At 35.3% G+C, this 121,896-nt stretch overlaps 3 protein-coding genes across 9 annotated transcripts; 1 reads left to right on the top strand and 2 right to left on the bottom strand.

The window, feature by feature from the left end:
• Window positions 1-14,347: 14,347 nt before the first annotated feature.
• LOC131158178 (arogenate dehydrogenase 1, chloroplastic) lies at window positions 14,348-57,847 on the bottom strand. Of its 6 annotated transcripts, XR_009137424.1 has the most exons (5): window positions 56,637-57,824; window positions 55,034-55,989; window positions 40,383-40,441; window positions 39,896-40,258; window positions 37,834-38,221 (listed from the first exon to the last, which is right to left on the bottom strand). XR_009137424.1 is itself a non-coding variant. In XM_058112852.1 (3 exons), the coding sequence occupies exons 1-2, from the start codon at window positions 57,740-57,742 to the stop codon at window positions 55,035-55,037; spliced, it is 2,061 nt and encodes a 686-aa protein (XP_057968835.1). In that variant the 5' UTR covers window positions 57,743-57,847; the 3' UTR covers window positions 39,618-40,258; window position 55,034. The 6 variants fall into 6 exon arrangements, 1 of the variants encoding a protein (XP_057968835.1); XR_009137426.1 differs by lacking the exons at window positions 37,834-38,221; window positions 40,383-40,441 and adding an exon at window positions 14,348-14,435; XR_009137423.1 differs by lacking the exon at window positions 40,383-40,441 and having other exon boundaries at window positions 37,834-38,224.
• On the top strand, window positions 35,276-37,558 carry LOC131158179 (protein SRG1-like). The gene is made up of 4 exons (XM_058112853.1): window positions 35,276-35,647; window positions 35,961-36,208; window positions 36,634-36,964; window positions 37,154-37,558. The coding sequence occupies exons 1-4, from the start codon at window positions 35,435-35,437 to the stop codon at window positions 37,388-37,390; spliced, it is 1,029 nt and encodes a 342-aa protein (XP_057968836.1). The 5' UTR covers window positions 35,276-35,434; the 3' UTR covers window positions 37,391-37,558.
• Window positions 57,848-76,674: 18,827 nt separating the features above from the next.
• On the bottom strand, window positions 76,675-88,666 carry LOC131158177 (pyrophosphate-energized vacuolar membrane proton pump). 2 transcript variants are annotated; one of them, XR_009137421.1, is made up of 9 exons: window positions 88,197-88,623; window positions 80,711-81,285; window positions 80,243-80,622; window positions 79,234-79,320; window positions 78,816-79,146; window positions 78,005-78,415; window positions 77,636-77,695; window positions 76,850-77,359; window positions 76,675-76,750 (listed from the first exon to the last, which is right to left on the bottom strand). XR_009137421.1 is itself a non-coding variant. In XM_058112850.1 (8 exons), exons 1-8 carry the CDS (start codon window positions 88,441-88,443, stop codon window positions 77,150-77,152), a joined length of 2,301 nt encoding a protein of 766 aa, XP_057968833.1. In that variant the 5' UTR covers window positions 88,444-88,666; the 3' UTR covers window positions 76,675-77,149. The 2 variants fall into 2 exon arrangements, 1 of the variants encoding a protein (XP_057968833.1); XM_058112850.1 differs by having other exon boundaries at window positions 76,675-77,359; window positions 88,197-88,666.
• Between the last annotated feature and the right edge of the window lie 33,230 nt (window positions 88,667-121,896).

Below are 121,896 nucleotides of genomic sequence, written 5' to 3'. Positions count from 1 at the left end.
TGCCCTTACAAGGTTTAACATTTTATTTTGATGCTAACAAACAAGTAGAACTTAACATGCTTTGTTTAAGTGATGTATTTTCAGGACTCAATGATGAATGCAAGGTTAAAGAATTCATGAAAACTTATACTTCAAAGAAGGATGATCAATATGAAGCTTAAAGTATGGATTAAAAAATGGATTTAAAGATAAAGCATGAAGATCATGAGAGGATGAGGATTAAAGAGAACTTGATGAAAGGTCAAAGAAAGATGAATCAAGTATAAAGCCTCAAGGAATTCAAGAATTGAAAATTTGAAAGAGTCTATAGGAAATTTCATGTAAGTACTTCAAAAAATTTCAATATGGATGCATGAAGCTCTTAGGATAATTTATTGGACCTAGATATCTTTTAAAATACTTGAAAAATATTTTTATAAGGTCAAAAATTGTTTCAAAAAAGGTTAGAATCATTTTTGGAGTGAAAAACACCAAAAAAAGGATTTCTCAATTGCTGTCAATTTTTCTACATCTGCATTGATGTACATGTTTCTCCATCAAACATCTTTATTTTAAAATGTATTCAACATGAAAGTTTTAGTATTTTCTCTTAGCTTTCATTTGACACCAAGATCATCAAATTTGGAGTTATATAGAAAAAGTTATGACCAAAATACTGAAAAGTGCTCGAAACTGACAGCTTGACAGCTGACTGTAAATGTTTGAATAAAAGCCTGGTGTTGCACTGTCAGACACCTGTCTGTGTTCAGACAGGCGACTACCACCCTGCTGTGTCTTTAATTTAACTAGACAGTTGATTGCCAAAAATGGACAGTCAACTGTCATGCGACTGTTTTGAATTTTTCATAATGGTCAAATTTTTTAAATGAGGTTGCTTAGGGCTCAAACTTTATGAAAACTTGGGGAATACTCCAAGTCACTTGGGGATCAAGTTACATACTTTTTAAAGTCTATAAATAAGCCTCAAAGATCATTGAATCAATGAACAAAGAATTCAACTCAGTTGCTCTCAAATTCTCAAGGCTCTCTCTTGTTCTCAACTTGCACGAATTCAACTGAGTTTTGCTGATCTTCTTTTATCGGAATTGTGCTACAAATTCTAAATCTTTCAATCATTGAAAGAATTAATCGGTGATATACTTCATTGAGCTTCAAGTTAAAATTCCATATTGTTATTTACTTTGAAGTATATAGTTTTGAATTGTTGTACTAATCAACTCTTTGAGGTACGCATCTATTTGATTTATTTCTTGTAGATTAACGATTCCAAGGATTTTTTGGATCGTTGGCTAACTAAGGGGATATTGCTTAGAGAGGCAGACTCTAGCCTAGTTAAGGAGTGACCGGACGAGGGGATATTGTTTGGAGAAGGTGGGCTCTAGCCTTAACCAAGGAGTGTTGTAAAGGTTTGTTCCGCCCGTCAAAGGAACAAGTTTAGTGAACCCTTTGGTGGTTTGCCAAAGGCGAGGACGTTGGCTGGGTATAAGTCGAACCTCGTAAAAATCTCTATCTCACTCTCTTTTTCCCTTACTCTTTATTTTCAACATATTTAAATTGTGTGGATGGTTTAAATTGGAAATCATATATACTACGTATATTTGGAAATCAAGTAAACTTTAAGTCTGATTTTGATTTGGGCTGCGGAAATTGAAAGAGAGTATGTTGGTTAAACCATATCTTGCGGAAACCATACGGGAGCACGTTACTTGGTTAAACATCCCAAAGATAAATTAACTGAGAGTCTATTTGAATTTTGAATATTGGGAAGAGTGTGAATATTGTGTTGGATTTTATATTACATATCATATTAAGCAAATCAATTAATACAAGGCTTCACATCAGCAAACACAAATTATCATTCACTACAGGGTTTAATTCAAATTTATATCTAGGGCTGACAACAAAAACTATATTATGATTGAATAATTTAAAATTTGATATTCAGTAGTTTGTGTTTATATTTCAAAAAGTGTTGAATCTTGCAAATTTCCATCAATCAAAATTGTGTTGCAGGTAACTTGTGCTTGGCAAATCATTTGGTTGTTTACATAGTTGTGTTGATTGATTGATTGAATTAAAAGAACTGAATTCTTGATTGATTAAAGAATTAAACAAACAAGTCAAGAATTAGCTCAAAGAAATAAAAGAAGGTTAAAGATTCTTATAAGGAATTAAAAGAAATTTTATAATCCAATTCACCCCCCCCCCCCCTCTTGGGACTACACCTTACTTTTCATCCTGCTTGTAACCAAAGTATTTTTCCACCATAAGCGAGGGCTACCAATAAAATTGGGGTTCCGTTAAAAAAAATGTCTGATGGGTTTGGTCCTTCTTCTCTTAGGCGCTACATGTGGTAGCTTTCAGTACTCCCATAAATATTGCATGCTATCATAATATCTATAAAACTTTTTAAGGATGTTTAGTAGTCGAAAATAATATTTATTTATTTTATTTTGAGTCCTTTAAAAAATATACAAAAAAACTTCAAAAATCTTGGAAATTAGTTAATGTAGCTTGTCATTAATTACTAAAATTCCTATTCATGATTCTATGATTTCTTAACTAATTTTTTGTTATGTAATTGATTTTAGAGGGTGAAAATGGAACTAAAATTGTATTTGGCATTTTTCCATGCTTAATATTTTCTATATTATATCTACCAAATATAAAAATTTTAATGAGAAAGCAATGTTGGTGAATTAGTTCTTGGACCAATCTTGTTCTTCTTAGTAGTGATGATATGGCAAGTTCTCAATGACTAGCCAACTCAAAGAGATGAATCAACTTAGTGGTCCCACCAGTCACGTGATGATTACAAGATTATGTTTTATGGGACATTTAAGGGCAGCGGTGGGTCCTTGAGGCCCTTATTAGTTAATGTCAATGTAATCAAGTTAGGTCTAGTGACAACATATTTCACAAGAAATTGACTCCTTGAACAATACTAATTTTTAGTTTTTTTTATTATGGACTTCTCCGTCTCTATTTTTCTCAGCTTGCATCTCTATTTTCATCACTTACGTGGAGAGGCTTTAGTAAGCCTACCTTAAGGTAGGGATTCAATAATAGAGATTGTGAGTGTTCTACAAAAGCTATCATCTCATATTTGCTACAAGAATTTAGTTGACTCTATGTGTGATGAGGAATATGGTACAACTAAAGCCACCACTTTTATTCATATACGAAAATGTCAAAACCAAAATTTGGATAAAGGTCATCATTGTCTATTGAACATGATTCTAGTACACAACCTAAGATCCAAATAAGAGCTTATTGTTTCAAGTGCCAAGGCTTCAATAATTAAGCAACTAAGTTTACATTCTTGAGTATTTTAGGAGCTGGCACTTGTTGAAAAAGAACATGAAGATGAGACAAATGACACCATATGAGAAATAGAGATATAGATACTATATAGTTTGATTGCATAGTGTTTAGAATATGCTTTCTTCACATTAAGTTGATATCATGTAAGATTAGAAAAGAATGAGTATTTTTTCAGTTCAAGTAATTTATTATAAGTAGTTATTTTCTTTAGCTATTGATTCGAGTAGTTGCTCCATACTCCAGTTAGTAGCCAAGGGGGTTGTGAAGAAGCAGAACTTGAAGGTTGAGCCCCATTCTAACTTGAGCGTAAATGATTGCTAACTACTAATTGGAGTGTGATATGATAAGAATGTTTTTATAATATGAAATAAAAAATCTTTTCTTTTTCCACCAATTGAATGGAGTACAAGCTAAAGTCTTACTTAATCTTGTGGCTAAGTTAGAGCATACTGTTAGCACTTTTCTTATGACTTGATTGAGATTGATATGATCCTCTTTGGAGACTCACATGTATGGATTGATATGATCCTATTTTCTAATATGATGGTTTTGCCTAAGCCAAGTGATGTGTGCAATGTAAAGAAATGACTGATATTTCTTCAATTCAAGGAGCTAAAACCTTATGGACATCAACTTTCTTGTGATCACACTTTGTTGGTCATCATGATATATGATTCAAGGATAGAATTTAAGCCAAACGCTTGCATATATCGTATAAAGGTCCATCATGCCAATGCGTTTTGTGATTCATGCTCTAAAATAATCTACTGAATGCAAATCTTGAAGCTGCTATTTCCTGTACAATGAATCGTACAAAGGTTTCTCTTTGCTGTTCAAAAAATGTTTTGTTAACATTGTTTTGTAATATAATTGTGTTTTCAAACTTAAATAGCTTGTTTAGTTAGTGAACTTCAAAGATACACTTGAGTTTGGCGCCTTTATCTTAATAAACAAGTTCAAACGAGGCACTATCCACCCGAGTACTGAGTAGCCCATGAAGAATGCATGTAATTGCGTTCTTTATATAAGTGATGAAATTATATGATTCTCAAATATATCATGCATTAACTATGCACTTGGAATAATTTTGGATGATGCTGTAATTTTCATATTGCATGGCGTCAGCTTTGATCACCTTCACATGCAAGTGATGAAATTATATGGTTCTCAACTATATCATGCATTAACTATGCAATTGGAAGAATTTTGGATCACGTTATAATTTTCATATTGCATAGACTTTAAATTTTAGCAGGTCTTAATGTATGGGAATGTCCAATTTTTAGGGGATACTCTGCCAAAACTTTTATCAATTCTGACCATTTTTTTATATTATACATCAATTTTTCAAAATTGATCACCTTCACATGTAAGTGATGAAATTATATGGTTCTCAAATATATTATGCATTAACTATGTACTTGGAAGAATTTTAGATGATGATGTAATTTTCATATCGCATGGCTTCAACTTATAGCAGGTCTTATTGTATGAGAATGTCCAACTTTTAAAGGAGATTGCCAAAATTTTTATCAATTATTCTTACTATTTTTATTTGAATTTTTTAGGATGATGGTAATGGTTGTGATGATGGTGATTCCTGAAGTTGGAAAAGATTATGCACTAGTTGATTTTTTTTTTTCGCATTCAATATTTTCTATAACTATTTTGTATAAATGCTTAATTGTTAAATTGTTCGAGCCGTATGATGAAAAATTATCATGTTCGGTTCCTTCGGGGGATGGATCTATAGGAATTCACCTATCCCAATAACAAAAGAATCTGACTTGAATGATCCTGTATTAAGAGTGAAATTAGCTAAAGGGATGGGTCATAATTATTACGGGGAGCCTGCATGGCCTAAAGATCTTTTATATATTTTTCCTGTAGTAATTCTAGGAACTATTGCGTGTAACGTAGGCTTAGCGGTTCTAGAACCATTAATGATTGGTGAACCAGCAGATCCATTTGCAACTCCTTTGGAAATATTAGACCCAAATTTTTTTGCTCCATCACCCTTATTTCAAAGGTTTTTTTCTCTCAATTTTTGGAACTATCTTAGAAGGTTTGTCTTTTGAACGCCTATAATTTGGCATGAAGTTACTTGGAAAAAAAATTGTTGGCACTAACTTTTTGTGAATTTAGTATTAAGAAAGGTTTTTTCTAGTATTTTATGTGTTAAGCGAGATGTGCCGTTCATTTAAGTTATTTTCCCCTATAATCGTCAAGTTGAACAAGGCAATTAATATGAAAAATTTATGTAAAACTTTCGACAAAATCTCCTTTTAAAATCAAGTATATCCATTTTTGATCGCACCTATTAAAAAGACAACTTCCATAGAAAAACAATCACAACATTTTTTCAAAACATTCATACCACAATTTATACATTCATTATAATGACCCAGAGATTAAAATAATTAGAAAATATAACAAATGAAATGGATCAATGGATAATAAGGGGAAAAAGAAGGGATTTTTAAAAGAAAAGCAGGATCGTCGATGAACACTAGTTCTTCGTTGACGAAGGAATCCCGAGAGAGTATTTTTGGAACTCTGAATTTCGGCGACGAAGGTATCTTCTTGTTGACGAAGTCTCTATAGTGCCTCGTCCACGAATTTACATGTCTCATCAACGAAACCCTGTCTATAAATAGGTTGTTCTTCATTTTTTAGTGTGAACTCGCGAACTCTCTCTCCTCTCTCTCTAAAATGGTCTCCCAGCCTTCTCTATTCGATTTCGGGCTAAATTTGACCCGATTTGATGATCTGGAACCACCATGGGGTTTGTAAAATCATTCTCCGCAAGGCTGTAGGAGCAGATCATTGGATTGAGGGCTTTGGAAAATATCCCAAAATCAGGGTAAGTAAGTTATCTTGGGATTTTCTTAATGAATAATGTTATTTAAAGCCTAGGAAGTAGTAAATAAGTGTTTTTCTTAAGATTTTAGTTAGTTGGAATTTATTTTAATTAAATTAGGATTTTTGGTTCAGGGTCCAAGTGAGCAGAGTGGGTATCAGTTCGGGGATCCTACCAGTGCAACTCGAGAGTCAAGTAAGGGGGAAATTTATGTATTAAATCAGGTTTTTCATGAATTAAAATGGATTATGTGTTTTATATATATATATATATATATATATATATATATATGTTTTTATGTAGATTTAAAATGCCAACCATGTAAAACCATGTTTTCTGAGCCTAAGAATGCTTATATAGCTATGTATATGTGAAAGTAAATGGATGAAAGTGAAAAGTAATTTTCTCAGGAATTTATGTAAGAAATAAAATGTAATTTCAGTAGATAAATGTTAAATGTGGGTTGACCTATTTTACAGGAATATGTATGAAATTACTGTTAAATTGTGTTGCATGAGATTCTATGCAAATATATATATATATATATATATATATATATATATATTAAATGTATGAGATGCAGGCTAAGAAGTAAAGTATTGAAAATAAAATATGATATGGACAATGTTGCCTGTGTATGTTAAATGCAACCATGTAAATGTAAGATAGTTGAAAGACAACCATGTTAGTAAATTCTAACGCATTTCTATGTGGACTAACTGTTAGCAAATTCTAACTCATTTTTATGTGGACTAACGGATGATAGCTAAAGACCAACTGTAGTATGAAGGAATGAAATGAAAACGTTATGCAATGAAATGACAATGCAATGAAATGAAATGTGAAACGTGAACGATACAAATGGGAAAAAGTCTCTTAAAGTGAAATGCAATGCAATGTTAAGTTATGAACATGAATGAATGTGTATGATTAAATAAAGATAGAAAGAATGATGTATTATGATATTAGAAGTATTTATGTATGTAGAATATGCTATGATTTGGGCGGGGCGTACTCTTCGCTTGAGAGCTTGCTAAGAAAGGTGAGTGCACTAGTAGCTTCATATGTGGCAATAGCTGCATAACGTACTAGGGCAGAAAGAACCTACTTGTATGGGCGGGTAGATTTTCCTATCCTTAGGGCCTTTGCCGCTAAATTATTGTTGGACTGTGTGAATACGAGATTAATTTAATACTTGAGGGCTTACTGAGTAAGGTGAGTGCCCTAGTATGCTTTAGTTGTGATCTTAGGGTTGCCCAAGTATCAGAGCAGAGGGATGTTACTTGTATGGGCGGGTAATCACCCCTATCCTTGGGTAATCTCGTGGGTTAAATATTTGCATGTGATTGTTTAGGTTTAGAAAACGATTTCAATGTTATGATAATGATTTGCAAATGTATTTAAAATGATATCTTTATACCTCATGTTAGCCACACACTGTTTTAATATATATGTTTCTTCCCTTACTGAGATGTGTCTCATCCGAATATGATTATTTCTTTTCCAGGACATCCTCGAGGTTGGGCTTAGGGTGCTCGAGGGTATTTAGTATTTTTGAGAAATATAAAGAAAAATGGTATATGTTGATGATGTTTTGAATGTAAATATATATATATATATATATATATATATGTATGTTTTATGTCGTTTTATGTCTAAGGATGTTGAGGGATGAATGATTGTGAAAATACTGAAATGATTTTGGAGATATATGTATTTGTGGAAATGCAGGTGTTGGATGAATTATATGGAATTTAGATAGAGATAGTAAACTCTGGTATTACGGTATTGTGGTATTACGGTATTATGGATTATGGAGATTATGTTTATGTTTTTCGCTGCGTATATTATGAATTATGGATTATCAGGATTATATCAAGTATAACGCACTGGACCCGGGTTTAAGGGTTCGGGGTGTTACATTTTGGTATCAGATTAATGATTTTGGGGATTTTGAAGATTTAGGAAATGATCTATACCAGAGTATAGGAATAAGATAGGATGAAAATAGGAGATGAATATGTTAGGTATTGAGAAATAGGTTTGATATAGGGAAGTATGGGATTGTGTTTTGTAATTTAGAGGCGAAAATGCGTTGACGATTTCCTGTTGTTTTTCTGAAGCAGTCGACGTCCTCAGAAAAGTCACGGTAAACCTTAGATGTTTTTGTTTCTAAATTGTGAGACTAGTCCTTATATGAGGATTTTTTATTTTTATTGGGTTTAAGTTAATGATTATGATATTTGAAGTTATGATATGGAAATCTTATCTCTTTTCTATCCTATTTTCATGATGGAGTCTGGAGATGAGAATGTAGAGGTTGAAGGAAGGGAGGATTCAGTGACCTCTAGCGAGGAAGAAATATATACCTCTAAGGTGCTGTGAGGTATTGTTCGTCAAGTTAAAGCAAAAATGAAGAAGGATCCAAAGGAACAGAACTGTCTACTTGCAGGACAGGGCTACACCATAAAAGAGTTTATGAGGATGAACCCTCCAGCCTTTATAGGAGGACCTGATCCAGTGGCAGCAAAGAATTGGGTAAAGGAGATAGAGGAGATCATGACTGTACTCGACTGCACGGACGAGCAAAAGGTCTGTTATGCCGCTTTCAAGATGATAGGAGAGGCGAAGCGCTGGTGGCTTTCTGCAAAGCTGCTAGAGGATCAGAGGGTCGTAAAGATAGCTCCTACCTGGGAGAGATTCAAGGAGCTGTTCTTTGACAGGTACTTTCCTTCGTCCGTCAAAGAGGAAAAGATTGAGGAGTTCACCAATCTGACCTAAGGGGATATGACATTTGCGGAATATGCAGCTAAATTTGTCAAACTGTCTTGTTTCGCTCCATTTCTGGTCACAAATGAAGTAAGGAAGGTCGGGAAATTTGAGAAAAGCCTGAGGCGCAGGATCTACGAACTAGTGGTTGGGTTTTAGGTTCAGAATTTTTCAGAATTAGTTGATAAGGCTTCGGTGCTGGAAAAGAGTATCCAAGGCAGCACTGAGTCTGTAGAGCATAAGAAGAGACCTGCACCAACTAGTTTTCAGTCTAAGACCAGTCGAGGATCAGCGAAGAAAGGGAAGGAAGCAATGGGCTCTATATGTCCAAAGTGTAATAAGAGACATAGGGGCGAATGCTGGTTTGGCACTTTGAATTGCTTCAGGTGTGGTAAGCCAGGCATATTAGGAAAGATTGCCAAGAACCCTTGCCTATGGTATCTGCTCAAAATCAAGACCGGGGAAAACAATAGGTACCGCTTGGAAGGGGTGCTCCACCTCAACTATACACACTCCGAGCTGAGGAGGATGCCATCAGGAAAGCATGTATGAATTTATATTTAAGATAGTGATGATTTAATTTAATGAATAATGATTGAATGATTTATATGAAGATATGCATGTTGAGTTCTTATGATGGTAGTTAGTAAATGAATTAAGTCATGTAAAAGGATGATTAGTTAGTAAAATTTCGAGGACGAAATTTCTTAAGGAGGAGAGAATGTAATGACCCGGAGATTAAAATAATTGGGAAATATAATAAATGAAATGGATCAATGGATAATAAGGGAAAAGGGAAGGAATTTTTAAAAGAAAAGCAGGCCTCGTCGACGAATGTCTTGTCTTCGTTGACGAGTGCTCTTCTAAAATCGCCAACGAACACTAGTTCCTCATCGACGAAGGAATCTCAAGAGAGTATTTTTGGAACTCTAAATTTTGGCAACGAAGGTATCTTCTCATCGATGAAGTCTCTACAGTGCCTCATTGACGAATCCACGTGTATCGTCAACAAAGCTCTGTCTATAAATAGGTTGTTCTTCATTTTTCAACGTGAACTCGCGAACTCTCTCTCCTCTCTCTCTATAAAACGGTCTCCCAGCCTTCTCTCCTTGATTTTAGGCCGGATTTGACCCGAATTGATAATCCATAACCACCACGGGGTTCGTAGGATCATTCTCTGTAAGGCTATAGGAGTTGATCGTTGGATTAAGGGGTTTGGAAAACATCCCAAAATTAGGGTAAGTATGTTATCTTGAGATTTTCTTAATGAATAGTGTTATTTGGAGCCTAGGAAGCAGTAAATAAGTATTTTTCTTAAGATTTTAGTTAGTTGAAATTTATTTTAATTAAATTAGGATTTTTGGTTTAGGGTCCAAGTGAGCGCAGTGGGTATCAGTTAGGGGATCCTACAAGCGTAGCTCGAAAGTTAGGTAAGGGGGAAATTTATGTATTAAATCAAATTTTTCATATATATATATATATATATATATATATGTTTTTATGTGGATTTAAAATGCCAACCATGTAAAACCATGTTTTCTGAACCTAGGAATGCTTATATAACTATGTATATGTGAAAGTAAACGAATTGAAGTGAAAAGTAATTTTCTGAGGAATTTATGTAAGAAATAAAATTTAATTTCAGTAGATAAATGTTAAATGTGGGTTGGTCTATTTTATAGGAATATGTATGAAATTATTGTTAAATTGTGTGGCATGAAATTATGTGCAAATATATATATATATATATATATATATATATATATATTAAATGTATGAGATGTAGGCTAAGCAAGTAAAGTATTGAGAATAAAATATGATATGGACAATGTTGCGTGTGTATGTTAAATGCAACCATGTAAATGTAAGACAGCTGAAAGACAGCCATGTTAGCAGATTCTAGTGCATTTCTATATGGATTAACTGTTAGCAAATTCTAGCGCATTTCTATGTGGACTAATTGATGATGGCTAAAGACCAGTTGTAGTAGGAAGGAATGAAAGGAAAACGTTATGTAATGAAATGACAATGCAATGAAATGAAATGTGAAACGTGAACGATACAAATGGGAAAAAGTCACTTAAAGTGAAATGCAATGCAATGTTAAGTTATTAATATGAATGGATGTGTATGATTAAATAAAGATAGAAAAAATGATGTATTATGATATTAGAAGTATTTATGTATGTAGAATATGCTATGATTTGGGTGGGGCGTACTCTTCGCCTGAGAGCTTGCTGAAAAAGGCAAGTGCACTAGTAGTTTCAGATGTGGCAGTAGGTGCATAACGTACTAGGGCAGAGAGAACCTACTTGTATGAGCGAGTAGATTTCCCTATCCTTAGGGTCTTTGCCGGTAAATTATTGTTGAACTGTGTGAATATGAGAATAATCAAATACTTAAGGGCTTGCTGAGTAAGGTGAGTGTCCTGATATGCTTTAGTTGTGACCTTAGGCTTGCCTAAGTATTAGAGCAGAGGGTGCTACTTGTATGGACGGGTAATCACCCCTATCTTTGGGTAATTTCATGGGTTAAATATTTGCATGTGATTTTTTAGGTTTAGAAAACGATTTCAATGTTATGATAATAATTTGCAAATGTATTCAAAATGATATCTTTATACCTCATGTTAGCCACACGCTATTTTAATATATATGTTTCTTCTCTTACTGAGATGTGTCTCACCCGAATATGATTATTTCTTTTTCAAGACATCCTCAAGGTTGGGCTTAGGGTGCTCGAGGGCATTTAATCTTTTTGAGGAATATAAAGAAACACGGTATATGTTGATGACGTTTTGGATGTGAATATATATGTTTTATGTTTTATGTCGTTTTATGTCTAAGGATGTTGAGGGATGAATGACTGTGAAAATACTAAAATGATTTTGGAGATATATGTATTTGTGGAAATGCAGGTGTTGGATGAATTATATGGAATTTAGATAGAGATAGTAAACTTTGGTATTACGGTTGATTACACGCTTAAACTGTGTAATTAGGCATTTTAATTCGAGTATTAGAGTTTATAGTTTAAATTAAACGCCTAATTACTTTCAATATTTTAACAAAGTAACCTATTTATAATTTCTGAGTTTCATTGAACAATTTATGAATTTTTGGCAATTTCTTATCGCAGGAAAATTCTCGAGAGCCAAAACCGGCACCAGTTCGTAATTCATACATAACTTTTCCATCCGAGCTCTAATCGAGACGAATCAAAATTATGGGAAAATCTGAGAAAGAGGTCTACAATTTTTGTGTTTTAAGTTTTGAGAGATACGGACTTTAATATGGTCTAAATTGCACTTGTTTGTTAGGGGATAGAAACTCAAAATGGAGCAAACAAAATAAGAAATTGAAGAAAGAAAAAAAAATGTGGGCCGGGTCCATTGATGTGACCCAGCCATGCAACTTAAGAGGCGCTGGGAGAATTATTTGGGCCTGACGTGAAGGGCTTGAGGGCAGCCGAAAACAAGGAGACAAAAAGAGGAGTGCTGGGCCCAAAATGAAGAAAAGTAAAGGGGCATTCGGCTAATGACAAAGCTGGGCTACCGTGGGGATTTTGTGGGCTGTACATGGCTGGAATAGGAGATTAATTTAGGGTTCTTTTTGGAGAATAAGCTAGGGCAGCAGGGCAGAATGGGGAGAGGACAATAACAAATCCATGTGTAGCATTGAAGAGAAGAGGCAGCGCCTCACGCAGAGGCTCTCCATTCCTCCAACACGACTACTCTCTCTCTTTCTCTCTCTCTCTCTCTCTCTCTCTCTCTCTCTCTCTCTCTCTCTCTCTCTCTCTCTTTGAATTTAATATTTGTTAAGGGTTATTCTCATTGTTAAGTCTTTAGTTTACTTTTATTTAAAGTTAATGTCGCGATTAAATTTTGGTTTAAGTTGATTAGAGTGTAAAGTTATTCCATTGTTGAAAAACATTTCTTATTAGATTAATTTCTGCTTTACTCCATCTTTTACTTTCTCTCTCTCTTGAATTTGAATACTTGTTTGGGTTATTGTTGAATCTTATTTGAGTTGTTTTTATTATTAAAGTTGGTTTGTTTTTCTTTTTAATTAAAGTCATTAAATATAGTCTAAGTGATGCTTTGTGTTGAGTTTGCTTGCTGCATTTATTTAAAATTAGTGTTGGATTTAAATATTTGTTCAAGTAGTGTCTTAGGTTAGTTTATTATTGAAGGACTTTTATCTAGGTTAGCTTAGTAATTTATTTGTTTAATTATATGTTAGTTATTCTTGTGTTTATGCACGTTATGTTCTTGTTTTAGGTTTTAATTTGTTTCAATTTCATCACGAAATTTCAAAACCCCCAAAAATTTCGAATCTGAACCATGTTTTGTAAAATTTGTTATCTTATTTTTTTTTTTTTGTTTTGCACTAATTTAGAACTAATTTGCATTCCCCGTGGAGACAATCTGACCTATTTGGGCTAATTATTACACGACATAACTCCTATATTTGGGATAGTCCTAGTGCTGCTCATTTTTAGAAGTGAGTCAATGGTATTGTAGTATTACTGTATTATGGATTATGGAGATTATATTTATGTTTTCCGCTGCGTATATTATGAATTATGGATTATCAGGATTATATCAGGTATAACGCATCAGACCTGGGGTTAAGGGTTCGGGGTGTTACATTCATAGTATATCCAACTTTTGTAAGAATTTTGGCAAAGTCTCCTACTAAAATTAGGTATATATACACATTTCTGGTCACACTTGGTAAAGGATACAAGTTTGATATCAAAATAATGACAAAGTTTTTTATAGCATTCATACCTAAAATTAAGCATTGAGTTATTATATCCAACTTTTGTAAAAAAATTCGGTAGAATCTCCTCTTAGAATTGGGTATACCCATTTGTGATTGCACCTGTTAAAAAAGACAGCTTTCATAGCAAAACAATGACAAAGTTTTTTTACAACATTCATACCCAGAATTTATACATTCATAGTATGTCCAAATTTTGCAAAAAAAATAAATAAATAAATAAAATTGAAAGAGTCTCCTCTTAAAATCGAGTATGCTCATTTCTGATCGCACCTATTAAAAAAGATAACTTTCATAGCAAAACAATCACAAAGTTTTTTCACAACATTCATACCTAACATTTATACATTCATACTATATCAGTAGTATTTCCCAATTATGGCATTTATAATATTAGTCAAGTTATTAACATTGTTTGACAATTACATATACATATTAGGGAACAATAAACAAGAATTCCCAACTATAAAAAGGTAATACAAGTAGATATGGAAGATAACATATACGAATGAAACTAATGTACAAAAAAGTATATACAGAATTACACATAAGAAATACAACTATGTCGATCCTCAAGGGTCGCACTTAGGTCATCTCCTCTATCATGTAGGCTGCCGTCTGCATCCTCCTTCTCCTCTCTAGTCATCTCCCTCGACTCTCCTGCCTCGTTGTTGTCTTGTGCCTCTACTATGTCAGGCCTGAGGTGTTGTGAAAAACGAATTGCATAGCGAAATAAATTGATCTTACAGCACAACACTCAATGGTGAAATATACATAAAACACAATCACGTAGATTATAATGAAAACAATAACAATAGCACAAGGAATTACGTGGTTCAGCCATGCCTGCATCCACGGAAGCAACTGGCAGTGTTTTTCACTATCTTGTGTCCAAAAGACATGAACATCTTAGAGTTACAACATATACAACATATATATAACCCTCTTAGAGGTTTCCCCTCAAAACCCAACCTATCCAACATCCCAAAATTCAAAATTCAAAAACCAATGTTGGTAACTCAAGCCAAACCGTTGACGGTTTCAGACATACTGTCAACGGTTTAATACTGAAAGAAAAAAGTCGATGAAACAGACTCATAACCATTGACTGTTTCACTTCACTAGGCCAAACTGTTGACGGTTATAGGGAAACCGTTGACAATTTCCTCCTACAAGTATCAACTGCTGTTTTCTTCCATGTTTTCTCATTGTACATGCATTCCACTCAATATATGAGCCACATATGACAACAATCTCCATCTTGGCGAATATATGCCTCTTAGGAGAAAATTGAAAACATAAACCCATTGCTCCACCTAAGACAAAAATTTGTATTGGTTGGGACCAACTGCCATCTAGCAATTGGAGATAAAAACCAACTCCAAGCAATGCTTGAACTTTTTCGTAGCAGCTTCGGCTTCTTCCATGACCCTGACTTAGTTGTAGATGTTACAACCAGAGACTGTACCCTGAACTTCCAACAAGTAGGCCTTCCCACAATAGTAAGCACATACCCCGTTGTAGACCTTATGTCATCAAAGCCCCATGCATAGCCCGCATCCACAAATCTTACAACTGACAGATCACTCTGTTGCAAGCCAAAACATTCCATTGCACCATCATAGGGGACCTTTGAAATATCCCGAACATCACCGTCTGTCCTTGGGGACCAAGCGGTAGAAAATTTACATTGATTCTCCACAAAATCACCCTGACGCGACAAACAAAATCTCCTTGCAATTTTGTCCACAAAGCCACCCTGAGATAACCCCAATCTCCCTGCAGCTCTGTTCTTGCGAATCTCCAAACCAAAATTCTCCTTGGTTGTGCCCAAAAATTTCATGTCAAAACCTTTTCTCAATAGAGTTCCCAACTAATTTGCCTCAGTAAAAGTATTCCTAGAAAATAACATGTTATCCACAAACAATAGAAACATCACCCCTTTGCATGCTATCACCCTCTTCTATCCTAGAAGTTTCACCAACTCCCACATCTGATTCATATGCAGTAATTCCATTTCCTCCACCATAACACTTATCCATCTATTTTTCCCTTTGTTGTGCACAACATCTTGAAAAATAGTAGGAACCTTGCTAGTAGTAATGAATGAATAAAACACCAGAACATCAAATTTACACCTAAGTGGTGGCCAGATAGTGCATCTGTGTCCATTGTGATCCTGCAAGTTTTCCGAGCTATAACTCCCTGCATTATGAACAATGTCATCTCTGCCTTGAGTCTCTAACTCCACCTGCATCACATGTTCATTGCTGCTGTAGTTTTCTGGCATCTATTTCCTTCCTTTACCTGAGTACGCTTCACCATGAATTTCTCACCAAAAACCTTGTCTCCACTAATCACCACCTTGTTTGCCATTGGATCACCCAGTTTGAACCCACCTTTCTTATACCTTAGAAATATGTTATGTCTGTACATTACACAAGCTTATATCTCACCTCATTAGAAATGTGCACGACTGGACATCCAAACACTCTCACACCGGAGTGGTCTACCACATAACTTGTCCAAACCTCTCCTGTACTCTCCTATCTAGTGATACCCTTGGCGATTGATTAAACGTTAAACACGTCACACTCACTAACTTCACCAAGAAGTTCTTTGCAAGCCATGTATACAACCCGTCATGCTGCTCACAAAACTCCTTAAATAAAAATAGCGTACTCAATACCAATGTCTGACCTAAGAATCTCTCCCCCGGTTTGGTTTTTCACCTCAGCCACAAGTTAAACCTAGCAAACGTATTGACTTGTGCTGTATGAAGTACATCAAGACCTTTCGTGATAAACCTATGAAATACTTATGTCCACCCCGTGATGCTATCCTCACCGGTACCCAAACATCTGAATAAATGTAATTAAGAATACCCTTCGTCTTGTGTGTGGCTGTTTTACACAAAAGAGTATCACCTGACTCAGATTCTACAGTTGCAACTCCACCTACAACTGTGGTACCCTGTAGTGCATGGATATTTCCCGCTAACTTCTATCCCTTCATCACCATCAAGTCGCCTTCACACACCTTCATTATCCCACTTTCAAACTTATAACTATACCAGTTATAATCTAAATTGCCCAATGAAATCACATTCTTCCGTAGATCTGGTACATGCCTTACATCACATAAAGTTCTCACAACCCCATCATACATGTTAATTCTAATATTTTCTATTCCAATTATTTTGCATACAACATCATTTCCCATTAGAACATAATCAGAATTAACTGTTCTGTAGGTGTTGAACCAATTTCTATTTGGTGTCATCTGATAAGAACATACGAAATCTAGGATCTAAGAATCCGTGAGGCATTCTAAACCCGATGAAACATATAGCATATCACCATCACTGCTCCCTAAGTCTTCTTCCACTACATTTGCAGCCCTCTTGATTTTCACAATTCCCCTACTTCCACTTTGGATACTCTAGTTTTATGTGCCCAATTTTCTAGCACTTAAATCACCTTATGCCCTTCTTCTTCCCGAACTGTAACCGAGATCCGCTTCGAGACTTGCTTCTCCCACGTTCCTAGTTTCCCTTTACTACAAGTCCTTCACCATGTGAAATTTCATCGCAGGCCATCTTTCTTTAATGAAAACCTAACAATGCGCTTGTTACCTCTTCCAAACTCAGGCTTTCTTTGCCCCATGTTAGAATAGTAACCAAATTCTTATACGTGTGAGACACAAGTAGGAAATTCAATAGCATCAACACATTGTATTGATTCAAATATGAACCCTTCACCATTTTAAGCCAATACAAACTTTGCTTAAGAAATAATTTTTTTGATAAAGACTTAGACATATATCGGCTTTCCAGTTTCTGCCAAACTGCTACCAAAGAATCTTCATCCATGACGTGATATAACACATCATCAGCCAAACAGAGTCTGATAGTCAACACGACCTTTGCTTCCAACTTATTTCATCCATGCTTTTCGGTTGAACTCCATATAAAGCCTTCACTATACCTTACTGCACTAACAGATCCTTAACCCTTCTCTGCCATAAACCGAAGTTTTTCGTTCCATCGAATTTAATGACATCGAACTTTGCAGAAGAAGTTCCAGAGGCCATTACAACAATGCTCTAATACCAATTTGTTGATAAAAATGAATTGTACAACGGAATAAATTAATCTTACAACACAACACTCAAGGGTGAAATATACAGAAAATACAATCAAGCACATTATAATGAAAACCATAACAATAACACAAGGAATTACGTGGTTCGACAATGCCTACATCCATAGGAGTAATTGGTAGTGTTTTTCACTATCTTATGTCCAAAAAACATGAACATATTAGAGTTACAACATATACTGTAGAGACCCGAACTCGTAAATAAGGAAAAAAAAAAAGGAATTTCAGCAGGGTTCATCGACGAAGCCAATATATTCGTCGACAAAATCCCTTCAGTCCCTCATCGTCAAAATTTAAAGTGTCATCGATGAAGAAATACCGAGCGAACCAAGAAACTATTCGGATGGGGTTCGTCGACGAAGGCGCTGCTTCATCGACGAATTTGACTTGGTTAAAGGCTCTATAAATATCATCCTTAGTTGCTTAAGGGTTAAGAAAACCCAAAAGCTCTCTCTCTCTCTCTCTCTCTCTCTCTCTCTCTCTCTCTCTCTCTCTCTCTCTCTCTCTCTCTTTACGATTCTTTGCCATTCGTCGTCCGTTTCAACGATCGGAGGTTTCTACAGGGATTAGAAGGAGAAACTCTACAGTTATAGCGGATCAGATCGTCGTTTTGAAGATTTTCGGGATTTTTTCAAAAATCAAGGTAAGGATCTAAATTCGTTTTTGTTAGAATTGGTGTATTCCCAAGAGGGGGGTGAATTGGAATTTTAAACTTTTCTCTTAGGTTAAGTCAGAAGTCAATGCGATTTGGTAACCTAGGGTCTTTCTATACAATCCCAAATGCGCAGATAATATAAGATGCGAAAATTTAAATCATGCGCATCATTCACATCATAACATACACGTGCGATAAATATAAAGTACGGAAGTATAAACAGACATACGATATGTTATTGGGGTTCAGCCAACTGTGCCTACATCCTCGCCTCTAGCTCACAAGCCCGAGGATTCCACTAATGCTCACTTAATGGGTGGAGCGACATCGATTACAACCAGGTCAATTAGCACAGGGCTGACCTCAACCTTTACAACTAGGTCAATTAGCGGGGCTGACCTCAACCTACACCTTAACAAGATGGTGCACCTAACTTTCCCAACCGGGTCTAAGCCAATCCGGGACTATTTCACAGGGCTAGTCTCCCTTTTTAGGCCCGTGCCTGGAAATACAACAGTATGTTCACAATCAATGAAATTGGTACAATGATTATGCTTTCAAGTAAAGCAAATATGTACCCAGTTACGTGCAATCATATACACCACCAATAAGATATAATAAGTAAGCTCAATGTGGTTTAATATATTAACTCCCAAATATATTTGTAGTCGATGTAATCAATGCGTGAGAGTGCAATCACTATAATATTTGTATCACAAGATGTATTCAATCTAAGTGCTCAAACAAAGATATTAGCCAAACAATATATATATATATATATATATATATATATATATATATATATATTTCAATCAGTAGATTTTCTCAATCGTATGATGCTCAAGTAATGTATATGTTTGATTTTCAAAAAGAGTTTAATCTTTGTATTCAGCAAATGATATATAAATCAATGAATATTGCAACAAATATTTTACCACACAAACAAATATCTTTTCGAAGGTATGTTAAAATAAATCACACAAGATAATTGAAAATGTTTAAGAAGATTTTTCAATCCAAAAACAAATACCAACTTCACAAGATATTGTAATGAATATGCAATACTCAGAAGTTTAATGTAAGTCTTCTTAGGAGAGACTTATCAACAAAGTCCCCTGAGAATACTTAGGTTTGACTCTCAAAAAAATCGTATCAAATAATCACAAATCAAGGAGAGCAAACCTCTTGATCAAATAATTACTCAAATTAAACTTACGAAGAGTTTTTGCAATGAGAGAAGGCAAGTATGAGTGAATGGAGCTTAGATATGAGTATTATGGATTTTGGGATTTTAAAGGTTTTTTCTTAAACAAGCTTGCTAATCCACCACTAATTATTCCAAATGAAGGGGTATTTATAAACTTCCCTATAAATATTGTTAGGGACATGGTTGGAATAATTAGGAAAGTTTTAACAATATTTAATTAATTTAACCTCGTTTAAAAAAGTTCACCACGGTAAAAAAATGGGTCCAACTCAAGAGCATCAGTCGACCAGAACAAGTTCGGTCGACCCAAGTTCTTGGGGTTCGGTCTACCGGGCAAGAAATGACCTGTGAGTTCTGTCAACCGGACTTGTATGTCCAAAGGCGATTTCTTATTTTGCGAGGTTTGGTCGATCGAGACCATTTTGAATTGAGCTGGTCCGTTGACCAGACAGTTGAGTTCCCATACGTGGGAACTCGGTCGACCAGGTTGGTGCAATACAAAAATCACTCGGTCGACCAGGAGGTTAATACGATAAAGTTGACTTCATGGAGGTTCGGTCGACCAGGGTCAATTGAACTAATGAAGTTCGGTCGACCGGGACCAGAATGAACTACATAGGTCGGTCGACCGGAATGAACTACATAGGTCGGTCGACCGAAGGTGCACATTTTGTGTATTTCGGTCCTATTTCATTCAACAATCACCCTATTCAAGTGTCTAACACATACATGTGAGTGTGTGAGTGTCCTAGGGTCATTTATAGTTCTTTTTGGAGACATTGAAAAAATCTGACGTTTTACTTATTAAATCATGCAGGGGATACATGCAATTATTACAAGCCATAGAACCTAATTACTATTACAGACCCTTTGCATAAGAATGAAATATAATACAGTAAAAATTGGGTCTTCAACTTCAATATTCTCTTTGTGCATTATGATCTGTCAATTTGAGTTCCCGCACATAACCTCAAACACTCATTAGATATAATGAATATTTGTCATTATCAAAACCGAGTGTGACCTATAAGGTCAACAACTTTCAATTAGGTAGATCTGTAGTAAATAGGATTATATTGAAGTCATGTTCTTCGATTTTTAGGTTTTGAGGTTTTCGTGTCATAGTTTTGGATCAATAAGCTCGTGTTTCAGTTTTCGGGATAAAAGTAAGGGGATTTGTTTACATCAGCATTTTTAGAAAAACGAAACCACACGATATGTAGCCTATGTTTATATGTACTTATAGATTGCTTATTTGCAAAGTTTTACCAGGTATAAATGTCGATTCTTACGGTTTTCACGATTTTACGATTTTGACAAAAATGGGGTTTTTGGCATATGATCTCCGAATTTCTTAAACTACTTTATTTGTACTAAAACTAAAGTAGGAGATGCTTGAAGCTCTTAATAGCAGCATAAAGGATATTTTACAAGCCAGTTTATATTAAATGTATATTTGGTCAAATAAGTGTGACGTATGACATGAATTGAATCTCTATTGATTTGAGATGTATGTATATGAACTATGGGGACTAAGGCTCCAAGTGATTATAAAAAATTTGCGGAAAACAGGTGCGGGTAAGATATCGTGCCAAGTATGAGAAAAGGGTAAAACCGAGAGGTTACGAGCTAGTTTTTACCACAGTATGAATGTAACTATGCATGAATGAGATTGTGAAAATACTGGAATTGCACAGGTTATTATGTTTTAATGTAAATTATATATATGATATTGGGACCGCAGCTTGTCTCAATAGTATACTATGTAGGCTTGGTACTGTTGCCAAAACAGAGGTACAGTGCAACCACACGTAATTATTGTTCAATGTGGATACCTAGTAGTAAGCTTGGTAAGAAGGGCCACTGGTCAAAAGGGATCAGGGTGGCGATGGCCAAGTTGGATCGCAGTATGTTATGATGCCTGACGATGCCTGTACGTATAGGGCTCGATTAGTGTTTTCTTATTGCACAACCCTTGCCACAGGGAATTACTGGCATAGTTATGATAGTTTTGAGCTGGATGGTGTTTTAAATATGCATATACATGATTTAAAAGCTTTACTGGGCAAAGTCACAGGTTTGAGTACTGGGCGGAGGGATTGTAGACTGTATGGGCCTGTACCCTACTCTAACCTCGGGAACTCTCACTTGTAATGATGTTGAGTTATCTATTAACAGGAATTTATATATGTACTATATATATACATATATTACTGTATTAAGAATGTGCAATCTATGTAATTGTTTTCAAACGGGAATATAACTGTACAGTCACACACTGATGCAATATCTTCCTCCTTACTGAGAAGTGTCTCATCCCAATCTTACAACCTTGTTTTTAGGAGCTACAGGAAATCAGTCCTAGTCGTCTAGAGAGGTTGTGGAGCGTAGAGTCCTGCTAGTTAACAAAAGTTTCTGTATGAGTACTGGGTTGTTAGCCTGGTAGGTTTTGGGAATGTAATATAGTTTATGTTTTACGTACGGTTGAATATATGTAAGGAACATTTAAATACTCTGGTATGTCTATTAGAATCCATATGAATGATTTATCTTTTCCGCAATATATGTGAGCACAAATCATTATGAAATACCCGTATGTCCCTATTTATTGGCGGGTAGTTATGTATGTTCATAGGATTTGTACAGGAAATGTATGTATGGTAGCACTCTGGGGCCGTATTAAGGGCCGGAGCATTACATATACAACATATATATAACCTCTCAAAGGTTTCCCCCCTAAAACTTAACTTATCCAACGTCCCAAAATTCAAAATTTGAAAACTTTCACTAGTAACCTAAGCTAAACAGTCAACGGTTTCAGATATATTGCTGACGATTTAATACTGAGAGTAAACGGTCGATGAAATATATTCATAACCGTCGATTATTTCACTTCATTGGGCAAATTGTCAATGATTACAGGGAAACCGTCGATGGTTTACTCCTACAAGCATGAACTGCTGTTTTCTTCCACGTTTTCTCATTGTATATGCACTCCACTCAATATATGAGCCACATATCACAACATGAGGTACTGCATTATCATCCATATGAAGCGGATGGGGAAATGACTAATGTAATGAGGGGGGACAAGAACGTGTGGGAAGGACCGATGTATCCATTTCCTCTGAATCAATACTCTCATTAGACATAAAGGGTATGTATAGGGTGGTGGAGAGTCATAAGGGTTACTCCTAGATGGTAGGTCATGGGAAGGAGGGGAGGATGAAGGTACATCAGCAATATACCATGTACTAGTGGATGGTGCAGCCATATCATGTATAGTTAAAGGGCTAAAAGGTCCCAACTCTCTAAGAATAATGACTACTACAAAATCTCCCTAAGTCGGGCCTGGACACTACTATCTGCACGCCGAGCATGTCCTCCACGAACTAGAACTCCTCGGCCTCCAACTGGTTTTCATGTAGAGGGAGGAGGTCCAAGGACATGTCCTCATCATCCATGTTCATGGACAATCATCAATCCATCTCTTGCCAACCCTTGGACAGACAAATCTCGTGAGACTAGCTCGACCTTATGCAATATGTCAGCTTATAGTACAAACAAAAATATAGTCAGTACATTTAAAAAAAAAATTATAGCAATACTAGAACATGTATGGAAATGTATACTTACGAGGCTTATATATACAACCGTTGTCCTATCCACGAAGTGTTGTGTGATGGACCTATATCTTCTAAAGTATGGATCCTTTGGATGCAAAGGAATGCCCTCCATCTCTCCATTAATGATTTTCTCTCTATGATCCTCCCATAAATCCACATATATCCTATGGAATGTCCTCCAATCATTCACCTCTTGACTGCAACTGTCAATGTGATGCAGGTTATACCCATGAACCTGTACCCTGACGTGGAGAAGGGCTCGGGAATGCCCCGTCGATAGCCGAACTAACATAATACTTGGTTAGGGAAGTACCACTCAACTATATGAAAGCATATGAGTAGCACTTGATCCATTCACAAGTTACTTCTAACTTGACAATTAGAGAGTAAGTCTTGTATGATGTCATCACTATATGGCATCTAAATAAACTACGCATAAGTTCAAAAAGGTCAGCCAACTCTATATACCATATGAGAAAATAGGGAGAAACATTATGTGTTATGCACTTAAACTTTAATTCATTATAAAAATACCTTACGCTCTTGATGCATGTCCATATCGAACTTGAATTAGGGCAATGTATGATGGGCGATAGAAGAAACCCTTATGTCATCCCTGCACCTATATAACAAAAGGTGCACACAAATATTAGAGTGTGGCCACCATTAAGTTCTAGTTCATATTTTAAAGAAGAAACTTCACCAGAACTGTAGTTATAACAAACTTGTACGCAAGCGATAATCGATCAAGAGGACAACTGGCTGCATCCCTCTAAACCTGCAACACACTCAAGTGAGAAGGTGTCATGGATGGGCATCTATCTCATGGGCATTTCTAAAGAAGGCGTAGAGGATTGACAATATCCCTTTGAGATAGGTGGGTGTGTGGCACGGTATATCTCTTTTTACAATCATGCCAATGTCGCAACACCCCAACTTTAGGAACGAACCTGCTTCAAATCCTCCAGTAGTGGCAGGAACATCAAATGCACACAACTACCTGACATATCGTAGAATAGAGTGTTGCATATCAATCTTAAAATGTGCCCCAGGTGAAAAAAAAAATAATAGTTTGCTCTTCTGCATTTGCTGGTAACTGACTAAACTACTTTTGTAGAAACCTCATCTTTATACGGGAACCAAGTATTGCAACATCAGATGGGATAACTCCTAACATGAGGTGGCATATATGACAGACCATCACTTGTCCCTGCTAGCCATGCTCACTATCTGCTGGTCCACATGTATAACCAATGATGAGCCTTTCGTCAATAGGAAGGCTGAACAAAATAGCCATGTTCAATGACGTGATTGTGATCTCACCATGGAGGTGGTGAAATGTGTGTATCTATGACCTCCATTGTTCGACCAATGCGGTCACTAGATGTCAGTCGAGCTGGATGTGGTGTCACGCCCCGAACCTGTAAGTGGGTCCTAGGTGTGAATAAAGTAACCTAACCTATCTTTGTATCAATTTAAAACACACATGATACGATACAAAAGAGGGTCCGACCCTGTGGGGTGAACGGATGCCCACATACATACATATAACCATCCATACTCATCCAAAGTACGTAGAGGAATACGATCTTTTATACATAAACAGTATCATAACAGAGTCTATACAAGTTAGGATATACATTCCCATAATACAAAACATACCCCAGGTGTCTACAAAAACCATCTCGACAACCTGGATACAAAACCCGTACCTAGTAGGTACTAGTAGTAGCTAATGACACCCCCGCTTCCAAAAGCTAGAATGCTAATTATGGCTACCTGAAGGACCCGAAAAAGCATTGTACGTACATTCGGGGTGAGACACCTCTCAGTAAGGAAAAAAACAGGTTATATCAGTGTGTGATATACCAGTGTTATTTTACTTACTTCATAACACTATAAAATACGATACAGTTCGAAACATTTACATACAGTTTCATACGTATACATATAGTTCCATACAGTTCCAGTATTTTCACAAAACCATTCCAGTACATACGATACCCAAAACATACAGTCAGCGTCATCACACTAGTTCGCAACTACACAAGGTCACCTCGTCTCACAGCGATTACATTGCTACATACACAACTACGCTACGACGACCGAGGCCCATAGTGATTTCATTGCTCCATACACAACTACACAAGGTCACCTAGTCTCACAGCGATTACATTGCTACATACGCAACTACGCTGCGACGAATCAAGCCCAATAGTGATTACATTGCTACATACGCAACTACACAAGGTCACCTAATCTCACAACGATTACATTGCTACATACACAACTACGATGTGACCACTCAGGCCCACAGTGATTACATTGCTACATACGGTGTAGAACACACCCTTCAGTGACCAGCCGGAACATACTGGTGATATTTCACACCCCAGATATAGAGATGGCCACTCTCGGCCATGGTAGTTAACCGATACATGGCTGTTTTACAAATCTATGGAATCATTTTGGAACTCACGTTTCTATACATTTCAGCGTACGGTAATTAGCTGCCACATAACTGTTTTATAAATACCTGGAACAAATACATACAACCATACATACCATACTTATTTGGTTTACGGCAAATCATATCATTTACAAATTCAAGTATACAGTTTATGCAAATATGGATTACGGTCACCTCAATAATACAGTTTCAATATAACTAACAGTTTTCCAAACCAAATAGAGATGATACCCGAAATCCCCAATTTTCCCGAAAAATGTAACCCGAAAATCTCGCATTTTTACCCGATAGATTTCCCCAAATAAGTAGCCAAAACATACATACAATCGTAGCTTACAAGCTTACCGATCCCGATTTCGAAAATGAACTTATATAAACAGAATCCCCTTACCTTAACCTGAATTCCAATTACGAACTCTACGGTCCTCAAAACTACGAACTGAGATTCCAAAACCTACAAACCACAGTACAGTATATGCTTACAATCCGTACTACTACACATATACTGAATTAGAAACGAAAACCGAGCCTTACCTCGATTTTAGACCGAAACCCGAAAACCTCTGAAATGAGATTCTGATCCGCTAAAAACGTAGAGAATCCTTTCCTGATCCTCGCAGTATCGTTGGATTTACGCACCGGGCAATAATCGATAAAGAAAACTAGAGAGAGAAAGTGTAGGGAGAATTCTAGAGAGAGAGAGAGAGAGAGAGAGAGAGAGTCAAGGGAAACTTAGTCCCAAAGCAACCCAAAATCTCATTTATAGCACCTTTGACCCAAGTAGATTCGTCGACGAAATGGGGTCCTTGTCGACGAATCGGCAGCCTCGTCGACGAGCCAGATATTTCACATTTTCCTGGACCTCTCGGCATTCACTCGTTGACGAGCTTCTAAATTTCGTCAACGAGAAGCCTTCAACCTTCGTCGACGAATTGTGGCCTCGTCGACGAAATCTATACAATTCCATTTTTTTACCCCTCTTTTACATAATAAATTCATATATCACGGTTTGGGTTCTTACATGTGGCCAATCCATTATATGTCGTAAACCCCAATATGCGGATACACTTGATGATGTGTTAGTCCACGTCAAATAGTCGCTCTATGAATTGTGTCCACCTCGACAATATAGCAGCTCCGCATGACCGCCTACCTAGGCTTGGGCAGAGCGATGTTGATCGCCCAACCTCAGTACAAACTAATTGATCCATACTAGATTGATGCTGCAAAGAAGAAAACACGAATAATAATCGTTGAAGTTGTTTAACCCTTTAATAGTTTCCTGCTCAACATTCTTCTCATCTTATAAATCGACATCGTTTGTGAAAGTCATCCCCTCGTCTAATACAATATTTGTAATTGCATACAAATTAGCATCTACATTCCTATATTGCTCATCCATATCATACGCAAACATTCCATAAGAAGGACGCTAAAATGATGTTCTTGGGCATTCGTCCAAATTCACATTAATCACATCTTTCCCACCAAATACTGAGCTCATGTACTGCTAATCCATGTCATACATAGACATTCCATAAGGAGGTTTCGGTTAGGTGTCCTTTTGCACCAGCAAATATTCAAGCATGAGCTGTGTTTGTACAACACAATGCCCATATCGTAATCATATTGTATAGGAACGACCTGGAAGAATACTGTATCATTTAGCCCTGTCACATGATATCTCACAGTAACCCGTAATGCATACTGATTTGGATCAATGTGAAGATATTTGTATATCTTATCATACATGTTGCTTAATTTTGTCCTCTTTCCAATTCTTATTGCTCTGATTGGCAAAGTACTATTATCAAATCCATATGCTCTTGTGATCATTTCCCCCTAGATACAATATGACAGTAATTGAAACACTATTTGAGCTTCCTCTCGTTTGGAGCAATAGTCTTGAAAGGAAAAATACCTATGAGAAACACATAGCCCTAACTTTCAGAATTTGCTTCATTATAATCAATTGTCTTACATATCAAGATAATCATATTCACAATATATGCATACATAACACTATACTTTATCCCTTAAGAGCTCATGAATTCCACTTTAAACGCTATTTCCACCCTTAATATTCTGCAATAGTCCTTAACTGCAATGTCATCATAAGATAAATTGTTCGCCTATATTAGACTAAAACTTCTAATTTTTAGCTCAAACCAACATGATTATCATCAACTGCTCTAGTATTGTAGCTTAAGTCCACACAAAGTTGAACACTTCAAACTGAACCATTAAGTTCGTACTTATCATCAAATAGAAGAACAAATTAGCCAACTTCACTAGTTCAACTATCAGTTATTATGTAATTGACACACAACTACCCAAGTGAAAGGGTTTGACTACCCCTTCAACTTCTACCATTTGGATGATGATGTCAGTCTCATGTAATTTTTCATTGTTATTTGTTGTCCATATTCCTCTCCTATATTGTTTCATGTTCTTAAGCTCACTTATGATGATATAATAATTTAGCTAATGAAACAAGTTGGATTCACTTCAAAATTGCTTACTACTAATTGTTGTGAGAATTGTATTTACAACACTTCTCTTGGACTCATTTGTAAATTATGCAAATGAGCTTCAAGGCCTTTGATGGAAAGGTTTGGTATTTTAGGAAGTTTTTGCAATCTTTAATATATTATTTGTTTTATTTTTTCCTATCATTGCATCATTTTATAATACAATTGTACGTAACAAATAATCTAGTAGATTATCTTTGATCTTTATGATTATCTGATGATTTCATAATTTAAATAATTTACTAGTATGTATTTATCTAATTTAATGATTTGAACTAGATTTTTTAATTGGCTTTTAAGTGTGGCATTTTATTAATTAGTACTTAGTATTTTCTATGGATTATTCCCTATTTTTTGTCCTTAATTTTTTGAAGAAATTTGTGCTTTACCGTGATCCTAAGAGGGGGGGTGAATTGGTATTTTAAAATTTGTCTTCTAGGTATTCCTCCTAACAGCAGTATGTTCACAAGCTTATGGTCAATCTAGTACAAGTAATATAAATATATCAGAAATTAAGTAAAGCAGTTTAATTACTCACTCACACACCAGAAAGCAATAAAGATAGTGTGACACACAGATATGTTATCGAGGTTTGGCCAACTGCCTACGTCCCCACCTTGGCTAACCAGCACAAGGATTATCGCAATAACTTGCTCACTTAAACGGGTGGAGCGGCACCTATACAAGCCAGGTCAAATTAACAAAGGGCTTACCTCAACCTTTACACCAATCCTTACTAGGCTGGATTACCGCCCCCTCAGGCCACGTTTAGAATCTCTCAGATATACAATCAAAAGGTACAATATATGGGTGCGTTCACGTAAAGCAAATTTGTACCACAAATGCACACAATCACAAACACCAAAGATGATTTAAAATGTAAGCTCAGTGTGGTCTAAATAATTCAACTCTCAAAGATATTTTCTATTAGTGTAGTGAGTACGTGAGAGTATCAATAACAATCTGTGTATTTCAAAAATGTTTCAATCAAATGTGTTCACACAGAATATCAAGCAAGCCTCAAGAATATCAATCAGTAGAATATCTCAATCACATGAATATGTATATGCTTGGATTGCAAAATAGATAATCTTTGTATTCAGCAAATGATCTATACTTGAATAAATATTGCCACAAAGATCAATGTAACAAACACAAATATCTATTCACAAATAGTTCAATAAAGATTCCACAAGATATTTGAGTAGGTTTGAAAATATTTTTGCAAGCCAAAAACAAATACAAAGCTTCCTAAGATATTGCAACGAAAATGCAATACTTAGAAGCTTAGCAAAGTCTTTTTAGGATAAGCTTATGAGAAAAGCCTCTTAAGAGTACTTAAGTAATGCTCTCAGGAAAATCGATTCAAACACTCAAAGAATGGGAGCAAACTTATCAGCACAATCACTTAATCAACTTACAAAGGCTTTTGGCAATGGAATAGAGTAAGTATAAATGATTTTTGAGATAGTAGGAGTAGAGGTGAGAGTTTTGATTGAGAGAGAATATTTGTAATTTAAATGCTAATCTGCTTGCTAATTTTCCCAAATGAAGGAGTATATATAGACACCCTTTGATTTTTGACCGTTGGGGACTTATTAGTAATTATTGGAAAAGTTTAATGACATTTAAATCAATTTAACCCCGTTTAAAAAATATTTAACCGCTGTAAAAATTGGGGCAACCCGAGAAGTCCGGTCGACCAAAAAGGTTTTGGTCGACCAGGACTCAAATGGTTCGGTCGACCAGGGGGTTTTTGAACTGAGGGCTCAGTCGACTGGAAGTGGGCAATTTCCCAAATTTTTGAGTTTCAGTCGACCGGACCATTTTGAACTGCCTGGTTTGGTCGACCAAACCACTGGGAATTTTCCCGAGGACCCTCAATCAACCAAGTAGTTGGTGTACAAACCTGGTTCGGTCGACCAGATGGTCAAAATGTTGACCAGAGAGGGTTTCGGTCGACCGGGGCTTTTTGAACTACCTGGTTCGGTCGATCGGGGCCTTGGTCAACTGTTGACCCAAGTCTAGTTCGGTCGATCAGGACAGAATGAACTGCCTGGGTCGGTCGACCGAAAGTGCATAGTGTGTGCATTTTGGTCCTGTTATACATCACATAAACCCTAAACAAGTGTCTATCAAATATAAATGCAAGTGTGAGAGTCCTAAGGTTACTTAGGGTCCAATTTTGTATACACCGAAAAAGTGCCTATCATTCTAAGGTCATTTTAAGTTCGCATTTGGTTTGAGCTTACAAAATAAATCATGCATGTAATGTATGTGCTTATTACAAACCAAATACCCTAATTACTATTACAGAAAAATTTTACTACTTAATATTACAATTGAGAGCATAAATTTATCTTCAAGCTTTGAGCTTTCTCGTACCATCAATGCATCCGCTAATATAGACCTGCACATGAATTAGATATTTATTAAATACAGGAGTATTTGTCATTATCAAAACCGGGCGTGACCTATAAGGTCAACAAAATCTTTGAGATTATGGTGGTTGAGCGAGGGTCTCTAAATTATAGATGATTTGTTAGACAGTAAGTAACATAGTATATAAGGAAACTAGGCTTAGATTGAACCTTAGGGATATAGTTAACTAACTTGAACAAAATCTTTCTCTGGCTTAATCACTTACGATGATGTACTTCTAGTACCAAGAAGGAATATTTTAACACTAGGAAGCTAAATTCGTCGGACCTCCCCTTTTCCCTTCTTGTATTCACTTTATTTGAAACTATGTGAATTTATGCATGTCATTAGAGATGTACGGGTAAACTATTTTATTCTTAAGAATAAGGTGCGACTTGGATTATTAGATTATCAAGGAAGTTAGAAGTTGGAGGCAAATGACTAGATTTGAGTGGGTTAGGAAATATGATTGCAGTTATATTCTTTTATTAGTTCGCTAAATTACTCGAGAAAAGAAGGCATGATTGGATTCTAGTTTATGAGTGAGGTTATTAGAGATCCTAACTTCATCATTAAGGACATTACATGTAGAAACCCGAACTCGAAAAATAAAGAAATAAATAAGAAAAGAAGAAAAGGGAATTTCAGTATGCTTCGTCGATGAATCCCTTGTTTTCATTGACGAATGCCCTTCTGTGGGTCGTCGACGAAGTTCAGGGCGTCGTCGACGATGAGATCCCGAATGACTAAAATTTCAAGCTTAGGGTTCGTCGACGAAGCCCTTCTTTCATTGACGAATGTTCTTCTGCAGTTCGTCGATGAAGGCGTCATTTCGTAGACGAAGGTGACCGAGTCAACGACCTATAAATTGATTTTTTGGTTGCTTATTCATTAAGAAACTCAAAAAAAAAAAAATTTCTCTATTTCTCTCACCCGTGCCCTCACTCTCTCTTTCTCTCTCTCTACGATTTCTCACAGTTCGTTGCCAAATTCGACGATCGGAAGTTACCACATGGATCTAGGGGAGATTCTCTACAAGTCTAGCGAGACGAATTTTTTATCAGAGTTTTTCAGGCATTACTCTAAAATCAGGGCAAGTAGGGAATTTTAAGGCTTTATAGTTGTTTTGGAGTATAGGGGGCCTAGGAAATGCTAAATGAGGAATACTATGGGGTTTGTGTTGATTTATCTCGAGGAAATGTGATTTTAGGATTTTGGGTTCCGTAACGCCGTAGGGCGTGGATTGTTGGGTTTTCAGTGGGCTTCTCTACAAGTCTAGCGAGACGAATTTTTGATCAGAGTTTTTCAGGCATTACTCTAAAATCAGGACAAGTAGGGAATTTTAAGGCTTTATAGTTGTTTTGGAGTATAGGGAGCCTAGGAAATGCTAAATGAGGAATATTCTGGGGTTTGTGTTGATTTATCTCGAGGAAATGTGATTTTAGGATTTTGGGTTCCATAACGCCGTAGGGCGTGGATTGTTGGGTTTTCAGTGGGCTTTCCTATAAGCTACTTAAGGGGATTATATTTTGTTAGTTTTTTTTTTTTTTTGTGAAAAAGGGACTGATTAAAATGCAGTATATGTTTTTGGGGAAAATTATTGTGGTTGGTTTGATCTTCTCCTATTTTCTATTAAATATGTAGTTTGAGCTAAATAAAACCCTAGAGATGTTCATACCCTATTTTCAACAACTTATGTTTTTCCCAGTCAGGTTATTTTATTTATGGTTAACAAATGAAAATTGTGTGGCATGGGAACGATTTCAAATGGCATATGTGAATAGAATGTTTTAGTTGGTTTTTACACAGTATTTGACATAATGGTCGTGGGCCGATTTTTGATATAATGACCATGGATTGAGTTTTGATATAACGTCAGGGGCCGAGTTTTGATATAATAGTCGAGGGGCTGAGTTTTGATATAATGATCGGGGGCCGAGTTTTATTAAATGACAATTTTTATATATGAAATGAGTTATAATATAGTTTTTATTATGTAAAATGTCATATATGATTCTAGAACCCTGTGGATCTGTGATATGTGATAATGTGATATTGTGAGCACGGTACCGTAGCTATATGTGGGCAGTTAGTGCAATCACACGGGCATGGAAGTGTGATTTTGGGATAGTTGATTCGAGACCTGGACCGTAGTACTACTTTGAGGTTTTTGTTGGGAGGCCCCATCTAAGGAATTCTGGATGACCATAGGTAGGCACAATCGTACTTACTACCTTAAAGTTTTTTACTCAATTGTGGAACCGCCAGCAACAAGTTGAATCCAGCTTTTGACCCGCACAATCCGTCATGGGGGGAAACATGTCGTATGAGTATGTGATAACGTGACAATACTACTTAGGCAGTCTAGGTTGCGTCTTTTATGCAAATATGGGCAAATTTACTATAAATTAGCTATATTGAGCCGACAGTTATAACTTGGAAATTATGTATCTTTTGATATACAGTATAGTACAGTTTTTCTTTAAAATGTCATTTTCATATATATTGATCATAATACTTGATCCTCTAACCATTAGCACGCACGAGAATTAATCTACACCTCAATTTTACGATGTCACTCACCCAAAATTACGAACAGTCGTCTCTAATACCACTTATTAGCATCGATAAAGTCTTCATAAAGGCTTGATACAAATGAGTTGGCATCAACTTGATCCAATCATGTATGGAAGCACCCATATTCCACTTACTTTTTTAATGGGACAAACTCACAATTTTTCAACCGACACTGATATAATATGAAATAGTGTGGAAATTGGGCAACAATAATTAATATACCAGTTGTTTCATCATGGCATGTCATCTTCTTATTTAAAAACAGGCCCCTTTGACTGATCAGAAATTTTAGACAGAGCAACCATCCCTGAGTTTTTTTCCAATTTATCTTTTTTTTTTTAAATATATTAAATAATACCTTTCTTGAGAAAATAATTCCCGAAATAACCCTAACGTAATCTCGCTACTTGGAGTAGCGAGATTTGTCACGTGTCATTTCAAAAATTATTTTCTCAAAAAAGATATTATTTAATATATATATATATTTAAAAAATGATAAATCAGGAAATAAATTTTTCTGCGTAATAAATAGGAATATATGTTTTAAAAAAATGATAAATCGGGAAATAAATCTTCTGCGTAATAAATCGGGAAATAAATTCTTTCTATAAATTTTTATATGCTATAATATTATTATATATAATAAAAATATTAATAATGATATCATAATATTAATATTATTTTTAAAATTTATGTAATATATATTATATATAAATTGTCATATAATAATAAATTGTCATATTAATATATTTGATCACTAATTTTGGATTTGAATTCACAAATCAAAATTTAATATATGAGTACATGCTCTCAAGTCTTAATTAACAAAACAAGAGTTAGAAATCTAAAAAACGGTGAAAAATATTTGTTATCTTTTCTACATGAATTTTAAAAATAAAGAACGTCATTTTTAATTATTTAAAAAATAAAAAAAATAAAAATAAAACTATTTCTACAAGAAAATAGTGTTAAATTTTTTATACTGTTAATTTATTTTAGAAAAAAATTCTAAAAAACTAAAAAATTAGTTATTTTTTAAATATTTTTTTAAACTAAAAATTAAAATTAAAAATATTTTCCATAACTAAATAGACCATTAATTTTTTTTAAGTCTTCATGATATTTATTTTTACATTTAACTAGTGATTAGAAAGTCATATATAATGACAATTTTTATATATTGAGGAATATAAAATTTTAAAAAATGTGACACTCTTATCTTTATGCTCACATATGACAATGCTTATAAAATATGAAAATTTTAATTTCATGCAACTCATGAGAATCTTATGTAGAAATTTTGTTTTTGTTATGAGCCAAATAGAAAAATGAGTATCGTGTATACATTTTCTATATTGATATAAGATAGACAAAATCAACAATCTTTAAATCTAGTGAACAAAACAATACTTTTAAGTAAAAAAAAATTTCAAAAATATATTAAATAGAAAAAAATAGATATAATTAAATAGGAATTTTCTTTTTTTCAAAAATTTATTGTTCCAAAAGTAATAAGAGAAAGAATGAAATTTTGCTTTATTTCGCGATTTATTACGCAGGAGATTTATTTTCAGATTTATCATTTTTTAAAAAAAATATATTAAAATAATTTATTTCCCTATTAATTACATAGAAGAATTTATTTCCTAATTTATTATTTTTAAAATATATATATTAAATAATATTTTTTTGAAAAAATAATTCCCGAAATGACACGTGGCAAATCTCGCTATTTAAGGTAGCGACATTAGCTTAAATCTCACTACTTGAAGTAGTAAGATTTGTTTAAATCTCGCTACTCCAAGTAGCGAGATTACGTCAGGGTTATTCCGGAAATTATTTTCCCGAGAAAAATATTATTTAATATATTTTTTTTAGAAAAGGATAAATTGGGAAAAAATTCAACCATCCCCGCATATCAAATTTAGAACAGAGCCAGCATCCCCAGAGACCACCTCAGATTCAGCTAAATCTTCTACTGCTAAATCCCTAAAACTTCGACATCAAACTCAAATACAACAAGAACAATACTCAACTTACCAGAAACAACATGGCCGGATCGCAGACTGTTGAAGAACTGTTCATGAACAATGAAGAACTACCAGAGAACTATATCCACAAAGACAGTAAAGGATTCATGGATGCATCACCCTCATCAATGGAGATTCCGGTTATTGATCTGGGTCTTCTTATATCTTCATCACCCACTGTGGAGGAACTAGAGAAATTTCGTGCAGCTCTTAGCTCATGGGGTTGCTTTCAGGTCTGATTCCACAGCACCTCTCCATTAAAGATAACATGCTTCTTCTTCTTCTTCTTCTTCTTCCTCCTTAGGCCGATTGAGATGGCTTTCCAGTTTTGAAAGTAAAAATCCATGCATCAGCATAGGCTGGAAGTTGAATGAAGAAGCTCAAACTGAGGAAAAATAGAACTGGGTGGATCTAAACTTTTCAGCGGGGGTGTGTCAATATTGTTACACCTCTGAATCATACTTTTTCTTATGATCTATGTTTGAACCATGTTAGATCTTTCAACCCTGTTATATAACACACTCACACTTGGTGTCGGAGTTTCAGGCAATCAATCATGGAATGACAGATTCATTCCTAGACGAAGTACAAGAAGTTTCTAAGCAATTCTTTGCACTTCCCATGGAAGAGAAGAAGAAATACTCTAGAACAGAGAATGCCATTGAAGGCTATGGGAGTGACATGGTTCTTTCAGAGGATCAAATTCTCGATTGGACTGACCGGTTATATCTTTTGGTAAATCCACAAGATCAGCGAAAGCTTGAATTTTGGCCCAAAAATCCTGAAAACTTCAGGTAAGTTTGTCAACTGACCCCTAAACTTTTAGGTGATTATTGAAACAAAGAGGTTACATATAATCACAAGCGAAAGGATTCAATTCCTTCATTTCTTGGTTCCAATTGTAATGCTTGCAAGACCCATAATTCCTGTGGAAAAATCACAAAATGGCTTGTGATAAATGATAATAAACTTCTTGTTATATACAGTTTAGGCCCTTAGTCTTCTGTCTGCAGGTAGAAATAGGGGGACAGCATACATGATTTAAATGATAAATTTACCATAACAGAAATGTTCAAGTCTAAATAACTGTAGCTCATCTACTTCGTTTCTCAGCCTTGAATCTTCAAGTGCCAAAAACCTTCCTGCTGCATTTCCTGCTCTAAGCCTCCTTGTGCACGTTTGAAGATCTGTCATCCTACTTGCTTTCATAACACTGCAGGGAAATCTTAGCGGAATATACCATAAAGTTAAAACAGATGAATGAAGCCCTGCTTCGGGCAATGGCAAGGTCATTGAACTTAAAGGATGATTGCTTCGTGAACCAGTGTGGAGGGGAACAAACAGTAATGTTCACAAGATTTAACTTATATCCTCCCTGCCCAAGGCCTGATTGTGTTCTTGGCCTCAAACCACATGCAGATGGATCGGCAATGACCATACTCTTGCCAGACAGAGAGGTGGAAGGCCTTCAGTTCTGGAAAGATGTTCAATGGGTCCGAGTTCCCATCATTCCTCATGCTTTTCTCATAAATGTTGGTGATCAAATGGAGGTAATGATACGGTCACTAATACAATATCCCTCTAATATGGAGTATGCTGAGCATAACCCATGTTCTAATTTTCTGTTAAGATTGAAACTCGATGGATCAAACCATTGTAACTTTCAGGCTTTCTTCAATTGTTTTGACCATAAGGAATGGTGTCTGTAACTCTCACAGTCCTCCTGTTTATGACTGCAGATAATGAGTAACGGATTAATCAAAAGCCCGGTGCATAGGGTGATCACCAACTCGGAAAGGGAGAGGATGTCTCTGGCTATGTTCTGTGCCCCAGGATCAGACAAGGAGATCGGACCGGTAGAGGGGCTTATCACCGAGGCAAGGCCAAGGTTATACAAGACAGTGAAAAATTATGTTGACAGCTATTTTCAATACTTTCAGAAAGGGTTGAGGCCAATTGATGCTGTGAAAATTTAATCCCTCACTGCTTTAATCTGCAGTTGTTTACATGCAGAAATGAGTGTTGAGCTTTCCAATTATGAGGCAATTCTAAACATGTTCTGTGCCTCGATTGTCTGAATCTTCTTCCTTTCCTTTAAAATACAATGACGGGTGATCAATAATGAGGGAACAGGTATACAATGACTGGCATAATTGACTTAAAAAATGTTGACCATCAAAGGCTGGCACAAAGGAACCATTTCCCGCATTATTTCTAAAAATTAAAAATTAAAAATTTAAACACATTTTTTAGGCTATCTTAATCTCCAATGCTATTGAATTTGTTAATTGCTACTACAATTTTGTGGAACCAAGTAAATTCTGGCGTCACAACTGACTTCTTGTTGGTGTGGCATCATGGTATGTAATTAGGCGTCCATTCAAAGAATAATCCATGCTTCATTCATTACATTTCTGACTTGGGAAAGCAGAGGAGTCTATATTTGGTTATAAGTCCATATCTGGTTACATCATGTCCTTGTCATTACATAACCACATTCACTTGAAATTAAGAACTGTTTAGATTACATTTCTCTGTTCCAATTCAATAAGGGTCCCAGTTTAAGCAGATGCCAAAAGCAGCATGGCCTGATCTCCCCTTCTTGATGGGGTAAAGTGCAAGCACTGGTCAGGAACAAGAAAGCCCACAAAGATACTATAAAGACAGCGAAGCGTTGTTGGCTAGTTCAATATCATTTGCCATGCATCTTCATCAGCCACCAGAGAAAGCTCTAGAATTTTTGGATAGCTCTCAGCTCATGGGATTGCTTTTAAGTCTGATACCACAGCATTGGTCTAAAAGATCACCTGCTAAATTGCAGAACAAAAATTCGTCAGATGGGATTCCTAGATGTACTTATCCTGTAACATAGTCTGCAATGGTAAGGCAAAAGCATGATAGTTCTAAGATGAGTCTTGTAAGCTTTGATGATTGAACCAATTTGATCCAGTAAGATTTCCTTGACTGAAAATTTGATGGATTTTAACTTTCTGCATAGTTATAAAGCTGAAGCTTGTCATTGTGGTTACACTTACACCTTTGGCAGAGATACTAAGATTAGTGTGTTGGCGTTTTAGGCAATTAATCATGGAATAGCAAGTTCAGTCATAGATATATTGCATGAAGCTGCTGAGCAATTCTTCACGCTTTAATGCTCCAGAGTGGTCCATCACCTTGAAGATTTGATAGCTCACAAAAGAACCGCAAATATTATTTTAGCTACCAAGTAAACAAGCTACAGTCAACCGAGTTGGGTGGTGCTACAAAACACTTATCAGCTGCCTCCAAGGAGTGGTTTTGCTGCTTATCTGAAACCACGTATTTTAGCTGGGAGATTGATATGGAAATGCTTTTTCCACTTGGCTTTTTCATATCCAAAGCCCTGGAATGACCTTGGTGGTATCTTCTGAATCACTGAATGATACTTTGGCCATTGCGATTATTGTTGCTTACAGGACTGTTATTGAATAGTGGTGTCTTAACACGCTGACAAAGAGTTTGAATGGAGAAAATTGAAATGCGTGTGAAGGCCAGAAAGAGTTGAATGGAGAAAATTGAAATGCATGTGAATGCCAGAAAGACCCAGCAGGAAACCACTTCCAAGTAGCCCTAACCTCTGACCCACCCCCTACCAGATCACATTCCTAAAAAGTACCCTCATTACAAGGAACGACAATATTGCACCTGCACAAAATAACTATTGCAGGGGAGTATGGGAGGATTGCACTTCATGCATAATGATAGAAATGTGATCATTTGGTTTGCACAATCAGAGCAAAAATGACAAATTTCAGAAATTGAATCACATTCTTGTATTTTATTTGCAAAATCAAGGTTGCGAGAATACTAATACAACTATTTGTGTGGAAAAGCAGGAGATCCAAAAAAAACAGCTGACAATAGCAACCAGAAAATACTAATACAGTATATCAAATTGCAAATTGTCTTCATCATTCCAAAACATAGTATATTTTTGCTACAGGAATCCATATTCCATAGAAATATAGCACACAGCCATTCTAGCATATCCCAAGACATTGGAAGACACAATCTTAGCTTTGTGAATGCTGATGCACAAAATAAAGTTAACATTTCACCAGTATAAGTTGTTTCCATAAACATCTTATTGTAAAAGTTGTTTTAATAGGCACGTCTTATTACAGGAGTTAATCTGATCAAAGGATACACTAATAAAGATTTAAATAAATGAAATTGTCAAGCTCATTTCTTGATTTCTCTTTAGGACCACAAGAAATAACAACAAGAAGAACAACAAATCAAGTCTTAAGTCCCACTAAGTGGGGTCTGCTACATGAATCCTTTTCTGTCAATTTATACAATCATGGACAATTGCTCAGAGACACAACACTATATTGAGCCACTACAACAGGTCAAAAACCAAAAAGGCAAGGGAAAAGAAACCCGAACACCAGAAACATAAATAAACAACTAACGAACTGAATTCAATACAACAATCTTACTTTCAATGGCTCAGGATTGGCTAAATGAATCCCTCCTTGCGATTTTGCTATATCTAGATTCTAGAGCCATACGGTCCCTTCAAATCATGGGACAGCATGTTTACTGCATCACCTCCATTTGTGCTACTATTTCTGCATCTTTTTAATCAAGCAGCACCTTCAGGCTTCAACATTAAACAAAACACTCCTGGCCTGCACAGTATATTACTAAATCATCTTGAACAACTTTCTATCACTTGGTCAATTAGTGAAATCAAAAACTTCGGAGATTACAAGCCTCTTTCTGCAGCCCCAAGGAATGTACAACGAACTAGCACACCATGAGAATTCTTCACCACTGATTCTGATCGAAATAACATTACTCTGCAAAACTCAATGGTGAATCCTTTTAAAAAAAGATTAAAAAATAGCAAATTAACCAAAAACTGTTGATGATGATGGTGGTGGTGAAAATGACAACAATGATGATAAAAGACAAATAGCATACCAACATCAGAAAAAATAGCACATAATGCATGAAATGCCACTTGTTGCTGTGATGTCCTCCTGAACAATTTCATTAAAGAGGTAGAGAAACAATAAGTCAATTATTCCGAGTGTCTTGAAGGTATTTGTTTTTCATGATTTAATAAAGTCAACCATAAATTTACTTCTGTCAAAAATTATGCTTCTATAATTTTAGTTGACATCGTTTATGATAAGAACTTCTTTATGCCAGCAAAGAGGATATAAGGTTTACAACTGTGGGATGGCAGCTGAAAAGATTCAACATGACAAATGCCAAAAAAGACTTCAAGATATAATACTTAGGGTAAAATGCATTGATCTCCCCTATTTTTGCACAAAAGACAGACTTTTACTTTTAATGCAATTTATTACTGCTTACTTGGGCAGCTTTGGTAAGTTAAATGGAAATGGAATCTCTCAATTTTTTGAAATATCAAATTTAACCCATGTAAAATTATTTTTTAAGAATTTTTGTCACCAATTTACTGCCAAATTCCAATCCTCTTTCACCACTATAACCTTGTCTTCCCCAAAAATCATCCACACAGCACATCCATGTGGCCAAACCCCACTTCTAACTACGATTAGTGGTTGTCCATCCCAAGCACTCCTCAAGACCACCATCCCAGCCACAACCCAAATAAATTTAAAGCCACAATTCTGGTCATAATCCCTAACTACTGCTATCAGAAATTAGAGAAGAAACAAGAGAAACTGGTGTTTCATTTTCCAAGAGACCATCGGATTGTATTCGCTTTTTCAACTCCTTCATCCCCATTAATCAAACCCAAATTCCTAGAAGAAAAGCCTAGCTGCAATACTGCTTGGGAATCTTATTTCTAGAAAACACTTTGCAACCTCCAAGCCAAGATATCTTCCAAAGTAGGATCTTTTCTGTGAGGTTGGTGGCTAAGTCAAAGGTTCCAAGCAGAGAAGGGATTCAATTACTAAATATTTTAGGCATAAGATGAAATATGGTAAGAAAAAAAGGGGTAAGGGTGGGAGTGGGGGCAGGGGCAGGGCGGCAGGGAGTATATAGGTTGCCCTTCTTTCCTCATTCTGATTTCTTTGCTTCAGCTTTATAGAGTCAAGAAAATAGATTTGTGAAGCTGACAAGACAAATAGGGAGATGGAAGCTCTCATAGTTCTCATCAAGTATGTGTTTCTCCGTCTAGCTAGCTTTGGCCTTTCACTATTGTTGAATAATTGGGTAAAATGTAAGACCTAACCTCAATGATAGATCTCTCCCTCTATTTATAATATATGTCAAGTACATACCAATGAGCATAATACCCTTACTAACTCGCACTTACTAACATAACTCTAGCACATACTAGTAATGCTCAACAACAATAACAAGCCTAGATTCCCACTAAGTGGGGTCGTCTATATGAATTCTTTTCCGCAATCTACTTGATCAAAGGCATTTTCTTTGGCTAACTCAAGAGCTATTGGATATTTTTGCACCTCATTCCAAGTTATTTTAGTGCCATTAATAGTAATTTGCTCGGTCCTCCTCATTGATGCATTACTGAGCCTATGTTTCAAATGACCAAACCATCTAAACCAGCACTCCCTTATCTTATCTTCTATTGGATCTATCCCTAACTTATTGCGAACACGCTCATTCCTTAGTTTATCCTTAAATGTTACACTACTCATCAACCTTAGCATGCGCATTTTGAACACTTCTACTTTTTGAATATGCTATTTCAAAGAATAGCATCCCTTACCTCCACCTCGGACGGAGCATGACAAAGAGCAATATTCTCCTCTTCAGAAACCATAGGAGATATAATATCATCAAGGTAAGCTATTCGACTAGGTCCTGCACCTGTTAAGAAAGTTTGAAAATACCTTACTGCACCCTCATGAGCAGCCTCCATAGAATCCAATACTTCTCCATTCGGAAGTTCCCATAAGAACTCCATGGTTAAGTGTGCTTGGCTTGGAGTAATCTTGGGATGGGTAACGTTCTAGGAAGTTTTCTTAGGAAGTGTGTGAGTGAGGACAAATCACACTGAAAAGGACACGTGTTGGTCTGTTGGGCCAGTCATTAGTCTGATAATGTCCGCCCCCCTATTGTCTGGTCTATGTAGAGGAGGAGAAACGTAGTGCTCCCTGGCAGGCCCAGGTCGGGGCGTTACAATAGTCTTCTTCCTCTTTTGGTTCACAAATGCATGAAAGAATTTTGTATTATTATCCCCCACCGCAACCACTTCTTTTTGGCTAGCTGAGAAATACGAATCTCTCCCTTTTTTCCCAAGCTTCCAACTCGAGTTTAGAAAGGAAGAAATCTTCCTCAATTTGTGGTGAATACCTTCTTGAAGCTGAGCCTCTAGAACCTCCATACTTTTCTCCAGTTTTTTAATGTTCTGATGCACATGTCAAAATACCTGCTTGTTCTAGTTTCGGATTGCAACTTTCGTATGCTTTAATTTAGTAGCAAGTCTAACTAAACCCGTGCCATGGGATTCCTCCCTCCAGGCTTCCTCCACGCAAGACTTAAAAGACTAATGAGTGCTCCACATATTCTGATACCTGAAGGGAGAAGGACCATACCGATGCAAATTTCTATGAAACTGAATAATCAATGGGTTATGATCTGAAGTCCTCCTATTTCCATACTCAAAATAAATATTTGGCAAAGATTGAAGAAGAGTCGAATTATAGAGGTCGGCTTTTTTCCATGATTTTTGGGATATTGTAAAGAAAGAGGTGATCGATGCAGCTAGAGATTTTTTTGTTGGGTCTCCTCTTCCTAAATTTTCTCCTGCATCTTACATTGTTCTAATCCCAAAAGTTCAGAATCCCTAGAGTTTTGACAAGTTCAGACCTATTAGTCTTTGTAGTGTTATCTACAAAATTTTTTCAAAAATTATTTTTGCAAGGATGACAGGTTTATTATCTGCATTGATTTCTCCGGAGCAGGGAGCTTTCATTCCCGATAGAAGTATATTTGAAAATATTACATTGGCACAAGAAATGGTTCATTCTTTGCATAAGAAGTCTAATGATGGAAATGCAACGATCAAAGTAGACATGGCTAAGGCTTATGATAAGGTCGATTGGGATTTTTTAAACTTGGTTCTAAAAAGCTTTGGATTCTCCCAAAGATTCTATGATTTAGTGGCGGAATGTATTTCCTTTCCTTGGTTCACCATTATGATGAATGACAATTAAAAAGGTTTCTTTAAACCTTCTCAAGGGCTTTGCCAATGAGACCCTCTATCTCCTTATCTGTTTATTATTTTACAGGAAGTTCTTTCTCGGCATCTAAAGAAAATTTATGGAGAATAAAATAGGAACTTACTATCATCCTCGTGGGGCGCCTTTGGTATCTCACCTACTCTATGCGGATGACATTCTTATTTTTGTCATGGTAAGAGAAGTTCCATTTGAATGCTTATCAAGACTCTTAAGAAATATGAGGATTGGTCTGGCCAAATGATAAATAAAGACAAGTCGAGTATTTTTTTTGTCAAAGAGAATTGCTTATGCTCGAAAGCAATCCTTGTTAAGGATGACTGGCTCTGCGGAAGGAGGGTTCCCTGCTACATACTTGGGTGTTCCTTTGGTATCAGGTCGTCTTACGGCCCGTATTTTAGAGCCTCTAGTTGCTAAATTGAGGAAAAAGATAGCGGATTGGAAATTTAAGCTATTTTCTCAAGGAGGCTGCTTAGTTTTAGTTAAGCATGTATTATCATCAATAGTGGTTCATCAATTGGCGGTAATTGACACTCCTAATATTGTCTTCACAAAGTTAAATTTTATGTTATCGAATTTTTTTTTTTGGAGTGGAGTAAATGATAAAAGAAAAAGAAAATGGAGTTCCTGGCCTAATATATGTAAGCTCGTTTGTGAGGGTGGTTTGGGTATTAGGGATTTTGAGGAAGTAAAAAAATCATTGCATATGAACTATGGATAATCTGTGGACTCAATTCTTTGAAGCCAAGTATTTGAATAAAAGACACCACTTGAGAGAAATAAAGCCAGATAAAGGAACCAGATTTTGGAGATCGATGGCTCGTGTGATACCTGAAGTATTAGAGCATGTTTGTGTTCAAATTAAAGAAGGTTCGGCTTCTTTCTAGTTTGATCGATGGTTAGCCTCCAATCCCCTTTGTGCTAAAGTTCAGGAAATCAAAAACCATAAACTATGAACACGAGATTGTTGGGATAGAGATGGGTAGAATGTTGATTTATTAGTGGATCTGTTGGGTGAAAAACAGGCTGAGGAAGTAATGAACTCTGCTATTTCTTGCAAGGAGGGTCCAGATACAATAATTTGGGACCTTCAACAGATGGAAAATTTACCATGGCAAGTGCTTGGGAAATTATAAGGGAGCGTAAAGAGGAATTCCTAGTTTCAAAATGGATCTGGAATCCTATGTTGCCAAAACGGGTGTCAATTTGTATGCGGAAGTCTTGGTTCGCTTGTCTTCCGGTTGATACTCGTATTCAAGAAGTAAGTCTTCAGATGGCCTCTCGGTGTGATTGTTATTCAAATGCCAAGATTGAATCTCTAGACCATGTGTTTTGCACGGGATCTTTTGCTCAAGAGGTATGGAAACAAGTAGCAGTGGCGTTGGATGTTAGTTGTATGGCAACGAATACATGGAAAGCCAGAGTTAATTTCTGATTTAGTTCTGCAAGACGAGCCTCGTAGTTAGGCATTTTGGTAGGTCTCATACCTAGTCTCATCATTTGGAGACTTTGGACTCGTCGAAAGCTAGAAGTTGAAACGCCAAAAGTAAGGGCTAAGGAATGAGCACTTGAGGAAGCACAAACGACACAAAGTAAACATCTAGGACCAGACCACCTCATTCTCGAGTTTCAAAACTACTAAGACCCAAAGAACTGTGATTTGCTCCTTGCATCTCACGAACATTAGTGGTAATGAGTTGCGTGACATCAATTTCATCATGGATGTGCTTCATCTCTCCAAAATACTATGTAACACTCATGTCTCCTTATTGTAACGGGAAACACTCCAAAGACAGAGTGTACATACGTGTAATGTTACTAGAATATAAAAGCTTGACATAATCCCAAATCTCCTTGCATACATCCAACATATTCGTGCAATCTACAATTCCATTGTGTTCCACAATAGGGAGACAACCAATGCATCTTCTTGAATCCATGCTTCTTTACTTATGTCATTGCTAGGCTCAAATTGAGACAAGTATTCAAATTTTCCTACGACTATCAAATAGATATTGACAACCTTAGACCATTGCACATAATTCTTTCCACCCAACTTCTTGGTTGTTATATGTAGTTTTTTAAGAACAACGCAAACTAGACCATCAATAAACAAGTTTAAAGAACCTGAACAACCACAAACCACTTGCACACCACGAACAATTCACGGATAAACAAGCATAGTAATGCCACAGCCCCAAGAAGCTAACACACAGCCCTAATGGTACAAAACAGCCATTAACAAAGTTCTACAAGTGAACAACCAAAAAAGGTTACATATTTGAACAAAATACATGACCAACGACTTGATATTATGATGTATGGAAGGATTTAAGACATTCTAGAAAAAATTTAAGCAAAATGGCAGCTCAAAACACTCAGCCAGCAGGTTTGGCTAGTTATGGGGTTGGTTTTGCAAAACACGAAGGGGTTCTTGAGATTCTGAAAGTGCAGCAGCATCCAGGAATTTCCCGATGTCTGTACTGCTTTTCATCAACTCCTAGACTTGCTTCTAGCCTCTGGTGGTATGCACTTACGGTTAAGGACAGATCTTGCTTTAATACCATTGAAGTATTTGGTAAATTGGAAGACCTAATCGCAAAGATAGGCCTCTCCCTCTATTTATAATATATGTCAAGTACATAACAATGACCACAATATCATTACAAACTCATGCCAACAAATATAGCAATAATAAATACTAAATGACCAAAATAACCAATAACACTTGCCAACCATGGAAGTTGGGCCAACCTGTAAAAATGATTCCATCCAAATATAGTAAGGCCAAAAATATCAAATATACATATACATAATATATATAAAAAAAATATCCATGTATATATAATATATTGATATATATACATATACATATATATATATATATATATATATATGTTGACGGTTTACTTTAAGTCACTGACTAATATCAACTTCCAGATCTTGAATTTCCAGTTTTCTATCAAAACCCCACAAAACAACAATGATGACAACAATAATACAAACTAGCAACTGTAGTAGTAAGAGAAGGTAAGCCTCTTGTTGACATATTGCATGTAATCTCCATGTTGACGAAAGAAATACAGGATCATAAATACTGCAGGAAAATTATGGAATTATGTTGAAGGAATAAGCAAAACTATTAATAGACGTAGTGTAAGCTACTCTAACCCACCACCCCTTCCCCTCACCAAATGGCCCAAACCCAACAAACACCAAAATGCCCTTATTAGCCATCAAAATCTAAAGCAATGATTTCCAAAAAATTTAAAGCTAAAAATAAACCAAAACTTGTCTCTTGCACGTTGAGAGGGAGAGCCTTGACACAATGGTGAGGGCTGTTGGCCTTACAAGGCTTAAAATCTTGTTATTTTGTTTTGATGCTAACAAACAAGTGTAATTTAATGTATTTGTGTGAGTAATGATATTTCAAGGCTCATATATGAGAAAGCAAGGTCAAAGTGCTCACAAGAATCAAATGAAACTTAAAAGAGTCAAAGCATGGATTTAAAGATGATATATGAAACTTTGAAGAATATGAGGACATGAATGAGTTGTTGAAAGCCAAGACATATTAAAATCAAAAGAGCCAAAGAAAGGCAAAGTGAGAAAGCTCCAAGAATATGGAAGCTTAAAGAAAAGATGGACTCAATCCAAGGACAAAACATGAAGACTCAAGAACCTAGAATAAGAAAAGTTTTAGAAATTTTCATGTAAGTACTTTAATGTTTAAAATATTGTTTGAAATATTTTGAAGCTCTTAGGTTAACTTAGACCTAGATACTTTTTAAAATACCTGAAAAATATCTTTATAAGGTCAAAAATTATTTTAAAAAGGTTAGAGTCATTTTTGGAATGAAAAGCATCAAAAAGAGTTTTTCCATTTGCTGTCAGTTTTTATACAGCCGCATTAAGGTGAATTTTTCTCTATCAAAAACTCATTATTTTAAAAAGTGGTCAACATGAAAGTTGTAAGATTTTCTCTTAGCTTTCATTTGACACCAAGAACACCTAATTTGGAGTTATACAGAAAAATTTATGGTCAAAACACTGAAGCGGGGTCACTGCTGTCAGAGAACAAGACAAAAAGTGGCAGTAGCAGTTCAGAAGTCTGAACTTGAGACTTCAGACATCTGAACTTGCGACCTCAAATATCTGAACCCTACTTCAGACATCTGACCCTGTGTCTAGTTCATTTTTTAAGGGGTTTCAGGAACTTCAGATGACTGAACTCGAATCTTCAGTCATCTGAACACTGTTCAACGGGAAAATTTTTTAAATTCTAATATTTTAAAATATAGCCGTTTGAGCTCCAAACTTTCTAAAATTTTGAAAAACACTTAAAGGAAACTTTTGCAACATGGAAACAAGTTTGAAAGCCTATAAATACATGGTTTTGCAAATCAAAACTCATCCAAGAATTAAAAAATCTGCTTGTAAAGCTGAAAGCACTCGTTCTTCCAAAGCTCTCTTGTTCACTCATTGAAAAATTCTTTTGCTGAGAATTCTGAAGTGCTGATCCTTCTTTCTTTGAGTTCCTACTGCTAATCCTCTTCTAAGAAGGATATTGGTGAATTCTACATTTGAGTTTCATTGTATTTCATATTGATATTTTACATTTAAAGTATATAGTGCTGAAATTGTACTAACTTGCTCTTTGAGAGAGTATACTTGTACGAAGATTTTATCTTGTGTTTCTTGTAGTTCATTGACGTTCCAAGGTATTTGAATCGTTGGCTAAGTAAGGGGATATTGCTTAAAGAGGCGGGCTCTAGCCTATGTAAGGAGTGATCGAACGAGGGGATATCATTTGGAGAAGGCGGGCTCTAACCTTAACCAAGGAGTGTTGTAATCGGTATTGTTCAACCCGTCAACGGAACTGAACTAGTAAATCCTTTGGTGGTTTGCCAAAGGCGAGGACGTAGGCTGGGTATAAGCCAAACCTCGTAAAAATCCCCCCGTCTCACTCTCTCTTTCCCTTACTCTTTATTTTCAACATATTTAAATTGCGAGGATGGTTTAAATTTAAAAATCATATACTGCATATATTTGGAAATCAAACAAACTTAAGGTTTAATTTTGATTTGAGTTGCGGAAACTGAAAGGGAGTACGTTGGTTACACCATATCTTGCGGAAACCTTACGGGAGTACGTTACTTGGTTAACATCCCAAAGATAAATTTACCAAGAGTTTATTTGAGTTCTAAATATTTGGAAAGAGTGATTTGATTCATCTATACAGGGCTTTACATCAGCAAGTATAAATTCTCATTCACTACAGGGCTTGGTTCAAATTTGGCAAATATAAACAAATAACCATCTTGAGTTGTTATATTACCAAAGTGCTGAATACTTTATATCTTGGTTTGGTTGTTTGTTGTTTAACTTGTACTTGGCAAATAAATTGATTGTTTGGCTTGAAGATATTGTTTAATTGATTGTTGTTTAATTGAGTTATTGATTGGATAAAGAAACTAAGTTCTCGATTGATTAAAGAATTAAACAAACAAGTCAAGAATTAATTAAAAGAAATAAAGGAAGTTTAAAGTATCTCAAAAGGAATTAAAAGAAATTTTTAAAAGCCAATTCACCCCCCCTCTTGGGAAGCTATTCCTAATTTCAATTGGTATCAGAGCGGGGTTATAGCAACTCTTAACTAGAAGCTATAAAAAGATTGTAATGGCTAACTTAGGCGTAGCTCCCTTTGGAGAGGGACATTCTTCACTTAGGCCACCAATCTTTTGTGGTTTGAACTATACCTTCTGGAAAAAAAAGAATGAAAATATTTCTTCAAACTATGAATTGGAAAGCATGGGAAGTTGTCATGGAAGGTGACCAAATTCCCACTAAGATAGTTGATGGAAAACAAATTCCCAAAGAGAAAAATGATATGACCGACCTAGACTACAAGATACTACAAGTTAATGCTAGTGCTATGAATGCGTTATATTGTGCTTTAGATGCTAATGAATTTAATAGAGTAATGACTTGCAAATCAGTTAAGGAAATATGGGATAAACTAGAAGTAACATATGAAGGTACAATGGATGTTAGGGATAATAGAGTTGATATGCTCACAAGTGAATATGAAACTTTTAAAATGAACCCGGACGAATCCATAACTAATATGTTTACTAGGTTCACTCACATAATAAATTTCTTAAATGCACTAGGAAAAACCTACACTACTTATGAAATGATAAGGAAAATTCTTAGAGGACTACCAACCGTATGGGAACCAAAAGCCACTGCCATAACCGAAAGAAGAAATTTGAAAAATACATCCTTAGATGAGCTTATAGGTTCTCTCCTCACATACGAAATGATAATGAATGAAAAGAGTGGGAAAACCAAAGCCCAAGAAAAAATAGCCTTTAAGCCTTAAAAGAAAACTCAAGTAGTGAAATGGATGAAGATGAAGAAGCCTTCATACCTAAAAAGCTAGCAAGGATACTAAGAAGGAGAAACAAATTCAAGAGAAGAAATCCAAATTCTGAATCAGATGAATCCGAAGAAGAAATCAGCAAAAAGAAATCTAAAAATAAAACTCCTACATGCTATAATTGCAATAAAGCTGGACATTTAAAACTGGAATGTCCACTATTAAAGAAAGGGTCTAAAAAGAAAAATAAGAAGGCTATGAAAGTCATTACTTGGGATAGTACAAGTAGTTCAGAGAATGAAATAAGTGATCAAGAGGTTGCTTACACGTGCTTTATGGCATGGGATAACGAGGAAAACTCCTCAACCAAATCTTCAAATAACTCTTGTAGTGATGAATCAAGTGATGAAAGTATGCCGTCTTATGATGAACTTCAAAATGATCTATTCAAAGTACATAAGATGCTGATGAAAGCAAATAAACAAAACACCTCATTGAAAAATAAGAATGAAAGTTTAATGAAAGAGTTAGAATTCCTAAAGAATGCTGAAAGAGATAAAGACTCAAAACTCAAACAATTTGAATATAAGTATGAATCTGCAATGAAAGAAATAGAATCCAAAAATCTTGCTGAAAAAGAAAACAACTTGAAAATTGAGAAACTAGAAAGCAAGAATGACCAAATGATAGAAGACCTTCGATCCCTATCCTCTACAGTATATGAGAAAGATATGTATATTTCTGGATTAGAGGATAAAATAAGAAAATTATCTCTAGAGTTAGAGAAATCATAAAAGAAGGTTGATAACAAGAAAGAGATAGAAAATCTTAAGAGTCAGATTGAAGATAAAGATAAGATCATTCATAACTTCACTAAAGGAAAAGAAAATCTTGATAAGATGACTGGCTTACAAAGAATGTCTTTAAATAAAGAAGGCATTGGTTTCAATGGAATTGAAAATAAAAAGAAAAAAAATTCCTACATGGGATATTTCTCGAAAGAATCCAAAAACTATACTTGCACATCTTCTAATGCCTACAATAACACCCTATGCTATCAATGTAAGAAAAAGGGACATATAAAGTTTGAATGTCCATTTAAGAGGAAAGGTGTTAAAACCAAACAAGTTTGGAGAATAAAAGAAACCTTCCTTGAAAAATCCTCCGAACCCAAGAAAATATGGGTATCAAAAATGAAATAATGACTTCACACATTTATAAAATAGAAAATGGCATTGTTGGCCAAAATCATAGAATGAATTTTTTACTAGGCTTAACTTAAGAAAATATAAAGAAAATATCAAATCTGAACTTATTATATAAGTGCCTTGATGTTACATAACTTACATGCTACATGCTTACTTGCCTACATGTGATGTATTGATATGCTATATGCTACATGTGTATTAATCAACTTGACTTGATTTATATTGAAAAGTATGGTTCACTATGTTGAAAATTGAGAATGAAATTGTTGAGCTTAAGCATAAACTTTTGGTATAAGGATAATTCTTGAACATGCATGATTTTAAATGAATCACATGAATAAATATACTGCTCTTTATCTATAAGCTATGAAAGATATAGTAGTTATATTAATATCCATGAACTATACATCATGTGATATTAAGCTTTGGTATTTATAAAGTATTTTTGGTTTCACATGTTAAAAATTTCAATAGATATCAAATCTAAAAGCTCACTTGGTATCACAAAGTCAAATTATTTATGAGCATGATTATGTCTACGAGCATGATGTGACATTGATGATCTTAGCATGATATTGGTATTTGATGAGTGTATTCATGAGAACATACAGGATATGAATCAATATGAAGCATGAATAATAAACTTAAAAGCATAATTGATACATGACATGATTCAATATTTTACATAGGATGATAAAAGCAAAATTATTAACAAAACTGAATGTATTGAATTCAGGGGGAGTGTCATGAATCATTAATCAATTGATATCATGAATTAAATTTTAAATTTTAAATTGGTATCATAAAAACTATCAAATTAATATCAGCTAGTATCTTGAATAAATGCTGTGAGCTACACACTACACATGCTATATTAAAAAACAATAACTTGAGTGTGTACATATGTTTGGAATACATGGTTATTGATATGCTTAAAATGATTTGTATTTGAATTTAAATCATTTCTTTTCTTTTTGATTGATGTCAAAAGGGGGAGAAGTTGTGAAGCAAAAATTGAGCATAATTGAGCATGAACATAATATATATTCATAAGAAGTATTTAAGTATTTAATATTGATTGAAAAAACTTGTAAAACCAAAAGAAAGTGATGAGCATTATTGATGAAATTAATATTGATGAAGCTTATTGAAAGGGGGAGCCTTTTTAAGGCTTACTCAAATTTTTGGTCCTTGTTTGTCATCATCAAAAAGGGGGAGATTCTTGGCCTTACAAGGCTTAAAATCTTGTTATCTTGTTTTGATGCTAACAAATAAGTGTAATTTAATGTATTTGTGTGAGTAATGATATTTCAAGGCTCATATATGAGAAAGCAAGGTCAAAGTGCTCACAAGGATCAAATGAAGCTTAAAAGAGTCAAAGCATGGATTTAAAGATGATATATGAAACCTTGAAGAATATGAGGACATGAATGAGTTGTTGAAAGCCAAGACATATTAAAGTCAAAAGAGCCAGGAAAGGCAAAGTGAGAAAGCTCCAAGAATATGGAAGCTTGAAGAAAAGATGGACTCAATCCAAGGACAAAACATGAAGACTCAAGAACCTAGAATGAGAAAAGTTTTAGAAGTTTTCATGTAAATACTTTAATGTTTAAAATATCGTTTGAAATATTTTGAAACTCTTAGGTTAACTTAGACCTAGATACTTTTTAAAATACCTGAAAAATATCTTTATAAGGTCAAAAATTATTTTAAAAAGGTTAGAGTCATTTTTGGAATGAAAAGCATCAAAAAGAGTTTTTCCATTTGCTGTCAGTTTTTATACAGCCGCATTAAGGTGAATTTTTCTCTATCAAAAACTCATTATTTTAAAAAGTGGTCAACATGAAAGTTGTAGGATTTTCTCTAAGCTTTCATTTGACACCAAGAACACCTAATTTGGAGTTATACAGAAAAAGTTATGGCCAAAACACTGAAGCGGGGTCACTGCTGTCAGAAAACAAGACAGAAAGTGGCAGTAGCAGTTCAGACATCTGAACTTGAGACTTCAGACATCTGAACTTGCGACCTCAAACGTCTGAACCTTACTTCAGACATCTAACCCTGTGTCTAATTCATTTTTTAAGGGGTTTCAGGAACTTCAGATGACTGAACTCGAATCTTCAGTCATCTGAACACTATTCAACGGGAAAATTTTTTAAATTCTAATATTTTAAAATATAGCCGTTTGAGCTCCAAACTTTCTAAAATTTTGGAAAACACTTAAAGGAAACTTTTACAACATGGAAATAAGTTTGAAAGCCTATAAATACATGGTTTTGCGAATCAAAACTCATCCAAGAACTGAAAATTTTGCTTGTAAAGCTGAAAGAACTCTTGTTCTTCCAAAGCTCTCTTGTTCACTCATTGAAAAATTCTTTTGCTGAGAATTCTGAAGTGTTGATCCTTCTTTCTTTGAGTTCCTACTGCTAATCCTCTTCTAAGAAGGATATTGGTGAAATCTACACTTGAGTTTCATTGTATTTCATATTAATATTTTACATTCAAAGTATATAGTGCTGAAATTGTACTAACTTGCTCTTTGAGAGAGTATACTTGTATGAAGATTTTATCTTGTGTTTCTTGTAGCTCATTGACGTTCCAAGGTGTTTGGATCGTTGGCTAAGCAAGGGGATATTGCTTAGAGAGGCGGGCTCTAGCCTATGTAAGGAGTGATCGAACGAGGGGATATCGTTTGGAGAAGGCGAGCTCTAGCCTTAACCAAGGAGTGTTGTAATCGGTATTGTTCTACTCGTCAACAGAACTGAACTAGTGAATCCTTTGGTGGTTTGCCAAAGGCGAGGACGTAGGCTGGGTATAAGCTGAACCTCGTAAAAATCCCCCCGTCTCACTCTCTCTTTCCCTTACTCTTTATTTTCAGCATATTTAAATTGCGTGAATGGTTTAAATTTGAAAATCATATAAACTGCATATATTTGGAAATCAAACAAACTTAAGGTTTAATTTTGATTTGAGTTGCGGAAACCGAAAAGGAGTACGTTGGTTACACCATATCTTGCGGAAACCTTACGGGAGTACGTTACTTGGTTAACATCCCAAAGATAAATTTACCAAGAGTTTATTTGAGTTCTAAATATTTGGAAAGAGTGATTTGATTCATCTATACAAGACTTTACATCAGCAAGCATAAATTCTCATTCACTACAGGGCTTTGTTCAAATTTGGAAAATATAAACAAATAACCATCTTGAGTTGTTATATTACCAAAGTGCTGAATATTTTATATCTTGATTTGGTTGTTTGTTGTTTAACTTGTACTTGGCAAATAAATTGATTGTTTGGCTTGAAGATATTGTTTAATTGATTGGTTGTTTAATTGAGTTATTGATTGGATAAAGGAACTAAGTTCTCGATTGATTAAAAAATTAAACAAACAAGTCAAGAATTGGTTAAAAGAAATAAAGGAAGTTTAAAGTATTTCAAAAGAAATTAAAAGAAATTTTTAAAAGCCAATTCACCCCCCCCCCCCCTCTCTCTCTCTCTCTTGGGAAGTTATTCCTAATTTCAAGAGCATTTCACTCAAGTAGGAAGGTCGCGAGTTCAAGTCACCAAAACAGCCTTTTCAAATTTGGAAGGTTACGTACAGTCGTACATTAAGCCTTTCCTGGATCCCCATCATGGCACAGGAGCTCTGTGCTCAGCGTTGCATTTTCATTCTTACAATTTGAGGCAAAGTTTCATTTTAATATTTTATATCATCAAGATGGAAAAAAAATTACTAATTTTCACAAAGACAATTAGCACTAGTCTTCTAGGAACTAAACCCACCAGTAGCCTATAAATAAGTAATTTGCCACTAACCAAAAACATCAATACCTTACACTCTGAAAGTTTCAGGAGGTGCCAGTGCAGCATCTTTTTTAAGTATTTTTGGCAGGACAGTCTTTTCTTGTGAAATCTGCAAGTTGTCTTCATAGCCGAATAATTGCTTCCGAATAATGCCATGCAACTGTCCAAAGAGTTGTTTCTTCAGTGATTCAAAAGCCAGATCCAACCTCTCCAGCTGCTCCATTGCATTTGTATTATACATGAATAATCCATAGTAGAGATCAAAGCTATCACCAGATGTATTATCAACCAAATTCAACAAAGTTTCATATCCTTTTGTGTTAATTGGCGTTGACTCCAACCCCAACTTCTCCAAAACCCTTCCCATTGTGTGTGTAATGAATTGTGAGCCTGCAGCATGATGATCATGCTCTGCACAAGTCATCTCCACCATTTGACAACCTTCTCGTGCAAATATATCAAGAAACCGCTCACACCTTGATATCCTCGATTCATCATTGCCAACCCTAACTTTGTCAAAAACAAAAGGACGATCCTTCCATCCATGTTTACCACTCTCTGGTCCAAACATCGGATGTGTGCAGAGAACATCAAAATGTGAAGGCAAAATCTGAAGAAACAAGTTCCTTGGGAATTCTTTCACAGAAAGAACATCAACAAACAGTGTACTTCTCTTCAATCTCTGAATAGGTAAAGACCTAAGAACCTGCTCAGTCGAAATAATTGACGAACAGAGAAGAACCACCTCTGGATGCTCTTCACATAGATCATCAGCATTAGAGAAGAAATAAACCCCTAATTTCTGAGCTACATCAGAGTAGTTTGATCGAGAATACGCTAAAACCTTGTGTCCTTGACGAACAAATGTTTTTGCAAGGAACTGACCAAAGTTGCCAAATCCAACAACGGCAACCTTGAGGTTTGAGGTGTTATCGAAGTGATTGTCAGACTCTGCTTCGCCATGTTCAGCAGCATTTTGACATCTGGAGGTTAAAATGAAAAATTATTATTAAATCATTAAACAATATTTCCAGCATAATTTGTCCCAACCCATGCTCCAACCAAAACTACTAGCTCTAACCATTCTTAGCAGTTGCTTCTGTTTCTTCAAGCAGTGTTGAATGAACAAAAGGGCTTGAAGTCCAGCCAAAATAGTGAAATTCAGCTTAAACTCAAAATTCCAAAAGAAAAAAAAAGAAATATATATGTATATGAGAAGAAAAGAGTTGCTCTCCAACAAGATTTCTTGTATCCAAGGTTTTCTGAATATTATTTCTTTTGCTGTGAACTTCCCACTTTCTCACTCTCTCACTAAGGTTTAAAACATTAAAACCTCAAGAAATTAGAATGTGATAATAGAATTTTTCTGGGTCATAATCTTATACTAAAAGCTTTAAATTTAGAAAACCAGCACTCCTATTCTTAATCCCATTCCCTTTCTTTAGTGGATCTGTTCAATAAAATTTGGAATTCTCTTAATAAATCAAAGAAAAAACCTTGTAACATAAAATTTAACTGGAACTAATGCCAACTTCAAATTTATCAAAGAAACATGAGCCCATAAAACCCTTAAGTGCCAAAACTAAACAACAAAATGAGAATGGAGAACTTAATAAGCCAACCCCATTACCTCAAATTTTCTAAAGGTAGCGTCCTTGGAACCCCATTCTGTACTTGCTTGGGTACTGCTGGCTTCTCCAGCGGAGCTTGCAACTTCTCCACATTCCCAAACAACTGCTCCCTCAGCACCTCGTGCAGGTTTCCAAACAACAGTTTCTTGAGCGACTCAAATGCCAAATCCAATCTCTCCAACTGCTCCATTGCATTCTTATTGTACATAAACAAACCATAGTACAACTCGAAGCTATCCCCCGTCGTGTTCTCCACCAAATCCAACAAAGTCTCATACCCCTTTGTACTAATTGGCGTCGGGTCCAACTCCAACTTCTCCAAAACCCTCCCTGTCGTGTGCGTAATAAACTGAGATTCTGCCGCATACCTATCATGCTCTGCACAACTCATCTCCACCATCCTACACCCCTCTTTTTCAAAAATCTCAAGAAAACGCTCACACCTCAGGACCCTCGGATCCTCACTCCCAACCCTAACCTTATCATACACAAATGTGAGCCCATTCCAACCGTTTTTACCGCTCTCTGGTCCAAACATCGGGTGAGTACATAGAATATCAAAATCTCCGGGCAAATTTCGCAGAAAGAGATTTCTTGGGAATTCTTTGACTGAAAGAACATCGACAAACAACGTATTCCGCTTGAAACGATGCAGAGGCAGCGACTGAAGGACCCGCTGCGTTGAAATTATAGAAGTGCAGAGGAGAATCACATCTGGGTGTTCCTCGCAGAGGTCGTGGGCGTCAGGGAAGAAGGAGACGCCGAGGCATTGAGCGACACGAGAATAGTCGGATCGAGAGTGAGCTAACACGGTGTGGCCTTGGCTGACTATGGTTTTGGCAAGGAACTGACCGAAGTTGCCGAACCCAATAATGGCTATCTTGAGGGCGGCCGAGTCGCCGGAGGCTTGTGGGTCGGGGTAGCGGGGTTGGGCCGCGCGCGGGAATATGAGTCGGAGGGGACGGCGTAGAGCGTCGGAGGCGAGAAGGGTGGAAGGAGGTCGAGGTGTGAGAAGGGACAAAGAGGGTCGGCGTGGGAACTGCCGGAGGTAACGGTCCGTAGGGAGAGGAGGTGGCGAATGGACGGGAGAAGGGAGAGAGACCATTGGAGAAGAGAGAGGGAGAGAGACGTGAATGTGTTAATGATTAGAGAATAGAGATTTGAGAATGATTTCTCCTCTGCCCTTTTTTTCCTCTTTCCTATTTAGCACAATTCATCAAAACTCAAATGTGATATTTAAAGAGTGAATCTATAAACACAAGCATATAATAATCTATATAAAAATAAATTTTTTTAAATTTTTATTAGAATGAACCTTTGATGATTTAAGTTTTGTTTCACACCTATTCACTTTTTTGTTTTCTCTTTTTTACTTTTGACGATTGCAATTTCAAGTCAAAATTATTCATCGGATTTTAAACTCATATACCTCTAAAGTTAAATTTGGTCACATTTTGCGTTTATACTTTTTACTTAAAAGAAAGTAAAATTTAATTTTAGCATGTAAATTTTCTATTGAATTATATTTTAGATTTAACTTTTTCATTCTATAATGTTCCTCGCTACGATTCTTATTCTCAAATTTTGTTCGAGATTCATTTATTTTTTTAACTTTATCATAAATTGTAAATTGCATAAATTGTTATTCCTTTTGGAAAAGTTTAGAGTATCTTGAGAATATCGTAAGTATTATTATTTTAAGAGAATTTTTTTCTTTTTTTTGGCATGCTTGTAAGTGATAGTTTTATTCATTTATATACTAGGGATATATAAGGAACCCATCAATAAAATTTAATTAATTTCCTTATATATTAATAATTAAATATTTATTTAAATATTTTAACTTGTGCTTGGTTAATGAATATCTTTATAGATGCTATTTTTGTTTATTTCATAATTAATTAGTGAGCTTTTTTTTCAGTTCAAATTGAGTTGATTGTAGTTATCTAAAAAAAAAAAAAACAGCAACAGTAACCATAATTAAGCTTTATTTTTTATTTTACCATTAATCTTTATTTTTTAGAATTTAATCTTATTATTCATTTGAATGATATTAGGATTTTACTTGAATTTGGTTGAATTTCATTACTTTTGGGAATACTTTATCCTACTTCTAAAAGATAAAAATATTTTAACCCACAAAATTATTTTTACTATTTATACTATTGATTTGATTATATTTCATCAAAATAATTTGCATTATCTATAAAATTACATAAAGTATAAATAGATTATATCGAAATTTAAATATTTTAAAAATATTTTTTATACCTCCAAAAGATGAGTGTCCTTCTCTCCATAAATTATTTTATACTATTCCTAATTTTACATTACATAAATTAATAAGATAATTATTCTTCAATTTGTTCAGATAATTATCTACGACATCATTTCACATGAGATTCATTTAAAACGATACGGAATATCTTATTTTATAAATTACTTTTAAAAGACACCCGATTCGGTAAATTGAATTTTTAAAATTATCATTTTAGTTAAAAAAAAAAAACCCCCCATGTTAATTTGACAATGGGTTAAATATCACATCAAATGTCTTCTACATGTTTGAGCATGAGATTAAATGTCACATGCATATCACATGCCTATGTGCATGGGCATTGTCAAAGCTGCCAAGCCTATGCAAAATCAGAGAAGGCCTGCAGTATTGTATGACCAACCCAACCTTTGATCACACCTTTTTCCTTTTCCTTTTTCTTTTTTTCATTAAAGGATATGTCCATATTGGATTTTCAATGACTAGGATGTCTGCAAAACCTATATTTTTTTTGTATGGATGGTTGGGTTTTGGTACCTAATTTGTTTTAGGGCAAAAGATGTTCACTTTGTTAAAGATTTATTTATAATAATACATAGTACTTTTTTAGTTTTAGAAAATAATTTTCATTTTTTATTCTAGTGTTCTAAAAATTAAAATGTTAGTTAATTTTTTATTTTTATAATATCTTTTTGAAATAAAGGAGCAATGATAAATTGTTTTGCTACTCTTTGTTTGTAAAAATATTTTTTTATTTATGAGTTTTCAAATAATTACGAAAAATTTACTTTATTTTTCAATTTTTAAAATTTGTATAGAAACTTAATCGTACGTCAGTCGAGAGCAAAAGTTTGTTTAGTTAGGTATGAGGAGATATTGGGCTGAAAATCAACTACCTCAATGAGGTTATTCCTCCAAATTTGTTTTCATCCCCATCATCACCGCCAGCGAAAGAGGTCAATGCAAACTTTTATATGCTTTTGTCATTACCAGTTTCAATCATGTCGAAAGAAGCAATGTCAAAGCCTAATTCGAAGCTAAAAGAGGTGACAAAAGGAGGCTAAAAAGAGGTGACAAAAGGAGGCAAATTATGAAAAGGTTTGTGTTAGCCTTAGTGGCTACATGAGCTCAATTGTCTTATTTTGATGATAACAACCCATTAGTGATTTTAAGTGAACTTATCTTTACATATCAAGTTATGATAAGTACAACCTCAAATGCAAAGAATAAGTAGATTCTTAATAGGTTAGACATCATCAAAAAGGGGGAGAATGTTAGCCTTGGTGGTTACACTATCATGTTTATATGTTTTGATGATATTAACATATATGTTGTTCTTAGTGCATTCCATCTTTGTAGATCATGTTTAGTACAGGTTTAAGGATTGAATACATGAAGTACCAAATCAAAGGCAAAGATCGGACCAAGTTGACGTTCGAATAGGGAGATCAAATGGACACTCACTCAAAAAGAACTCCAGCACAACTGAACCAAGTTTTATTGTAGAATTTTATGTAATGGGGTTGTGTGAGGTAGGAACATTTTTGTAACTCTTGCAGTCTTGTTTCTTACATAATTTATGAGCAAGAGTTGAGCAATTGCACATGCATACTATGATACATGAGTTTATAGGACTTCACCTAAAGTCAACAAACTCAACGTTCATGTTTTTCAAAGTTAACTCAAAGAGTTTGTCAAAAGGATCATAAACTCAAAGTTGTTTTTCAAAGGGACAAGTTTTCAACATCTTGGTATTTTGAATATTCACTTACTTAGTCTCGATTGTGTCAAAACATGTTTATGTCCTAATGATTCAAGAAAGTCAAGTAAATTTTCTACAAAGGACATTCAAGTATATAAGATATCAAAACAAGCTTCAAATGTATTTTCATAATCAATATATCTTATATTCAAAGAGGAAAACTCACTTGGACAAGTTCTAATCATCATTTGATTTTATATATTTTATATACTTTTGTCTAAGAATGTTTTAAGTGATTAAAAGGTTTTTTGGTTGGGTTTAAAACCTCAATTATGCACCTATCAAATTTCTTGAACACCCTTCGGTATTTAAGGCATAAAAGAGTCCAAAAACCATGATCTTGGTATCCTTGGAAAGCTAAAAAAAATCTCATAACTTTTATGTTGATAATTTTTTCTTATTCAGGGCGCTAGTCGACTAGTGGCTGCAACTAGTCAACCAGTTTAGGCAGAATGCTGCTAGTCGACTAGTGCAAGGGACTAGTTGACTAGTGGGTATGCCCAGTCGACTAGTGAGTGTGACTAGTCAACTAGTGGCCTCAAGCCCAGCACAGCAATAGGCAAAAAACGGCTAGAAATCGAGCCAAATGAATGGGATTCACTATAACGACCCGACCCTTTACGTGGGCCCAGAGTGCTACTAATCGATTCATTTACCTGATAATCCACATTCTAATATCATGTACGCAACGCAAAACATAAATATAATCTCCACAAATATAATACCAGAGTTTACTATTTCTATCTATACTCCAAAATAACTATTCATCACCCTGTATCTTGAATATACTCATATCTCCAAAAACATTCAGTATTCATAAACATCAGTATATCTCACAACCATCCATATCTCATAAAACTCAAAACATAAAACATAAAGCATAACTTACATATAACCCAAAATATCAGCTAAGTATATATCATTTTCTTTCTATAACCCAAAAATGCTACAAACATCTCAAGCTCTCTAAGCTTGATCTCGTGGAGGTCCTGAAAAAGATAAGTTCATATTCGGGTAAGACACATCTCAGTAAGGTAAGAAATAATAGATTAAAATAGTGTGTGGCTAACATGAGGTTTGTAAATAACATAAGTATACATTTTCATCATTTGCAAATCATTAGCATAATTTCTGAAATCATTTCATGTTCCTAATCAAATACATACAAGACATTTTACCCACAAGATTACCCAAAGATAGGGGTGATTACTCGCCCATACAAGTAGCACTCATCTACTCTGATACTTTAGGCAATCCAAAGGTCACAACTGAAGCATACCAGAGCACTCACCTTACTCAGTAAGCCTCTAGGAAGTGATGTAATCTCGTACTCACACAATTCATACAAAGGCTTACCAATGAAGGCCCCGAGCATACGGAATTCTACCCTCCCATACAAATAGTTTCCCTCTACCCTAGCACGTTATGCAGCCTAGTGTCACATCTAATACTTACAAGGGTACTCACCTTTCTCAGCAAGCCCTCGGGCGAAGAGTTTGTCCCGCCCAAACGTAACACGTTCTACTAGCATACATATTGATAATACCATAATACATTATTCTGCTTGTCGTTATCCTGTAATTCTTAATTGTTCATGTTCTTAGTTTAACCATTTCATAACATTTCACTTTACGTGGCTTATTCCATTTCATATTGTTCGCATTTTATATTTCCTTATCATTCTCATTGTCTTTTAATTACAACAGCTCCCTCTTGGCTGTTATTTCCACAACTCCCTTTTGGCTGTGATTAACATAATCTACAACTCCCTTTTGGTTGTCATAAGCATAATCCACAGCACCCTTTTGGCTGTCATAACCATAATCCACAGCTCCCTTTTGGCTGTCATAAACATGGTTGCATTAACAAACACATGCAACATATTTCATATAACATTTCATTTCAGTGCATTTCTTATATAACATGCATCTCATACATATAACATAGTCTCATACAAAGTTCAATTTACTCATGTCACACTACTTAGCAGTAAAATTCATATATATGTATTCTCCACAAAATAAGTCAACCTGCATTTAACATTCATATACTGAAAATATATCTTTCTTATTTTACATAATTATCCTAAAATATCTTCCACTTTCATCAGTTCATTTTCACATATACGTATCCAATAAACAACTCTAAGCTCATAAAACATAATTTAAATTGTTGGCATTTTAAACTCATACTGAAACATATACATGTATATATAACACAATTTATTTCCCATTAAATTCATAAAAATTCTGGTTTAATATATATTCTTCCCCTTACCTGGTTTCTTGAACTACGCCAATAGAGACCTCAAAACGATACCTGTAGCGCTCACCCGGACCTTGAAATTAAAAATCTTAGTTTCATTAAATCAACCCTAAATAAAATACTATTTTAATATTTCCTAAGCCCTTAAATTCCAAATAAATAATTATACCCTCAAATATAACCAATTTATTTATTTTTCCAAATCCCACTCTCACTTTGGAGTGGTGCCTAGGATGTCAAATTAAAAATTTACTGTAAAAACCCCAAAAAGAGATATAAAATATTAGTGGATTGATTTCAAAAAAAAATAAATAAAAATAAAAATAAAAATAAATAATTAAAAAAAATAATTATTATTATTATTAATTAATTATTAAACAAATTTAAAAAAAAAGAAAAAAAATAATTAATTAATTAATCGAATTTAAAAGAAAAAGAAAAAGAAAAAAAAATTTATTAAATTTATTTTTATTTTTTATTTTTTTAATAAAATATATTATTATTAATATTAATTAAATATATATTTATTATTATTATTATTATTATTATTATTATTAACATTATTACATCCTGAAGCTGGAAGCTTCAGGATTTCTTTTTCTTCTTCTTCTTCTTCTTCTTATTCTTCTTCTTTCTTTTCTTCTTCTTTTATTTCCTTTTTCCTACAACAGCGCAGGTCTTCTCTCTCTCCTCACATTCTCTCTCCCTCTCTCCTCGATTTCGTGACGGATTTTCGCCCGATCGAAAATCCGAAGATACCCCTGGACTCCATTCGCTGCTGCCGTCATTTCTACCGAAGCGGATCGATGGTAGGAGCGGCGTAGGCATATTCCCTAGGGTAAGCCATTTCCCCCTTTTTCTTTAATTTCTTGCAAAATATAAGCCCAATTGACGAACGGACACCACCACGAGAATCTAGGGATGATTCTCTACAAGTCTAGTGGGACGAAATTCTCGTGGGGGTGTCGGGCCAAAACTCCAAATTTGGGGTGCGGCCATTATTAAGGGGCTTATTTTTAATTAATTAGCATTAATTTAGAAATGCTAAAATATTAAGCATCTGCGACTGAAATAGGATTTTTGAAATTTAGGGCTCGGGTGAGCGCCGCGGGTGTAATTTTGGGACCCGCAGGCAAAATTTGAAAAAATTAAGTAGGGAAATTAAATAATAGTTTGAATATTAATTTGAGGTATATGGAGCTTAAGGAAGGCTAGATGAGTATTATTTTGGAGAAATAGATTAATTAATCTGGGGAAAAATGTAAATTGCAGGAATTAAATTTCGAGCGCCAAGGGCGTGAAATTTTAGGTCCTAAGGAATTTCTTAATAGTCAGGTAAGGGAATAAACTAAAGCAGTAATTTTTCATACAAATTATTATTGATTATGAGTAAATTTATTTTCAGAAAAGCATATGTTATATTGTGTATTACGCATGAAATGTACGATTGGGAAAAATACTGCTATGATGATTAAAATGTATATGTATGTATGAGATGTAAATAATTCACGTTTTTAGAATATGAAGTATGACTTTTAACAGCATATGTGTGGCATGAATATTATTTTATGTGAAATGTATTATGATGTGAAAGATTTTATGAACCAAGCATTTATGGAAATATGAGTTATGTTGTGATAAATGATGTATTTTCAGTATATATATATACCTGAAACAATTTTGGCGCGAGGCCATATATTTATGTTATCGGCACGAGCCGTATCTATGTTTTTGGCGTGAGGCCATGTATTTATGTTATCGGCACGAGGCCGTATTTATGCTATCGGCACGAGGCCGTAATTATATTATTGGCGCGAGGCCATATTTACTATGATTTTGGCGCGAGGCCATATGTATGATTTCGGCGCGAGGCCGTATCTATGTTTTCGGCACGAGGCCGTAATGATGTTATGTATGATCATGTATTATATGTTTTCATAACCAGGATGTTAGTTTAGTTCAGACCAGGAGCTCGGTACCGTAGCTATGGGTTCATTTTGGCACGAGGCCTTATTAGTGCTACCGTCCCACGAGGGGATGGGAGATGGATAGTCGATGTGGCTTTCAGTAGAGTGTGGACGTCCACCTGGCAGTCCGGACCAGGGTGTGGCGGGCTCATCGTACTTACAGACATATTTGATTCGGCAGTGGTCGGCCAGCCATTGTCGGGTCCCGCCTTCGGGCTGCACAACCCGTCATGGGGGGTAATACATGACACTAGCTAGCTATTCATCCTGGGTTTATTTTCAGTACTACAGTTATAACAAATGATTTTATGTATGATATGAATTATTAACAGATGTGAAAATATATGTTTACCCAGTATGATATGATGATGTTTATGGAATTATGAAATGTACTATATACGTATAAATGCATTAAATATTCATGTTGCCACACAGCTGTATTTAGTTTATTTTCCCTTACTGAGAAGTGTCTCACCCCCAATATTATTACATTTTTCAGGAGTCCCTGAGAGACTGGCGGGTCAAGGCCGCCGTTGAGATTAGTGAGATTACCCCGTGAGGAGGGTAAGATTTTGTACTAGGGTTAGAATTATTTTGTGTTTGACCATAGAGATATTTGGATATATATGAGGAGTATAGTAGTACAGTATCATAATGTTATAGAAAGCTCTGGTATTATGTTTTATGATTGGATGTTTGAGATTTTTATGTTTACTGCTGCTAGGTTTTCCGCTGTGTTTGACAGGTGTCCCCGCTACCCACGGGTTCGGGTTGACCATTTTATTTATTATGTGATATTTTATGTTAAGAAATTGAGGGACGTTACATTTACTCCAGCCAAAATATCAACGATCACGACTAGGACCCTGTAGTGGTGTCTGATCGTTGATTTAACGGAACATTTAAGGAGAAGATAAGGATTTAGATGAGATATACCTTTCCCCAAGAGTGGTGTCTACGCCGTTCTCACAAAATATTCGTTTTAGTAGAAATATCGGTAGCGGAACTAGGAACCCAACAGTACTTTTCGTTTCCCAATCGGCCAAATATCCGTCGAGAAATTGAGGAGATAGGGAGAGGAGACAAAGGAAGGCAACGAGAGAAATCTCAGTGGGGACGACCTCTCTGCTCTGGATCAATTGAAGTTATGGATTTCAATTGAAATCTGCAGGAAGCTTCTAGCTTCCTTTTTTCTTTTTCTTTTTTTTCTTTTAATTTATTCATTAACATAATATCATATTATATTATATACTTATATATATATATATATATATATATATATATATATATATATAACCACCAATTTTCTTAACTTAATTAATTCAATTTAATAATTAATTAATTAATTAATTACTAATAAATAATTTTAATTTAATTTAATTTTTTAACTATTTATTTTATTTGTTTAATTACTCTTAATTAATTTTTTTCTGGGTTATTACATTCTTTCCTCATTTAAAGAATTTTGTCTCCGAAATTTTATAAATACTAGTCAGAATAAAATATCTCGTGACCCCAACGAATCTAGGTTAATCTCGAATAACAGCAATTAGGAACTCCACAAACTTAAGTTAAACTTGCTAACAATTTTCAATTTAAACATCAAACACCTAACTGAACCACCAACCATTACCAACATCCTCATTCAAGGATTTCCCCCTCACACTCAATTATTTCAACCTTCAAATTCTAATTTCAAGTTCTAGTGTCTTTGCTTGGAAACATTACTATCGATGGATTTACCATGGTTTTATGAAACTCTTGATTAATTCAGAAAATCACAAAAGTTCGTCAAGGGATTTCCGCCTATAGGCTACAAGACAGAACCTTATAACTCTCAACACCTAACCTACACATTTCATATCCCTATTGTCATTTGTTCATATATTCTGGTATTTATCATTCCTAAATCTGCAGAACCCAAAACCTAATATTTGGCATTTTTCATAACCAGGCGATGTCAATTTCATCACACTTCCGACTGGACATTACTTTGATACCATCTGTAATGACCCGACCCTCTATGTGGGTCCAAAGTGCTACTAATCAATTCATCCTAGTTCCATTAAATCAACCATAAATAAAATATTATTTTAATATTTCTTAGGTCCATAAATTGCAGTAAATAATTATACCCTCAAATATAACCAATTTACCTAATTTTTCAAATCTCACTCTCGCTTTGGAGTGAGACCTAAAAAATCCCAATTGAAAATTTATTCACCCCAAAATGACGACGATCACGATTAGGACCCTGTGATAGTGTCTGATCGTTGATTTAACGGCAAATTTAAGTAGAAATTAAGGATTTGGAGGAAATATACTTTTCCCCAGGAGTGGTGTCTATGCTACTCCCACGATAAATCTGCTCCAGTAGAAATGTCAGTGGCGGAGTTAGGAACTCAACGGTACTTTCCGTTTTCCAATCGATGCTCGTTAGGCTGACGAAATTGAGGAAAGAGAGGAGGATGACGAAGGAGTAAGACGGAGACAAAGAGGGAAACTGAGCGAGATGCAAAGAGGCACTGAAGAAAAAGAAGGAATTGGATTTCAAATTGAAATCCAATCCATCCTATTACATTTAATATATATTATTTTATTATTGAATCTTATATATATACATATATACACCTTAACTTATATAAATATATTATAATAAACTTATATATATATATATATATATATATCTTTATTCAAAATTTATTTACTATTCCTTTTTATTTATTTATTTATTTATTTATTTTAATAATGTTTAATTAATTAATAATTACTCTTAACTTTTTTTTCATACTATTTCTTTTTTCTTGTTTATTTAATACATTAATTTAATAATGTTTAACTAATTAATTGATTAATAAAAAAATTTTCCGGGTTATTACATTCTTCCCTCCTTTAAAAAAATTTCATCCTCAAAATTTCTTAACTAGTCAATCACTTCCTCATTTCAAACATTCATTAACTCACTATATCCCAATATTTATATCAAAAGAATTCCTACATTATCCACAATGAAATAAAATCATTATATAAACTTCTCAATCATCCATAGCCAAATTAAATCATAATTATCTTAATCATAAATTCATATCTGCCCCCTTGGCAATATCTGCCTTAGTCGGGATCAACAAGTACACTCGTCCTGGTTCACCTCTACCTAGAGGTACTTGTTGGTTTCCCCCAATACCATAATCTCTAAAATCAACTAACCAACATCATACCACACATTTTCATATAGTCCAATTTAAATATCAAACACCCAAGTTGACCACAAACGTTAAATCACAACACTTAAATCATTCTCCTTCAAAAACTTTTCTCCCGAAATCAACCAACCTAACCTTCGAGTTCAAATTCCAAGTTTTAATTTCTTTACTCGGAAACATCACCATCGATGGATTTACCATGATTTTCTGAAGCTGGCCACTTATTCAGAAAAATACAAAAGACCATCAAGGGATTTCTGCCCCCAAACTTTCAAAACACAACTCAAAATTTCTAACGGTATCTTAATCTACCTATCCCTAACCTTATCGCAACTCAATCTTATACTTTGGTATAAATGATCCCTAACCTAATGCTCTAATATTTCCATATCCAGACGATGTGAATCTAATCACACTTATGACTTGACATTACTCTGATACCATCTGTAACGCCCCAACCCTCTACATGGACTCGGAGTGCTACTAATCTATTCATTTACCTGATAATCCACATACTAATATCATGTACGTAGCGGAAAACATAAATATAATTTCCATAATTATAATACTAGAGTTTACTATTCCTATCCATTATCTAAATTAACTATTAACCACCTATAATCACATATATACATGTCTCCAAAACATAACCCCAAATACCAATATTCACAACTATTCATCTATCTGAAGACGTCAATGCATAAAAAATAAAACATAAAATATACATCTCAAAATTAACATAAAAATATACCTTTTCTCTTTCTATTCCCAAAAAATGGTATAAAACCTTGAGCTCTCTAAGTTCGATCTCGAAGAAATCCTGAAAAAGATAAATTCATATTCGGGTGAAACATATCTCAGTAAAGGAAGAAATAATATATTAAAACAATGTGTGACTAACATGAGTTTATATAACAACATAATATTTAACATTTGAAAATCGTTAACATAATTTCTGAAATCATTTTATGATCCTATTCAAACACATGTAAGGTAATTTACCTACGAGATTACTTAAGGATAGGAGTGATTACCCGCTCATACAAGTAGCACATCTCTACTCTAATACATTTGGCAACCCGAAGGTCACTACTGAAGCATATCAAGGCACTCACCTTACTCAGTAAACCCTCTAATGTTAGATTGATCTCGTATTCACACAATTCAAACAATGGTTTACCAGCGAAGGCCCCAAGGACAGGAAAATCTACCCGCTCATACAAGTAGATTTCCTCTACCTTAATACATTATGCAGCTACTGTCACATCTGCAGTTACTAGCGCACTCGCCTTTCTCAGCAAGCCCTCAGGCGAAGAGTACGCTCCATCCAATCGTAACATGTTTTACGAGCATAAATACTTTTAATATCATAATATATTATTATTTCCGTCATTATTCAACCATTTACCTATGTTCAAGTTCATAACTTTAACATTTCATTTTATTTCACTTTAAGTGACTCTTTCCCATTTTACATTGTTCACATTTCCACTTCATTTTTTCGTTTCATTCATTTTCATTTTCATTTCATTTCATTACATACCCAGCATCTTTCAACTATTTTACCCAACATCTTTCAACTGTTCTATCCAATATTTTTCAGCTGTTTTATCCAACATCTTTTAGTTGTTTTACATTGTTGCATTAACATACACAAGCAGCATGATTCATATCATATTTCATTCTTAATGTTTTACTTACTTAGTCTGCATCTCATACATTAAACATATATTTGCACAGAACTTACACTTACTCATGCTAACAGTAAAATTTATACATTACCTGTAAAATAAGTCAACCAACATTTAATGTTTATATACTGAAAATACCTTTCATTTCTTACATAATTATCTTGAAAATATTTTCTACTTTCATCAGTTCATTTATACGTATCCAATAAACAGCCCTAAACTCGAAAAAACATAATTTAAATGGTTGACATTTTAAACTCATATCGAGACATATACACGTATATGTAACACAATTCATTTTCCATTAAATTCATAAAAATTATGGTTTAATATATATTTTTTTCCTTACCTGATTTCTTGAACTACGCCAACAGGGACCCCGAAAAGATACCTACGGCGCTCACCCGAGCCTTGAATCAAAAATCTTAATTCCATTAAATCAACCATAAATAAAATATTATTTTAATATTTCCTAGACTCATAAATTCTAATAAATAATTATACCCTCAAATATAATCAATTGACCTAATTTTTCAAATCTCACTCTCGCTTTGGAGTGGGGCCTAGAAAACTCCAATTAAAAATTTACTCACGCCAAAATGACGATGATCACGACTGGGACCCCATGGTGGTGCCTGATCGTCGATTTAACGGCAAATTTAAGGAAAAATTAAGGATTTAGAGGAAATATACATTTTCCCAGGAGTGGTGCATATGCCACTCCCACGATAAATCCGCTCTAGTAGAAATGTCGGGCGCTGAGTTATGAACCCAACGATACCTTCCGTTTTCTGATCGATGCTCGTTAGGCCGATGAAATTGAGGAGAAAGAGGAGGATAACGGAGGAGTGAGAAGGAAACAGAGAGGGAAACTGAGAGAGATGCAGAGAGGCGCTGAAGAAGAAGATGGAATTAGATTTCAAATTGAAATCTAATACATCTTATTACATTTAATATATATTATTTTATTATTAAATCTTATATATATATATATATATATCTTTATTCTAATTTTTTTTACTATTCCTTTTTATTTAATTAATTAATTAATTAATAATTACTCTTAACTTTTTTTTTCATACTATTTCTTTTTACTTGTTTATTTATTTAATACATTAATTTAATAATGTTTAACTAATTAATTGATTAATAATTCTAATTAATTAATTTTTTTTCAGGTTATTACATTTGTCGCATAAGACTCCAGGCCCCATGTGGTGGGTCCGAGGCATTACATTTATATACATATAAAATTTCTATTTTAACAGGTGAAATTTACAACCTACTGGCTTAATCTATTCCCCTTACCTAGTTTCCAGAACCTACGCTAGTAGGGACCCCAAAACGATGACTGCGGTGCTCAACCGAACCCTGATTCAATAACCCTAATTCAATTAAATCAACCATAAATAAAATACTATTTTAACATTTTTTAGACCCATAAATTCCAAATAAACAATTAAATTACCAAAAATAACTAATTTTCTTAATTCTCTAAATCTCACGCTCGTTTTGGAGTGGTGCCTAGGACCCCTAAATTAAAAATTCACTCCTAGTAAAATGACGACGATCAATATGAGGACCCCGTGATGGTGCCCGATAATCGATTTAGCTGAAGATTTAAGGAAAAATTAAGGAAAGAGAGTGAGTATACCTTATCTCAGGAGTGGTGCCTATGTCGCTCATACGAAAAATCCACTCTAGTAGGAATGTCAGCGGCGGAGAATGGAACCTAACGGTATTTCCCGTTTTTCAATCAGCCGAATATTTGTCAAGAAAATAAGTAGAGAGAGGAGGAGTGGCGGCGGAGTGAGCATGAGACGCAGAGAGAGACTGAAGAAAGGAGGCGCAATTTTGAAGAATTGAAATAGCTTCTTGAAAAAGCATTACTAATAGATAGATAGATAGATATATATATCTTTATTCCAATTAGTTTTTTTTCATACTATTCTTTTTTATTTGTTTATTTAATTAATTAATTTAATAATATTTAATTAATTAATTGATTAATAATAATAAATTTTTTTTCTAATTACTGCATTATCCTTCTCCTAATGACGGGAAAACTGATTCATCAAATTGACAATCTAAAAATCTTGTTCTAAAAAGATCACATGTTAGTGGTTCAAGATATCTTATGATAGAAGGAGAATCAAAACCAACATAAATACCAAGACGACGTTATGGTCTCATCTTACTTCGTTGTGCAGGTGCAATAGGAACATATATAGCGCAACCAAAAATTATAAGATGAGATATATTAGGTTGGTGGTTAAACACAACCTGTGAAGGTAAAAACTTGTGATATGTGGTTGGTCTAATTCTAATCAAAGATGCAGCACGCACTATAGCATGACCCCAAGCAGATGCAGGAAGCTTTGATCGCATAAGCATAGGTCTAGCAATAAATTGTAAACGCTTAATGAATGATTCCACTAAACCATTTTGTATATGAACATGTGTAATAGAATGTTCAACACTTATTCCTATTGACATGCAATAGTCATAAAATACTTTTGAAGAAAATTCACCTACATTATCTAAACGGATAGTCTGAATGGGATGATCAGGAAAACTTGATCTTAACTTTATTATTTGAGCAAGAAATTTAGCAAAAGCAACATTACGAGTTGAAAGTAGACAAACATGTGACCATTGAGTGGAAACATCAATTAAAACCATGAAATATCGAAATGGTCCGCAAGATGGATGGATTGGGCCACAAATATCTCCTTATATTCTTTACAGAAAAAATGAAGACTCTAAAGATAATTTAGATGGAAAAGGTCTAACATGTAGTTTTCCTTGAGCACAAGAAGTACAAAAATAATCACCAGGTAAAAGAACTTTATGGTTCATCAATGGATGTCCATGTGTATTTTCTATGATTCGTCGCATCATAGTTGAATCAGGATGGCCAAAGTGATCATGCCAAAGTATAAAACTTCTAGGCTCGGAGCACTTCCTGTACATAAAATTTGATTCAACCGTCCTTATTTTTGTGAAATATAAACCAAATGAAAAACTTGAAAATTTTTCTAATATTATCTTCTAGTTTGAAACTGTAGATGTAATAAAAAAATATTTCATATTTCCTTTATTTTTGGTTTCAACATGATATCCATTGCGACGTATATCTTTAAAACTTAATAGATTTCTTCGGGATCTACTAAAATATAATGCATCATCAATATACAATTTTGTCCCATTTGGAAACATAATGTAAACTCTTCTAGAGCCCTCTATTACATTTTCAGAACCCGATATTGTATTAACATCAATTTAAGCTAATATTAATTGCAAGAAATATTTTTTAACTTGAAGAATTGTGTGAGTCGTGCCACTATCCACCAAACACATGTCATCCTCCATTTTATCAAGTTTATTTTGTATGATCTAGTAAATGAAAAATAAAACTTAAGAATTATGAAAGATAACAAAATATTACCAAGCACATTATATGTAAAACTTTTTAAAATTACAAAAATTAATTTTTTCAAAATAACATAAACATGAAGATAATTTAATAGTAGACATTTCCATCCCTAATCAAATGATCAATTTTGCCACTAGGATCCTAAAAAAAAATCAGAAACATCAAAATCAACATCCAAAGAAGACTCATACTTAGCATCAATGTGTTCAGATAAATTCACTTCAACATTTTTCCCTTTTCCTTTTAACGATACCTTGTAAAGATCAAGTAGGTGTTTAGGAGTGCGACATATTCGAAACCAATGATCTTTTGTTTCACACCTATAGCAAATATTGTCATTATTTTGCACTTCGTTATTTTGTTCAGAACTTTCTCTATTCTTTGCCCATTTCCTTTTAATCTTTTCAGCACCTTTGCTTTTAAACTTTGAAGGATGATCATCACGGATCCAACAATTTTTCCTACCACGACCCCTTTTACCACCACGACCTTGAGAAAAAGCCACATTCACTTTAGGGAATAGTGTTGAGCCAGTTGGACGAGATTGATGATTTTTCAACAAAAGCCCATTATTTTGTTCAACCACAAGTAAACAAGAAATTAACTCAGAATATTTTGTAAATCTACGCTCTCAATATTGCTACTGCAGGAGCACATTCGAGGCATAAAAGTCGAATATGTTTTTTCTAACATATCATCATCAGTAATTTTTTTCTCCACATAACTTCAATTGAGAGCTAATTTTAAACAAGACTGAATTATATTCACTTACAGTTTTAAAATCTTGTAATCACAAGTGTATCCAATCATATCGAGCTTTTGAAGGAATTACCGTTTTTTGGTGTTCATATCTCTCCTTCAAGTTGTCCCAAAAGACTAATGGATCCTTAATAGTAAGGTGCTCAATTTTCAATTTTTCGTGTAAATTATGTCGAAGGAAAATCATTACCTTTGCGCGATCATACAAGGATGCTTGATTTCCTTCTTCAATTGTACTACCAAGATTCATAACATTAGGGTGAATCTTAGCATCAAGTACCAATGACAAATAATTTGTTCCAGAAATATCAAGGGCAACAAATTCAAGTTTTGTGAGGTTTGACATCATAAAGTCACTTTAAAAATAAATAAAATTCAAAGTTAGGTAAATATTAAATGGAAATGTTGTTCTCACATATATCCCAACATAAAAATATTTAAGGACACCTACTCAAGAGAACATAAAAATATTTAAGGACACCTACTCAAGATAAGAGATATAGTTAACATATAAATATAGTCTGATGAAAAACTAAAGTTATATAAATAACAAATATTAAAGGAAACAAGATTCTTACCTTAGAATAATACTAACGAAACTTGTTAGACCATTAGAGACTTGATCGTACTGATAACATGTTGTAAATGAAATAAAAAGAGGAAAAAAATTGGAATTATAGAAATTCAACAATATAGTTCTTAAGGAAACTAGATGTTTCTAATCATTTTCTTATTATCTCATTTTGTTGTAAAGCATGTCCTTAATAAACAAATACATTGACATCCCAAAGGTTAACCACATAATAAATCATTATGTGAGCATACCAAAGGTTGTAACCAATTATCTAGATAGACATTCACATAAATATATATGTTTTACAACACAAGGCAAATAAATCCAAGGTAAAAATCCTCATTGCAGGGATGCTTGCTACAAGAATATATTTAAGCTTATTATGATGTTGAACTGATTATACATTTAAGCTAGTAAAATTTTAAAATTCGAATGTTTCTGGAAAATGTGATTCCAACATTACAATTCATATGCATCAATTTTTTACATTCATATTTTTTTAAAATATCATGAAATAGATGAGAATTTTGAATTTATATATATATATATATATTAACACTATACTGTGGGATTTTATAGTTTTAAAATGAAAAAAAAAAAAAAATTAAGGCAGAGCAGTTACTGTAGAACAGAACATAACAAGCTAAAAAAGATAAAGACAGAGCATCATATTCAAGAAGAAGAATAAGAAGAAGAAGCAAAAAAATTGAAACAGAACATAAAAAGCAAAAAAGAGATAAAAGGTAAAGCATCTTACTGGTTCCATCAAGAATTACCAAGACAAAGGCATCCAATGAAGACGATAAATGCAGAGCATCTTACTGATGAAGAAGAAGAAGAAGAAGAAGAAAAGTAGCTTGCCGCAGAATAGAGAAGCAGTTTTGTGTGGACTGGCATGGCACTGTGCTGGAGAATGGTGCGGCCGTTACGTTGTTTTGCAGAGCTGTAGTTTGTATTTTAAGTGTGAATTTGAGTTATATCGAAAATACTAATCTTATATTTGTCTTACAATTTATCCAAATTCAAATCTAAAACTTAAAATTCAGTGTCAGCATAATTGTGTCTTCCCTTTTCAAACTATATTGTTAATTTAATCATGAGGAAACCTAAAAAGCAAAACAATCACTCAACTATCCCTTGTATCGTCCATTTGTATTGTGTATACATATTGAGAAGACGATAAACAAACAAGAAAAGTTTTGTAATGTCCAGAGAGTAATTTTCCCCCCTAATTTTATGTATGTGTATTGTATTTATTTATTTATTTTGAAACAATGGTGTCCGAGGTCCTTCGGACATTCGGCTGATCCACCGGGATAATATACCCACCCCTCTATCCTCCTCCACTTAAATATCAATATATTATTTCAAATGAAAAGGAAGCTTTCAAGACTACATTGTACTATAATATAATTATATACAGTATGTACTTACATATACAAATATACAATATATAAAAGTATACCATTTAAAAAAAGATATATGTATTGCCTTATAAAAGAAATTCTAAAATCGAATACATCCTCCTACATCATTTTAGTAAGCTTTCAATCTATTCCGAACACAATATAGGCAATGTAATTTCACCAATTAAAATACAAACATCTACATCGTACAAATCCCTTTATATGTACCTCAAGAAAAAAGCCTTTGGACTGTCCCTCACCCTTAAAATGCATTTATATTTGTTGCCCTCATTAGACATTTTGCATATTGCATTTCTGGACAAATTAATTTAAGTAGCATAAAGAAGTTTATCAAGCAGAGCTTTGCAATCCCACATCAGCATGTCTACAAAATCTTGAGCTTACTAGATTTGTTTAGACTACCTATAGCGTCTTTTATAAAACAAACCCATTAGGTCAGTGAATTTAAGCGGACAATTCAGCACCAAAATTGAGTTCAAGACCATTTCAGCTGGTCATCCACAAGAAAATTGTGTTTGCCTGTGTGGGTAGTCCACTCTTCAACTTATCATGTAAGCAGCAACGAGGAAACAACTATTAAAACCAGCAGAATATAATGTAAATTGGCCTGCATCTAGTTCATGTTAGGGAACTGAAGGTGCACCATGGCAAATGATAATGAAAGTTAAAAACAGTGAGGACGGCATAAACTCGAACTTTTTGATTTAATGTTCAAAGCGTTGACATTTGCCGACCATAACACAAACTTGCAACTCTGCAGGAAAACAAATTAATTAAAAAAAACAAATCATTCATGATGTTAACCCTACAATTGGGCAGAGCTATCGAAGTTTATGAGAAAATGGACAAGAACCTGTCGTCACTAGGAAAGGAAAAAGAATTTGAGGTTGCTGACCAACTTTTTGCTCTTCACTAGTCATTCATTATCACATCATCTTCTTCCTTCTTCACCAATCCCAGGAGGAAAGTTTCCCTGCTCTCCCTTCCTTGAGGAATGCATTTTCAAAAATTGGCAACCACTAAACTTATGTCTTTGATAAAATGAATAATAAACAGCAGAGGAAGGGGAGAAAAAAACAAGAAAATTGGGATGAGAGTGCAGGGAAGAGGAACAGGAATCCTAGTGGCTCAACATCTGCAGCAGTTGTCTGGCTCATTTGAAAATTTTGAAGAGCAGGCCACCGTGTGTGGCAAAGAAGGGAGCAAACACAAGCGATTCAACAGCCATTAACTTGATGAGGATGTTGAGCGACGGTCCAGAGGTGTCCTTGAGAGGGTCTCCAATGGTGTCACCGATCACGGCCGCCTTGTGTGGGTCTGATCCTTTTGGACCAAGGGACCTCGCGTGCTCGGAAGCTCCAGCCTGCAAACACATAATCGCATCCATCTAGTTAGACAAGCAATTGCCGTTGCGGGCTTGTCCCGCCAGTGCATGTGTTCTGCTTATATTAGGCACCACCATAGCTCAGAAGGTTTGGATGTTCTTTTTTGGAGGTTGTTGTGGATTAAAGTCTCATTTTACTTATCAAAAAACATAAATTGGGCTTGCTATTCTGAGCTTGTTCCACACTCCAATATTTTTACCAGGTGTGCAAAAGTTGAATGAAGCACCACCAGGTGTGCAAAAGTTGTAATTTACCTCAATATACTTCTTGGCATTATCCCAAGCACCACCAGTGTTGGATGCAGATATGGCAATCTGAACAAGAACAGGCGAGAAGAAATGTTAAAATCAAAATTTTGCTGAGAATATGTAATGAAAGAATTTTGAGGTTTCTAAAAATTTTACAAGGATCTTATACTGGGTAATACCCCAAATAAATAATGTTGACCTTAACTTATACGTCAAGCATCTTCAGAATCGTATGTACCAAAAAAAAAGCCAAAAGTAGAAACCCAGTAATCATAATGATAATTTACAGCAGAGGAACCCATGCTTTTGCCCAAATAAGTTACTTTATAACCACAGATCTAGTACCTAAAATCGTCCTAGATAGTTTAGCATTACCTGCACACCAGATACGAGCGATCCAGCAAGGACACCAGACAAAGTTTCCACACCAAAAAATATTCCAACAATGAGAGGTGTAAGCATGACAAGGGCACCAGGTGGAATCATCTCCTTGATAGAGGCATCTGTAGAGATCTTAACACAGGTAGCATAGTCAGGCTTGGCAGTTCCTTCCATGAGACCAGGGATGTTGTTAAATTGCCTGCGCACTTCCTCAACCATCTTTAGAGCCGCACTTCCCACACTCTTCATTGTCATGGCAGAGAACCAGTAAGGAAGCATTGCACCCACAAGCAAACCAATGAAAACCTTTGGAGTCAACACATCCACAGTTGAGATATTTGCACGACTAACAAAAGCACCAAATAGGGCAAGGGACACAAGAGCTGCAGACCCAATTGCAAATCCCTAGAAACAGGAACACAAATTTGTCAATGTTTTGAGTACAAAGTTTCTTGAGCAGTATAGAGCAAGAATATGTCCTCTAGTGTTTCCTTTGTACAGAGAGCCTGGGAAAATAAATAAATAAATAAATAACTAAAACAAACTATATTTTCATAGGCTACAGCTATTTCTGAATCTATAAAATTAAGAGTAAGGGCCACTGCACCCCATGCTCCACAAAACATGTGTTTTGACAAAATAATCTTAATCCCATGGAAAACCCAAAAATCAGTGCTCCACAAAACACTGTTAGCTGTGTCTTGACATTCTAGTAGATACCATTGCAGATTACAGATATCAATTAAGGTAATAAAGGGTATGAGGGATGGGTTTAAGTGAAAATAAATATTAAATTGTTAAAAACCTTTCCAATAGCAGCTGTAGTGTTCCCAGCGGCATCTAGGGCATCAGTTCTCTCCCGGATTCTGTGGCTCATACCAGCCATCTCAGCAATCCCTCCAGCATTGTCACTGATGGGACCATATGCATCAATGGCCAATCCAGTGGCAATGGTGCTTAGCATCCCAAGGGCAGCTACTGCAATACCATACATAGCAGCAAAGCTGAAACTAACAAAAATGCTGGCAGCAATTGCAAAGATAGGAATAATGACAGATTTGTATCCCAAAGCAAGGCCAAAAATAACATTAGTAGCAGCCCCTGTTCGGCAGGAATCAGCAACATCTTGCACAGGACTGCACATAAAGAAAGCCAGTGCTAAATAAGTATAGGCAAGCACATGACAAACAACAAGAAATTCAAAAGTGACCAAAAGTAGATACCTGTATGCATTGCTAGTGTAGTACTCAGTCACAAATCCAATAATAAGCCCAGCCCACAGACCAACACCAACACATAAGAACAACTGCCTGCACGCCCAAAATCAATGTTAAGAACCTTGCCTGAATTTCTCAACTGCAGACTTGCAGATCATAAGATGAACGTTTGGATGTCCAAGTAACCAACACGGTTCAATTCTACTTAACAGAATATTAGAAATGAAGACCCATTGAGTGACTGACTTTTCAGTGGAATACTTGGAAGATTATCACCAAATAAAATCATTTCTAATATAATATACTATTAATTTGAAGAAGCAAACAAAATGCCATTTATAATGAATCAATTAGTTATCTTTCCTATTTTCCCCTTTATTTCGATGGAATGTCTACAATCAACATGCCCTCCTAGGTGCACATGCATACACACAGCTTCACCCACAATAAAACATCAGGCAACAATGCAGGAACACACAAAGAAACAGTTTTAAAAAACAACATCCTTCATAAATTTTACATTGTTGTATTCAGTTCCAACTAACCAGATAAACCTGACAACGCCATGATATATATAATTTATCAGGGCAAGCACTAGGTAGCACTCTGCTACTGCTTTCATTTTTATTTATCTAGGTGATAAAACAACTGGATTGCCCAAAAAGAACAAGATAAGGTTGTGTTTCGGAATAAGGGTTTGAGGCCTCAGATTTCAGATTTCTGATTTCTGTGGATTTAGACAAAATTTAGTACAATTTTGTAGTCCATTTTATGCAAATCCATGGTTTGAACTCCAAGTTCCCAACCATGGGGTTAAGAGAATTCAAAACTTTAACTCCAATATTTTATGACAACATCATTTTTGCTATGAAATGGTTCCACACTATAGGAAGGTCTCCTGCATTCAAACAAAGTGAAACTCAACATGGTGTCCATCAAAACCTCTTTATTAATGCAACGATCCTTGTTAAAACATAAACACTTATATCAGATACCTGCAGTGACAAATGCTTACCAGTTCTTCACAACCTTCTGGGTTCCAAAATTAAAAATGGTGAAGGATGATGGAAGGGCAATCCAACTAACAATTGCAATACCAGCAGTCATCAAAATGGTGGAAATGATGAGTTGCTTCTTCAATGCTGGCTCAATTTCTTTCACAGCCTTGATCTCAAAGAAATCAGTCGCAAATAAAGTGGTGATCAAACAAATAATGATACCCATTGAACTGACTAAGAGCGGATAGCACATTGCAGTAAAATCATGGTTGATGCCAAAAGACGAAATGGAGGCAACAACAAGGGCAGCACAGGATGATTCAGCATATGAGCCGAAAAGATCTGATCCCATACCAGCAATATCCCCAACGTTGTCACCAACATTGTCAGCAATCACCTGCAAGAGTGAAAAATCAATTCAATAGAGTACAAGAAGCAAACCATTATAGGAGAACAAAGATTTTTAAAAGAGTGAAGCTTCCTACAGCTGGATTTCTTGGGTCATCCTCAGGAATGTTCCTTTCAACCTTGCCAACAAGGTCAGCACCAACATCAGCAGCTTTTGTATAGATACCCCCACCAACTCTGCCAAAGAGGGCCATGGAAGATCCACCAAGACCATAACCAGTTATTGCCTCAAAAAGACCTTGCCAGTCATCACCATAATACAGCTTGAAGAGGTTGATGGTAATGTAAAGCACCAAAAGACCATTTGCAGCAAGAAGGAAACCCATGACTGCACCAGATCTAAATGCAGTGATAAAAGCCTTTCCAACACCCTTTCTTGCCTCCAAGGTAGTTCTAGCATTTGCATAGGTAGCAATTTTCATCCCAAGGAAGCCAGAAACCACTGAGGTGACAGCACCAAGCACAAAGGAAACGGTGCTGAAGATAGCAGTGCCTAGAGCAGGCTTGCACATCTTGGTCTTGTCATAACTGCACGGCTGGCTCTTCGTGCTAAATCCCTCCACAGAACCAAGGAAAAGGAAGATCAAAAGTGCAAAAGCAGCCATGAAAATTCCAACATATTGGTATTCAGTGAAAAGGAAAGAGGTTGCTCCTGTATCAAACACATCCAAAGATCAGAAAGCCTGAATCTCAGCCCACAATTGAGAACGCGTCCAAAATATATTTAAAAATATGTATATTTTCAGAGAAAATATAGATAAACAAAAATTGATAAACACTACCAATGTTATTGTGAATAATGGTTTAATCTTGCCATAAAATTGAAAATATGGACAAAGGATGAGAAAAGACAGTGAAAAAAAGAGTTCAATAAGAATCAGTTATCCATCACCCGTGTATTAACAGTTGACTTTCAATAATGTGGATGATATTATGAATTGACTACAATTTGATACAAAAGGAGAAAAATATGGGAACCAGAAGCAAAACCTCAAAATATAATACAACCAAAGCATTCTTAAATCAACGATTTTCATATCCAGTACCCTTAAATTTTATCAAGAGCAAGAGAAGTCCTAAACCTAAATATTCAAATTACCATAAAGTAAAATTAATCTTTCAAACAAAGTTCACGGGCACATGATCCAAGCACATAAAGTTTGATTTCAAGTAAATTTAAAATGATGAAAAGCAGTAGTAAAGCGTGACATTCTTTTATGAAACTTTAGAAATGGCTAATAGACATAATAATGCAAGTTTTAGAACTAATAAATTAAAAATTAAATACACCAATGACAAGTTGTGTATCAGCTGCAGTGGCCATAATATAATATTTATATTGAACATATTCAGTTCATACAAATGAAATTCATAAATTTATTAAATATTATTTTTACAAAATAAAATAGTTTAGACATAAATGATTAATTAAAATTGTGTTGCTAATAAGTTTAATTTTCATAAAGCTTCAAAAGGCCTTGCAACAACCCTTGTTTCAAAAAAAAAAAAGATAAATTAAGAGAGAAATTTTCACTTTGCGTTAAAATCTCACATTTGAATTCCAAGGAAAATTTCATTCTATAGTCAAAACTTCGACAAGTTTCACTAAAATTTTGAGATTTTGATAAATTCTAGATGATTCGTTGAAATTCGGATAGAATTTTTGTCTAATAAAAATTGATAGCCATTTCAATTTTGAGAGTGACAAAAAGCAGAAATTTCAATGGAAATTTCATCAATTTCGTGGAAATTTGACACCATGATCAGAACCTATCAATAACTTGATTCCTACACTCTTATCAAACAAATTGCAATCTTTGGATCACAATGGTTATATGACATCTGATCTTCCTGTGTGATACTAGGTTGCACTAGAACTCTTAGAGAACACTCCTGTGTCACCGTGCTGTTTTAGAAAGTATACAACTTATAAAGAAATACAGAGAAGCTCCTTACATCAGGATTACAAAGTTACAAACCCATTCAATTCTTTTTTTCTTTTTTTTTAACAGGACAAACTGATCCAATTATAATGAGTTAGAATACCACTTTACCTAAAAGGTTAAGCTATTAGGTTGTGCCCCTTGTCAGCTGCATGTCAAGTTTCAACACTCCCCTGCATGTGCAGCCCAAGTCCCAACAGCACGTGAAGTGATAACCACACATTAAATAACACCCATTACAGGGAATACATAATTTTTTAAACATCACACAATAAAGATGGGCAACGAGACTAGAACCCAAGACCTCCTAGTAATCAGCTCTAATACTATGTTAGAATACCACTCTACGTAAAAGCTTAAGCTATTAGGTTGTGGTCCAACAATTTATATCAAGCTTTAACATAATGAACTCAGGAAAAGATAGTTCCAGAGGAAGTCCATTAATGGCAGGCTTTTCACGAGGTGACATTTCATGTTATATTATCAAAAAGCCACCCTCAGGTCTTCTACAAGCACCCCAGCAAAAAAGGGAACCAGTAACAGTTTTGCATGTTGGATTGAAAAATCAAACAAGGTTTATGTGGGGAGGTAGTTCTAACTTTCCCGCATTGAATAGCCTGAAGAAGACAATTACTTCAATTATCTACAGTTCTACGAGGCCTGTAAACTACTCCCTACAAAGTACAAACTAATTTCCAAAGTTTCCATCTCCTATGATAAAAAGGAATCGCCCCCAGAGAGCACAGGGTGTAATTTGACTAGTGACTACCCTGCACAATTTTCATAGACTTCAAAGACTAAGTCCAGCATTGGAAAGTTCCCAGGGGCCACCAGGGGCTTCCCAAGTGCTGCTTCCTTGTTTCTTCAAAGATCGTCAGCCCAGGTTGGCAATGGAAGTTTAAAAGAAATTAAGGCTACTACGTATGCAAGGCTATATATTATGTGAGGCATACTGGGAACAGCTGCTTCATGTAATCTCCTCATACACTCTCCTTGTGATTAAGCCAGTTGGTCATTTTCTTCAAACATAATATGAAAAGACTGCTTCAAACAGTTTTAAATTATTAATGTTACTTGATTTTTAAAATTTTTTTCATAAATTATGGCTAAGGGTTAAACAAGTAGCTCATTTTTGTTTTTGAAAATAATTTCGGATGGCCTAACACTGTGAAAATTTCAGTAAAGTTTGATAGAACAAACTGATCCAATCATAATGTGTTAGAATACCACTTTACCTAAAAGTTTAAGCTATTAGGTTGTGGCCCTTGTCGGCTGCATGTCAAGCTTTAACACTCCCCCGCATGTGCAGCCCGAGTCCCAACAGCACGTTAAGAGATAAACACACAATAAATAACACCCATTACAGGGAATACATAATTTTTAAAACATCACACAATAAACATGGGCAATGAGACTAGAACCCAAGACCTCCTAGTAATCAGCTCTAATACCATGTTAGAATAACACTTTACCTAAAAGCTTAAGCTATAAGGTTGTGGGCCAACAATTTATACCAAGCTTTAACATAATGAACTCAGGAAAAGATAGTTCCAGAGGAAGTCTATTAATGGCAGGCTTTTCACCAGGTGATGTTTCATGTTATATTTTCAAAAGAGTCACCCTCAGGTCTTCTACAAGCACCCCAGCAAAAAAGGGAACTGGTAACAGTTTTGCATTTTGGATTGAAAAATCAAGCAAGGTTTATGTGGGGAGGTAGTTCTAACTTTCCCGCATTGAATAGCCTGAACTTTTTCATCTAATGGTAAGGACCTACACATTCCTCCTGCAATAATACCCCATGACCTCCACAAGAAGACAATTACTTCAATTATCTACAGTTCTACGAGGCCTGTAAACTACTCCCTACAAAGTACAAACTAATTTCCAAAGTTTCCATCTCCTATGATAAAAAGGAATCGCCCCCAGAGAGCACAGGGTGTAATTTGACTAGTGACTACCCTACACCATTTTCATAGACTTCAAAGACTAAGTCCAGCATTCGAAAGTTCCCAGAGGCCACCAGGGGCTTCCCAAGTGCTGCTTCCTTGTTTCTTCAAAGATCGTCAGCCCAGGTTGGCAATGGAAGTTTAAAAGAAATTAAGGCTACTACGTATGCAAGGCTATATATTATGTGAGGCATACTGGGAACAGTTGCTTCATGTAATCTCCTCATACACTCTCCTTGTGATTAAGCCAGTTGGTCATTTTCTTCAAACATAATATGAAAGGCCTAACACTGTGACAAGTTTCACTAAAAGTTTGATAGAACAAACTGATCCAATTATAATGTGTTAGAATACCACTTTACCTAAAAGTTTAAGCTATTAGGTTGTGGCCCTTGTCGGCTGCATGTCAAGCTTTAACACTCCCCCGCATGTGCAGCCCGAGTCCCAACAGCACGTTAAGGGATAAACACACAATAAATAACACCCATTACAGGGAATACATAATTTTTAAAACATCACACAATAAAGATGGGCAACGAGACTAAAACCCAAGCCCTCCTAGTAATCAGCTCTAATACCATGTTAGAATAACACTCTACCTAAAAGCTTAAGCTATAAGGTTGTGGGCCAACAATTTATATCAAGCTTTAACATAATGAACTCAGGAAAAGATAGTTCCAGAGGAAGTCGATTAATGGCAGGCTTTTCACCAGGTGATGTTTCATGTTATATTTTCAAAAGAGCCACCCTCAGGTCTTCTACAAGCACCCCAGCAAAAAAGGGAACTGGTAACAGTTTTGCATGTTGGATTGAAAAACCAAGCAAGGTTTATGTTGGGGAGGTAGTTCTAACTTTCCCGCATTGAATAGCCTGAACTTTTTCATCTAATGGTAAGGACCTACACATTCCTCCTGCAATAACACCCCATGACCTCCTCCACAAGAAGACAATTACTTCAATTATCTACAGTTCTACGAGGCCTGTAAACTACTCCCTACAAAGTACAAACTCATTTCCAAAGTTTCCATCTCCTATGATAAAAAGGAATCACCCCCAGAGAGCACAGGGTGTAATTTGACTAGTGACTACCCAACACCATTTTCATAGACTTCAAAGACTAAGTCCAGCATTGGAAAGTTCCCAGAGGCCACCAGGGCTTTCCCAAGTGCTGCTTCCTTGTTTCTTCAAAGATTGTCAGCCCAGGTTGGCAATGGAAGTTTAAAAGAAATTAAGGCTACTACGTGTGCAAGGCTATATATTATGTGAGGAATGCTGGGAACAGTTGCTTCATGTAATCTCCTCATACACTCTCCTTATGATTAAGCCAGTTGGTCATTTTCTTCAAACATAATATGAAAAGACTGCTTCAAACATTTTAAATCATTAATGCTACTTTATTTTTTAAAATTTTTTCATAAATTATATTTAAGGGTTAAACAAGTAGCTCATTTTTGTTTTTGAAAATAATTTCGGAATGGCCTAATCATGGAAAGTGTAAGAAGAGACTGCAGGAGCGCTGCTCCTAGCATTCCTCATATATCAGCCCAAGAAAGTAAATTTTATTTACTCTGGTACTATCTGATTGGCTCCTCTCTTCACACCAGCATGACATCTTTAGATCACCTCAACTTTAATGTTTATAAGACTTTATTTCAGTTAATCCTCTTCAAAACAGCCCATCTTTTTAGCCTGGCTTCCTCAGTTGGCCTTTATTTTTTTCAGCTCGGCCTCTCCAAATTGGCCTCAATATTGTTCAACAGTTCAAGCCAGTTTCTCCATATCAGACTTCTTATGTTATTTCAAATTAAATGTCCCCCAAGTGAGTTCAATGTTTATCCTGCCCCTTAAACTAACAGAACAAATAGAGGACAAAAGAGCTCCCGTGAAAGGACTACCCATTAAGGTGGCTACCTCAAGGCACCTAACACACAAACCACCAAAGGCCTATAATTAAGGTGGCCTACCATGATGTTATCATGCCAACATCCAAAGACATCTCAGAACTCAGATAGGGTGGGCATAGCCACTGAAACGGTTACCACAACACAACCTCCAATACTCAGAAGGAAAGAGGCACCTATCCTAAAATTTGATCCCACATGAGAGAAGAAGACCATAAAAACTTAGTGGAGCAAAATTCTAACCATAAAAACTTGGTGGAGCAAAACTCTATGTTAATAATACGCTCAGAGAATGAAGAACTAGCACTCTAACCTATTACACGTGGCAAGAATGAAAGTTAAAATCCTCTGAACATGATATATATAGATCAAACCCCAACTTCTTATACACAGAACTTCAGTTGAAAAGGTGGTCATATTTTGCTTGGTGCATTGAATTGCATGTTCATATGTTGTAGCCCAATTAAATCGAGAACTTTATCTTGGTGAAAATAAACTAAACTCATTAGCTTGGTAAAACAAACCTAACTCTTTTAATTCCAATTGCTCAACGAAAAAGGCTAGAAGCAAAAGAAAATTACCTACTTCCTTTGCTCATGGAAAATTAAGACTTCGCCTTGGCCTAAAAGAGGAGGGGGGGGGGGGTATGTTTTTGGGGTAATTTCTGACTTTCCCATGTTGAATTGTTTCACATTTTCTTTTACATAAAGCCACATGTTTCCCTCCTATAATAACACCCCATGATCTCCTCAACAAAAGGATGGTGACTTCAATCATCTGCATGACCCCCCTTTCCCAGCAAACTACCCCCTAATTACTGCTTTCCATCTCCTCCAACAACGCCAATGTTTAGTGGCAACAGTCAAGTGATAGAAGGGATATTTTTGGGATACACAGATAAACTGCAGGAAATGGAGCAGCTTGTGCAAAAGCTACTGCCTAATCCCTCGCTACCATGAGTTTCCAGATCCAATAATGCTTCATTGATGCCATCAAAGTGGTGGCCAACAATTACAATAAATTTTCACACACGGAAAGATTATTTGTTGCGATTTGTGGCAACAGTTCGAAGTACCTACAGTAAGTCGACACTTGCATGTGCGAGCAATAAAGAAGCAGTGAAGCACAGTTGATTCACAACAGCTCAAGGAAATTTGCCATGAAATTCCCCACGTCCAACAAAAACCAGAGACAAAAATACAAATTAGAATAGATTAAAAGAAACTCAATAAAAAGAAAAATAAGTGGGTCCAAACACGGCCTAATCTGAGAGTAGTAATAGAAGATAAAAACAACAAGAAGGTTGTGCACCCTGTAATATTTCCAAGCTGAAATAAGAAGAAGAATAAGAACAAGAAATAAGAATATAGAAATCCGGAAGCTTGTACAGCCTATGTTAATTATAAGTCTGTTGTACGATTAATCCTAAAATATATATAAATAATTTGCTCGAGCCTAAAAAAAAAAAGCACACATTTTGCACAAGCAATTTACAAAAAAAATCATTAATCGATAATCATTTTCACGTACAAACTCAAACCCAATCCAGAAATGAGCAAGCACAAACATTGCACTTGCAAAGTTAAACATGCACACAAATAGAGCATAGAAAGCACAACATGAAACTCAAACTCGGCAACCAAAACAAACAAAACATACGCAGAAATACGTAACGAACTAGTCCAATCCAAAGAGACTGAATTCCCCACCAGATCTATCAATAACATAACAAACAATCATCCCAATACATGAGATCTGAGCTCAAAATTTCACCTTCAGAGATGGCGTTCTGTATCTCGGCGCATTTCATAACCACGTTGTGGTCATTGAGCCCTTCCTCCTCCTCGATCAGACTCTCGCTGTAGCCGTTCTTGGCAGAGCCCGCCGGCGAATCCCTCCCCGGCGAGAGGTTCACGCGGGCAACGAGCACCCATTGCACCAGCGCGAACAAAATTCCGACAACGGCGCACGCCGGAATGGCAATCTCCGTCCCGAGATCTGACAACAACGCCGCCGACATTGCCGCCGCAAACCCAGATTCCGATCCCCGGAAAATCAATCAGAGAGAGGGAGAGAAGAGCTCAGAGTCTCACACAGGTACGAACTCTACCTCTGTTCGGGGCGTTATATATATATATATATGCGTTGCTGCAAACAGAGAGAGAGAGAGAGAGATAAAAATAATTATTATTTTTTTATGGAAATGAAGCCTTTCAATTTCCACCTCCTTTTTTTCATAAAAAGAAACTTAGGGTTTAAATAATTTCCTCCTCATTTTTATGAGGTTGCTGACTCACTGCTGAGATTGTTGTCTTTATCTCAAACTAATTTTTGGATGGCCCTAAATTTCCACGTCATCCATTTATGTGACCGTTTTAAATTATTCATAATTTAATACACAAATTTATATTTTAATATTTTAAAAAAATTTAAGTGACAATATAAGTTCATAAATTCGAAAATGAGAGTGCTAAGATATTATGAGATGATTAACTTTTATTTTTTAGGTTGCCTAAACTTTTTTCTTCCCATATTTTGAGTTTAAAATGTCGTTTATATGTACATATATTTATTAAATTACGGTCAATATTTATGTAATTTCTTATTTTGCTATGCAAATCTTATATTGTAAAATACTCTCGTATAAATATTAATTATCAAATAATAAAGTCAATGTAATATTAAAAATATTGTATCTTTCATAATTAATTAATGGCTACTTATAATTAATACACAAATAATATTATGTAATTAAATTATAATTAAGATTGCAACTTGTATGTGTTTATATAATTTATTTTTTTTAAATCTCATTGCTTGATTATTTTTGCCTAGCTTACATCAAGTTAGGGAATAAACATAAAAGTTTAAAGTAAATTATTGAGTAAAATTTATTGACCTCTATTGAGATTTGACTAAAAAAAAAAAAACCGCAAACTTATTATGAGGAGTTTTAAAATTTTTGTAACTAGAAATTTGATAAAAAGACACAGATTTCACTAGAGTTTTCAATACTGACAGACATTCCCAACATTTGATTTTGAGAATGCGTTTTGTCAAATATTAAAGACGTTCATATATTTTTACCAAATTTCAAGAAAGGTTAGCAAAACTTTTGAAATTTGTAGAGGTTTTCTGTATTTATCAAATTCAAAAAAAGGTAGTGAAAGTTTAGAAAACTTAGAGGTTCTCATATTTTTCTCAAATTAAATTGAATTTATTATCTTTTTCCTTAAAAGAAAAGTATTAAATGAGACATGAATTACTTTCTATTGTGTAATCTATACTTGGTTAAAAACTAATAACTTCTTCTAAGATTTCAAAAATCACACTTTTGAAATCCATGTTTCGTGGCTAGTCTTTTTATTAAATATTAAGAGAGGCATGTGTCGTTTTCTAAATCATGAAGGAGGTATGTGAGATTTCTGAAACATCAAATGAGGTCCATAAAAATTTTAAAACTGGTTTATGTCCTTACAATAAATAAAGGAAGGTCAATGTCTTTTGTTCTTATTATAAAAATAAATAAAAAATAAAAGCATAAAGAGCTAGTTAATTTATAAAAATAAATAACATTTATTATGCATATTTCTCATTATTCCATTTCTATTATATATAAGGAGATTCCTTTATAATAATGTTCACTCTATATATTTTTAAAAAAATGTTGAGTAACATTGACTCGTAATAATACGAACCCGCGTGACAGGACATCACTAGGTGAATTAGTGTGAGGAGTTTTTTCCCAATTTATTATTAATTTATAATAATATATTAAATAATACCCTATTCGGAAAAAATATTCCCAGAATAACATTCACGTAATCTCACTACTTGGTCCAACGAGATTTAAACAAATCTCGTTGGACCAAGTAACGAGATTTGTCACGCGTCAAGATGAGGATCAGTTTATTTCCTAGGCAAATCTCATTGGACCATTCAGCGAGATTTGCATGCACGTCCGTCCCCTGCACCAGCCAACCCTCCGAAGTTGCCAACTCCGGTGGCTACCCCTCTACAATCTCCGATGCCGGCCTTCACTCCCATGACACATCAACCCTATTGCCTCCCACGTTGGCACCCACCAATTCCACATCATCCCCGATGTTGAGAATTCTACTTGTGAGTTTGTCCTACATTGGAAAATTAGAGTGGATGATGGGTGCTTATATACATGGTTAGACCTAAGACTCAAAAGGTTTAAACTTTTGGATCAAGTTGGTGTTCATCTATGTGTATCAAGCCAACACATGGGCTCCTCCGATCCTAACAAGTGGTATCAGAGCCGACGGTTCGTAACTCTGGATGAGCAACATCGTAAAAGTCGAGACGGGAAGCTAATTATCCTGACGTGCTAACAATCGGAGGACCAAGTGTGTGGCCAAGGCCAATAAGGTTTATCTAGGCTGGGGATGGATCCAAATAGGGTCAAGACGTGAGAGATAGAATTGGTTCAGAGGCATGTAGAATGCAATTTGACATACGTAAGACGCCAGTGGTAAGGCCCACTTGAACAAATTTTGGGAAATTGGGTTTGCTCTCATAAGGGAGATGGTTTCCAATCAAGGGGGAGTAGTTGGAACTCACAAGTGAGGGGGAAATTGTTGAGAGTTCTACTTGTGAGCTTAACCCACATTGAAAAATTAGAATGGATGATGGGTGCTTATATACATAGTTGAGCCCAAAACCCAATAAGCTTAAGCTTTTGGGTCAAGATAGTGTTTATCCATATGTATCAAGCCCACCCATGAGCTCCAATCCTAACAGTCGACACCGGCAAGCTCCCCTGAGTCCGGCAGGAGCTCGGCAAATGTTGTGGAGCCTATCTCCGTCGGTGCTCCCATCGCCGGAGGAAGGGTCAAAGAAAGAGTGGGCGCATTGACGATGACAGAGGCCTGCCAGCTGCTAGCTTAGCTACTGTATTAATTATTTGCTATATCAAATTTCATTTCTACCCATGTTTCTTGATCACCTTCAATCTCCACTTCCCAGCACCAGAGCCCCAGTTCACGTTTCACAGAAAGAAAAAGAGAGTTGTAAATGGCAAGTAGTAGTAGTAGTAGTGAAGGTAGAGAAACAGATTCATTGGAAGAAACACCAACATGGGCAGTGGAAACTGTGTGCTTCTTCTCGATTTCTATCTCCATTCTCATGGAGTATTTCCTCCATCTCCTCCCTTGCCAAGGTATACATAATTTTAAATCCACTATAGGACGAATCATACTCATTAGTGTTTATATTTTAAAAATTTTTACCCAACTGATCGAGTACAAAGTGAATAAAGGTCTCTGCCCGCCCATGCATCCATGATCCCATATCATAATCATTAGTACTCTTTGATACATACATATATATATATATATATATATATATATATAGAGTACTAATGATTATGATATGTATATATATATATATATATATATATATTGGGTGATTTAGTTCAATTTGCTGTTCAATTTTTCCAATACTTCAACGAGAAGAAGAGGGAGGCCCTCCTTGAGGCTCTAGACAAGATTAAATCAGGTGAGGATCGGAGAAACTGAATTGTGTGACCATTCAGAGTAGAGTACCCAACTAATTTAGCAATACTTAATTTCTTGAATAGAAACTAAGCCAAAAAATATAACTCTGTATAATTAAAATGAAGAAGAATGAGAAGAATAAACATTATGAATGGTTAAATTAGTAACTTAATAATCTTTCTCTAACCCTTCCTCCGGCGATGGAAGCACTGACGGAGATGGGCTCCACAACATTTGCCGAGCTCCCGCCGGACTCGGGGGAGCTTGCCGGCGTCGACAGGACGATGTGGGATTGGTGGGTGCCAATGCGGGAGGCAACAGGGTTGGTGCAATTTCCGATGCAGGGAAAGTCGCCGACGAAAATGGTGATGCCGGGGATGGAGCGAGTGAGGGAAGGACAGCTATTGATGGAGAGGGAGACGGCGTCATGGGAGTGAAGGACGGCATCGGAGGCTGTAGAGGGGTAGCTGTCGGAGTTTGCGGCTTCAGAATGTAGGCTGGTGTATGGGACGAACGTGTAAGCAAATCTCGCTGGATCATCCAATGAGATTTGCCTGAGAAATAAACTGATCCTGATCCTAAGGTATGGCAAATCTCGCTATTTGGTTCAACGACTTTTGTTTAAATCTCGTTGGACTAAGTAGCGAGATTACGTGAGCGTCATTCCGAGAATAATTTTCCCAAACATAATATTATTATAAATTAATAATAAACTGGGAAAAAACTCTCAGTGTGAGACCCACGCGCTACTTCACCTAGTGATGCCTTATCACATGGGCCCCTATCACCCACATAGTTTTGCTTAGTGATGGCTTGCCATGTGGGCTCCTGTTATATAGCATGACTATATTTTAAATGTATTTTTATGAACATATTAATTAATTGAGACCCTACTCCAAAACTGTGAAAAATCCATCAAAATGTATTTCTAATGATTTTTATACTAAATTGTGTGTCAAGGGAGGGGGGGGGGGGAAGGGAGAGCAAAATTGTTTTTATAAAAAAATTTATTTGATTAATTGATAGAAAATTAAAGGGGAAAGAAATGCAAGTCTTGAAAATTAAGTATATATCAATAATGATTTATAAAATTTACAAAATCTCACGAGAGGTGCCTAACTGGTTTACTAGTAAAGAAAAACTGAAACACGAATAATAATGATATTTTTTATTCCAATAACTGAGCCGTGAACACTACATACTTTAGAGAGGATACAAGTAGGGGTATTTATACACTATTATATGATATACGTAATAATAAATAAGATATCATAAATCACATGATTTGAGATAAGATCTGTTTTGTTGCCATATATTATCTTTTTTGAATCAATAGGTTCTAATTTGTTAGCATATATAATCCTCAGACAATTGAATTTAGATTTTTGATGCTCCTTAGTTTTTATTGTGATAATTTGCCTTAAATCTTCATCATTTAAATCTGCAGCGGACAAATGTGATTGTTAACGGTTTGATGTAACCGTCAACGGTTTTACTTCAGAATTGCTTTATAAGTGTGCCAAGCTGTGATGCATTATTGACACCCTCCTGCAAACTTTGCTAGGGTTGGAGGCAAAGTTTGTTGCGAAAAAAAAATAATGAAGAGCGGTCTTTGAGGGTGCGGATATGTTCAATTATTGTTATGTGTTCTTCATTTCGAAGGCAATTGATCTGTTGAGAAGTGGTGCTAATGGGTTCGATTCATCCTCGAAGAAGACAGTCAGACTTCCGCCATGCTATGATTTAGCATTAAGATGTAGTGTACACAATGGTGAAAAAAGATATGGATAATACAAGGGCTGAGATTTTTTTATTATTATTATTTTTTGGCATAGTGTTCACAATGGCTTTGATACCCTAAAGAAAAACTAAAAAACAAAGAACAATGTTATTTTTTATTCCAATAACTAAGTCGTGAACACTACGTACTTTAGAGATGATACAAATAAGGGTATTTATACAATATTACATTATATATGTAATAATAAATAAGATATCACAAATTTCATGATTTGAGATAAGATCTGTTTTGTTATCATATATCATCTTTTTGAAATCAATAGGCTCTGATTTGTTAGCATATATGATTCTTAGATAATTGACTTTGAATTTTTGATGATCCTCGGTCTTTATTGTGATAATTTGCATCGAATCTTTATCATTTAAATCTGCAACAAACAAATATGACCGTTGATGGTTTTACTTCGAAATTACTTTTTGAGTTTACTGAACTGTGATGCATTGTTAACAACTAGATCTCGAATAAGACCATTATTCTTTATATTTTTTCTATTTTTTTAATACGATAAAACCCCATTAAGTACAAAATACAATAATTCTCTCATCCAGTACCCCTTCCTATCCATTTTATATTTTAAAATTTAAACCCTCACCAATCAAATCCCTAACTTTAACCATTCAACTTTTCCTTCCCCCCATAATTGAGAGTGCCTTCCTTGAACACAAGAAGACAAAATAATGAGTACAAGTGAAACTCTTTTTCCCCCCACCCTATAACAAAAAGAGACCCAAGGAAGCATATTCCAATCATAATAACAAAAACTAGGGTTTGGAGGCGTACTTGAAACGCAACTTTGGCCCCCTCATTGCTTGAGTTCTAATTCCCTAAATATAAAAAATAAAATAAAATTAAAATATTAGGGGATAGGGTTATCTTAGATTCCCACAAGGGCATGATGCACCTAATGATGCCAACCCTACACCCTCACCCTCACCATCACCATCACCATCACCATCACCATCACCCTCCAACCCTTTCTATTTCCATTTGGCAAAGCAAAGCAAAGCAACGTCCCACAATTGTAGGGCTCCACCTCTCTTGGGGTCACTTCATTATTGCTCCAATTGGGCCACCTCACCTAGTTCATCTCCCTTGTGGGGTTTGGACATTCCACGTGTGCCCTTCTACCCCATAGTGGCCATTTACCAAATGATGATACTTTTTAAAGATAAAAAATAATTATTTAAAAGTAAATTAATTTGTTATTGTATAGTACCCAAAAAAATAACGATTTACACTCGTTTTTTCGATTTTATATAACTTTAATAATAATAAAACATAATCTCGATGTATAAGTTATTCGAAAAATTTTGGCCCTTATCTCCTATCAGCAACATAGAAATAAATATTCTAAAATTATTATTTAAATTTTATATTATATAAGAATTTTGTAATTTGTGTAACTTACCTTACCTTTTTTTCTTATCAATATTTTTTAAAAAATTAAAATTTAATTAATTATGAATATCAAAAGAATGAAATAATTTTCTCTATGTGTTTGAAAGGGTAAATTTTAGATTTTGAATTTAGATAAAATTTAATACGGTTTTCAACAATGGCAAATTATTATATATAATAAAATTAATAATTATTGGCTACTAGTAGGGCAGCCCTTAGCTATCAACCATGAGCATGCATGTTGGTTATGATTTTTCAAATTGATTTGAATACATATTTCTAATGAGCCAAGATTGGACAGCTCATGCACAACTCCCTCTTTTTTGTTTTTGCATTTCTGTTTTGGTTGGCGTGCCCCCATCCTTGCTGTTCTTTTAATTTATACAATAAGGTTTTCTGCATCTAATTATTTTTTAATTTCAACAATATATATATATATATATATCTATCACCTTCAAAAAAAAAAAAAAAAAGTTGACTCTAATTTTGTGTAAAAATTTAAGGCACTTTTTTCAATATTTGAATCGGTAAAACGAAATCTATTGAGATTTGAAGAGAATAAAAATTTACATTGTGAGTATTTAAAATTACAATGGCAGATTGTATTTCGCTCGAATCTATTCTTATATATATATTATTACATCAGGTTTCCATTGGATCACTAGGCGTCTCCCCTAACCAAGACTAATCCTACACCTGCACCAACCGAGCCCACAGCCACCATGCAGAAGGTAAATCCGAAACTGCAACACAAGTGACAGGAATTGAAGCCTAGATTATATCGTCAAGCGGCCCTACCAACCTCGAGCCTAGGACACATCTTGCGCCACCATCCACGAAAACGGTAAGACGCTTCAATCGCTGCTCCTCAAATGCATCAACCAGAATCGAACCCGAGATTATACCTTCTACCGGCCCTCCATGAGTTCGCCCTTGCCACCCAACCAAATGCTCAGGGGCCAATCTATTCTTATATATTGAATATATGATTGGTGTATTAAGGGGCCTACGATTGTTGAGCACCGTTTCGTGGGGTAACTTAATTATGTTAAATTTTTATTGATTCGGCCTTTTGTCTTTTTTGTTGATTCATATTTATGTTTTTATTTATTTATATTTGGATTTTTTTATTAAAAATAAAATAGATGGAAATTATTTTTTAAATAAATTTTATTTTTTTAAAAAGTGGCCTTGAGGTCTAGGATCTTGTCATTTTTGCTTCAAAGCTCAAATCTTATTTCTAAGGTCGTTATTTCTACTTCAAAGCTCGGACTTTAATAGTAATTGATATAAAGAGAAAATATAATAAAAATATAATTTTTAATTTTTTTTTCTTTTATCATGTCTTTGATCCAAACAAAGCTCATGAGTTTGAAAACTCTAAAGCATAAAATTCCTCTGAACTAAAGTAATAATATTTGGCTGGGAAGAAGGTGAACTTGAATATCAAATCAATCCAAATGCATTATATCTCAAGAATATCACCAATTTCTTTACTGAATTACAATAAAAATAAGGGTAAAATATAGCGACATCTCCTAAATTTTCTTAAAATGACACTTCACCTCTTGTATTTATAGAAACTACCAAAGAACCCTTTAAGGTTAATTTTACTGACAAAATTAACCTTCTGAAAAACTAAAGTGCAGTCCCAAGAGGGGGGTGAATTAAGTTTTAAAAGTTTCTTTTAACTATTTTTATAGATTTACAATTTATTGTAAGTTAAGTATTCAAATAAGGATGATTTGAATTACAATATAAGCTAAAAATCAATATTCACTTTTAAAACTTTAAGAATGAGTAAATTGATCTTGCAGCAGTGCCAATTAACACCCAACCAAAGATTTTGATTCAATCAACACAAACCAATGATTCAAAATATAATACTCTCAACTTTTGAATAATTCAATCAATCAATTAAAACATAAGATACTTAACCAATTGTAAGAGCTACAACACTTCCTTGATTCAGCGTTTGCGAAAACTCAGCTTAGAGTTTTAAATAATGCCATGTATGAATGAATATTAGTGTATTTTTTTTAACCAAGATTTCCGCAAATGATTAATCAATGTACTCCCTTTAAGGTTTCCGAAAAAGATTATTCAACTTATTTTCTTAAATTAAAAATTTTCTCAATCTCAAACTTTCAGCTTCCTGCACTTGAACTGTAGAGACCCAAACTCGTAAATAAGGAAAATACGTAAGAAACAGAATAAAGGAGTTTTTACAGCAGGGTTCGTCGACGAAGATAGTTAATTCGTCAACGAAGTTCCTTCAATTCCTCGTCAACGAAATTCAGAGCGTTGTCGACAAGGGAATACCGAGAGAGCTAAGAAATATCCAGATTGGGCTCGACAACGAAGGTATGGCTTCGTTGACAACTGTGTGGCGGATTCGTCGACGAAGGCGCCAATTCGGCGACGAGTTTGACTTGGTCAAAAGCTCTATAAATATCCATTTTGTTGCTTAAGGGTGAAGAAACTCAATATCACTCTCTCTCTCTCTCTCTCTCTCTCTCTCTCTCTAAACCAGCGAAATTTCTCTCTCTCTCTCTAAGATTCTTCACCGTTTGATGTCCGTTTCTAAAAATGGAAGTTCCTGCATGGATTAGAGGAGGAAGTTCTACAAATTTAGCGGATCGGATCGTTGTTTTGGAGATTTTCAAAATTTCCCAAAAATCGAGGTAAGGATCTGATTTCGTTTTTGAGTAAGCAGTTATATAGCAGCCTAGATTTCAGAGAAGTTATGTTCTGTGGTTTTAGGTTTAGAGGATCCCGAGTTGTCGATTTGGACCGTTTCGTACGTGGTTTCGTTTTGAGTTTAAGGTAAGGGGAATTTGATTACAACAACATTTTTAGAAAAAATAAACTGCTAAAAAGTTAGTTTATGCTTATATGTATGATTTAATTGCTTATTCGCTAAATTCCACCGGATAGAAATGTCGGTTTTATGATTTTATGGTTTTTGGTAAAAATGAGGATTGGCGTATGATCTCCAAACTTTACAAAACCACTTCATTACGTTAATACTGTAGTAGGAGATACTTGAATCCTTTACTTTTCTATTTAAATGGTGTTTACCGAACTTTTTATCATTTAGCGGTTTTTGGATTAAACTTGTGTGATATATGTTGAAATGGAAGTGTACGAATCTTTTATACTATGTATAGGAAATATGGGAACTGGAGTTCTCCTTTACTATACTGAGAATGTGGAAAACAGGTTCCAGTTGTACACCGTGCTATATATGTGAAAAGGGTAAACCGAGAGAGTGTGTGCCGGTTTATACCCGAAGTGATTGAATGAGTTTGTGAAAATACTGGAATTGCACAAGTTATTATGTTTTCATCATAAATTGTATATATGATAAATGGAAACACAACTTGCTACCAAAGGAGTTGAAATATACTTCAGTGAAAGAAGTTGAAATATACTTCAATGAAAGAAGTTGAAATATACTTTAGTATGGGGGTTGAAAAATACTCCAAGATGCTCGGTTCCGTAGCTGGTAAGTACAGTGAAATCACACATGTGAATCAGTGTGGGTACATAAGATAGTCGGCTTGTAGGAGTTTGTAATCACTGGTGAAGAAATAGACCAGGGGAGGCAGTCAGACTATAGAATAGATGCTCGGCAATGTCTGCACAAACAAGGCATGTTAGAGTCATCAATGTACAACCCGTGCCACGGAGTAAATAGGCGTAATTATGTCATACCAAGCTAGTCGTGTTTTAATATTCATATACATGATTTAAAGGCTTTTATGAAAGAAATTTATAGTATTTACTTCATTATACCTATTGCACCATAGTATTGAAAATGTTAACCGCACGTATTGGATTTAATTGAAATAAGCATATGCAGTCACACACTGTTGTAATACTTTCTACCTTACTGAGAAGTGTCTCGCCCCGTATCTAACCTTTGTTTTCAAGTCCATTAGGACGCCGATCCTAGTAGCTAGAGGGACCTGGGAGGTTTTTTTTGGTTTAGCTTACATAAGCATTCTAATCATGTATTAAACTTAGTTGAAGTTCCTTTTTAAAGGGTTGTAATAACAAGTTATGTTCTATGTCTGGATTTATGTATTTAAGGATGTAATAGTAAGCTCTGGTATAAGTCTAGTAGAAATCCCAATGAATGTTTATATTTTTCCGCAACATTTACATTATAATTGTGTATGATTTATACCAGTATGTCCCTGTTTAGGGCGAGTTGTCTATGTACGTTTAGCAGGTATAGGCATTCTGTATTTGTGTTAATGGTACTGGTCCGTATAAAGGGCTGGTTCATTACATGAACACCCAACCACACAATTTATAAATGCATAAAAATTAAAGAGAAAGGGTAGAGAGTGAGACCGAGTTTTTTATGAGGTTCGGCTTATCCCCAACCTACGTCCTCGCCTTAGGTAAGACCATGTAAGGATTCCATTATAGTGCTTCTTTACTGGAGAAGCAAACAGTTACAATCCCTCATTCAATTAGGGAGCCCCCTCTCAAAGCGATACCCCACGCTCGGTACAACGATTCAACCAACCTTGAACTGTCAAAAACTATAAGAGAAATAAGAAACAATTTGGTGTACAATGACACTCTCAAAAGAGTAGATTAGTACAACTGAAATCTATATAGTTCAATCAAAATCACAATAAAGAAAGATGAAGCTCAAGTATATATTTCACCGGGCTTCTTTCTTAGGTTGAATAACTCAGTAAAAATGCAAAGACCCATAAGCTTTTTTCAGCAAAATCGCAGCAAGTAATTCAACAAAAGTATAGATAAGGTAGCTTTGAAGAGTAGAAAGAATTTGATTGATTTGCTTCTTGTAGGTTGTTGGTGTATTTGATCCTTGGGTTTAATCATGTATTTATAGATTTTAAAGAGTATTTTTTGTGTTGCCCAAGTTTCTTGGAGTATTCCTTAAGTTTTCACAAAGTTTAAAATTCAAAAACTCAATTTTCGAAACTTCGCGTTACTTTTAAAAATTTGAATTTCGAAGAATTAGGCGCCTGTACTCAAGGGGTCAATCGCATGGACTTTAAATTTCAGCAAATTTTGGAAGTCAATACAGGGTAAGGCGCCTGAACTCACAAGGGTCAGTCACCTGAAGTGGTTCAATCTACTTGTCAGTCGCCTGAACAGACTTAGTCGTTTGACAGCTTTGACCACCTTTCAGTATTTTGGTCATAACTTTTTTTACACAAGTCCCATTTAAATGTTCTTTATATCAAAAGAAATATAAGATAAAATTCCACAACTTTCATGTTGAACACTTTTTAAGATAAAGAGTTTTTGATAGAGAAATATATACATCAATGTGGATATAGAAAAAATAACATAATTTCGAAAATCCTATTTTGGTGCTTTACATAAATAATTTTAACCTTTTTGTGATGCCCCGATTTTCATACAAATTTTTTTTTCATAAACAATAATAAATAATTTACATTCATCATCGACAACATCCATAAATCGGCCACGTCAACAATCCTACTATCATTTATACGACCCAACCCGCACTGGGTACCGGGTAAAAAGTTATTTTATTTATATAACCTAACAGCTGAAAACAGTATATTTATATCATCCAGAATACAATACCCAGAGTATCAACATACATAAATACACAATACTATCTCATATCCAAAAACAATACAACCTTAGGGAATCACACCTCCCTAGTCCAAACTCACCCTGTATATCAGGGTCCCAACTCCCTATGATCACGAAGCTCTATCACCCGATCTATCCCTGTTCCCTGAAAAAATTAGATAATTTGGGTGAGACACATCTCTGTAAGAAGGAATAAATTATTTATAGTATGTAGCCATATGAGTTCAATTATAATATAATTTACTTTCCAAATTATTATTTCATCTGAGAAAATACATCGATATACACATTCTCATACTCATATAGATATACAACACAATCTTTTATAAGCTTTAAACCTATTTCTTAAATTCAATAATTTCAACACATAAATATCCGCGAAGTGTGACAACCTACTTAATTTCCATGTATTTTTTTTTTATAACATAACATTCGAAATGCTCTGATACCAAATTGAATCCTCAACCTAAGCAGTGAGAAGCAGAAATCAAATAAACATGACCACATATACTTATATACAATACCAAAGGGCTAAATTGTTTCCTAGAATATACATGTACAATTGTATTCCCAAAATACCCTTAACTGGCTAGGGCTATACAGAAATACTCCCAAAAATATACTAACTCTCTACTGACAGGGCAGAACTGTGGCCCCTCTATCTGCAAGTCTGGTCTGCTCGCCGATCTGGATCACCTAAAAAATGATTCAACATTGGGATGAGCCAACGCTCAATAAGGTGAAATATGTTATTATTAGTGTGTGGAAAATGAGCTACAATATTATGAAAATTCATTTTCGTATAAACATGTATAATTGAATACGTAAATACAGTATAAGTAATAAAATTCAACCACTTTCCATGTTGCTTAACATAACAGTATTGTAGGTTACTATTCAAAATACTTCTTTCATACATAAGTATGTTCTCTGTTTTTGTAAATCTGTACATAATAGTAACTGAATACTTTTCCTGTGGATAACTGTGTGTCATAATTTAACCCCTCATGATAGGGTTGTGTGGCCCGTAGGCGGGATCTACACTGGCTGGCCGACCAGGGTAAATCACTATACTCCATCGGTCTGATCTGCCCACCTCAACCCATATCTGATGGGGAGCATGTCCACGTCAATGACCTAGGTGATCGACCTACTACCACGTATTATCTAAATAGGTGGTTGCACTCATAACATAAATATATGTAGCAACGGTACCGTGCTCTGCTGTATGGTCCAACAGGGTCTAATACTTATATCTCTATATACAACTATCTGATTTACCATGATTCTGAAATAACCGTAATAACCATGATACTGAATAATCTGTAATTGTAATCCATACATCATAGTACTAAGAACTGTATAATCATAACACTAAAAACTGCATAATCATAGTACTGGAATTCGTATAATCATGGTACTGAGATTCATATAATCATAGTACTAAAATTCGTATAATCATGGTACTAAAATTCGTATAATCATGGTACTGAAATTCGTAAAATCATGATACTGAAATTCGTAAAACATATCTCTGTACTATATTCATATTCTCAATCCACATCATACTTTAATACATAGTATTCATAATTTAATAAACTGTATAATATTTTAAAATTACCTAGTATAACATATTTCCCTTACCTGACTACTGGAAAGCCCCTATGGTATACTGGCCTAACACCTGCAGGGCTTTCTACATAACACCCTGAAAACAACATTTGCCAGAACAAAATATCAGTATTTCTTGGCCTACATCATTTTTTACAACTATTAGAAGGTCAAAAACTGAATAAAAGACCTTACCCTGGATTTGGGATGAATTCCAATTTCGTTTCACCCACGATCCGCTCCGGCGGACTTGAAGAGAACTCTGCCAGGAACGTCGTGGTGGCTTCAGATCGTCGATCCGGCGACTGACGGGACTAGAATCGAAGAGAGACAGGAGAGAGACCATATGAGAGAGAGAGAGAGGTGCTGAAATGGGATAAAAAATCCGAGTTTTCACTATTTATAGGGTTGGATTCGTCGACGACACACGTCACCTTGTCGACAAGTTCTTTAGTAAATTTGTCGACGAACCTTACCCTTCGTCGATGAAATTCAGAGTAGCCCAAATCCTTCTCTCGGTATTTTCACGTCGACGAAGCTCATCCTTGTTGACGAGGTCTTGTTGTACCTCCGTCAGCGAATCCCTGTATTCGTCAACGAAGCCTGGAAACTCTTAAAATTATTATTATTATCTTCAAAGTGCAATGTCGTCAACGAAGTCTATTGCCTCCTTCTGTTCATGTTTCCATTTTCCTGCCTCCTTATTATTAAAATACTATTATTCTTTTGGTCACTACACGAAGTTCCCAAGAATAGGAAAGATTACCCGCCCATATAGGTAGCTTCCCTCTGCCCTAACACGTTATGCAACTAGGTATGACCACATCTGATACCTATCAAGGCACTCACCTTACTCAGTAAGCCCTCAGGCGAAGAGATTCACTTCGCCTCAAATATTTATATTATAAACTCACACGGTTCCATTTCTCAATTTTATCATTCTCTATTTCTTAATTTCCATTCTTTCTTTCATTTCTCATTTTAGCCAATTTTATCATTCTTTCACTTTTCGTTTCCATTTTACTTTCCGGCTCATGAGTATCCTCGGTATCAAATACCAACATCGCGTCTATAATTCATGGCCACCCGAAGGATCTTTCTATCCACGCCATGCTTCCCCCCATGGTCAAGGTTGTGTGGCCCGAAGGCTGGATCTAACCGCGGTTGGCCGACCTAGTTAGATCGAATATCATATCACATATCGCATCTGTAGTACGACTGACCAGCCTATAACCTTGATCCGGACTCAAGGGGCTCAACAACCCTACAAAATGGCTCAGTTGACTATCACGCCACACGCTCCAAGAGTCTGTGTGGTTGCACTAACACCACTAGCAATGGTACCTTGCTTAATATCATAACCATCCAACAGGGTTTACTATCACATACCCGCAATCATTATGCGGTATTAGCATTTCATCAATCATATTTCAGTATATCACAATTGAGTTCAGTATAAATATTTTCATCATTTTCTGTGCACTTTCCATCATCTCATAATAGTACATATATCATATTTCACGTATTTTTTTCACTTTTTCCCAAAATACTCATAGCAATAATTTGTACAAACTTTTTTCTCGTGCAAATAATTTTCACTCACAAATAAATGCCACATTTTATTATTTCCCAATATCAGTAATTCACAAAATCTCATTTTTTAGACAAAACATTTCTACTCACATATAAATGTCATATTTCATTATTTTTCACTAATCACATCAATAATTCTCATTTCAATATGTTCTCAGAAATTACTCATCGTTATATTTCATACTCCCAAAATATCACAATTTAAAATCACTTAAATGCCACACAATTTATCTGATATTTATATTGTAATAATTTTCAGACAAAATACCATAAGCACATTTTCACATATTAATTTAAACAGTAATTCTAAAAATACTGCTATAATCTATTGCCCTTACCTGGCTTACTGAAAGTCTCGTTAAAACCCAAATCCTATGCCCTTGGCGTCCGAAATTCAACTCCTACAATTTGCATTTTTTTCAGATTAATTAACTTATTTCTCCAAAATAATACTCATCTAACCTTCCCTAGGCTCCATATACCTCAAATTAATATTTAAACTAACATTTAACAGTCCCACTTAATTTTCTGAATTTTGTCTGCGGGTTCCAAAATTACACTCGCGATGCTCACCCGAATCCTAAATTTCAGAAATCATTCTTCAACTCTAGATGCTTAACATTTTAGTATTTCTAAATTAATCATAATTAATTAAAAATAAGCTCAGTAACCCAAATTTGAGGTTTTGCCCACGACGACCCCACCAAAATTTCATCCCACTAGACTTGTAGAGAATCATCCTTAGATTCTCGTGCTGGTGTCCGTTCGTCAATTGAGCTTATAATTTGCAAGAAATTAAAGAAAAGGAAAAATTTGGCTTACCCCAAGAGATACGTTTACGCTGCTCCTACCACCGATCCGCTTCGGTAGAAATGACGGCAGAGGAGAATGGAGTCCAACGGTATCTTCTGATTTTCAATCGAGCAAAAATCCGCCACGAAATTGAGGAGAGAGGGAGAGAGAATGAGAGGAGAGAGAGTGTCTGCGAGCAGCAGAAAAGAAGAAGGAGAAGAAGAAAAGAAGAAAACCAAAAGAAAGAAAAAGAAAAAAAATGAATAATAATAATAATAATAATAATAATATATTTAATTAATATTGATATTAATATATTTTATTTATAAAAATAAAAAATAAATTTTAATTATTATTTTTTTCTTATTATTATTTTCTTTTTTTTTATAAATCCGATTAATTAATTAATTAATTTTTTTCTTTGGGAATCACTCCACTAATCTTCTATATCCCTTTTTAGGGTTTTTACATTCTCTCCTCTGTATAAAAATTTCTTCTTCGAAATTTGCTCTTCGTCACTTTTCATCCTTAAAGAGAAACACCTCAATTTTATTAATTACCCTCACTTATGGCGGAGGAAAATTGTGGTTACAAAGAGGGTTCTGGGAGATTACAACTATTCCAAAATTCTCCCAAAGTCATTCATATTTCAAAACTAAAAACCCTATCTATCCTACGTTACACTATACAAATAAAAATATACAATATTATTTCATTCACTTGACTGGCTCAACTCTAAACTCCACTGAATAAGTATGGATATCTGTTATGCATCTGATCCTCTAGTTCCTAGGAAGCCTCCTCAACGGTATGATTGCGCTACAAAACTTTCACCAGTGGAATCTTCCTTTGTGCGTAACTCTTGTTCCTTCCAGTCAAGAATCTGCACTAGCACTTCCTCATAAGCTAAAGTATCACCCAACTTCAGTGCTTCATATCTGATCATATAGGAGGGGTCTGGGACGTATTTCCTCAGCATAGAAATGTGGAATACGTCATGGATCCTAGATAGGACCTATGGTAATGCCAAACAATAGGCAATTGGACCCACTCTCTCAAGAATCTCAAATGGTCCAATATACCTAGGGCTCAGCTTACCCTTCCTCCCGACCCTCATAACCCCTTTCATCGATGCCACCTTCAGGAACACGTGATCTCCTACGTCAAACTCCAATTCTCGTCCGCGAGTATCTGCATAACTCTTCTGTCAGCTCTGTGCTGTTCTGATCCTATATCTGATGAGTCTGACTTTATCCTGAGTCTGCTGTATCAGCTCTAGCCCCAATACCTGTCTCTCTCCAACCTCATCCCAGTATAATGGGGATCGGCACCTCCTGCTATATGGTGCCTTATACGGTGCCATCCCAATGCTGGCCTGATAGTTGTTGTTATACATAAACTCAACCAGTGGCAAATACTGCATCCAACGACCTCCAAAGTCCAGCACATATGCTCGCAGCATATCCTCCAGAATCTATATCATCCTCTTTGTCTACCCATCTGTCTAAGGATGAAAAGTTGTGTTGAATGATAATTGAGAACCCATGGCCCCTTGCAGACTCTTCCAAAAATGAGATGTGAACTATGGGTCTCTATCTGAAACTATGGACACCGGGATGCCATGGAGTCTAACTATCTCTGGGATGTATAACTCAGCCAATCTGTCCATGGAGTAGCTAACTCTGATCGGTAAAAATTGGGTAGTCTTTGTCAATTGATCCACCACAACCCAGATAACGTCCTGTCCATGCAACGCCGGTGGTAATCCTGTGACGAAATCCATCGCTATATGCTCCCACTTCCACTCAAGAATGTGGAGTGACTGCAATGATCCCGTCGGTCTCTGGTGCTCAGCCTTCACTTGTTGGCACGTCAAACACTGATCCACATACTGGGCTATCTCCCTCTTCATGTCACTCTACCAGAAGAACTCTTGAAGATCCCTGTACATTTTAGTGCTACCCAGATGTACAGTATATAGAGACTGACGTGCTTCCTCCAGAATAACCTTCTTGATCTGAGGATCGACAGGAACACATAACCTGGTACAGAACCACAAGGCTCCATCATCTGAAATGATGAATCCTGTTTCCTGACCATCTTGTACCTTTCCCATAAGCTCTACCAGTTTTGCATCATTTCTCTAGGATGCTTTAATCATCTCTTGTAGAGTCGGCTGCAAAACCAAGTTAGCAATAAATGCCTGGTGATCACCCTCTACCAACTCCACACCAAGTCTCTCTAGACCAATCTAGATCGGATACTGAATCTCCACTGCAGATATAGATGTATCAACTGATTTCTGGCTCAAAGCATCAACAACCACATTAGCCTTCCCTCGGTGGTAGCTGATAGTGCAGTCGTAATCCTTTATTAACTCCAGCCATCTCCTATGCCTCATATTCAATTCCTTCTGCGTGAAGAAATACTTTAAACTCTTATGGTCAGTAAATATCTAGCACCTACCCCCATCAAGATAGTGCCTCCAAATCTTCAGTGTGTAAACAACCGCTGCCAACTCCAGATCATGGGTAGGGTAGTTCTTCTCATATTCTTTCAACTTTCATGAAGCATAGGCTATCACTCTCCCCCACTGCATCAACACGCATCTGAGCCCTTTATGGGACGCATTACTGTAAATTATGAACCCCTCTTCTCCTGAAGGAATCGTCAACACGGGCGCAGTGATGAGTCGATGCTTCAATTCCTGGAAGCTTTATTCACATTCCTCATACCACTCAAACTTCACTCCCTTCCTGGTCAATCTGGTTAATGGGTCTGACAACCTAGAGAAGCCCTCAACAAATCTGCGATAGTACCCAGCCAATCCCAGGAAACTCCTGATCTCGTGCACGTTCTTTGGTCATACCCAGTCTACTAACGCCACAATCTTATTCGGATCAACAGAAATACCACCCTTGGATATAACGTGTCCAAGGAAGGTAACCTGTTCCAACCAGAACTTGCACTTCTTAAGCTTCGCAAAAAGCTTCTTCTCTTGCAATACTTGAAGCACTATACTCAGATGCTCCTCATGCTCCTCTGGGCTCTTCGAATATACCAGTATATCATCAATAAATACTACCACAAACTGATCCAAATACTGGTGAAAGACCATGTTCATTAGATCCATAAACACTACAGGAGCATTCGTCAACCCAAACGGCATAACTACAAATTTATAGTGACCATACCGTGTTCTAAATGTCATCTTCGAAACATCTTCTGCCCTGACTTTCACCTGATGGTACCCAGCGTAAGTCTATCTTTGAAAAGATCTGTGTCCCCCTGTAACTGATCAAACAAATCATAGATACGCAGGAGCGAGTATTTATTCTTGATAGTCACTTTGTTTATTTCTCGATAGTCGATGCACAACCTCATCGAGCCATCATTCTTCCTCACAAATAAAATCGGTGCTTCCCATGGCGACACACTGGGCTGAATAAACCCCTTATCCAATAGTTCCTGCAACTGTTCTTTCAATTCTTTCAGCTCTGTCGGTGCCATTCTATACGGCGCCTTTGAAATCAGTGTTGTCCCTGGAACCAGATCAATAACAAACTCTACCTCACAATCAGGAGGTAGTCCCAGAAAATCCTTAGGGAATACATCAAGAAAATCCCTCACCACTGGGATATCCTCTACCCTCAGCTCCCCTTTTGATGCTGCCTTCACAAAAGTTAAATATCCCTAACAGCCTTTTGATAGCAATCCATGTGCTTGAATAGCGGATAGTAACTGAGGTGGGGTGTGCACATGTGATCCCATGAATCTATACTCCTGTCCCTCTGGAGGTCTGAATACTACCACTCTCTGATGGTAATTAATGCTAGCATAGTAGGCAGCTAGCCAATCCATACTCAAGATTATCTCAAACCCATGCATGTCTAGAACCACTAGATTAGCTGGCAAAGACCTCCCCTGAATACCCACTGGACAGTCTCTGAGTACCTTTCTACATATCCCAATAGCCCTGGTCGGCGTAGCAAAAGACAAACTAATATTTAACTGCTGAGGCTCAAACCCACATAACTTAACATATTCTCAGGCGATAAAATAATGAGTCGCCCCAGAATCAAACAAGATTGTAGCTTTAAATGACAGTATTGAAATCGTACCTGTCACCACATCTCCCGCCGCCTCAGCATCTCCCGGCGTCAGTACATAAACTCGTGCTGGGGCTGTATTCCTCTACTATCCATCTCGAGGTGCCTGATAGCCTCCTCTGTATGGTCGAGGAGTAGCTGCTACCGCTGGCAGTGCCTGACAGTTCCTCGCGATATGTCTAGGCTGGTGGCACTGATAGCAGACCACCTCCCTCGCTCGACACTCTCCTAGGTGTCTCCTCAAACATTTGGGACAATGAGGGAGCATCTGTTTGCCTATACTGCTCGATCTCCTCCTCACTGTCGCTGTCCCCCTCTACCATCATATTTCCTCCATGGCCCTCGACTGGACCCTACCTGAAAATCAGAAGGTGTGGGCCTCTTCCTCTGGATTTGGGTTGCTGTGCCTCTCTATATGTTGCTCTCAATCACCGCAGCCCTGTCCACTATCTCTAAGAAAGTCTGAGCTTAGAACCCTACCACCTACTCATACAAGTTCTGTCTCAGACCCTCCTCAAACTTCCTCGCCTTCCTCTCCTCATCTGGCACCATATACGGGACGAATCGGGACAACTCACAAACCTCGCTACGTACTACTGCACCGTCATAGACCCCTGTGTCAGATGCAGAAACTCTTACGCCTTTGCGCTCCTGACCGTAACGGGAAAGTACCGCTCAAAGAAAATCACCCTAAAGCGACTCTATGTCATCGCTATAGGATCTGGCCTTTGCTTCTCCAGTACTCTCACTGACCTCCACCAGCGCTTTGCTTCCCCGATCAATTTAAATGTAGCAAATAACACCCTTTGCTCGTCTGTACATGAGAGGACTGTCAGTATATCCTTTATGTCCTGAACCCAGTTTTCTGCTACCAGCGGGTCCGCTCCTCCAGCAAAAGACGGGGGTCGCATATGCGTGAACTGCTCAATCGTGCAGCTCCACTCCCCTGAGCTACTAGCCATCTCAGCCATCACCTACTGAGTGACACTATGCAACACCGCGTCAGGGTCTGCACCACCCATACTGGAAGGTCCTACTCTATCACCTCCCGCATTCGTGTTACAATTCCTTGGATCTATCATGCAAAGGAAATAGCTAATCTCAACATACAATTGCTATCACACAACCCATACCCCGTTATAACTCATAAATTACTTTTCTATCCACATCCTTAATCCTCATTTAAGATTCAGTCCTACAACTCAGAAACACGACCCAACGATAGTATCCATGGTTTTCTTGAAATCGTCACCCCAGGAAAAACACAGAAACAATCCCGGTACTCCTATCTCTAGGTCACAAGATCGAATCCTAAATTCTCACCTCATCCTCTAACAAACACTAACTCATATTTCAATCTACCTATCTCCCATTTCCCTTAAAATCCACTCCTATACTCTGGTTATGTATTCCGCTGTGTACTAAAGTCTATAGAACCTAGCAACCTAGGCTCTGATACCAAACTGTGACGCCCCAATTTTCGTACAAATTTTTTTTCATAAACAATAATAAATAATTTACACTCGTGATCCACAACATCCATAAATCGGCCAGGTCAACAATCATACTATCATTTATATGACCCGACCCGCACTGGGTACCGGGTAAAAAGTTATTTTATTTATATAACCTAACAGCGGAAGACAGTATATTTATATCATTCAGAATACAATACCGAGAGTATCAATATACATAAATACAAAATACTATCTCATACCCAAAAACAATACAACCCTAGGGAATCACACCTCCCTAGTCCAAACTCACCCTGTATATCAGGGTCTCAGCTCCTTATGATCGCGGAGCTCTATCACCCAATCTATCCCTGTTCCCTGAAAAATTTAGATAATTTGGGTGAGACACTTCTTAGTAAGAAGGAATAAATTATTTATAGTGTGTGGTCATATAAGTTCAATTAAAATACAATTTACTTTCCAAATCATCGTTTCATCTGAGAAAATACACTGATATACACATTCTCATACTCATATAGATATACAACACAAGCTTTTATAAGCTTTAAAACCATTTCTTAAATTCAATAATTTCAACACATAAATATCAACGAAGTTCCCGAGAATATGGAAGATTGCCCGCCCATACAGGTAGCTTCCCTCTGCCCTAACACGTTATGCAGTCAGGTATGACCACATCTGATACCTATCAAGACACTCACGTTACTTAGTAAGCCCTCAAGCGGAGAGATTCACTTCGCCTTAAATATTTATATTATTAACTCACACGGTTCCATTTCTCAATTTTATCATTCTCTATTTCTCAATTTCCATTCTTTCTTTCATTTCTCATTTTAGCCAATTTTATCATTCTTTCACTTTTCGTTTCCATTTTACTTTCCGGCTCATAAGTATCCTCAGTATCAAATACCAACATCGCGTTTGTAACTTATAGCCACCTAGAGGATCTTTCTATCCACGCCATGCTTCCCCCCATGGTCAAGGTTGTGCGGCCTGAAGGTTGGATCTAATCGCGGTTGGCCGACCCGGTTAGATCAAATATCATATCACATATCGCGTCTGTAGTATGACTGGCCGGCCTATAACCCTGATCCGGACTCAGGGGGCTCAACAACCCTACAAAATGGCTCAGTCAACTATCACACCACATGCTCCAAGAGTCTATGTGGTTGCACTAACACCACTAGCAACGGTACCATGCTCAATATCATAACCATCTAATAGGGTTTACTACCACATACCCGCAATCATTATGCGGTATTGACATTTCATCAATCATATTTCAGTATATCACAATTCAGTTCAGTATAAATATTCTCATCATTTTCTGTGCACTTTCCATCATCTCATAATAGTACATATATCATATTTCATGTATTTTTTTCACTTTTTCCCAAAATACTCATATCAATAATTTGTACAAACTCTTTTCTCATGCAATAATTTTCACTCACAAATAAATGCCACATTTCATTATTTTCCAATATCAGTGTAACGACTCGAAGAAAAATGGAATTTAAATAATAAAGAGGAAGGGAAATGGAGACTGGAAACAGAAGGAGGCAGTCGACGGAATAACGAAAAGGGATCATCAGGGCTTCGTCGACGAATACAGGGGATTCGTTGACAAAGACTGAATTTCGTCGACGAAAAAATACCGAGAGAGGTTTGAGCCAACTGAATTTTGTCGACGAAAGACTGAATTTCGTCGATGAAATTAATGAAGGATTTGTCGACGAATGACGTGGCTCTTTGACGAAATCCCCTGTCTATAAATACTAAAAATCTTATTTTTAACTTAGAAATTAGGAAATCTCTCTTCTCTCTCTCTCCCCTTCGGTTTTCTCCCTCTCTTTTTTCGATTTCGGGCCAGATCTTCGCCGGATCGACAATCCGAAGTCACCACGACTCTCCTGGGAAGTTCTCTCTAAGTCTGCCAGAGAGGATCATCGTTGGGATTGAGTTGGAAATCATCCCATATCCAAGGTAAGGCTTTTTACTTAATATTTGGATTTTTGACAGTTGTAAAAAGTGATATACGCATAGAAATACTGAACTTTAATACTGGGAGTTTTCATTTTCTGGGTGTTGAGTTAGGAACCTTGCGGGTGTGGGGTAGTTTTCTTATGGGCTTTTCAGGAATCAGGTAAGGGGATAAACTAAGCTAGTACTTTTGAGAAAATGCATGTATATATATTTATAGCATTTGATTTCAGGAAAATAAATATATTTATATATGATTTATATATGGGAAAATACTGTTGAAATGATCATATGTTGAATATGCAGAAAAATCTGTTCGTGTAGTATGAGTATTAATGATATGAAATACTATTTTCTGGGGAATGTGATTATGATATGGGTTTTTATAATGGAAAACCAGCGTACGGACCAAGCTTTTTATGTGATTTACCGGCGTACGGGTTGTGCTATGTGGATGTGATTTGCCAGCGTACGGGCTGTGCTATGATTTGCTGGCGTATGGGCCGTGCTATGTGACTATGATTTGCCAGCGTACGAGCTGTGTTAGGATTTGCTGGCATACGGGACGAGCTATGATAAAATGTGTAATATCGGCGTACGGGCCGATGATTTTTATGACACACATATATTTATGCAAAATGATATGATTGATGTAAAAATTAATGATATGAGATATCCATGTATCACTATTTCAGTATATGTTATATGATATCAGAACCTGGTTGGCTTGGTCTAGGCTAGCACTTGCACAGTACCGTTACTTTGTGTCCATGGTCCTCGTGATCATGATATTTGTGTTAACGCCGCTGTACGGAGTGGTGTGAGATTGGATGGTCGATGTGGTTATTAAAGAAGTGTGTGTGATCGCCCTTGGTGTACGGACCAGGTCAGGCAGACCCATCGGACTTACAGACTACTGTTGACTTAGTAGTGGTCGGCCAACCATTGTCAGGTCCAGCCTTCGAGCCACACAACCCAATCATGTAGGGGTAATACATGACAACAGCCAGCTAACCTACCAGAAATGTTTTTGTATTATACTTTATGAGATGAAATATGATTATGAAAAATGCAGTATGTTCTGCCATGTTTTGATGATAAATGTATGTTTTCCTAGATTTGATAAACAGTTACTGAACAAGTTATGTATGGTATATGTAGAACACGGAATACTTATATTGCCACACACTGGTATTAGTTTATTTCCCTTACTAAGAGGTGTCTAACCCCTAAATTTTATAAACTTTTCAGGAGCCCCTGATAGGAGAGTGGGAAAAGCCCCGCTGATCTAGAGTTGTTTATCTACCCTCTGTGAAGGGTAAGTTTTTGTAGGGATAGTTAGATTTTGGGGGAAATGTCTCTAGATATGATTTTTGGGATGTATATACTGAGATACAGTGATTGTAGTGACTCTGGTATATTGATATATATGGTATTGAAATGTGTATGATTGTATGTTTTCTACTGCCTAGGCTTCCATTGGATGTTCTGATGTATCCCTGGTACCCACGGGTCCAAGTGGATTATAATCTGCTGAGCTGAAATATGTGAGATTGATTTTATTATTATTATTGTTAAAAAAAAATAATGGGAAAATAAGCAAGTCGTCACAATCAGTAATTCACAAAATCTCATTTTTCAGACAAAACATTTCTACTCACATATAAATGTCATATTTCATTATTCTTCACTAATCACATCAATAATTATCATTTCAATATGTTCTCAGAAATTACTCATCGTTATATTTCATACTCCCAAAATATCACAATTTAAAATCACTCAAATGCCACACAATTTATCTGATATTTATATTGCAATAATTTTCAAACAAAATACCATAAGCACATTTTCATATATTAATTTAAATAGTAATTCTAAAAATACTACTACAATCTATTGCCCTTACCTGGCTTATTGAGAGTCTCGTTAAAACCCAAATCCTACGCCCTTGGCGTCCGAAATTCAACTCCTACAATTTGCATTTTTTTCAGATTAATTAACTTATTTCTCCAAAATAATACCTATCTAACCTTCCCTAGGCTCCATATACCTCAAATTAATATTCAAACTAACATTTAACAGCCCCACTTAATTTTCTGAATTTTGCTTGTAGGTCCCAAAATTACACTCGCGGCGCTCACCCGAGCCCTAAATTTTAGAAATCCTTCTTCAACTCCAAATGCTCAACATTTTAGCATTTCTAAATTAATCCTAATTAATTAAAAATAAACCCCTTAATAACATTCGTACCCCAAATTTGGGGTTTTGCCCACAACGACCCCACGAGAATTTCATCCTACTAGACTTGTAGAGAATCATTTCTAAATTCTCGTGGTGGTGTTCGTTCATCGATTGGACTTATAATTTGCAAGAAGTTAAAGAAAAAGGGAAAATTGGCTTACCCAAGGAGATACGTTTACGCCACTCCTACCACCGATCCGCTCTGGTCGAAATGATGACAGTGGAGAATGGAGTCTAGTGGTATCTTTCGATTTTCGATCGGGTGAAAATCTGTCACGAAATTGAGGAGAGAGGGAGAGAGAGTGTCTGCGAGCAACAGAAAAGAAGAAGAAGAAGAAGAAGAAGAAGAAGAAAAGAAAACCAAAAAACTAGAAAAAGAAAAAAAATGAATCTCATGAAGCTTCTAGCTTCAGGAGAATAATAATAATAATAATATATTTAATTAATATTAATAATAATATATTTTATTAATAAAAATAAAAATCAATTTTAATTATTATTTTATTATTATTATTATTATTATTTATAAATCCGATTAATTAATTAATTTTTTTTGGGAATTGCTCCACTAATTTTCTATATCCCTTTTTGGGGTTATTACACTTTTTTAAATAACTTTTGACCTTATAAAAATATTTTCCAAGTATTTTAGAAGGTATCTAGGCAAGTAATTAACCTAATAGCTTTATGAATCCATATTGAAATCGCTTGAAGTACTTACATAAAGACTTCTTAAGACTTTGACATTTTAAGCACTTAAGTTTTCATGTTTTTCTTTCAATTCACTTTAAGCTTCATCAAATCATCTTTGAATCCATGTTTTAATTGTATAAGTTTTATGAGATCTTCTTTTTTTGGAATATGAGCTTTCAATAATTCTTGTGTGCACTTGACCTTGTATTCACATACATGAGTCCAAAAGTATCATCACTTAACCAAATATGTTGAGTTCCTCTGATTTGTTATCATCAAAACAAGATTTTAAGTCTTGTAAGGCCAACACTTCCATTAATTGATCGTTAGTCAACCGTTATGTATATGTGAAAAAAATAATTTTAATCACAATAAAATGATATTTTAAAAATAAAATCTATTTTATAAATTAAATTTTAAAAAAATTGATTAGCATAATATCTTGAAAACTAATTAAGTAACTTGAATATCAAATTGATTCTTGATGGCCTTACAAGGCTTAAAATCTTATTTTGATGATAACAAGTCAATGAAATTTAATATGCTTTTAAAGTGGTGATGTTTTAGGAATCAAGTATTAGAAAGTTCAAGATCAAGTAATCACAAGAGTACTTTGTAAACCTACACACAAATGATTCAAACAAAGCTCAAATCAAAGTTTGACAAAACTCAAATCAAAGTTTGACAAATACTATAAAAGCTTAAAGAATGTTGAAGTTCAAGACAAGATGAACTCCAAGTAAGGACATACATGAAGACTTCAATAATTGAATGTTTTAGAGTCTTAAGGAAGTCTTATATAAGTACTTCAATTTAAAGTTCAATATGAATACATTGAAGTTTTTTAGTAATAATAAAGACCTAAAGACCTATTTTTAAGATCTTGAAAAATATTTTTTAAAGTTATAAATTAAAAACCCAAAGAGCAAAAAGAGCCTAACCTTGACAATTGAGGCGACTGACCTTGTTTGGCAGGTGACTGACTATACACTGACTTTTTAAATAAAATTGGATTTGAACTAGACAGGCGCTTGACCCTTTTAAGACAGGCGATTGTCATTCGAAACTTTTTAAAAGTTCAATGCGGGAAAGTTTCTAAATTTGGTTTCTTGGGCTCCAAACTTCGTGCAAACTTGGGAAACACTCCAAGTAAACTTGGGGAACAAGGAATACACTTTTTAAACTTTATATATAGCCCCCCAAGGCAAAGATTTTAAAACATCAAGAAATTATTCGGTAATAAAATACTTTTAAGTGCTCTCAATTCTCAAAGGCTATCTTGCTCACACCTTATTGATATACTCTACTGAGTTTTTGCTAAAATTCTCACATCGAAATTGAGCATAAATTCTGAATCTTTCAATCATAGAAAGATCATACCAGTGATAAGTTTACTTTGAACTTCAATTTCATTGCATATTGATTATTACTTTGAAGTATACTCTGTGCTTAAAATTGTACTAATCTGCTCTTTTGAGAGTGTCATTGTACACCAAATTGTTTCTTGTTTCTCTTGTAGTTTTTGACGGATCAAGGTTGGTTGAATCGTTGTACCGGGCATGGGGTATCGATTGGAGAGGGGGCTCCACCCTAAAGAAGAGATTGTAATTGGTTTGTTTCGCCCAGAAAGGAATGAGTTAGTGGAATCCTTGTGTGGTCTTGCCTAAAGCGATGACGTAGGTTGGGGATAAGTCAAACTCCGTAAAAAATCTCGGTCTTACTCTCTCTACCCTTGTTTAAATTTCAGCATATATACAAATTGTGTTTCAAAGTGTAGGGTTGCTGAAAATTGAGATCGAGAAGACTTTTTAATTTAAAAAAGTACGTTGGTTAATATTTTGCGGAATTTTTTAAGGGAGTATGTTGATTAACCGCTTGCGGAAATCTTGATTAAAAGTAGTGCTTAAAAATCATACATACAGGACTATAAGTTAAAACTGAAAATAAAGAAAATGTTGCAAGCTTTCTCAAATTTTGGTTAGGTATTGTGGTTGATTCATTGGTTACTATTTGTATTTGTGATTGGTATTTGGTTTATGTTTGGATTGTAGTTGATTTAAAATTAAGTAATTTTTGTGTGTTTGCTTAAATATACAAAAAGCTGAAAATTTGTAATAACACTTAAAAGAATTTTTATAAACCCAATTCACTCCCCTCTTGGGATAACACCTTGACTTTCAATTTTGAAATCGATTAGTCTATTCCAATCACTTTAAATCAACCAATTGACGTCATCATAATAAAAAAATCATTATTTTCATTTTTTAAAATATATAAAAAAAATAAAAATTACTAATAAATTATAAAATTACCTAGTAATTATAATACTACAAAATATTTATTAGGCATAACTTCTATAAATAATTAATGACTAAACGCATCATAAAATAAACAAAATATAGTTCAATATTTTTAAATTCAAGTAACTTATTAAACGTAATGTTAAAAATAAAATAAATAAAAATTCGAATCCATCCTTTATAAATTAAAATTATAAAATGGGATGTTAGTTCTTTTGTGTGTAAAATATGAACACTAAATGGATTAAAGAAAACTCAAATTTATATTGATTGGTTGATCATTATTTGAGACAATTCACTTAATTTTTCCTGATTTTATTCAAGTTGCTACATTATTAAATATGATATTCAACCAAACTCAAAAAGCAAGTCATAAATTGATCAAATCCAAATCAATTTTTTAGAACTATATTTTATTTATTAAGGATATATTTTGTAGTGACCCGAATTTTATACAGTGGAAGACCTCAAATAAACTTTACAAAAATACTAAATAACCTCACTATAACTATATCTACAATCTCAAATTAATACTGTAATAACCCGGATAATTATTGGAATTAAGTAATAAAGAAAAGAGAAGGAAAAAGAATTTTAAAGGGGGTCGCAGTAGGGCCTCGCCGACGAACGCTAAAGTCTTCCTGGACTCGTCGACGTGAACATGTGTCTCGTCGACGAGAAGTTATCGAGAGGACGTTTTCAGGGCGTGAGTATCGTCAACGAGGAGTAGGTGTTCATTGACGAGACTACAACTTGGACTCGTCAACAAGGTGACGTGGCTCGTCGACGAGGCCACATGGACCAGCTTTCTATATAAAGTTGAAAATTGTTTTTCCTGCCAGAATTTCATATCCTATTCACTGTCTCTCTCTAAAAAATGCATCCTCTCACTTCTTTCTAAATTTTTGACTCTAATTCTCCCCGGTTCGACAATCAGAAGCTACCATGGTGATCTTAGGGAGATTCTCTACAACATAGCTGGAGCGAAAATTCAATTTGAGCAGTTTGTAAAAGATCCTAAAATTTGGGTAAGTGAATTTTTAGGTATTTTTAGTATTACCAGTATTATTTGGGGCCAGACTTTGTATACTATGAGAATATACTAGTGTTTTGTGGAATAAATTTGGGCCCCTATAATCATGGGTTGAAGACCTCGGCAAGTATCTGTTTGGGAGCCTAGGGAAATTATAGTTCAAGAAATTATGAATAGACAATTTCAGAAAATATGGGTGTACTAATTTAATGGAGAATTTGTATATGTAAATGCAGGTTCTTGGGGTTGGTATACCGAGGGTGCAAGAGTTGAGTGGAGGCCAGCCTCTTAGTCAGATAGGTAAGGGAGATATGCTATGCTAGGAATTTTAAAAGGTTTACCAGAAAATCTATATATATATATATCAGTTTATTATTTAGTTTTTCCAGGATATTATTATTATATTAGGAGATGCAGATTTTAGAGCATGAGATTTTAATTACTCAATTGTTTGGCATGAGTTCATTACAATTTAGTATGATATTTATACTGTTTTATAGAAATCATGTTTTACAATATATTAGAAAAAATATCAATATGCAGTTTTTAGAAAATATGATTTATAGTATTTTTCAGAATGCCATGACTTCAGAACTATAACACTCAGTTATTTAGTTATTCATTCAAATATTCAGATTATGCAGATTAGTTTTGAAAGGTTATGGTTGTTTCAATATCATGGTAAAAAACAGTAAGATAATTTTATATATCAGTACTAAATAGTATCAGGCCCTCAGGAAATATTCAGTCAAAGTCAGACAGCAGAGCATGGTACCATTGTTATTTCAAATCAGAGTACAACCACATATTTCAGATAGTGTGTGGATTCCGTCTACCGTGCTAGGAGAGATTGTAGTCTCCCTAGGGAGCTGGGTTGAGGTAGTTGGTTTGACGAGGTAGAGATTAGTAGCGTGCCCGGAAAGACTGTAGTGGGCCAAATTGTTGATTGGTAGAGTTTCAGATTGACTTACCTAGTAGACCAACCAGAGTAAGTCCCTCCTACGGGCTGCATAACACTATCATAAGGGGTTAAATCATGACTTTCAGTTCTCAGGGTATTATCACAGTTGTTTCTATATATATAGATTTACAGTACAGCAGCAGTTTTATTATAATACTAGAATTATGAGCAACCAGAAAACTCAAATATACAGTTGTATTTTAAATTATAATAAATGTAATCTATACGGTATACTAAACTAATAGTTTCACAGTTTTAGTATTGTATCAGTATATTAATTGTGTAACTCATGGGCCATACAGTAGTGATAGCATATCTTCTCTTGCTGAGCGTTGTCTCATCTCAGTGACTTAATATTTTTTAGGTGATCCAGCTAGGCGAGCAGATCAGGCTCGCAGGTAGGGAGGTTCTTACACTACCCTTTTTGGAAGGGTGAGTGTTTCCTGAGTGTTGGTTGTTTGGGTAGATCCCAGGATTTTTGATTAATGTCACTGGATATTTTGTGATGTATATTTTGAATTTTTTTTTTGATTTCTGGTATTGTAAATACAGTTTACAGTTTTATGTTTATCGCTGCCTAGAAATGTAATGTGCACTGAGTTTCCTCGGCGCTCCCTTGGGCTTGAGATGTTTTTAGCAGGTAATAGAGAGAATTGCTATATATGTGTTTAAATGGGAAAAAAAATTTGCATGAAAAATCAGGTCGTTACAAATACATCCTTAGAAATTCTAAAATATACATAAAATAACAAATTTAATATTTAATCTAAACTGCTCTTTCTAATCCTACCCACGCTTTTGCTACACTACTCTGTTTTCAGCTATGTTGCTCAAGGTATCTGAAATGTATAATAATAATAATTGGGTGAGACACCTCTCAGTAAGTAAGAACTAAATTATTATCTGTGCGTGGCTGACATGAGCTTTACACTATAAAAATACATTTAATAATTTTACCTTAATAAAAAGTGTATTTGAATAATTGTGTATCGATTATATAAAATTAAACATAATTTCCTTCAAATCATAATTTAGGTCTAATAAATGGCTCCGATTACATAAATATATAAATATATATATATAAAAGACTTCCTTTTGGCCTATGCATGTCATGTTTAACCCCCATGACCGGATTGTGCGGTCCGAAGACTGGACTTTGTTTGGTTGGCCGATCAAATCTAAATCAAAGTATTATATCTGTTAGTACGATTTGCCTATCACATCAGTCCGGAAACAGGTGTGAACAACCCTACTCAAACTAAATCAACTATTCACCGCCAACACTTCCACAACTGTGTGGCTACACTTATATTCCTCTGTAGCTACAGTACTGAGCATTCACCACATTCAAACTATCAGCGTTCTTAAAACATATAAATATAATTTATGTAATAAAAACATTATCATAATCTCATCATTTTTCCTAGTATACAATTGGTAAATAAATCTCATCATTATTCGCAATCAAACACATAATAAGCATAATCCCGCATAAAATCCCAAACTTGCTCATTATTCGTAATCAAACATGTAAGAGATATATCATCGTAAAATTTCCAATCTTACTCAATTATGCAATAAAATAAAATAAACTTATATCACACAATTTATATAATACTTATAATTCCATAACTTGCCTGTGAAATTCTTATATATATTTATATTTGGTAGATTTAAATAAAAACGCGGGTATGATCAACTCCCCATATTAAAATTTAATCTCCAATATATGTTAAAAAACCCAAATATGATCAAATCCCTGTAATATAATTTAATTCGGGCATATGGATATAATTAAAATAAAAATAATCAATTTAAATTAGACATATTTTAAAATAAAACTTGACATAATCTAACTCACTTACCCTAACTCTGGAGTGGTGCTTACGACGTACAGAAGACTAAATTTCCCCGATCAAATCTTTGAAGAGCGGAATTGAAACTCGGTAATGATATCTGTTCTTCAATTTCACAGAGAAATGGAAGAGAAATTGAGAGAGAGAGAGAGAGAGAGAGAGAGAGAGAGAGAGAGAGAGAGAGAGAGAGAGAGAGAGAGAGAGAGAGAGAGATGTTTGATTAATTAATTAATTAATTAATTTTTTTTTTAGGATTGCTACATTAATCATGTATATATGTTTTTGGGGTCGTTACATATTTAATCAGTTTATTTTCATGAAGTATATATAACAAATATTTTGTAACAATTAGGTGATTAAGTTGAATTATTTGCATTATTTATTTTTTATAATTTTATAATTTTTTTTTAAAAATAATTTAATTATATTATCATACTTATGTCGATTGATTGATTCAACTTAGTTCACGAGTGTTCAAATTACTTG

Source organism: Malania oleifera, chromosome 6 (genome assembly GCF_029873635.1).
Source record: "Malania oleifera isolate guangnan ecotype guangnan chromosome 6, ASM2987363v1, whole genome shotgun sequence".
Taxonomy (NCBI): domain Eukaryota; kingdom Viridiplantae; phylum Streptophyta; class Magnoliopsida; order Santalales; family Ximeniaceae; genus Malania; species Malania oleifera.
This window is presented reverse-complemented; position numbering and strand designations above follow the sequence as displayed.

Excerpts from the sequence above, each read along its gene's own strand:
- LOC131158179 (XM_058112853.1), top strand. The coding sequence starts at position 35,435 with ATGGCCGGATCGCAGACTGTTGAAGAACTGTTCATGAACAATGAAGAA. Across the intron at positions 35,648-35,960 it reads GCTCATGGGGTTGCTTTCAG|GCAATCAATCATGGAATGAC; the intron begins GTCTGATTCCAC and ends TCGGAGTTTCAG. Across the intron at positions 36,209-36,633 it reads AAAAATCCTGAAAACTTCAG|GGAAATCTTAGCGGAATATA; the intron begins GTAAGTTTGTCA and ends ATAACACTGCAG.
- LOC131158178 (XM_058112852.1), bottom strand. The coding sequence starts at position 57,742 with ATGGTCTCTCTCCCTTCTCCCGTCCATTCGCCACCTCCTCTCCCTACG. Across the intron at positions 55,990-56,636 it reads CTACCTTTAGAAAATTTGAG|ATGTCAAAATGCTGCTGAAC; the intron begins GTAATGGGGTTG and ends TTTAACCTCCAG.
- LOC131158177 (XM_058112850.1), bottom strand. The coding sequence starts at position 88,443 with ATGTCGGCGGCGTTGTTGTCAGATCTCGGGACGGAGATTGCCATTCCG. Across the intron at positions 81,286-88,196 it reads ACAGAACGCCATCTCTGAAG|GAGCAACCTCTTTCCTTTTC; the intron begins GTGAAATTTTGA and ends TGTTTGATACAG. Across the intron at positions 79,147-79,233 it reads TACACTAGCAATGCATACAG|TCCTGTGCAAGATGTTGCTG; the intron begins GTATCTACTTTT and ends CTTTATGTGCAG.